The sequence below is a fragment of the Littorina saxatilis genome, linkage group LG6, assembly GCF_037325665.1.
Source record: "Littorina saxatilis isolate snail1 linkage group LG6, US_GU_Lsax_2.0, whole genome shotgun sequence".
In the NCBI taxonomy this organism is placed as follows: Eukaryota; Metazoa; Mollusca; class Gastropoda; order Littorinimorpha; family Littorinidae; genus Littorina; species Littorina saxatilis.
Window position 1 is genome coordinate 6,873,904 of NC_090250.1, and position 117,500 is coordinate 6,991,403.

At 42.9% G+C, this 117,500-nt stretch overlaps 4 protein-coding genes and 1 long non-coding RNA gene across 6 annotated transcripts; 3 read left to right on the forward strand and 2 right to left on the reverse strand.

Annotated features, from left to right (window-relative positions):
- Positions 1-5,614: 5,614 nt before the first annotated feature.
- LOC138968372 (F-box only protein 8-like) lies at positions 5,615-17,278 on the reverse strand. The gene is made up of 6 exons (XM_070340951.1): positions 17,163-17,278; positions 16,434-16,742; positions 14,813-14,942; positions 12,611-12,729; positions 11,971-12,155; positions 5,615-7,369 (listed from the first exon to the last, which is right to left on the reverse strand). The coding sequence occupies exons 2-6, from the start codon at positions 16,676-16,678 to the stop codon at positions 7,170-7,172; spliced, it is 879 nt and encodes a 292-aa protein (XP_070197052.1). The 5' UTR covers positions 16,679-16,742; positions 17,163-17,278; the 3' UTR covers positions 5,615-7,169.
- Positions 17,279-17,441: 163 nt separating this feature from the next.
- On the forward strand, positions 17,442-66,726 carry LOC138968381 (uncharacterized). Its single transcript, XM_070340961.1, has 24 exons — positions 17,442-17,588; positions 17,878-18,010; positions 20,350-20,522; positions 24,198-24,356; positions 24,681-24,823; positions 25,762-25,799; positions 26,786-27,024; positions 27,341-27,429; positions 28,161-28,273; positions 31,309-31,377; positions 32,062-32,184; positions 32,379-32,501; positions 33,239-33,313; positions 33,905-34,026; positions 34,462-34,566; positions 34,879-35,079; positions 46,623-46,719; positions 46,954-47,076; positions 47,553-47,699; positions 60,535-60,623; positions 61,150-61,220; positions 61,566-61,624; positions 64,581-64,776; positions 65,195-66,726. Exons 1-24 carry the CDS (start codon positions 17,580-17,582, stop codon positions 65,292-65,294), a joined length of 2,796 nt encoding a protein of 931 aa, XP_070197062.1. The 5' UTR covers positions 17,442-17,579; the 3' UTR covers positions 65,295-66,726.
- LOC138968382 (uncharacterized) lies at positions 50,817-58,166 on the forward strand. 2 transcript variants are annotated; one of them, XR_011456158.1, is made up of 7 exons: positions 50,817-50,972; positions 51,409-51,584; positions 51,925-52,099; positions 52,811-52,925; positions 53,747-53,855; positions 55,866-55,978; positions 57,376-58,166. It is a non-coding gene; the product is annotated as an uncharacterized lncRNA (long non-coding RNA). The 2 variants fall into 2 exon arrangements; XR_011456159.1 differs by having other exon boundaries at positions 50,825-51,074.
- Positions 66,727-103,639: 36,913 nt separating the features above from the next.
- On the reverse strand, positions 103,640-106,140 carry LOC138969665 (uncharacterized protein F54H12.2-like). Its single transcript, XM_070342523.1, has 3 exons — positions 106,002-106,140; positions 105,531-105,644; positions 103,640-104,733 (listed from the first exon to the last, which is right to left on the reverse strand). The coding sequence occupies exons 1-3, from the start codon at positions 106,138-106,140 to the stop codon at positions 103,640-103,642; spliced, it is 1,347 nt and encodes a 448-aa protein (XP_070198624.1).
- Positions 106,141-111,171: 5,031 nt separating this feature from the next.
- LOC138969666 (uncharacterized protein F54H12.2-like) lies at positions 111,172-113,672 on the forward strand. The gene is made up of 3 exons (XM_070342524.1): positions 111,172-111,310; positions 111,668-111,781; positions 112,579-113,672. The coding sequence occupies exons 1-3, from the start codon at positions 111,172-111,174 to the stop codon at positions 113,670-113,672; spliced, it is 1,347 nt and encodes a 448-aa protein (XP_070198625.1).
- Positions 113,673-117,500: the final 3,828 nt, after the last annotated feature.

Consider the following 117,500-nt stretch of genomic DNA (forward strand, 5'->3'; position numbering starts at 1 on the left):
AGAGAGAGAGAGAGAGAGAGAGATCAATAGGTAAACATATGCACAGTAGATGGAGCAATGTAATGTTCAAGGTCATTCAGCCCCGTGGGAGGGGGGCCAGGTCGCTAGTTTAGCATTACAATGTACATCTCATACAATTTACACTCAGGTCGCTAGTTTAGCATTACAATGTACATCTCATACAATTTACACTTAGGTCGCTAGTTTAACATTACAATGTACATCTCATACAATTGACATAACTACAAATACACACATCTGTAGAGGATACATAACACACAGTAATTTATACAGTTACATGTACTACACAAGCACAATGTTCCAACAAAGACAATATGTGACCCTCCACCACGAAATGAGTCGCATGTCACCTCGCGCGGTACTGCGTTTGGCTAAATATAAGTCCGGGGAGTGTCTGGTAACAGTGTGAGGGTCACCTTAATTACAGGCTTATAACTCAAACAGTTTTCGCTCTTTTCTAAAACGGTTTTCACCACTGGATAGAGCATGAAAAACTCTTTAGGAAAATGTAAAAATATAAAAATCATGCAAAGGTGACATGCGACTCATTTCGTGGGGGAGGGTCACATATTTTACGGCTGCATTATGGCTTTGAAAAGATGACACACAAACAGTTGTGTACATACACCTTCTTCATTACAGCTCACACCCATGAAGCTTTTCTCCTGCTTGCCTCCACACATTGTCCCATGTCCAATGCTTTCCAACCCCTTAATAAGGACACTTCATTTTATAGTCAGAATTTGGATAATTGCATAACGCCAATCACAAGCAAAGGTGTCTCAAACAAACCATGAACAGACAAAATGGATACGGATCATAACTGTGTGTTGAATACAGCATAACTTAGATAACTTTACACACAGAGAAATATTAGCGATATATTATCTTGTGTCTTCCCAGTGAGCTCCTAGACAATTTGTCACATAAGTTTATTTTCTGTATTATAAGTATTTGTCTGTCTGTCTGTCCACTCAAAAGACTGCGAGGATGAAGATCAGTGAACGTAACATTTTGTTTTGTTATAAACATAACGTTCCAATAACATACCTTTCTGGTTGTTTTTGGCTCACGTAAGTGTAGCCTATGCGATCGTAACTTTGTCTGTCTGTGCGTTTGTGCGTGTGTGTGTGTGTTTGTTTGTGCGTGTGTATGTCTGTGGTAGAAACTTTAACATTTTGTCATTTGAAGACGTCACATTATGACGTAAGAGGGTTAGACGTCACGCGAAGGAATTACTGAAAGTCTCGGTCATTGTTATTTTGAGCGGGCCGAGACTAGTTGGCAGTCGTGTCCCTGTAAGTAGGCTACATGCAGACAGACAGATCTAGATCTAGTGTCTCGCTTTCTTGCACAGTGTCACCTATGCTTACTGTGTGTGTGTGTGTGTGTATGTGTGACGGAGTGATTGAGTTTGTGTTACTGTTTGTCGATTTCTTACGTGAGCCTTGAAGGCTTCGCCTCTTGTATTTATATGTGACAGTAACAAATGTTAGCAAAGTTGAATGTTTTGTTTTGCTTAGTTTTTGCTGTGTTCATTTTAACAGGATGAAGTCATTAGTGAAATATTCATTGGTTTAAGTTTTTGTTGTAGCTTTAGCAGGACAATTATGTCCATCTCATTAGGCATGACAGTGCTACTGCTGCATGATATGAAGCAGGTAAAAACTAAAGTAACAAAGAGTAAAAACCTCCCCAGAAAAACTATTGTGACTCCGTGAGAGAGAAAATAAAAAGACTAAAGTAACAAAGTAAAAACCTCACCAGAACTATGGTGACTGCGCATGAGAGAAAATAAAAAAACAAAAAACTACTGTACTCACGTGGGAATGAAGTGGTCGAAACATCGCTGTTTTTCTGTTTCGTCTTCTTCGTTCCCACGTGAGAACGGTATTTTTTGCTCTTTTGAATAAAGACCATACATCATTAGAATTAAGACGTACAAACTGAAAACATTAGAAAAATCCTGAGTTATTAAATCAAGTGGTTTTTTTTTTAAAAAAAGGTCCATATCATTTCACAGAGCATTTCAAACAATTACACGTATAAACTTTATAACTTAAGAAATGGTAACCATGCATGTCTTGCTAAATGCAGCCGTTTAATGAGAACTTTTCAATGAATGTTTCTTACACACTGTGCATAAAGTGATGACAGCTAAGCAATACTTTAAGAACAACAAAAGAAGTGATCTTACAACAATCACTACATCTACTAACTAAACGGGATAGTACATTGTTAAGTGTATCCTGATTATCTCTACACTCACTACACATCTACTAACTAAACGGGATAGTACATTGTTAGGTGTATCCTGATTATCTTGTGTTATATGTTCTGTTCATTGAAAAAAAAAGGTAGCAAACCTTGTAGATCCAGACTTTGGCAACAGCTTAGAATTGTCCATGTTGATGTTAAGAATGAAGGTCATATTGTCCATGTTGATGTTAAAGGTCCTTGTCTACATTTTTATTCCGAAATCGCCATTTGACCATTAAAATGCAGAGTCTATTATCTACAAATATCAACAATACACCCCCTTTCGATCAGGAAAGACGAAGCCAGTGTAGCCGTTTGAAAATTCATTGTATTATTCCAGCATAGTACTCATAGTAGGATATCCATATTTGGAAAATGCCAAGCGCAAAACTCCTCTCAAATCCCGTGCATTTCGTGCGTTTAAAAAAAAGCGTGGACAACGCTCCAGTGTCAAACTGTTGCTGCACTTGTTTGGGCGTGGCTATAAGCATAGTCACATGAATTTGATTGGTCAGTATTTTTAGGCAAAGCACATGTTCTCAGCAAACAGAAAACAAAATATTGGAATGGTGAGTCACGCTACCCAAAAATAAAATCTTTTTTTACATATATTTTTTTTTTCTATAACTTTTTTCCCCATGGTTTATTTATCATTTGACATAATTTTGTATTGAAATCTAACCATAAGATTATTGAAAAAAAGCAAAAATGTAGACGACCACCTTTAAGAATGAAGGTCATATTGTCAATGTTAATGTTAAGAATGAAGGTCATATTGTCCATGTTGATCTTAAGAATGAAGGTAGAAAACAACAGAGTTAACGTAAAGATGAGGAACAGGAGAGAGATGCCAGATAGGGAAACAGAAATAGGAGAGAGATGGGGAAACAGAAACAGGAGAGAGATGGTGAAACAGAAACAAGAGAGAGATGGTGAAACAGAAACAAGAGAGAGATGGGGAAACAGAAACAGGAGAAAGATAGCGAAACAGAAACAAGAGAAAGATGGTGAAACAGAAACAAGAGAGAGATGGGGAAACAGAAACAAGAGAGAGATGGGGAAACAGAAACAGGAGAGAGATGGGGAAACAGAAATAGGAGAGAGATGAGGAAACAGAAACAGGAGAAAGATAATGAAACAGAAACAGGAGAGAGATGAGGAAACAGAAACAAGAGAAAGATGGGGAAACAGAAACAAGAGAGAGATGGGGAAACAGAAACAAGAGAGAGATGGGGAAACAGAAACAGGGGAGAGATGGGGAAACAGAAATAGGAGAAAGATAATGAAACAGAAACAGGAGAGAGATGGGGAAACAGAGACAGGAGAGAGATGGGGAAACAGAAACAGCAGAAAGATGGGGAAACAGAAACAGGAGAGAGATGATGAAACAGAAACAGGAGAGAGATGAGGAAACAGAAACAAGAGAGAGATGGGGAAACAGAAACAGGAGAGAGATGGGGAAACAGAAACAGGAGAGAGATGGGGAAACAGAAACAGCTAGGAGATATGAAAACAGAAACAGGATAGAGATGGGGAAACAGAAACAGCTAGGAGAGAGATGGGGAAACAGAAACAGGAGAGAGATGGGCAAACAGAAACAGGAGAGAGATGGGGAAACAGAAACAGGAGAAAGATAATGAAACAGAAACAAGAGAGAGATGGGGAAACAGAAACAGGAGAGAGATGGGGAAACAGAAACAAGAGAGAGATGGGGAAACAGAAACAGGAGAGAGATAGGGAAACAGAAACAGGAGAGAGATGGGGAAACAGAAACAGGAGAAAGATAATGAAACAGAAACAAGAGAGAGATGGGGAAACAGAAACAGGAGAGAGATGTGGAAACAGAAACAAGAGAGAGGTGGGGACACAGAAACAAGAGAGATGGGGAAACAGAAACAGGAGAGAGATAGGGAAACAGAAACAGGAGAGAGATGGGGAAACAGAAACAGGAGAGAGATGGGGAAACAGAAACAGGAGAGAGATGGGGAAACAGAAACAGAAGAAAGATAATGAAACAGAAACAAGAGAGAGATGGGGAAACAGAAACAGGAGAGAGATGGGGAAACAGAAACAAGAGAGAGGTGCGGACACAGAAACAGGAGAGAGATGGGGAAAAAGAAACAGGAGAGAGATGAGGAAACAGAAACAGGAGAGAGATGAGGAAACAGAAACAGGAGAGAGATGGGGAAACAGAAACAGGAGAGAGATGGGGAAACAGAAACAGCAGAAAGATGGGGAAACAGAAACAGGAGAGAGATGATGAAACAGAAACAGGAGAGAGATGCGGAAACAGAAACAAGAGAGAGATGGGGAAACAGAAACAGGAGAGAGATGGGGAAACAGAAACAGGAGAGAGATGGGGAAACAGAAACAGGAGAGAGATGGGGAAACAGAAACAGCTAGGAGATAGGAAAACAGAAACAGGATAGAGATGGGGAAACAGAAACAGCTAGGAGAGAGATGGGGAAACAGAAACAGGAGAGAGATGGGGAAACAGAAACAGGAGAGAGATGGGGAAACAGAAACAGGAGAGAGATGGGGAAACAGAAACAAGAGAGAGATGGGGAAACAGAAACAGGAGAGAGATAGGGAAACAGAAACAGGAGAGAGATGGGGAAACAGAAACAGGAGAGAGATGGGGAAACAGAAACAGGAGAGAGATGGGGAAACAGAAACAGCAGAAAGATGGGGAAACAGAAACAGGAGAGAGATGATGAAACAGAAACAGGAGAGAGATGCGGAAACAGAAACAAGAGAGAGATGGGGAAACAGAAACAGGAGAGAGATGCGGAAACAGAAACAAGAGAGAGATGGGGAAACAGAAACAGGAGAGAGATGGGGAAACAGAAACAGGAGAGAGATGGGGAAACAGAAACAGGAGAGAGATGTGGAAACAGGAGAGAGATGGGGAAACAGAAGAGAGATGGGGAAACAGAAACAGGAGAGAGAATGGGAAACAGAAACAGGAGAGAGATGGGGAAACAGAAACAGGAGAAAGATAATGAAACAGAAACAAGAGAGAGATGGGGAAACAGAAACAGGAGAGAGATGGGGAAACAGGAGAGAGATGGGGAAACAGAAGAGAGATGGGGAAACAGAAACAGGAGAGAGAATGGGAAACAGAAACAGGAGAGAGATGGGGAAACAGAAACAGGAGAAAGATAATGAAACAGAAACAAGAGAGAGATGGGGAAACAGAAACAGGAGAGAGATGGGGAAACAGAAACAGGAGAGAGATGGGGAAACAGAAACAAGCGAGAGATGGGGAAACAGAAACAGGAGAGAGATGGGGAAACAGAAACAAGAGAGAGATGGGGAAACAAAAACAGGAGAGAGATGGGGAAACAGAAACAGCTAGGAGATAGGAAAACAGAAACAGGATAGAGATGGGGAAACAGAAACAGCTAGGAGAGAGATGGGGAAACAGAAACAGGAGAGAGATGGGGAAACAGAAAAAGAGAGAGATGGGGAAACAGAAACAGCTAGGAGAGAGATGGGGAAACAGAAACAGGAGAGAGATGGGGAAACAGGAGAGCGATGGGGAAACAGAAACAGGAGAGAGATGGGGAAACAGAAACAGGAGAGATAGCGAAACAGAATCAGGAAAGAGATGGGGAAACAGAAACAGGGAACTGAAAATGGGAACAGGTCAACAGGGAGGCAACTCTTGTGGCTGTGAAATGACACGGCTTGAGAACAGACAAGAAAGCAGGCTCAGAGTCCCGGTACATACAATTCACATGTTTCACATCATAGAAACTCATCGTGGTACGTACAATTCACATATTTCACATCATAGAAACTCATCCTGGTACGTACAATTCACATATTTCACATCATAGAAACTCATCCTGGTACTTACAATTCACATATTTCACTTCATAGAAACTCATCTTGGTACATACAATTCACATATTTCACATCATAGAAACTCATCCTGGTACATACAATTCACATATTTCACATCATAGAAACTAATCCACTTGCTCACTGTCCCAGAATCACCCTGTGGATCAGTGCAGAATCTGGCTGCACATCTTAACCTCCGCTGTTTTAGTTTAAGCATATTGTACATACTTGTGTAAAAACCCTCATTCTTCCAAATGAGAATTTAAAATACTCTGCATTGAAAACACAACCTGGACATTTTGAATAATACATATAAAATATGTGACCCTCCACCACGAAATGAGTCGCATGTCACCTCGCGCGGTTCTGCGCTAGGCTTAATATTAGTCCGGGGAGTGTCTGGTAACAGTGTGAGGGTCAACTTAGTCACATGCTTATAACTCAAACAGTTTTTGCTCTTTTCTAAAACGGTTTTCACCACTGGATAGAGCATAAAAAACTCTTTAGGAAAATGTAAAAATATGAAAATCATGCAAATGTGACATGTGACTCATTTCGTGGGGGAGGGTCACATATACAAAATTGGTAAAATAGCAGATTTAGGATACTATTTAACATTATAGGACTATCGTATTCCAGAGGGAACAAAGGATGCAATATTTACTGGCATAAAGTGACAGATCTGAGAGAAATGAGCCAATGATTAACCAAGGGACTGGTTTCTGTAAGAATGAGGATGCAAAATGTAAAGATACACTTTGCACCAGTCAAGTGTGATCACCAATGACAGGGTTTGGGGAACAAATTCTACACACAGCGAGTGCTAACATCCTAAAATATAGGCTCAGAAACAAGAAAGTGTTATCAAATTCAAAATATGCTTTAACAGAATGTCCTCATGTACTTGTGTGATCCCCCCCACCCCCCCCCCCCCTTCTAATTCTTCACACACAAAACAAACAAACAAACAAAAAAATGAAAGAAGATAAATTAAGTCTAGCAACAAGTACAATGCTAAATGCTTAGCCCGTGGCGCGGGGTCAGGAGTCCGAGTCGGCCGCGACGTGTCCAATCAGGTAGATGTTGTCGTAGAGATGACCGGCCAAGTCTCCATCCACCCCCTGGGCCGCCCGGCACGTGTTCTTGATGAACTCTCGCTTGGACATTTTGTTCTTGACGTGCGGGCTGGTCAGGTCCACAGACAGCATGATGAGTGAGTAGCACAGGACAAACACAGTATCTGGAAGGACAAATACACACAGAGAGCATGATCAGTGAGTAGCACAGGACAAAAACAGTGTCTGGAAGGACAAATACACACAGAGAGCATGATCAGTGAGTAGCACAGGACAAACACAGTATCTGGAAGGACCAATACACACAGAGAGCATGATCAGTGAGTAGCACAGGACAAACACAGTATCTGGAAGGACAAATACACACAGACAGCATGATCAGTGAGTAGCACAGGACAAACACTGTATCTGGAAGGACAAATACACACAGACTGCATGATCAGTGAGTAGCACAGGACAAACACAGTATCTGGAAGGACAAATACACACAGAGAGCATGATCAGTGAGTAGCACAGGACAAACACAGTATCTGGAAGGACAAATACACACAGACAGCATGATCAGTGAGTAGCACAGGACAAACACAGTATCTGGAAGGACAAATACACACAGACTGCATGATCAGTGAGTAGCACAGGACAAACACAGTATCTGGAAGGACAAATACACACAGACTGCATGATCAGTGAGTAGCACAGGACAAACACAGTATCTGGAAGGACAAATACACACAGAGATATAGCTCAGTTGGTAACGCGCTGGGTTTGTATTCAGTTGGCCGCTGTCAGCGCGAGTTCGATCCCAGGTTCGGCGGAAATTTATTTCACAGAGTCAACTTTGTGTGCAGACTCTCTTCGGTGTCCGAACCACCCCCCGTGTATACTACATTGGGTGTGCACGTTAAAGATCCCACGATTGACAAAAGGGTCTTTCCTGGCAAAATTGCTTAGGCACAGTTAATAATTGTCTACCATACCCATGTGACTTGGAATAAGGCCGTGAAAGGTAAATATGTGCCGACATGGCTGCAATCTACTGGCCGTATAAAATTTCATCTCACACGGCATTACTGCAGAGCGCCTAGAACTGTACCCACGGAATATGCGCGATATAAGCGTCATTGATTGATTGATTGATCAGTGAATAGCACAGGACAAACACAGTATCTGGAAGGACAAACACACACAGAGAGCATGATCAGTGAGTAGCACAGGACAAACACTGTATCTGGAAGGACAAATACACACAGACAGCATGATCAGTGAGTAGCACAGAACAAACACAGTATCTGGAAGGACAAATACACACAGACAGCATGATCAGTGAGTAGCACAGGACAAACACAGTATCTGGAAGGACAAACACACACAGAGAGCATGATCAGTGAGTAGCACAGGACAAACACAGTATGAAGGACAAACACACACAGAGAGCATGATCAGTGAGTAGCACAGGACAAACACTGTATCTGGAAGGACAAATACACACAGAGAGCATGATCAGTGAATAGCACAGGACAAACACAGTATCTGGAAGGACAAATACACACAGACAGCATGATCAGTGAGTAGCACAGGACAAACACTGTATCTGGAAGGACAAATACACAAAGACAGCATGATCAGTGAGTAGCACAGGACAAACACAGTATCTGGAAGGACAAATACACACAGACAGCATGATCAGTGAGTAGCACAGGACAAACACAGTATCTGGAAGGACAAATACACACAGACAGCATGATCAGTGAGTAGCACAAGACAAACACTGTATCTGGAAGGACAAATACACAAAGACAGCATGATCAGTGAGTAGCACAGGACAAACACAGTATGAAGGACAAATACACACAGACAGCATGATCAGTGAGTAGCACAGGACAAACACAGTATCTGGAAGGACAAATACACACAGACAGCATGATCAGTGAGTAGCACAGGACAAACACAGTATCTGGAAGGACAAATACACACAGACAGCATGATCAGTGAGTAGCACAGGACAAACACAGTATCTGGAAGGACAAATACACACAGACAGCATGATCAGTGAGTAGCACAGGACAAACACAGTATCTGGAAGGACAAATACACACAGACAGCATGATCAGTGAGTAGCACAGGACAAACACAGTATCTGGAAGGACAAATACACACAGACAGCATGATCAGTGAGTAGCACAGGACAAACACAGTATCTGGAAGGACAAATACACACAGAGAGCATGATCAGTGAGTAGCACAGGACAAACACAGTATCTGGAAGGACAAATACACACAGACAGCATGATCAGTGAGTAGCACAGGACAAACACAGTATCTGGAAGGACAAATACACACAGAGAGCATGATCAGTGAGTAGCACAGGACAAACACAGTATCTGGAAGGACAAATACACACAGACAGCATGATCAGTGAGTAGCACAGGACAAACACAGTATCTGGAAGGACAAATACACACAGAGAGCATGATCAGTGAGTAGCACAGGACAAACACAGTATCTGGAAGGACAAATACACACAGACAGCATGATCAGTGAGTAGCACAGGACAAACACAGTATCTGGAAGGACAAATACACACAGAGAGCATGATCAGTGAGTAGCACAGGACAAACACAGTATGAAGGACAAACACACACAGAGAGCATGATCAGTGAGTAGCACAGGACAAACACTGTATCTGGAAGGACAAATACACACAGAGAGCATGATCAGTGAATAGCACAGGACAAACACAGTATCTGGAAGGACAAATACACACAGACAGCATGATCAGTGAGTAGCACAGGACAAACACTGTATCTGGAAGGACAAATACACAAAGACAGCATGATCAGTGAGTAGCACAGGACAAACACAGTATCTGGAAGAACAAATACACACAGACAGCATGATCAGTGAGTAGCACAGGACAAACACAGTATCTGGAAGGACAAATACACACAGACAGCATGATCAGTGAGTAGCACAGGACAAACACAGTATGAAGGACAAACACACACAAATGTTGGACAAGCTTTTTCTGTATTTTCTTCTCGTTCTTCTTCTTAAACAGAAATGAGATCAAGAATTTGCAAAGAAGCTAGAAAGCAAAACGATTGTTGAATGATGAATGGACAATGTTTCAGTAATAACTGAGTTGGGTTTATATTGGTTGTGAAAGAGTGAGTACTCTTGCTTTTATCATATGCAAACTTTCTCAGAGCATGTGTGTAGACACACCGATCGCTAGTGACTTGCCATAAATGTGACATGGAAAAGTTTGCCTCAACAAAAGCAAGAGTATTCACTCTTTCAAAACCCATACAAACCCGAAGAGTTATTTCCGGAGTTTTTCTATTCACAAATAAACAAATTACAGTTTTTTCTTTCAGGTATGAGGGGTTAGCAGAGTTTACCATTGTGCCGCCCAAGCAAGAATGCACAGAAAGCAGGTGAATTGGACCCCATCAGCCTTATAAAGGACATGACATAAAGACAACACAACAACTCACCTTTGGTTAGGCCCAGTTTGGGATTACAGGAACAACAGACAACAGAACAACTCACCTTTGGTTAGGCCCAGCCTGGGATTACAGGAACAACAGACAACACAACAACTCACCTTTGGTAAGGCCCATCCTGGGATTACAGGAACAACAGACAACACAACAACTCACCTTTGGTTAGGCCCAGCCTGGGATTACAGGAACAACAGACAACACAACAACTCACCTTTGGTAAGGCCCATCCTGGGATTACAGGAACAACAGACAACACAACAACTCACCTTTGGTAAGGCCCAGCCTGGGATTACAGGAACAACAGACAACACAACAACTCACCTTTGGTTAGGCCCAGCCTGGGATTACAGGAACAACAGACAACACAACAACTCACCTTTGGTTAGGCCCAGCCTGGGATTACAGGAACAACAGACAACAGAACAACTCACCTTTGGTTAGGCCCAGTTTGGGATTACAGGAACAACAGACAACACAACCACTCACCTTTGGTTAGGCCCAGTTTGGGATTACAGGAACAACAGACAACACAACCACTCACCTTTGGTTAGGCCCAGCCTGGGATTACAGGAACAACAGACAACAGAACAACTCACCTTTGGTTAGGCCCAGCCTGGGATTACAGGAACAACAGACAACACAACAACTCACCTTTGGTAAGGCCCAGCCTGGGATTACAGGAACAACAGACAACACAACCACTCACCTTTGGTAAGGCCCAGTTTGGGATTACAGGAACAACAGACAACAGAACAACTCACCTTTGGTAAGGCCCAGTTTGGGATTACAGGAACAAAAGACAACACAACCACTCACCTTTGGTAAGGCCCAGCCTGGGATTACAGGAACAACAGACAACACAACAACTCACCTTTGGTAAGGCCCAGTTTGGGATTACAGGAACAACAGACAACACAACAACTCACCTTTGGTAAGGCCCAGTTTGGGATTACAGGAACAACAGACAACACAACCACTCACCTTTGGTAAGGCCCAGCCTGGGATTACAGGAACAAAAGACAACACAACCACTCACCTTTGGTAAGGCCCAGCCTGGGATTACAGGAACAAAAGACAACACAACAACTCACCTTTGGTAAGGCCCAGTTTGGGATTACAGGAACAACAGACAACACAACAACTCACCTTTGGTATTAAGGCCCAGCCTGGGATTACAGGAACAACAGACAACACAACAACTCACCTTTGGTAAGGCCCAGTTTGGGATTACAGGAACAACAGACAACACAACAACTCACCTTTGGTTAGGCCCAGCCTGGGATTACAGGAACAAAAGCGCTCTGAGAAACCGTCCATCATTGTCGACAGATAGTCTCCCCTTGTCTCAGGTGCTGACACTGCTCGAAAAAACTGACGCAGGGCGTTTGGCAGGAACTGATTCTGAAAGTTCTGAAGATGAACCAGCCTCTGGAAGATATCCTGTCTGAAATTACCCAATGAGAACCAAGTAAACCAGAGCGTTCAGGATAAGATTTAATTATCAGAAACAAAGGGAAGCAAGCGCTCCAAAAGAACACACAAGAGTCATGATTGCAGTCCCCTGGTTCCGGATAACTCTCACTCAGTGTTTATCTATAATCAGAGCCTTTAGTTCCATTTGCAATTCCCAAACACAAGCGTTTCCTTTGACAGGTGCCACACAAAAAGGTGTTTATATGTTGTTTATCGTTGACGATAATCATCTACATTTGATCCTCAGTAAAATAATGTAATATATGTTACCGTTTACACCCTGTTTTTATACTACACATCGCAACATGTATGGTAATTACAAACACTTGCTTGATAATAAAATATTGTGCTGATAACACTAAAAGCATTATCAAGCTCACCTTCGCTCCACGGCTGGGCGTTAAGCAAACAAACAAACAAACAAACCTTCGCTCCAGAAATTCACGTTTCTTGCATGGCCAGAGCCTCTTTGTGGCGTGAATGAAGCGAGCAATCTCCATTGGCTCATTCTCCAGGATTCCTTTCTCAATCAGTTCTGCTACCGCCTGTGGAATCAACAAGTCACAATCAGTTCTGTTACCGCTTGTGGAATCAACAAGTCTCAATCAGTTCTGTTACCGCTTGTGGAATCAACAAGTCACAATCAGTTCTGCTACCGCCTGTGGAATCAACAAGTCACAATCAGTTCTGTTACCGCTTGTGGAATCAACAAGTCACAATCAGTTCTGCTACTGCCTGTGGAATCAACAAGTCACAATCAGTTCTGCTACTGCCCGTGGAATCAACAAGTCACAATCAGTTCTGCTACCGCCTGTGGAATCAACAAGTCACAATCAGTTCTGCTACTGCCTGTGGAATCAACAAGTCACAATCAGTTCTGCTACTGCCTGTGGAATCAACAAGTCACAATCAGTTCTGTTACCTCTTGTGGAATCAACAAGTCACAATCAGTTCTGCTACTGCCTGTGGAATCAACAAGTCACAATCAGTTCTGCTACCGTCTGTGGAATCAACAAGTCACAATCAGTTCTGCTACTGCCTGTGGAATCAACAAGTCACAATCAGTTCTGCTACTGCCTGTGGAATCAACAAGTCACAATCAGTTCTGCTACTGCCTGTGGAATCAACAAGTCACAATCAGTTCTGCAGCTGCCTGTGGAATCAACAAGTCACAATCAGTTCTGCTACTGCCTGTGGAATCAACAAGTCACAATCAGTTCTGCAGCTGCCTGTGGAATCAACAAGTCACAATCAGTTCTGCTACTGCCTGTGGAATCAACAAGTCACAATCAGTTCTGCTACTGCCTGTGGAATCAACAAGTCACAATCAGTTCTGCTACTGCCTGTGGAATCAACAAGTCACAAAACTGATGAAATATTTTCTTAGACCTGCACTTTCCTGGTGTTCCTGTACACATATGATATATGTCTTGGACGGATAAACACAAACATATAAGCACCTGCATGTACAAACATATAATTATACAGCACAAACTTTAATACAGATGAAACTGCAAAACTGATGTTCATATTTTGGTTACAACTATAAAATATTTAAGCATAATTTGCTTTAGAATTTACTTGTTTTTTTCTCCTCTACATATATATAACATAAGAGTTGGCTTTTTCAACATCTTTAAATCTTTGAAAATTGCTCGCTCTTTACGTAGGGCACCTAGGATGTTCTCAAGCGGTGAGTGTTTAAACGAAAGGGTGTTTGTACTGTGTGTAAAAGCCTGACAGTATCTGTGATAGTTTACGGGAGGCTTACTGTGCCTTTAACCCAAATAGGAGGATTTAGGGTGTTAGTGTACATTTCATGTACAGAAAGTTCAAATCCTACAAACTAAGTGAATCAGTGCAGAATAACTCTCTGCAGACACTGCTTCCTGGTGAGGGTTATTCTATTTTAAATGTTTGTCTTGTAAATATTTAAGAACAAAAACACATACATGTACACTCCCCCCCCCCCTCTCTCTCTCTCTCTCTCTCTCTCTCTCTCTCTCTCTCTCTCTCTCTCTCTCTCTCTCTCTCTCTCTTTCTCTCTCTCTCTCTCTCTCTCTCTCTCTCTCTCTCTCTCTCTCTCTCTCTCTCACATCACACAATGGCAGCTGAACACAAAGGACAAAGCACAACAAATTATTCACCGAGACTTTTAATATTGCACAATGATAGCTCATTGTTGGTCCGCTCCTTGTTCATAGCTTTACATAGGACAAAGCACAACAAATTGTTGACCAAGACTTTTAACACTGCACAATGGTAGCTCATTGTTCATAACTTTACATAGGACAAAGCACAACAAATTGTTGACCAAGACTTTTAACACTGCACAATGGTAGCTCATTGTTCATAACTTTACATAGGACAAAGCACAACAAATTGTTGACCAAGACTTTTAACACTGCACAATGGTAGCTCATTGTTCATAACTTTACATAGGACAAAGCACAACAAATTGTTCACCAAGACTTTTAACACTGCACAATGGTAGCTCATTGTTCATAACTTTACATAGGACAAAGCACAACAAATTGTTGACCAAGACTTTTAACACTGCACAATGGTAGCTCATTGTTCATAGCTTTACATAGGACAAAGCACAACAAATTGTTGACCAAGACTTACCCCAAAGGGATCCGAGTTAAAGGTGAGTGAAGCCTCGTCCAGAATCAGGAACAGTTTCCTGTACGTCATGCTCGGCATTGATGTCAAGCGGGAATAGATAGACACACTGCCCCATGAGTTGCGACACAAACTGAAACAATATGCAAGAATGGGTTAGGGTTAGGGAATAGATAGACACACTGCCCCATGAGTTGCGACACAAACTGAAACAAAATGCAAGAATGGGTTAGGGTTAGGGAATAGATAGACACACTGCCCCCTGAGTTGCGACACAAACTGAAACAATATGCAAGAATGGGTTAGGGTTAGGGAAGAGATCGGCACACTGCCCCATGAGTTGCGACACAAACTGAAACAATAGGCAAGAATGGGTTAGGGTTAGGGAATAGATCGGCACACTGCCCCATGAGTTGCGACACAAACTGAAACAATAGGCAAGAATGGGTTAGGGTTAGGGAATAGATCGGCACACTGCCCCATGAGTTGCGACACAAACTGAAACAATATGCAAGAATGGGTTAGGGTTAGGGAAGAGATCGGCACACTGCCCCATGAATTGCGACACAAACTGAAACAATAGGCAAGAATGGGTTAGGGTTAGGGAATAGATAGACACCCTGCCCCATGAGTTGCAACACAAACTGAAACAATATGCAAGAATGGGTTAGGGTTAGGGCAAGCATGACATACAGGCCTGAAAGTGGCGAGTATTGCGAGTAAAAATCTGTAAATGACGAGTAGAATTGTTAATCAACTCGCTAAAGGCGAGTAAAGTTGCTGAAACACTGAATTGAAATGGTTGGTTTGGCAAGTAAAATTTGCTCTCTGGCTAGTAAATTATGAGAAGTACTAGCCAAAGGCGAGTGCCCCATTTTGTGGACTTTCAGCGCTGACATAATGATAATGACTGCAGTGCTACATTATTTGCTGCGCTAAATGCCAACTGGTATAACGGATAGTAAATCCAAAATTTATTATTTGTCTAACAGCATTGGAATTATAATCTCAGAGAAGAAATATGAATAACTGTTATGAGGCGAGTATAAGGCTGATAGTGATAAAAGCTTTTGAATTTGATAGTTTACTTAATCAATTGACCTCAAACTAGTATAATCATGAACAATAAGTTAATGAATAAGGTCCCTGCATGTTCGTTAAAACACAAAAAAGAAGAGAGTTGGATGCCCCTCTTTTCTACAATTTCAGTTGTGGTTTCTAAAAATGTCTTGTTCATAATAACATATGTAAATTCCATGTCCATGTTATGACCCTCTCTCTTTTAGTATTTGTTAGTCTAAAAAAAAAGGTCTCACCTTACTCATGGAGCTCTGTAGTTAGAAATTCCTAGCACAGTACTGTTCTGTTAATTGTTCTGTTCATACATGTATGACAACACCTAAAAATGTGTTTGCTATGAACAGGTTCTAGTGTAAAGCTCTAATCAAATTACACAAAGTTTGAGTTAATGCTCCCTAGTCCTACTAAAAGAGATTTCATGTAAGAAGAAACCTTTTTGAAGTTTTAAAACATTCAACCCCCCCCCCCCCCCCCCACAGTACAACATATAACACACACATTGTACAAATAAAACAAAGTTTAAAATAAAACCCATGGGGCTCACCTCTGCCACAGCAGCTCATCGTTTGCCAGGTGGTCCCAGACACACGCAGCCAGACACAAGTCTGTTGGGTTGAGATAGGACAGCACCGTCAGACCAATCTCTGGAGGCAGCTCTGACAGGTCGGGGAAGTTTGCTGGAGCATTGGCATTGTTTCCATGGATACGCCCCATGCTGGAACATATCCCTGCATGTTGCTGCTGCTGCTGTTGCTCTATGCTGTAAAGACGTTGCAGCACTTGACCCATGAAGATCGATCTCTATAACCCTAGGCGTTGTCTCTGTCGTTTGTTGTCATCCGTCAACTCGCCACTGATGATGTTGCAAACAAAGAAAACATTTAAACCAAATAATTTTATGATGTTGCAAACAAAGAAAACATTTAATCCAAATAATTTTTAGCAGTCATATCAAACTAATGTAAACAAAACACAAAGTACGTGAAATCAAATCTGCAGCACTTACACTTTCACAGTGTGCTCCTTCACTGCTTCAAGTCAAGGTGCTTTCGTCACACACACACACAACCACACACACACACACAAAACATGCGGCCGGTACACACAAGCATGTATTGACTTCATTTAGTACGCTCAAGGTTGTTTACAAACACATAGCAACTTCGCATAGCCGAGGTAAGCAATCTCTGGCCAACCAACATTTTGACATGACACCGATCGACACTGCAAACACATTTCGCACGATGCTTTCTGCATTTTTTACGTTCGTTACCTGTAGCTGTAGCGCCTTCAGGTTGAAAATGCACATCATGGGGACAGGTGTCTACTTTTCCCGATGTCTTGTGTGACACTTCTTCGGTCGGGTGGAAAAATTGACGTGGAAGAGACCCAAACAGGAAAGTAACGGAATCTCCGATTGGTTTGATCTTAGCGAAAACCTTTTCCGGTTTTCTACGGCTGCTCAGAGTTACCTCCCTGTCCCAAACCAGGGGAAGGCACTCACTGGACTTGTTTTTATCGGAAATTCCCGCAATTATTGGCTACTTTCGGTACCGCGAACTTCCCGTTTAAGCCCAAGTAGAGGCTGTCACTCTGTTACGTCCACTGGTAACTTGTACTACATGCTGACAGTTCATAACCGAACATTACCAAATCTTGCCGGCGTATTATCCTCCGAAGCCTTGTACCAATGGCAGTGGTAAGACATTATATTAACCTCTTATTTTCTGTCGTGATTAGATACACATTGAGTACAATCGTCTACGGTCTAGTCATAAAATCGGTATTTCACCAAAGCATAAATAGGTTTGTAGAACTTTACATATCCATTTATCATAATAATGTGTGTTTATCTCATATTTTCGGACGATGTTTGACTATGGCTAGTTTGTTTTTCTGCTCTCAATTTTGAATAAAATACTCACTCTTTTGTAAGTATAATTTGTTTTTGTGCTGGCATCTACGTAACTGTTGACATTGTTTATCAGAGCTTCAACTCCTATTTGGCAAAGCCACAAGACGCTACACTTTTGCTCGACACGGGGGAAGTGGTGTCGCTCAGACCTAACGATGAAGTCTTCGATATGAGTGGACATCTCAAAGGACACAACAGGCTGACAGGTGATCACTAGCCGTGACGCACGCACACACACACACACACACACACACACACACACACACACACACACACACACACACACACACACACTTACACACAAACAGACCGGCCCCCAACCATCACCACCACTACCACCACCCCCCCCTCCCCGAACATACACACACACACACACACATATACAGACCCCCCTCCCATCACCACCACCACTACCACCTCCCCTACATGCACACACCCACACACACACATACACACCCACACACACACACACAGATGGAAACAGACCCCCCCCCCCCCCCCACACACACAGATGAAAACAGACCCCCCACACTCACAACCATTGCACCCTGTCCCGCCTCCCCCCCCCCCCCCCCCAACACACACACACTTTTATTTATGTTTATGCTCTTAGGTTCTCATTGATTCCTCAAATTGTTTCAGCAGCATTTTCTATAAGTGAAAAAAGTAGCATTTGCGCACAAGGAAAATAGCTACTTTGGCAAGGAGCGTTTGTAATTGATATGTTGTTAATGAGGATGATGCTTAATTAGAACCCTGTTGACAAAGAGTATCATCGTGGCTTTGTATCATTGTGGCTTGGTGCTTTCAAATCTGACAGAGAGTATCATTGTGGCGTGCTTTCAAGTCTGACATAGAGTATCATTGTGGCTTTGTGCTTTCAAGTCTGACAGAGAGTATCATTGTGGCTTGGTGCTTTCAAGTCTGACAGAGAGTATCATTGTGGCTTTGTGCTTTCAAGTCTGACAGAGAGTATCATTGTGGCTTTGTGCTTTCAAGTCTGACAGAGAGTATCATTGTGGCTTTGTGCTTTCAAGTCTGACAGAGTATCATTGTGGCTTGGTGCTTTCAAGTCTGACAGAGTATCATTGTGGCTTTGTGCTTTCAAGTCTGACAGAGAGTATCATGGTGGCTTTGTGCTTTCAAGTCTGACAAAGAGTATCATTGGCTTTGTGCTTTCAAGTCTGACAGAGAGTATCATTGTGGCTTGGTGCTTTCAAGTCTGACAGAGAGTATCATTGTGGCTTGGTGCTTTCAAGTCTGACAGAGAGTATCATTGTGGCTTGGTGCTTTCAAGTCTGTACATTTGATCTTGAGCCTGCCTGTAATCAGTAGATTTACCAGGAAGATGTCACATTTGGTTACACGGGTTATGAACAGAAAGTCTGAAAAAAGCAAGGTCTTAAATTAGGGTGGAGGAGGTCTGAAAAAGGGGTTTTACTGTATAAGATTTATTTCTTTGCCCCCCCCCCCCCCCCCCCCCCCCGCGGGTTAGGGGGAATAATTTACCGGATGCTCCCCAGCATGTCGTAAGAGGCGACTAACGGATTCTGTTTCTCCTTTTACCCTAGTTAAATGTTTCTTGTATAGAATATAGTCAATTTTTGTAAAGATTTTAGTCAAGCACTGAAGCAGTATGTAAGAAATGTTAAGTCCTTTGTACTGGAAACTTGCATTCTCCCAGTAAGGTAATATATTGTACTACGTTGCAAGCCCGTGGAGCAAATTTTTGATTGTTTTTTTTGTGAACAAGAAACAATTGACAAGTGGCTCTATCCCATCTCCCCCCTTTTCCCGTCGCGATATAACCTTGAATGGTTGAAAACGACGTTAAACACCAAATAAAGAAAGAAAGAATTAGGGTGGATGGGGTCTGAAAAAGTGGGTTTTACTGTATAAGATTTATTTCTTTGCTGTTCAGAATAAAGTAACCTAATGATCGAAGTCTTTTACTTTTGTGTTTTTGTAATTAAACAAAACAAAAGCACTTTGAAAATATTTACAAACTTGTGTGAATGATCATATCAGGATAGGCCTTCAGTTTAATGAATCCAACTAGAGCAGGTTTTACCTTCCTTAATTGGCCTCCTCAGCTGGAAAAGAAAGTCACCTGTTCACACTTAGGGTAAGGGTTAATGAATGCAACAGGGCGGGGATGTAGCTCAGTCGGTAGCGCGCTGGATTTGTATCCAGTTGGCCGCTGTCAGCGTGAGTTCGTCCCCACGTTCGGCGAGAGATTTATTTCTCAGAGTCAACTTTGTGTGCAGACTCTCCTCGGTGTCCGAACACCCCCGTGTGTACACGCAAGCACAAGACCAAGTGCGCACGAAAAAGATCCTGTAATCCATGTCAGAGTTCGGTGGGTTATGGAAACACAAAAATACCCAGCATGCTTCCTCCGAAAGCGGCGTATAGCTGCCTAAATGGCGGGGTAAAAATGGTCATACACGTAAAAGCCGTGGGAGTTTCAGCCCATGAACGAACAAACAAACAAAAAACAATGAATGCAACTGGAGCAGGTTTTAATTACCTTCTTAATCCACAGCTGGGAAGGAGAGTCACTGGTTCACACTGTCATGGCCGAGGCTTGCTGCGAAACATGTGTCAACATTGTCCAAATGGCGACTCGTCATCACCAAGGCAACGGATGACCGCATCACTAGTTTCTACAAAGATACGGCTGCAAATCTTGGCTCCGATAATTGGAATGTTGTAAAGGTCTGTGACTCTTGTTCTTGCAAGGCAGGTTATGAAGATGCGTGTATGCTTGTAAAAGATTGCATTTAACCATGGACACATTATGGCTGATTATTGATAACAATTATGAAAGTGTTTTCAGTTTTTTTCCGGGCAGGGAAATAGCTCAGTCAGTAGCTGCATGGCTTCAAAACCAGTTGTCGCTTTAAGGGTTCATTCCCCATGTTTGGTGAGGGATTTATTTCCCAGAGTCAACTTTGTGCAGACTATCCTCGGTGTACAAATCCCCCTGCGGGTTAGGGGGAAGAATTTACCCGATGCTCCCCAGCATGTCGTAAGAGGCGACTAACGGATTCTGTTTCTCCTTTTACCCTTGTTAAGTGTTTCTTGTATAGAATATAGTCAATGTTTGTAAAGATTTTAGTCAAGCAGTATGTAAGACATAAGACATAAGACATAAGACTTTATTTCAACCATGTGCAGTACACTAGGGACATGTTTTAGCCAGAGTACAATCAATCAATCCATACACACCCTTCCAAATGCAAAATGCACGCTAAAAAAAAAACCCAAAAAAACCAAACATCGCTTGCAATCTCAGTCACACACACGCTCATGCACGCCCGCATACATTCCCCACACAAAACCCGCAACAGCACACACGCACAAGCATGCTCCTCCTTAACAAAACGTATTTAACCATCAATTGTACATATGCGTAAAATAAACAGTATAGAAATATCAGTAAGAATTATATATGTATCAGACATCAGTTATGACGACAATAACTAAAATCACAAATCCTTAATAATTTTAAAACCACAACATTTATTACAATACTACACTGGGTAGGTGAGCTTTAAGAAATATGGTATTTAAAGGCTTGACGGCTGTGTCTCACAACAAAATACCAGGACATAAACCTTGAATAAAAACTCAATTTTTACTAAGAACAGCAGTTAAAGGACTTAAGGAGCCAGGACACGCACTGCACTTGGATAAAAACTGAATGTCTCTGAAACGCGTGGTGCGTGTCCTGATCGAGCGAAAACGCCTGCCCGAGGGTAGGGGCCGGAACAACTTGTAAGCAGGGTGCGAGTTGTCTGCCAGAATCTTTTTGACCTTCTGAGCGCTTCGGGATGTGTATATGGAGGCAATGGAGGGAAGCTCACAACCCACAATCTTGGAGGCTGTTCGTACAACTCTGCTTAGGTTGATCTGCTCTGCCTCAGTAGCCCTACTGAACCAGACAGTGATGGAAAAAGACAAGATGCTTTCAATCGTAGCCCTATAGAACTGGATTAAGATTTCTTGCTTCAAGCCGAATTTTTTTAACTGGCGTAGAAAGTAAATGCGCTGCTGGGCCTTTTTGATTATTTGTTTTAAGTTTAGCTCCCACGTGAGGGTAAGAAATGTTAGGTCCTTTGTACTGGAAACTTGCATTCTCCCAGTAAGGTCATATATTGTACTACGTTGCAAGCCCCTGGAACAATTTTTTGATTAGTGCTTTTGTGAACAAGAAACAATTAACAAGTGGCTCTATCCCATCTCCCCCCTTTCCCCGTCGCGATATAACCTTGAACGGTTGAAAACGACGTTAAACACCAAATAAAGAAAGAAAGAAAGAACCCCTGTGTGTACGCATGTGCACGGTAAAGAGCCCAAGATCACAGCGAAAGTCTTAAGGCTTGGAAACATATGAATACACGCTTGCAGGAGATTAAAAAAAAGCGCAGCACCGTACTGTATGGCAGCTCGCTTTCTCCAGTGAGAATTAAAGCAACCCTAATTTCCATTTTGGTAACCTCACAGAACTATATTATGAGTTATTTCTAATGTGCTGACTGTTAGCAAATGATAACAGACATGTCTCACAAAAAAGATATTAAGCATAAGCCTTTTAGGCGAATGCTGATATCGTTTGTGAAACATGTCTGTTATTATTTGCTAACAGTCAGCATATTAGAAATAACGGTTTTATTACCGTTTAATTCGACCAAGACAAATTTCGAAGCGACCCCGCGAATTAGACAGAACAGCTGCAATGGGAACTTGAGCGCTCCTACCTGATTATGCCTGTCAGTTAAAGAATTCTCGTGACCTGGGTCTGCAGCCAATCAGAGTAACACACCTGACGTGATGAATATTCACAGGTCAAATGCGTTTGACACACAACAATCTCACAAGATAAACCATGTTGAACATGCGTTTTGGTTGCTTCGCTTTTTCTTGTTGAACAGAGAGCGACAGATTTAGAACCGACTCCAGACAGATGGGAAATGACGCAAAGATACATTTAACCTAAAGCGAGTGACGCAATTTCACTTGATTTTTCCGAACTTAGATCATTTAGATTTCAAGTGAGCGGGTCGGCATTGCACACTCAGAGGATGGGCGGTGCCTTGCTGTTCCGTAAAGCACCCACCGACAAAACTTGCTTTTCAGTATTTTTTAGATAAAGAGAGTATTATCTGACAGCATTTGATGTGTCATTCTTTAGAATAAATCACGCTGGTATTGTTGATTTAAATTTGTACTTTGTCTTGTTAATTTTTAGCTTGATAAACAAAAAGGGTCCCTGCCTGAACGTTATAACATTTAGAGGGTCACCCAGAATTCGTCCTGATTGGTCAAAAAGCCATATGGGGCACTGAATTGGTAATAAAAAGTCTTATACCTATCCTTATTACATGTATGAGTTATTTCTAATATGCTGTCTGTTAGCAAATGATAACAGACATGTCTCACAAACAATATCAGCATTCGCCTAAAAGGCTCATGCTTGATATCTTTTTTCTCGACATGCCTGTTATCATTTGCTAACAGTCAGCATATTAGAAATAACAGTTTTATTACCGTTTAATTCGACCAAGACAAATTTCGAAGCGACCCCGCGAATTAGACAGAACAGCCGCAATGGGAACTTGAGCGCTCCTACCTGATTATGGCTGATGGGGTCTATGTCGACCAAAAGAATGGGATTCCCTGTAGGTGGAGTTCCTGGAGGGGGATTCCCTGTATACAGGGAAACCCACAGGGTGGAGTTTTTCAATAAAACTTGCAAACCATACTCGAATTTCTGAGAAATATCAAAAAAGATTGAAAAACATCAAATTTAAACCGATGTCGCCAAGCATCACGTGACTTTCAGCGATATCAGCGACTTGCTACAGGAACTAAATCCTGTGGTATTCCCTGTATACAGGGAATCCCCCTCCAGGAACTCCACCTACAGGGAATCACACTCTTTTGGTCGACATAGACCCCATCAGCCTGATTATGCCTGTCAGTCAAAGGATTCTCGTAACCTGGGTCAGCCAATCAGAGTAACACACCTGACGTGATGAATATTTACAGGTCAAATGCGTTTGACACACAACAATCTTACAAGATAAACCATGTTGAACATGCGTTTTGGTTGCTTCGTTTTTTCTTGTTGAACAGAGAGCGACAGATTTAGAACCGACTCCAGACGGATGGGAAATGATGTACAGATCGATACATTTGACATAAAGCGAGTGACGCAATTTCACTTGATTTTTCCGAACTTAGATAATTTAGATTTCAAGTGAGCGGGTCGGCATTGCACACTCAGAGGATGGGCGGTGCCTTGCTGTTCAGTAAAGCACCCACCGACAAAACTCGCATTTCAGTATTTCAGCCCATTCATTGTTCTCTGTGTATTTTAAACACCAGAGTGTAGTCGCCGACTGCAGAGCCAAATTCCACGCCCGCCTCCTGTCCATGTCAAACCAGGAGATCGTCTTCTCACACGAGGATCAGCAGTCAGCCGAGAAAATGAAAAACTCCAATCAAATGGTGGACATCATGAACACTCTGCTGGCCCATGTTGACGTAAGACAATTGTTACGGTTAAGTTAGGTTAGGTTAGGTTGGGGGGGGGGGGGGGGGGGGGGGGAGGAGGAGGAAGCAGCTATTGGTTGGGCAGAGGAATTGTTGAAGAAAGACTTATGTTGAGATTGTTTTTTCTCCTGTTATTAACTCATGCTTCAACTCGCAAGTGTTTTAAAATTGTTTCTCTATCCACCCCCACCCAAAGTAAAACAAAACAAACTGCAGCAGAAACTTTACTTATATCATAATGTTTTCAAACTGTTCTTTTCTTTCTTCTGTCACTCTCATTTCTTTCTTTCTTTCATCTTTGCTTCGTCTTTTCAGAATGCTTTCTGTGACATTCTGGTGGACTGGGAGGTGAAGGTCACACCGGTGACAGTGTCGTTGTCATACCAACCATTCAACGAAGAGAGTGACAGAGAATTTGACAGTGTTCTTCTCACTGATGCTGATTCACCGTCTGCCACGTGCGTTGTGTTTTCACCATCATTTACTTTGTTCGACTAGTAGACGAATTCCTAAAATAACTCCGTCGGGTTGGTAAGGGTAATGTGGGAGAGTGGCCTTTTCTTGCAAAACCTCAGACAAACAAAGGATGGACCAATTAATAGCGAGGGTCTGTCGTGCTCCGGTCCACGTGTTTCTGATAGACCCCTCGCTAGTGATTGGTCTATCCTTAATTGTTTGTGGGAGGTTTTGCAAGTAAAGGTCACTCTCCCACAACACCTGCAAACCCAGAAAAGTTATTTCCAAAAATAGTCTATTCCTAAATGTTAGCATGACATCATTTATGACAAGACTAACAACCATGCAACACAAATATCCTCCATCATGCAAAAGGGAGATAATCAATGAAACACAAGCCTTATGATCAGTCAAGTTCATTTTTACTGGAAATGTATTTATTTTGTTTGAGTAATTCCTAAATGATAGCATAAATATATTGCATTTTGTTTGACTAAATTCTTGAAGGATAATATGACTTGGATGTCGTGTTTGGGTGATTTTCTTCCTGTTTTGACCTCTGATTTTATTTCCCTGTTCCTTTGGCCTGCAAATAGGTGTGACACAGTTGAGGGAACTGTTCAGTCGCAATTCTTGTTTCAGCTAAGGTGGTGTTCCTACTGATCGACTTTCCTCATGAAAGAAATGTTTTATTTGTGTCATGAAGAAGCCTCTTTAGGCAAACATTGTGACTGTGTACTTGTGCTGTTCTTGTCTTGGTGAGTACAGAGTTCTGTTTGTCTCTCCAACAGTCATTTTGTTTTTGTTGAATGTAGTTTAGTTTGTACATGTGTCATGTAGAAATGCTGTCACTTGCTTTGTATTGTGGTACAAAAAAAAATGTGCCTCCTAGTTTGTACGTTGTGTGTCTTAACTGATTGTTTTCTTTTCTGAATGACAGGAATTCTACTGTTTCCAGAGCATCCACTGAAAAGGGAGGTAATTAAGTGTTTTGTTCTTAAATAACCGTGTGACTTGGAATAATAGGCCGTGAAAGATGAATGCTCGCCCTAATAGGCTTGAGGTTTGCTGGCCGATGTGAATGCGTGATATATTGTGTAAAAAATTCCATCCCACACGGCATAAATAAATCCCTGCGCCTTGAATCCGTGGTTGAGATATGTGCGCGATATAAATTGCATAAAATAAAATAAAATAAATAAAATCAAGATAGATAAAATGAATGCAGGTTAGTAAAATGTCATTCTGTGTTTAGTGTGTGTATCTGTATGGGTCTGTTTAACATTTATTCATCAACACGACTAAATGAAGAAAAACATTTTACCTTTTTTTTTGTAGAAAAAGAAAAGCTACTTGTCAACATGACATACACAGACATGAAAAAATCATTGATTTGCACTTCATTCCCAAAGTCATTCAGTATAACACCAAGAAGACATGTTTAGCACTAGCACACTGACTGGCAACAGAAAAATTACATTAAATTACATATTCTTACTCCGAATCACATATATAGCATTGACACAGTCTGAGATGCAAAGGTCTGAAAACGCTTACCCGTCTAATATTTTTAAAGAGAAGCAACCCCATCACCAAAAGAGCTAAAAATAGCCATGGTAATGAGCACATACTCTGTGAGTTACCTCCCATTGGGCTGAGAAAATCAGGTCTTGGAAGGGAGGGATTCTTCAAATGGAAGTACATTTACAGATGTGTGCAAGTTTCAAAAAGTAGGGTCGTAGATGAGGGGGTTATTTATTACAAGGGGGATCCTATTGGATATGTTTCATGAACACATTCTTTATTACTCACAAGATATCAAATGTGTCTAGCTTGAGAGATGTATCTAAAAAAAACCCACAAAAAAACATGTTTCAGGCAAACGCAGGCAACACACTCTTTCTTTGTTAACTATGTACTCACAAATGAAGATGACATTTCATGGTCCATTCTCTTCTGTTTAGAATGTCCAGTTCCTGAGCATTTCCACACAATGATGGACATGGTTGCTGCAGAAAGCCAGAAGACTCGCCTTGCTTTGGAGAGAATGGCGAAAGAGAATTCAAACCGTCATCGCATCATTTGTCAAAAGATGGAGGAACTGAAGAGCTCTTTCCGTCAGCTTCAGATGGGTCAAGACTTGGATGAAAATGACCGGAAAAGCCTAAGTGAACCAGAATCTGATCAAAATGATATGATGGAGGTAATATGTGTTGCAAGTAGATAACCGTCTAAAGCACAGGCCATCATTTTGACAGTATGGACAGCTATACATGTGGTGTACTGTCTGATATTTTGTTGTGTCAGCTTTACTACAAACAGACAGACAAATAACAAAAAAAACCATAATCAGCAAGCAGACAGCAGTAGAATCTAAAGCAAAGAAATAGAGTAGACACGGAAAGACAAAGTAGAACTGTTAGGTTATTTGTATGCTATCGTGCAGGGTGAAACAACACAAGAAGAAGAGGACAGCATTCCTTCAGTTGAACTGTTATTATTTGTATGCTGTCGTGCAGGATGAAACAACTCAAGAAGAAGAGGACAGCATTCCTTCAGTTGAACTGTTCAGGGAACCAAGAAAGCCTGCAGCTGCCAACCATGAAAAGTAAGACTGTCTGACAGACTGATGAACAAGAAAAAGTAATAGACTGACTGACAGACGGATGAACAAGAAAAAGTAAGACTGACTGACAGACTGATGAACAAGAAACTATATATAGGTGGCACAAATGTGAGTGAATGCATTTGAAGATAGGCGGTACGTGTTCTGTTTTGATTTGCCCTATCAAGGGCAGATCTGGGGGGGGGGGGGGGGGGGGTTACATGGGTTACGTAACCCCCCACCCCCCAAAAAAGAGGTAATTTATTGGCTCAGGATGCACCAGATAGCTCTATTTTGCTTCTTTGGATAAAAAAAATTTGCTCCCGGACCCCCCTAGAGGCTTAGGCACCTTGGGCGCCGTCAACTTGTATCTTCGCAGTCATTTTGTAACACCCCCCCCCCCCCCCTCCAAAGTGAATTGATCCGCCCTTGCCTATGTATATAGCTACAAATGTATCAACATCTGCTTGCCTGATTTAAGTAAGTTTCTCTCGCCTTCAATCAGTTTTAGTCTTTTCACTCTATTCTCTTGCACAGTTTTGATTATGATGAAAGTGACGGTTTCAGCTTAATTGTTTCAAACAGAAAAAATGAAAGGCATAAAGCGCTTTGAACTTCGGATAAGGCGCTATATAAATAAAGAGAATAATAAAAAAAAGGAATTACATGTCTAATTAATTTTTTGGTGATTCTGTGTCACAGTTATTTCCGGTTCTTTGTTTGCTTAACTGTAGGTCACAAGGTATTTGGCAGCAGCATGGGTCTTCACTTTCATCTGACAGACAGGAGTCGACCAGCAGACTACTACAAAGGGAAGACACTGTCAGGCCATCAGTGACACACAGAGGTACGGGTAATTCTTCCCTGGACATGCACAAGTGTGGATCAGCTCTTGTGTAGTTTAGATGTATGGGCAGCACTTTGGCTGGCTGTCCAAATGGGAACAAAAATCTTCACATTGAGTTTTTTTTTGGTTTAGATGTTTTAGAGTTTGACCTTCAGACATGACCCATTAGTTTGGTTGATCCTTATTGAGTTTCAAAGTGACAACAGCCAGGGTCAGTTCTGGTAAAACAACTGACAATTATCATCACTTCACACAAATAATTAAATCAAGATCCCATTAACTAAATATCTGTGGCAGTGATTTGATGACCTCTCAACATGGCCCTGGGGACCCATGCAAGTCTCCCAGTAACTAAATATCTGTGGCAATGATTTTATGACCTCTCAACATGGCCCTGGGGACCCATGTCTCCCAGTAACTAAATGTATGTGGCAGTGATTTGATGACCTCTCAACATGGCCCTTGGGACCTGTCACGATCGGGTGACAGAGACCAAGAAAGTGTCACTCAGTGGAGTGCCTGTTCTTGGTCGATTATGATAGAAAGCGCCTGTACGTGATATTGGGCTACAGCAGAGTTTGCTGACAGTGCTCAATGAACACGGAGGGTTTGCTGCGCACGAGTTTTACAGTGGAGGTTTCTGCTGTCATAGGGCTGACGGTTTTTCGCTGACAGCGCACACGGGATTTTCAGGGATTGAGTTTCTCGTGTCTTTTTTCTGCTTGGGGAGGCAGAATTGTGTATAGCTGGACTGGTTTTTGTGACAAGGTCAGTCACGTGTTATTGGCTAGGTTGTCTGAGAGAGACACAAGGGCGACACACTTGACACCCAGCGGCAGAAGGGGAAGGATCTAATACACAGTTTCTAGAGTATGATGGTTTTTCACCGAGTATTATATTCGGCACTCTAGGGGAACTTCCACAAGTTATTCCTTTTCTCTGCCACGTATTTTGCTGAGGACAAGTCGTCAACTTTCCTTCGTCGGCGATGGCTTTCGCATAAGGATTCGACAAGGGGTTCTGGACGTTTTTGGTCACTGTTGACGAACAGAGGCTGTTCCAGGGAGGAGGCGGACTTTGCTTCCTTGAGAGAGTACTACAATCATAGGCTTTTTGAGGTAATAAATCATTATTAAACGCTGTTGTTGAGTCTGTGTTTGTGGAATAATTTACTCTCTGTTGTTCTTTCCAGGTTAGCGCATAATTTACTCTCTGTGACGCTAAAATATTAATCTGTATATGGTTTTTGCAGATAGGGAGAGAAGGACGGAAAATGACTGTTTTGTTGTTGTAAAAAGTCCGTTTTGTGCAGGCCCACGTGCTCGATGAGATATTTAAAGATGACATGTTTTAAGGTGGTGGGTGAGGGGTAGCTGACATGTTTAGTGCACCGATGCTTTCTGTTTGCAGCCTTCGTTCGTTTCGTGTTCCTGTACCTGCTGCACGGCTGCCTTTGGCGGGACACTGCTAGCTGCAGACGTTGGAGCTGGGACCTGAGGAAGCTACGCTAACCGGCTAACCAGCAAACCGGCTAACCAGCGGACCGGCTAACCAGCGAACCGGCTAACCAGCAACCCGGCTAACCAGCATACCGGCTAACCAGCATACAGAAAGAAAGCTAAGTGCACCGTGTCTTACGCACCCCGTTGACCACCGTTGTCTTTTCTTATCTGTGATTTCATTGGAGTAGTGACAACGTGGGGTGTGTGACCCCTGCACGAACTAGAGCTTTTCGAACAGAACATTCGCATTTAACTATATTTACACGGGTTCAGCGTGTTACTATAATTTTCTATATACTACTGGCATTTTGTCAGTGAACACTGGTTTTTTACGTGTTGAGAACGTAAAAGGAACATATTTTGAGTGAAGGCTCGAGGGAGGTGGAGAGTTTATACATAAACAGGCGTCTGAAACTTATACTTTTGTTGACTCTATTTAATTGTATGACTGCGAGAGTGGATCGTGGTGTGGTTAGTTAATTAGTAGTAATTAACCGGTTCATAATCACCTTAAGTGATATATTGAAACGTGACAGGACCCATGTCTCCCAGTAACTAAATATCTGTGGCAGTGATTTGATGACCTCTCAACATGGCCCTGGGTGACCCAAGTCTCCCAGTAACTAAATGTATGTGGCAGTGATTTGATGACCTCTCAACATGGCCCTGGGTGACCCAAGTCTCCCAGTAACTAAATATCTGTGGCAGTGATTTGATGACCTCTCAACATGGCCCTGGGGACCCATGTCTCCCAGTAACTAAATATCTGTGGCAGTGATTTGATGACCTCTCAACATGGCCCTGGGTGACCCAAGTCTCCCAGTAACTAAATATATGTGGCAGTGATTTGATGACCTCTCAACATGGCCCTGGGTGACCCAAGTCTCCCAGTAACTAAATATCTGTGACAGTGATTTGATGACCTCTCAACATGGCCCTGGGGACCCAAGTCTCCCAGTAACTAAATATCTGTGGCAGTGATTTGATGACCTCTCAACATGGCCCTGGGTACCCATTTAGATCTCCAAGTAACTAAATATCTGTGACAGTGATTTGATGACCTCTCAACATGGCCCTGGGTGACCCAAGTCTCCCAGTAACTAAATATATGTGGCAGTGATTTGATGACCTCTCAACATGGCCCTGGGTGACCCAAGTCTCCCAGTAACTAAATATCTGTGGCAGTGATTTGATGACCTCTCAACATGGCCCTGGGGACCCAAGTCTGGTTGACCGGCCCTCACCACATTTCTAGGTCGCAGTTTCAAGTCAAGTTTAGGTAAAACATTCACAAAAAAAGTATTATTTAACTTATTGAACCTAGAAATGCCATAACACATATGAAAACTACTGGTAAAAACCTAACTAGGAAGATTGCAGCTCTGTGAATGTATGAAGTAGGAGAAGAGCCAACACTTTTTTTTATTAGCTTTTACACAAAATATCTATCTGCTTTTAAATTTGACAACGTGGTGTGGTGTTAATTCAAATTGTACGTTTATCTGTCTGTAACAACGATGAATCTACCACCAGATTCACTCAGCGGCTCGGCTTTGGAGAACAAAAACTTGGATGAAGCTGTTGAGTTGGCATACCAAAAAGGTAATGTCATCATTTTTTGGTTTTATTGAAGATTTCCCCAGATATTTGGTGCAAGATGTGTTATCTTTATGTCAGTGAATCCGTCATGAAAGTTCTTTCAATCAAATTTTTTGTTTGCGGTTCCATGAACAGCACCAACAATAATTCTAATTGAGTCCGGTTGCAAATTCTCCAACTCATCAAAGCCTCTTCAAGAAAATATTCCACAAAACATCACGTTAATCAAAATGAGGTAACATAAACAATTTATTCATCGTCTCAAGGGATTTTCAACTGAATCTATATTAATAAGATTTCAGACAAACTAGGATACTTGAAGGTAATTGCTACCTGTATGTGAAGATTCCATTTACAATTAATCTGAAAACAACACCTTATTGTTTGCATGTGACTATTCCTTTTTCCACAAGGAATATATCACCCAAAACAGGAGGGTTGTGTGTACAAGTTGCTATCGAGATAAAGGCCATCAGGTCTGTCTGACTCATTACATTTTACTTTTCACTGTTCGGTACCGGTTATAAAGTGTTGTGATATTGTCTTAAACATATATATCCGCAGATGTGTGCGCTTTTAAATGATTTGTTTGTCTTCTTTGGACAAGTACACGACATGAATGTATTTTGATAGAAGTGTTTGGCCTTTGATTAAGTTTTGATAAATACAGATGCTTGTCTCGCACAGATGTTGTACCACCACCAACAGCAAGGTCCTACAGCACTATTTTGTGCTTGGACATCTCGGCCAGCATGGCAGACGGAGGCGCCTTTGAAGAGATGAAAAAGTTTGTAGAAAAGTTCATAGATGGTGAGTGAAGCCTCTGTTTTCTGTCTGAGATGGCGTCTGTTTGTATGTGTGCATGCATGAGTGTGCATACATACAAACAGACGCACAGACACAAATGCATGAGTGTGCATGCATGCATGTGTGTGTGTTTGCTGGTTTGGTTTTAGGTCTTAGTAATACCAGATTGTTTCCTAAGCACTGTTACTGTTGGCCAGGGGTGGAAGATGTGGTCAACGAGACAGGCATTGAGGAGAACATCGGGCTGGTGACCTTTGGCAGTACATCTACTGTGGTCCAGAATGTGACCAACGACTTCTCCAGAGTCAGAGATGCGTTAGGTAAGTATATGTATAGGGTTCTTGTAAATAATCTTCAGGGCAGATTTGTTCATCATTTGGTCAGTTGTGAAGACAAAGTATAGGTAAACCTGTTGTAAAGGCAAAGTACAGGTGAACCTGTGGTGAAGGCAAAGTACAGGTAAACCTGTGGTAAAGGCAAAGTATAGGTAAACCTGTGGTGAAGGCAAAGTATAGGTAAACCTGTGGTGAAGGCAAAGTACAGGTAAACCTGTGGTAAAGGCAAAGTATAGGTAAACCTGTTGTAAAGGCAAAGTACAGGTAAACCTGTGGTGAAGGCAAAGTACAGGTAAACCTGTGGATAAGAGCCACCCAAGGGACCAGTGGTCATTATAGGCAGGTGGTCGTTATGAAAAGGGGAACTATAGAGAAGACAAGCTCCTGGGATCCTTGGGAGTGAGTGTTGTGGGCAGGTGGTTGCTTTTGACAGGTGGTTGCTTTTGACAGGTGGTCGCTTTTGACAGGTGGTCGCTTTTGACAGGTGGTTGCTTTTGACAGGTGGTTGCTTTTGACAGGTGGTTGCCTTTGACAGGTGGTTGCTTTTGACAGGTGGTCGCAAGGGCTGCAGGTTCGACTGTATACATTTGTGATTGTCACGGCTTTTGTTGTTGTTTCATATATGTTGCATTACTGTCTGCTTGGTTTGTTTCTCTATGATTTAGTTGTCTTAAAACATTTGTATTATTATTATGCGCATATTTGCATTGTTTTCCTTGTAGATACCCTTGCACCTGGGGGGAGGTCACCCTTCGTGCAGGCGTTGCTGGTGTCCATGGCCGCACTGGTGGACAAAGGTCAGCGGTCAACACAGCCAATCACGTCGGATTTAGATTTGATTTTTTGTTTGGTTGGTTGTGTGGCTGCATGGTTGATGGGTCAGTTGGTGTATTGGTTGGTTGGTTGATGTACTTTGTGTGAATGTCTTTGTTTTTGTTCCTTTTTTTTGGGAGGGGGGGGGGAGTATTTGGTATTTGCAAACATGATGAACAATGCTCTAGTAAAAATATGAGGGAACCAAATGAACAAGCACATTTCACAGCTTACTTTTGCCACAAAGACTTTCCTGAAACATCTATAGCAAGCACTTTTCACAGCTTACTTTTGCCACAAAGACTTTCCTGAAACATCTATAGCAAGCACTTTTCACAGCTTACTTTTGCCACAAAGACTTTCCTGAAACATCTATAGCAAGCACTTTTCACAGCTTACTTTTGCCACAAAGACTTTCCTGAAACATCCATAGCAAGCAATGTGAGTAAAGTGTGAGTTGACTACAGAAATGTAGGCATCTGTCAGGCAGGTGCGTAAGTCAATAAGCTGCATTTCTGTCAAACTTCTTTGGTGAATCTTTTTAACCGATGTTTTCATGTTTTGGTTAATTTTAGCGGGTGTTATATCAGTGTCTCGGGTCTATGACGTTCGACCCCGCATCATATTCGTCAGCGATGGTCTCCCAACGGAAAACTATGATGATGGCGGACTTGATTACGCCTACAGCAAGATGCACGTCAGTCTACCATTTTACCCTTATAGAGTTTGATTTTGCATTTTGAAAGTAATTGCACCAAACTTGTTGACAGTAATGAAGTGTGCTTCCCAGGTACATAAGACATACATTGGCTGATATATATGTTTTGAACAGGAATTCAAAGCTGCATGATGTTAACTGCATCACTGGAAGACTTCTCACTTTTTAAGACATATATTGTTTATTTTCTCGTGAAGAGCACTATAAGTATTAATGTTTTACTTGAATGGTGTTTGTTGTCTTGGTTTCATTCAATCTGTGTCCCCTGAGACCGTGGTAAACTTGACAGAGCTTTATAAGATAAGGTAAATTTAATGTAGTCCAAAGTAGACTTTCAAAACAGTGTGATCGATGTGCGTTTTCACAGCGAGTGCATTTTCTGTTTACTGGTGTGTTTTTTTTAATGCAAAACAGGTGAGAACAGGTGTGACACGCCTCATGATGAACTTTGCCACCAAAGACAAGTACGCGAAGGTCCACCCTGTGGTGTATGTCCCGGTGGGCAGGGATCCAGATAGGGTGAGTTCAAATGACCCATGAGTTCTCAGCTTGTATGGACATTTTGGAATATAAGTACCTTCTGACTTAATGTAAAAAAGATGCAATAGAAAGTACAGTAATAAAAAAAACGGTCATTCCCCTCAACTCTGGTGCCTTCATCTTAATGTAGACTACGACTATATTCATTAACAAATCATAAACTATTCTTTTTTAATTTTGTTTATTTTTGTGTACGTTTAGCCTACAACTACCTGCAGACAATTACATGTACAGAAAACCTTACCTTGTGGTGCCTACACACACTTCTATTTCTTATTCTGTCACCGTCAGGAGCTGATGCGGAGCATGGCCAAGCTGAGCAACGGTGTGTACTTGGAGCCGACGGATGTGGACACCCTGTGTGCATACTACATGGTGCAGGAAACCATCGGCAAAACTTTGGCATGCGTCAAAGGGACCGAGGTTTCTACCAGGGAGCAGATAGAGGCCTTGGCAACTGGACTCACTCCAGGCATGACGGAAGAGCAGAAGGTGACTTAGAATAATTGTAATTAGGATAAGACATTCAGGGATAAGCATTGTTCAGATAATAGACAGGGGGCAACGGTTGTTATTGGATAAGACATTCCGGGATAAGCATTGTTCAGATAACACACAGGGGACAACAGTCGTTATTGGATAAGACATTCAGGGTTAAGCTTGGTTTAAATAATAGACAGGGCGCAACGGTTGTTATTGGATAAGACATTCAGGGATAAGCATTGTTCAGATAACACACAGGGGACAACAGTCGTTATTGGATAAGACATTCAGGGATAAGCATGGTTTAGATAATAGACAGGGGGCAACGGTTGTTATTGGATAAGACATTCAGGGATAAGCACGGTTTATGTGTGACAAGGTGACCAGTCACCAATTATAGAGTAATGTTTTGTCATTGTCCAGTCTAGTGTTTGTAGTTCATGTTGCCGATTGCTTTATGTTTTGTGTAATGTCATTAACTGTCTTAAGTTAAATTTTGATATGCTCAGACACCTGGCGGTCGTAAACTCGCTCAGTCGGCTGTGTCCACTAGGGACCATAGTCTGTTTTCCTTTGACGTCAAGCCGCCCTCGCCGGGGTACCTCGGGGCCCCAGGTGGTCGTTATGCAATGTGCCGCCAGCCTGTCTGGGTATCATCGGACTCGGCGTTTCGTCAAGTAGGTGTGAATTCCTTTTTATCCCATGACCTGCCTCTTTGTCTCTGTTAGCTGAGGAGGTGATTATTCTGAATTATCCATCGCAACCATATGAATTATCCATCACAACCGAGTCTCGATCTCAACTGTCATTGGTCATTGTCTTTGATTTCAGAGTACAATTGAATAATGTATAGAGGTCATCTGCATATTCAGAGTTTACAGATGGACTACTTTTTTCCACATACGACTGAAATATTTTATGGTGTCAAAGTCAATATCACGTATAGGTACAGGCCTACGTGTGTCAATATTGAGAAAGTAAAGAATACTTCATACGATACGCACATTCTGCATGGATTTAAAGAGCGGAGTCGAGATATTTCGCTGGCTGAAGCGACTGCATGGTCAAAGGCATGTTCAACGAGTATCGCGAGTGGGATCAAGGGATGATACTCCCTAATTTTTACACAGACAGCCATCTACACAGAACCGTGAGAGAGAGAGAGAGAGAGAGAGAGAGAGAGAGAGAGAGAGAGAGAGAGAGAGAGCAATCAAAACACAACCCAGCCACCCGGTAGTTCGAAAACTCAATCTGAAACTGACATCGATTGTCGAAGGCATGCCTGCGGTGCATATAACTCTGGAAAAGTTGTTGTAGCTGGGAACCCGTTAAGATCCATTCCAACGCCAAAAAAATAATCAGAAGAGTCACCATGAAGTCAAATCAAACGTTAGGTTTTCTCATTTGGTTATTTGCTTTGGCTTTAAGTGTATTGCTTCGATTGATAGCTGAATCTGCTTGCAACCGTACTGTTCAAGACTGTTCGAACTGTCGTCTGCTAGACGGGCCGGCTTGTGTGAATCCGAGTCGAGTAAACTGCGGGGTTCCGCGACAAATGAGGGAGTGGCATCAAAATGAAAAGAAGACGAAAAGAAGTTGGAGATACAGTTAAGATATATGGGGAAGAGAAGAGGATGTGAGGTGTTAGATGTAGCCAACCTTAGGTGTTCAAACTCAAGACCGGGACAAAGTAGAAAGCGATGTACCGCGACCGACTCTCAGTGCCGACATACAACTTCCAAGCTTTATTGCTTAACGTCTACAACAGGCGAAGTATTGAAGCTTTGGCTCACCTAAACCCGACGACTGAATATATGTAAGTGATCCACGTGTGAAAACCGAAACAGAACAGCGCGATGACAGCCAACATTTCTATCCCCGACTGACAAACACGGTAACACTGCATGCGAACTGACTTGGGTCAATGATCAAACCAGCACGGCCCGAACTGAATTTGTTGCGCTGCCATTATCGTGCGCAATTCTGGTAAAAATATAAACCCGGTATGCCGAATTGAGTGTAACGAAAGCCGATGTCAAATATACACAGGGATATTTTAAAATGACTTTCAAAATGTAAAAGCAGATAGCAGACCTTTTTATAAGCATTAAATTACATATTATTACCCAACTCACATATAGCAATTAACTCTAGTTCAGTGCTGGTTACGCTGTACGCGTTCCCCTTGGTAACAAGGGAGACCACCCTAAAAAAGAGTGATCCATCCCATAATATCAGACCGATGTCCGGTCCAACATCCGTATGCGTGCGCATACGCCGCCATTTGTAGCATTCTCTCTCAGCGGTTCAACTGGGAAGGACGCTCCTGATGTACGCTCCTGCTGTATTCAGCATTTTGTCATAGTCTTTGGCTTTGGCATCTCCCCTTGGTCGTCGCCTAGCTGTTCACCTTTACCTACTTGTGTGGTGAGATCTTTCCGTTTTGTTATAACTTTAGCGACGTTTTCGTCGCTCGTTTTGTACTTGTGAAATTTTTCTGAAATTGTTTTTCTTTGAAATTTTTCGTGAGTTCTTTCGCTATGGCGGAGGCTGCGCTTGTTGATAGCGTGAATAGGAAGCCGAGTTCGAGGCAGGTGCCTGACGATTCGCCTCCTAAACGTAGCTCGAGGAGAGAGAAGGGCGCAGGAAAATCCGCGTCTGTTTCTTCTGATTCAACTTCTGTTAAATCTCCCGTGTTAGCAGACGTCAGTTTAACTTCCGGTCAGGCTTGTTTACGTTCTGGCAAGAGTGGCGGTTCGCGCAAAAGAACTTCTTCTTCTGCTTCTGCTTCTGCTTCAACTTCAGATGGCTGCCCTGGGTTAGCGCCAGCTGAAGTTGCGTCTTTATTGTTGACTTTGAGCGCTCAAGTTTCGACACTTGCGTCGGAATTATCTTCCACTAGGGAGGAATTACGTGCGCTTCCGTCGGGTGTTTCTGATGTTCTCTCCTTAGCACAGGTACGGCAGTCTCCTGCAGTTCCGGCTTCGACTTCCGCTTTGCCTTCGGCGACTGTGACTCGGGCGGATGTCCATGCTTCGCAGGATGGGAGTACCAAGTTGGTGTCTCTCCTTTGTGGGACACCAGTTCAAGGTATGTCTACACCGCTTGCCGGTGTGCGAGCTCAGGGGGCTCTCTCTGGCGTTGGTAGTCGTGAGAGTTCCCACGAGCAGCGAAAGGACGAACGCCTCCGTACGTCTCTTTATGAGAATATCGGGGACCGTTTTAGTCCTCTTCCGCCCGGGGGGCAGGAAGTGGTCGGTTCTGCCGACGATAAACTGTCTGATGTTCTGCCTCCTGGCTCCGAGCTTGATCTCGAGTCGGAGTGTAGGGCGGAAGACGGGGATGCCTCAGTGGTAGAGGATTCCCAACTGAATTTGCCCGTGAAGCTGTCAGCCGCAGTGGCGCTGGCGGCGGAAACGGCGTTCAGATACTTTCCGGAAGGGGTGGTGAAGGACAAGGCTCAGCTTCACCCACCTCGTTCTGCTTTTGACGATTTCCGGAGTGCTCAGGAGCAACGGCCTCGCTACCGCTTCCGGGAATCGTCAACTATTGCCTATGAAATGGCTAACGTCTTGTGTGGTAAACGCAAACCGGCGGTGCCGTTGTTGGTTCAGCACGGCGAGGCCCCGGAAGACGTTGTCTCTTGGCTGGCTCAGCCTGGGGCTCGGGCTGCTTCCGGTGTTCCGAAGTTCAAGCTCACCCCTTATCCTGTGAATCTGATTGACTCTTTTGCTCTGCCCTCAGGGGCACTTCCGGTGACGCCGGAACTTGCTGCTTTGAGAGAGGACGGGTACAATAGGGATAGAGTTGTCCCATGTACTGACGGTTCTCTCACAGCTGTGGAGGAAGTGGGAAGGTCTTTGCTGGAGCTCACGTCCGTGTCGGAGTCTCTGCAAAGGTCTTTATCCAGATCGATTGCCACATCTCTTGATCCTTTTGAATTTCGGTTTGATGCGTCGCCGACAGATGTTTCAACACTGCTGGCTACTCTGGGCAAGGTGACTAGAGAACAGGTTACTTTGTCTGCCCGGCTGTATACTCACGCGGTGCTTTCAAGGAGATCAGCCTTCTTGACGGGGTCCAGATTTCGGGACACCGCGACTGTGGAGAGGCTGAAGGTCTCCCCTTTTGCTGAGGGGTCTCTCTTAGGGCAGGCGTCTTTCGATGCACTCCAGAAAGAGACGCAGGACGCGCGGGATGTAGCGATCGCGCGTTTGGCTTCACAGGGCTTCCAGAAGCCTCAGGGCAAGTCTCAGACTCAGGCGTTTTCTTCTGCTAAGCCTCAGACGTCTTCGTCAGGTGGTGGGAAGGCCCAGAAGCAGTCATTCTCCTCCAGGGGTAGGGGGCGTGGAGCTCCTTACCCTAAGAGGGGTCAGTCTTTCGGGGGTTCCAGGGGGTCGGGGCGTAAGCCTCACCCCCAATGAAACTTCCCCGAACAACACATCCCGGTGGCCCCCGCACTAGTTGTAGCGGGCGGCCCGTCCAGGGCCCTTTCTTCCTGGCTGCAACTGGTGGCCAGCAAGTGGGTCACGGGGATAGTGTGTTCGGGGTTCCGGCTTCTCTGGTCAGGGCAGAAGGCTCCCCTGGTCAGGATAATCCCGCCCTGCAGGGCGCCAAAGGATTTGGTGGCACGGAACGCGGTCCAGGAGGAGGTCTCGGCTCTGCTGCTCAAGGGAGCTATAGAGGAGGTCTTGGACGCGCGGTCCCCGGGGTTTTACGGCAGACTTTTTGTAGTGCCGAAAGCCTCGGGGGCGTGGAGGCCGGTGTTAGATCTTTCTCCTTTGAACAAGTTTCTGAGAGTAATCAAGTTTACCATGGAAACTCCAACTTCGGTTCGGGAGGCCTTACGGCCGGGAGATTGGGCAACGTCGATCGATCTTACAGACGCTTACTTTCACGTCCTCATACATGTCGCGGACAGGAAGTGGCTTCGCTTCCCTTGGGGCGGCAAAGCTTACCAGTTCAGGGCTCTGCCGTTCGGCCTGTCTTTAGCTCCGTGGATTTTCACGATTGTGGTCAGGCAGCTTTGCGCTCTTGTGAGACAGGAAGGCATCCGTCTCAGAGCATACCTGGACGATTGGTTAATCCTTCACCAGAACAGGGGGCTTTGCGAGGCTCATACGCACAGGGTGCTGAGCCGGGCGGCACAGCTGGGTTTCTCTGTCAACCTGACAAAATCCGAGTTGGAACCATCCCAGACGTTTACTTACCTGGGCATGGAATTCGACACGCTTCGGTGGTCTGTCCGTCCGTCTCAAAGGCGGATCGACAAGCTTCAGGGTCTGATTCGGTCTCTCTACGGAGAGAATCACGCCAGTGCAAGGGTTCTGACTTCGGTTCTGGGTCAGATGGAATCCATGGCTTCCCTCATTCCGTTGGGCAGGGTTCACAAGAGGCCTTTTCAGGCCTCCCTGCAGTCAAGGTGGGATCAGACATCCCAGGACTGGAGTGCCCCGATCGCACTGGGAACTTGGTTTCAGCAGACCACAGGTGTTTGGCTTCTTCCGGATTTGTTCCGGGGTGTTCCCATTGTTCGTCCACCGCCGGAGAGAGAGTTGTTTACGGACGCATCTCTGACGGGGTGGGGTGCTCATCTGGACGAGCACATGGTTTCGGGAGTTTGGGATTGCTCTCAGGCCTCCCTACATATCAATGTACTGGAGTTGGAGGCCGTTTCCCTGGCGCTTCTAGCGTTCAAGCCTTTCCTGGAGGGCAGTCATGTACGTCTTCACACCGACAACATGTCTGTGGCGTCGTATGTGAACAAGCAAGGGGGGACTCGGTCTCACAGTCTTTCCGACATTGCATGTCGCATTCTCAAGTGGTGTCACGCCCAGCACATTCTGTTGTCAGCAGTGTACTTGAAGGGCAGTCTGAACGTCCTTGCAGACACTTTGAGCAGAGGGGACAGGATTGTTCATTCAGAGTGGACTCTCACACACCAGTCTTTGCAGCGGCTTTGGTCGCAGATCGACAAGCCCAAGATAGATCTCTTTGCGACGAGGTTTTCGGCGAGACTGCCTCTCTTTGTGTCCCCCTTCCCGGATCCTCTGGCCTGGAAGGTGAATGCTCTGGAAGTGGATTGGTCAGATCTTCCGGCGTATGCCTTCCCTCCGTTCTGCCTCTTAGGCAAAGTCCTCAGGAAAGTGGACTTGGAGAAACCAGCGCTGGTTCTGGTCGCTCCTCTGTGGCCAAGCCAGCACTGGTTTCCCGACCTACTGCGTCTAGCAGTTCGGCCCCCAATCCCTCTCGCCCTGAAAAGAGGAGATCTCGTGCAGCCTCGGTCAGGCGTTCAGCACGAGAACCCACAGATCCTGGCCCTTCACGCGTGGATTCTGTCCGAAGCGCTTTGCGTAGGGCAGGGGCCTCTTCCCCTACTCTGAGATTCGTTGGACATGCGCATAGAAAATCGACTTCTTCGGTTTACTCATCGCACTGGGCCTCTTGGTCTAGGTGGTGCGCGCTTAACGGGGTTAAACCTCTTTCTCCTAGGTCTATTCATGTAGCCAACCATCTGTCTTGGTTGGCTGATCAGGGGGCTTCTCCCTCTTCTATTAGGGTCCGGAGGTCGGCGATCTCTTCGACCCTCGCGCAATTAGGCCACAAAATTTCGCTCGGAGGGGTTATCGCTAGTGTTATTAAGGGGGCTGCCCTTTTAGCAGCTCGTTCAAAATCGCTTCTCCCTGCATGGGATTTGTTCCTGGTCTTACGTTTCTTAGCCTCGGATGAGTTCGAGCCTCTTCTGTCAGCCACTTTGGCCGATTTGACGCGTAAGACTGTGTTTTTAACGCTTCTCTCTACTTCTAGGAGAGGTAGTGAGGTGCATTCTTTGTCGGGTTTAGACAAGGACATTGCGTTCGAGAAGGATGGTTCCATTTCTCTCAAATTTGTTCCCGGCTTTCTCGCGAAAAACCAGAAACCTGGCCAGCTTTCTCCAATCTTGCGCATTCCACCCTTGAGCAAGATTTTGGCTCCTGGAGATCCCGATATTGCAAATTGTCCTGTGAGAGCTCTCCGATGTTACCTGTCTCGAACTCGGCCTGTTAGGTCAGAAAGTCAAAAGCTTCTTTTCATATCTTTAAACACGGCTAGGTGTAAGGATATAGCGAAGGTGACTCTGGCCAAATGGATCTCCACTCTGATCAAACGAGCATATGCCTGGTGGCTAGTGCAGTCGGGTGATGCTAGGGCAGTGTTGCCTCTCACCGCGGCTAGAACCCATGAGGCGAGAGCCTGGGCATCCTCATTGGCAGTTCTTCGGTCCGGCAAGCTAGCCGAGGTACTGGAAGCTGCGTATTGGCGCTCTGAGGACGTTTTCGTCAACTTTTACCTCAGAGACGTCGCTTCTGTCAGACAGGATGGAAGCTCCGCGCTGCCTGCCATGGTAGCGGCGGGACAGGTCCTGCGTGCCTAGTTTTGGTAAGTACCCACCACCTATAGTAGCAATCTGCTATATGTGAGTTGGGTAATAATATGTAATTTAATCCAAAATTTTAATAATAAATTTTCATTTAATTAATATACTTACCCAACTCACATCGTTTAAACCCTCCCGCCTCCCCGCTGTGGTGGTATTGGGTTCTAAAAAAGTAGTGAGTTGGGCTTCGTTCGAATGATACAAATGGCGGCGTATGCGCACGCATACGGATGTTGGACCGGACATCGGTCTGATATTATGGGATGGATCACTCTTTTTTAGGGTGGTCTCCCTTGTTACCAAGGGGAACGCGTACAGCGTAACCAGCACTGAACTAGAGTTAATTGCTATATGTGAGTTGGGTAAGTATATTAATTAAATGAAAATTTATTATTAAAATTTTGGAATATGAATGACTGAATGTCCACATACAAGTCGAATGACGCCGTCCATTATGCTGACAAATGGGAACTAGCTTTGCGCATGAATTCATTGACATGAATTTCGACTGCGGAGGCTTTTGGCAAGCTGAAAAGAGGCACGGGCAGGTTTTGGTGGAAAAAGTCAGTGTTTTTAATGAAAACGTCGGAGTAATGGGATAAATAGCTTACACACCTCGTCCAGAATATCTTGCATATTTTCCCTCGGGTCGATTTTCAGGTATTACCTCGCCAAAGGCTCGGTAATACCTGAAAATCGACCCTCGTGAAAATATGCAAGATATTCAGGACTCGGAGTGTGTAACCTATATGTATTTGATACGGAGAAGCGTGTTAGCTGCGGTTGGAAGGTCGTAATCCCTTAACACCCCCCCCCCCCCCCCCCTCCTTCTTCTTGTCTTTAACCAATGGAATGGCTTATTATCGTAAAATGTTGTGTTGCTAATAGTTACTAGGATTTTGATTGGATGTTTGTGACTCTAGCTAAAGTTTGATTATGTATGTACATGCTAGGGTGTGAGAGAGAACAGAGAGAAATCTGAAAGACGCGAGAGAGAGTGGACGTGTGTTGTTGTGAGATCCACTTTTTGATCGTTGTGTGCACAAGTGTTGTAGACTGACTTCTGGTATCGTTAAAATAAAAGTCACGTTACTGCAACCCCTGACTTGGCATCTCTATGTGAATGCTTCCTGGCCTGAGCACCCCTTCTTCTTCTTCACTACTTAATAATAGACAGGGGACAACGGTTGTTATTGGATAAGACATTCAGGGATAAGCATGATTTAGATAATAGACAGGGGACAACGGTTGTTATTGGATAAGACATTCAGGGATAAGTATGGTTTAGATAATAGACAAGGGACAACGGTCGTTATAGGATAAGACATTCAGGGATAAGCATGGTTTAGATAATAGACATGGGACAACGGTCGTTATAGGATAAGACATTCAGGGTTAAGCATGGTTTAGATAATAGACATGGGACAACAGTCGTTATTGGATAAGACATTCAGGGTTAAGCATGGTTTAGATAATAGACATGGGACAACAGTCGTTATTGGATAAGACATTCAGGGTTAAGCATGGTTTAAATAATAGACAAGGGACAATGGTTGTTATTGGATAAGACATTCAGGGTTAAGCATGGTTTAAATAATAGACAGGGGACAACGGTTGTTATTGGATAAGACATTCAGGGTTAAAGCATGGTTTAGATAATAGACATGGGACAACAGTTGTTATTGGATAAGACATTCAGGGTTAAGCATGGTTTAAATAATAGACAAGGGACAACGGTTATTGGATAAGACATTCAGGTATAAGCATGGTTTAGATAATAGACAGGGGGCAGCGGTTGTTATTGGATAAGACATTCAGGGTTAAGCATGGTTTAGATAATAGACATGGGACAACGGTTGTTATTGGATAAGACATTCAGGGTTAAGCATGGTTTAAATAATAGACAAGGGACAACGGTTGTTATTGGATAAGACATTCAGGGATAAGCATGGTTTAGATAATAGACAAGGGACAACGGTTGTTATTGGATAAGACATTCAGGGATAAGCATGGTTTAGATAATAGACATGGGACACCGGTTGTTATTGGATAAGATTAAGGGATAAGCATGGTTTAAATAATAGACAAGGGACAACGGTTGTTATTGGATAAGACATTCAGGGATAAGCATGGTTGAGATAATAGACAGGGGGCATTGGTTGTTATTGGATAAGATTAAGGGATAAGCATGGTTTAAATAATAGACAAGGGACAACGGTTGTTATTGGATAAGACATTCAGGGATAAGCATGGTTTAGATAATAGACAGGGGGCAACGGTTGTTATTGGATAAGACATTCAGGGATAAGCATGGTTTAGATAATAGACAGGGGGCAACGGTTGTTATTGGATAAGACATTCTGGGTTAAGCATGGTTTAGATAATAGACAGGGGGCAACGGTCGTTATAGGATAAAACATTCAGGGTTAAGCATGGTTCAGAGAACACACAGGGGACAACGGTTGTTATAGGATAAAACATTCAGGGTTAAGCTTGGTTTAGATAACACACAGGGGGCAACGGTCGTTATAGGATAAAACATTCAGGGTTAAGCATTGTTCAGATAACACACAGGGGGCAACGGTCGTTATAGGATAAAACATTCAGGGTTAAGCATTGTTCAGATAACACACAGGGGGCAACGGTCGTTATAGGATAAAACATTCAGGGTTAAGCATTGTTCAGATAACACACAGGGGACAACGGTTGTTATAGGATAAAACATTCAGGGTTAAGCTTGGTTCAGAGAACACAGGGGGAATTTAAAACAGGACAACCCGGCTCCACAGAGAGATGTTCAGATAGGGATTGGATGGACTGAAGTAGGAATATGTGTGCAGGTTAAAGGATGTCATGCACGTAGCATAATATAGCTGGAAGCTATATATCTATAATACCTGTAATGCTGTATGGAGATTTTTGAATGGCCCTGCATTTACGCATAAACATGATAAGATGGTGCAGTGGCAGAAAAGAAAAGTCGCAGAGAGATTACTGCAAGGTCGCAGCCACCTCGCTGTGTTCTAACTAGTTTGCGTCAGCAAGTGGCAGGCAGTCGTTGCTACCTGTGATGTTGTAGCGAGCATCATGTTTAGCCCTGACCCATGACGGCCGCAGTGGCATGGTGGTAAGATGTCGGCCTCCTAATCGGGAGGTCGTGAGTTCGAATCCCGGTTGCTGCCGCCTGGTGGGTTAAGAGTGGAGATTTTTTCGATCTCCCAGGTCAACTTATGTGCAGACCTGCTAGTGACTTAACCCCCTTCGTGTGTACACGCAAGCACAAGACCCAGTGCGCACGGAAAAGATCCTGTAACCCATGTTAGAGTTCGGTGGGTTATAGAAACACGAAAATACCCAGCATGCCTCCCTCGAAATCGGCGTATGCTGCCTGAGTGGCAGGGATAAAAACGGTCATACATGTAAAAATCCACTCGTGCTAAAAACATGAGTGAACGTGGGAGTCTAAGCCCATGAACAAAGAAGAAGAAGAAGCCCTGACCCGACAACATCGTAGGTGTGTATGCTGGTCATCGTGGCTTAATTGCCACCACCTCGTTGCACCAAGAATGAAACCCCTAAAGCCTTTAACCGTGAGGGCTTCAAATTTAAATTTTTCTCAGCAAGATTGCAGAAACTCTAGTGTTTCCTTGTGAGATAGCAGCAACATCACAGCAACAGGCGAACACAGTATAAGTTGCTAGACTCTAGTGTTTCCTTGTGAGATAGCAGCAACATCACAGCAACAGGTGAATACAGTATAAGTTGCTAGACTCTAGTGTTTGCTTGTGAGATAGCAGCAACATCACAGCAACAGCTGAATACAGTATAAGTTGCTAAACTCTAGTGTTTCCTTGTGAGATAGCAGCAACATCACAGCAACAGCTGAATACAGTATAAGTTGCTAGACTCTAGTGTTTCCTTGGAAGATAGCAGCGACATCACAGCAACAGGCGAACACAGTATAAGTTGCTGGACATTGTGGCTTTTCTCCCATGTGAGCTAGCTGGTGTTTTATTAGATTTCATTCAATAAGATGTGGAGGGGGGGGGGGGGGGGAATTAAGTTTTATTTTAGTACCAAGCTATTAGATATGTTCTCATTTCCGAGTGGTCTTTTCTTTCTGCTGTTGTTGCAGGCAGCTGTCGTAGGTGCAGTGCAGAAGGAACAGACGACTCCATCGAAAAAACACAGGAACCGACTCAGTGATATGGACGACATTTTTGAAAACACAGGTGAGCTTTAAAATGTACTGCATCGCATTGCGCAGTTCTAATGTGGTATTCAGGCAAACTGAATCTTCTCATATTTGTTTCAGTGTGCGTGTGGGTGTGGGTATGTGTGCGAGTGTCTGAGCCTCTGTGCGTCCGTGTATGCATGTGTGTGTGTGTGTGAGTGCGTGTCCATGCTGTCTTTCCTCCTGTATCAGCCAAAATGTAATCGTCGGTGGGTGTTATGCTTTCCAACAGAGAAAGTAGATGCGGGTGAGATGCTGCCGCTGGGAACGCGAGTGTTGAGGGGACCGGAGTGGCGCTACAATGACCAGGACGGTCAAGGACCAGGCACTGTCTTCAGCCACAGGGACAAAGACGGTAAACTTAGATGGACAATATCCCATTAAAGTGGCTGATTCTGGTTCTCTCTTTCTCTCTCTGTCAGTCAGTCGATCGGTCTGTTGGTCTGTCTCTTTCGTAATCTCTCTTTCTCTGTCTGTCAGTCAGTCGATCGGTCTGTTGGTCTGTCTCTTTCGTAATCTCTCTTTCTCTTTTTGTCCTATTCTCTGTGTTCCTTTGTGACTTGCTTTGATGCATAATAGCCTTCATATTATGCATTTGATTTTGTGATGTTTTTTCTCAATTTCATCTTAAAAATGGGGGTTGCGCCCTTTATAAGAAAGCGCCTAATAGTCCCGAAAATACTGTACTGTCATTGCTTTTCATGCATCATCATCGCCATCTTCATCATAATCATTATCAGCACTGTGGTGTCCTAGTTCCCAAATTCAAACCATGATTGTGGCAGAAAGTGAAATTAATTTTATTTCTCAAACTTGAGTTCTGCTTTTAAGGTTGGACATGGGTGAACTGGGATAATGGCAGCTACAACCGCTATCCATTTGGACCTGAAATGGGTTACCACATCTGGAAGACTGAAGATCTTCCACGATTTATGGATCTTGACGAGGATTTGGAAATTGGAATGACTGTAGAAAAAGGTCAGTGAATCAAGGAAGTTCTAAATCGTAGACTTCGGCCCTTGTCCTTGCCTCGAGTATTAAAAGAATCTTTCTATAGATAGGCAGTAGTAAATGAGAGCGACATGGAACACATGTCCCCTGGCATGTAAGACAATAAAAAGCACTTTGCTATCCTTATATCTGTGCTTTTGCCCAAAAACTGCAATGGATATACATAGAAAAATTGTTAATGTACATGCCCAGCTGAAAAAGTACCACACGATGTACTATAGTATACTATAGTAAACTATAGTAAATGTACCCTGTACTATAGTAAACTATAGTAAATGTACCATGTACTATAGTACATACTGTAGTACATGGTACTTTGTACTATAGTACTGTGTAGTAAATGTACCATGTACTATAGTACTTTGTGGTACAGTATAGTACTTTGTACTTTGTACTATGGTACTTTTTATTGAATGTACCATGTACTACAGTAGTACTATAGTACCTAGTACTTTGTACTATGGTACTTTTTATTGAATGTACCATGTACTACAGTAGTACTATAGTACCTAGTACTTTGTACTATGGTACTTTTTTGTGATGTACCTTGTACTACAGTAGTACTATGGTACGAAGTACTTTGTACTATGGTACACTGTGGTACTTTGTGCTATAGTACTACAGTACATAGTACTGCGGTACAGTATAGTAGTAATAGTATACATGCATTTTGTGTTTTTATTTTTATTGTTTTATTGATATAACTTATCAGCTAAGTATTACTTTTTTTGTTTAAATTTGATTAAAAAACATTGTTTTTAAAATTGTGTTTTATATCACCAGTTGTGCATGTAAACGTGTTGTGTGTGTTTTTACAAGGTAGTCATACATATAAGATTCATTATGTTTTGTGCGTGCGTGTGTGTGAATTAAGCCGTTTGTTGGAGATGACATGAGATATTTTCAAACTTGTTAACTGTGCATTTGCAAAATACACGTAGGAATACTTTGTGCTCACACACACACACACACACACACACACACCACCACCACACACACACCGTCACACATACACATACACACACACACACACACACACACACAGTCACACACACGCTCGCACGTGCACACACACAAACACGTGGGAACGCACATATTCACTTAGGAGAAAGGACTTTTGTAACGTCAGATGTACATAAGTATAGTTAGTTTTTTTGTAAACAGTTAGCATCAAATGTGAAATTAATTTTTCATTAACGTTAGCTGGAAACGCTTCTCACAAAAAAGTTTTCAAAAGAGAATTTAACAATTGCTTTAAAAGTTAAAGGATAAGGATACGCGATAAGGATAAGATTTTATATAGTCCTGTGAGGTTGCCCTCATGGAAATTCGGGCTGCTTTCTCCATGGGGAAAGCGAGCTGCCATACAGTATACGGCGATACCCACACATTTTGTTTCCTGCATGCGTGTATTCATGTTTCCGAGCCCTGAGACTTTCGCTGTGAACTTGGGTTCTTTATCGTGTGCATGCGGCCACCGAGGAGAGTCTGCACGATGTTGACTCTAGGAAATAAATCCCTCGCCGAACGTGGGGATCGAACCCACGCCGATTGCGACAACTGGTTTTTAAGACAGCGCCTCTACCGACTGAGCTATTTCCCGCCCGCCCGAAACGCTTAGTAAAATGGTCTGCAGTGAAATTTTGAAACAATACCTTTTTTATGTTAAATTTAACGTTTGCCAAAATAATTCTTCATGTAGGATCAAGTGCAAAGTTCTTGGTTTGACCTGAAGTTGACTGAATTTTGCTGTGTGTACAATATTGTTTCATTTTAAATAATTTGAGAGAGACAGAGAGAGAGAGAGAGAGAGACAGAGAGAGACAGAGAGAGCGTTGTGGCATACAAGCATTACAAACAAGTGTTTTTTTCACCCATGCAGAGAGGCACCCCTATTCTAATCACATCATATACACGGACATTCACACACACACACACACACACACACACACACACACACACACACACACACACACACAATATGAGATTTAAAAAAAAGGCTATGGAATATGTACACATCGAATGCTTAACAGAGAGAGAGAGAGAGAGAGAGAGAGAGAGAGAGAGAGAGAGAGAGAGAGAGAGAGAGAGAGAGAGAGAGAGAGAGAGAGAGAGAGAGAGAGAGAGAGAGAGAGAGAGATCATGATTAACTTTGTTACGTCAGGATAAAGGTTTTAGGCTTAGCCTCAACTTCCAACCTGTCCTTGCAGGGCCGGACTACCGGGGGGGGGGGTGTTATGGGGATTGCGCAACCCCCCCCCCCCTAGCCTAAACATGTACCTCACTTATTTAAAACATTTTTTATTATTGTTTATTTTATGCCGTTTCATGCAAGGAGCGACCATTTTCCTATCTCAGAATATGACCTACCCATCAGCTTCAGGGGGCTTTGCCCCCTGACCCCCACAAGGGGCTCTGCCCCTTGACCCCGCCAGGGAGAACATCCCCCTGGACCACCACTGGCAACCCCCCCCCCCCCTCTCTCCTCTTTGCCTAGTCCGGCCCTGCCTTGGAACATATACAGAGAATAATTGTAAACGTAAGCAAAAGACTGCACACCCACACACACACACACACACACACACGCACGCACACGCACACGCACATGCCGCACTCACGCCCACACGCATGCACACACACAAACCGCTGACTGATATTCGCTTACCGAAACACACACACACACACACACACACACACACACACACACATATACCCCCACACCCCCCCCCCATACACACATCCCCCATACACACACATACTGCGTAAACTCACACACCGTCACACACACACACACACACACACACACACACACACTTGTGTGCGTTGCATATCTATGCACATGCTAAAATGAACAGAGCAGTACCTAAAAGGAACTGTAACTCATAAAATTAAATAACTAGTAAAAACATTTAAGTTTTGGTTGAGTATATATATACATAAAATATTGGACTAGCAAAGTCATCAAACACAAGACCAAACAAAAACAAAAACAAACTGAGCCGGCTACTTTCGATACGAAGAAAGGGTTCGCATGCGAGAGTTATGTCCCTTAAAAATCGAAGAGGAGACCACTCCGAAGTAAATCAAGGGACAGCACTAATAACTGATTTTCAACGAACGAACGAAGAAAGTGTTTGCACCAGGGAGATTGGAAAAAAGCGGGCTACAACATCACGAAAGGAACCCACCAAGAGAGTGTAACCATAATTCAGAGAGCAGAAGATGGATCTGGACTGAGAAGTAAGCCTTCAAGAGTTTTCCACGTAATCGTATCCAGATTCGCTCAGGAGTTATCGAGTGATTTGCAACTGTAACTGCCAGTCATCGACTATCGAGTGAGGAGTACGTATAATTATTCTTTACTCCCACAACTCTTTTTCACTATCACTGTCACTACCCGTATCCGAATATTTTTGAGATTTGCAAAGTTTATACCATTGTGAGAATCTGAATCTGATACAATTACAGTGACCATTGGGCCGTCAGGTTGGTTTTTTTCTCTTTGAGTTTGAGTTTGATGTTTTTACTTTGAGTTTTACTTGTTTGTTGATTCTATCTGGATCTGGCTGCCCCACATGGTGGTGTTGGTGGGGAGTACGTGACAGAGGCGGACTATTTCGTTAACTGTTTACTTGTAAATTCCCATTTTGAAAACATGTATACATGACTTTTTCAGATTAAAAATCTGTCGGCAATGTGGAAAAGAGGTTGAACTGGTAACAGGAACAGTGAGCTGGTTGATCAACTTGATGGCATGGCTGTACCAAATCATTCAATTGGAACGGAACCGACAAAAACACCAATGTTTCCATTCTTCTTTGTGCTGAAAGTTTACACTGACAGGGACAACAAGTAAGTGACATTTTAAACTCTTGTCTTAAATTACCCGTACCACTTGTATAACACACACACACACACACACACACACACACACACACACACACACACACACACACACACACACTGACACACACACACACATATTTAAACATCAAGTTTTTCTGTTCACTTTCAGTGATGGACGGCCTATCTGGTGGCCTGTAATTATTCCAGTGTCTTGGGGGCACAAGAGGCAAAACTGTTTGATGTTACTTTTTGTGTTTTTATTTCTGCATGCTTTATTTGGATTACTAGAAAACCTCTTTTTATTCCTTTGTGCAAATCTATTTGACCTTTATTCTTTTACTTTTAGTGAAAAACAAAACTGCCTGAGTTGGTGGGGAAGCTTCTGGACTCCAGGTCAAAAAAACAGTCGGCAGGGTGATGACAGATGGCTGTACCAATGAGTCATTCAGATAGAAAAGGAAGCAGACACCAAGGATTCCATTCTCTGTGCTGAAATTGTGAAAAGTTGTACTCTTTAACCAGTAAGTAAATTATTAACAACAAATTATAAAATTTCATTTCAAATTTAATGTAATTTGCAATTATATTGTACTAGCATAGCTGAATTTGGTATTTATGATCCACTTTTGTGTAATGTTTGCAACACACACACATACATTCAAATATAAACTGCGTCTGAATCAGTGATGGACATTTCTTGTTTGATTCACTGTCTTGGAGTTTGATCAAATTTTCAAACAAATTTTGCTTTTCTTGGGTGTGTGTTTGTTTTTGTTTAGCCCTTAATTGTGATGCACAGACAGACACACACACTTAAAGACACACTCCCTTTTAGGACCTTGCTTTTTTCATATTTTCTGTGAATAACCTTTGTGAATCATCAATCAACGGCCTTTTTAAGACACCCAGGGGTCCTTTTTAAGGCCTATTTTTCTCAGATATTTTGAGGTCTAACAAGGAGAGTTCCACTGTATGAGCAAGCCTATAGTTCTATGTTTAAGTATAACAATGGGTGAAGTGCATCTGACTTTATATTTGTCATATCATTTTAAAAGCCCTTAAAAAGTTTTGTTGATCATCATTATAAAAATACAGTCATGAAATTTCTGGCTGGATACTCAGTCCTCTCTTGTGTTACAGATGCTGTGAAGCGACAGGAGGTGCTCCTTCAGCAGATAAGGACAACAACAAAGAGTTTTGTATCACTTTATGGAACTTGTTATATCTTTCAGGGTCCTAAATGGAGGGTTTCACTGGAGCAGTGACTGTTGGACAACAAGTGCAGGGTGTGTTTGGACCTCCTGGATCAACATGTGTGCAGAACTGCTTAGGGCTTGAACTTCATGGGTGTGTGTAGGAAATTTCATATTAGATTTTGATATTAACATATTCCTGTGGTGCTATATAATTTAAATTATATGAGTAAATGAATATGTCTGTATGAATGTACGTATTTGCTGTGTCATTGTGGCATAGATATATAGACCTATAGCAATAACAAGACATACATGCTGTGAATGTATGCTTTTATGCTCTCCTTGTACAAATCTGAATTAACTGAAATTTTTCTTAATGGCCAAGCACAGCCAGCTCTTTTCGACCTTTACATAGGGCCACAGTCAGAGATTGTAGAGTACACAGAGACCATTCATACTTCTTTGCGCTAAGGTAGGACTGCAGGTTATGTTTTTATCACGGCTTTGTCAACATACTGTCATTTCTGTCCGGCTGACAGTGCTGCAAACATTCATTGGATTGAAAATGTGTTTGTTATTGTTTGTGAACATCCTTTTTTAAAAGACCTGGAAAAAAGCCCCAGAACAGATTATATAGTACATAATAATATGTAATTGAATTTAAATTTTCTTTTCAAATCAGTGTCTTTTTACAAACTAGCCTTTGTTATTTTTGTGAGTTTAAGTCAGATATCAACACATACTGAATGCATAGTTCAGTCTTAGAGTGGGAGAATGTTTGAGGCATAAATTGCTTTTGACAACAACAAAAGTTCCCGGTTGAATCGAGAAGCTCCCCCAAAATAATTGTATTACACATGCCTAAAGCCAGCATAGTGCAAGCAGATTTATTTGTGTATGTGCTTGTATAACATGTACAAAGACAGATAATTTGTACAAGTGTTGGCTCTTCATTTTTAATTATTTTTTCAGGATCCTTGGGGGGTTCCACTGTATCTGTGACTTTAGGACAACATATCAAGTTCTGGTGGTTTTTTGACCTAATGGATCAACATATGTGCAGACCTGCTGAGTGCTTGAGGTAAATTGGTGCATTTAGATATATATTGTTTTGCCTACCTGAGAGATACCACCCATGTGTCATGATGTGATAAATGAACCATCTCTTCACAGGCGTGTCTATCATGTAAATGAGGTTGGTTCAAACAACATGTCTGTCAGGGATGTCATTTTCCACTGCTTATGCAAAATCTCCGAGACAAACTTCATTCTCAAAACACTCGCGAGAAAATGGCAAGCCCAAACGTGTTACGAGAATGACTTTGCATCTGTGACTTTGTAATCATGAGCAGTGGAATATATAAGGTCCCTGCCAGACCAGCTTGCCATGACCTCAATGATATGCCCATATGTGCGTGTATGGTTTAGTTACTACATGGGTTATCTCTCCGGTACATAGGAATTGAAAACAGAATACTTCATGGCTTGCTGTGTGGCACCAGATTTACACTTATTGCTTTTCAAATATTGAAATATTCACGACGGGCGCATTGTACACGCAAGCACAAGACCAAGTGCGCACGGAAAAGATCCTGTAAACCATGTGGGAGTTCGGTGGGTTATAGAAACACGAAAATACCCAGCATGCCTCCCCCGAAATTGGCGTATGCTGTCTGAATGGCGGCCATACACGTAAAAATCCACATGAGTGAACGTGGGAGTCTTAACACTTTCGTGACGGGAGGTGACTATATTAGTAATAGCGCTGCAACGCCCACGGACGGGAAGTGACTATTTTAGTATTAGACATACAAGGTACACGACTCGTGATTGCATCCCGGTTTTTGAAGCTTGCAGTAAATTGAGTTGTTTCCTTTGATACACGTGGTTTTCTCTTCCGGCTTGATCAAATTAGTGCAGATTTGCGTGGTGTTTTCGAACAAAAAAAAATGAATCGAAGGCGAGCCTTGTCACGGGAGGAGATTCTCCGGATGTTGGATCTTGAGGATCCTGTAGATCATGATACATCGTGTCGTTTTAGCCTCAAGAAAGCGATAATAGCAGTGATATTGAGGAAGAAACAGTCCCGTTGTTGCTAGTACGAGTCGGCAACTACACGTGGTAGGGGGTGATACTGCTAGACGAACATGTATCTCGGAATCGTGCAGGAGCTATAGGGGCGTGGCAGCACTGATAACAATGGATGGCTGGAGCCTTCAAATCCTTTTGGAATTGTTCATAGGTGTACAGTTGGTACTTTGTTGTGAAAATGTGACTTATATTCAATATGGATTACCTAGACATCATTTGGTGAGTGTTACAGTTTTGTTTCATTTGAGTCAGGATGCTGTGAGTGAATGCGTGATTTGCTTGTTTTTTTCTTTGTACTGTCTCCTTATTTCTGTGTACAATGTTAACAATATTTCAGCTAATTCATAGGTTTTACACCTTGTTTGGTTATAACATTATTTATTATACTTTCTGTTAAAAAATAACTTTTAAAAAAAGCAGTGGAAAATAAAACACACACAAAAAACCGTTAAAAACACAAATTATCCCCCTTTCACCCCCCTTTCACCCCCCCCTTTGCTAAAACAAATCGCGTGACAAACTTATAAATAGCACGACTGAACTGGGCATCCATTTTTGAATTAGTACACAAAATTTGGTGGTGATTGGACTTAATTCAAGCTTGCTAGACAGATTTCTTTACAGTTACTGATTTTTGGGAAGTTTCTTGGTGGCAAGCTTGGGCAGGCAGGACGTTAACGCCGTGGCAGTGCTAGTCACAATAGTGTTAAGCCCATGAACGAAGAAACAGAAGAAGAAATAATATTCACTTTTACTTGTGTAAACCCAGTAACACACAGTAGGCTATGTAGTGTTCTCTATTTGTATCATTGAAACGCTTCTGTCCCGTCAATCACACTTTAAATTGCCTTATATTTTGGATGACATATGCCACCCCTTTGGTATTCCACTGATAATAGTTTAATGTTTTAGCTAAATAGTTTCAGCTAATCGCTATGGAGTATGCAAACACTGGAATTATATGCGATGAAACACTCAAGCTGCTTTCTCTTGCTTATAGCTGAGAGCAGCACTGTAGCTCAGTGACTGTCGGGTGGAGGATCCAATTCCTGCCTGTTTCCGACATAATGGATCAACATGAGTGCAGACCTGCTGAGCGCCTTATCTTCTTGGGTGTGTATAGATGTATACATTAAAGGCACAGTAAGCCTCCCGTAAACCATCACAGAGCTCCCCGAGCGTCTACATACAGTACAAGCATACTTCCATTTGAACGCTCACCGAACGGGAACATCCTGGCTGCTTTCTGTCGAGCGTGAAAAATGTTCAAAGAATTTATTTTCGTGGACTTGGTCCTCTACAACAATGGCGCCTCGTTTTGGTGCTGGACGGCTGTTATGAATATTCAATACCAGAAATCACGCCCGGACAGTAAGCCTCCCGTAAACCATCACAGATACTGTCAGGCTTTTACACACAGTACAAACACCCTTCCATTTGAACGCTCACCAAACGGGAATATCCTAGGTGCCCTACGTAAAGAGCGAGCAATTTTTAAAGAATTAATTTTGCCGATTGAACTCGGGTCAAAAATGAGTTACTTCCCTTCGGGTCTCATTCTATCGATGTAAACTGGCGATAGCCGTGGATCGATGATTATCAGAATGTTTTTGGACCGTGGTGCGTTTTTGCGCTAGACCTAACTTGAAATCTAAATAATAAATTGACAGCTTGTCACACAAACATTCTTTAATCATAAAAGAATTCTTTTTTCATCAAGACAAGATCAGTACAATTCGAAGTTGTGAAAGTTTGAAAAAAGAAAAGCCCGGAAGCAGGGTCACGCAAGGGTCGTAGCAGACGGCGGTTTATGCATATATCACCGTTCCTCTCAACAGTCAAAAACCATCGCTAGAGTTTTTGTGAACCACAGCCCTTTGTTTCGTGCATAAAAACGTGCTATTGTAGATAAGCTCACATGGAGTCGCATTCAAATGACTAACTGACGACTACATTGTGAAAAAAGGGAAACTGGATCACACTGGTTCACGATGGCTCAGGGGTAAGATAAACCACGCAAAAATAAATTATTTGAAAATTGTTCGCTCTTTATGGAGGGCACCTAGGATGTTCTCAATCGGTGAGTGTTTAAATGAAAGGGTGTTTGTACTGTAGTCTGTGTGTAAAAGCCTGACCGTATCTGTGATGGTTTACGGGAGGCTTACTGTGCCTTCAATTGTATTCATAAATTCACACACACACACACACACACACACACACATACTGACAAAGACATTCATATTCATGCCTGCACACACGCAAGCACAAACATACACGCACCAGCACGTTTCAAACCCCCACCACCACCACCGTCTCAGTCGGTGCAGCTGTTTCGGAGCCTTTAGTCATCATAATACACACACAGACGGACACAACTTTTAAAAGTTAGATATATATGCACTAAAAGCCACGGCACTTTAAGTTAGGTTTCATTATCATTCTCTTAAAGTTTGGCCCTCTTTGCTTCAGTCTGCATGCTTTCTCATAGTCATACTGCTGTGTCATTGCAGGTTTCATTCCATGCTCTGGTGTGGGTGTCATAAGCAAGAGAGCCTCCTGTTCACTTCCAGCAGATGACTGCATGGTGAAGGACCTTGATACCACGTCAATAGCTAGCTAGATGCCATTGGAGAACAACCAAAACTATTCAGCGGGTGCCATCGGCGAACATAAATACAAGTTACAGAACAGGAAAGCAGATATCACTGGCAAAGGGAACCGGACAGCAGCTACAATAAACTTAATCAGATGCCTGTAGCAAATAATCTGGACACCAATCACAAATCAAACAGATGTGGAGGACAGAGAACATTTCATGTGATTATTGCCACATATATAACCCTGTTTTGAAAAAAGGGACATAACACCACACTATATACTTTCTGGTTGCATGCTGAAAACTCTCCATTGGACATTTAGTGAGTTTTGACTCACCAGGTCAGGAGAATGTCACTGATGGGGAGCATAATTAGGCTGACTTACAATGGGTAGACAGAATTGAACATTGTTGTTTTCTTGGATGGTTTTCGGGATAGACTTTACAAAGTTAACATACTGCTATGGTTTGATCAATTTCAAACATGACCACATTTGGCATTTTTTCAAAACCACATTTTTGACAAATATCAAGGATGTGTTGCGAAAGCATGTGTTCTTATTTTTCTGAAATGTTTTGAAAGCTAGATTTTTGATACTTTACAGGCTATTGAAGTTGGATGACCTGTAGATGTGACCCATGTAAAATTGACCCTCATAAACTTTTAAGTTCACAGAAATTAATAATAATAACAGAGAAATGGTATTATTTTGAATGTGTTTGAAGCAAGATCGTTGTAACTCAATAACCCCCCGCGGGTTAGGGGGAAGAATCTACCCGATGCTCCCCAGCATGTCGTAAGAGGCGACTAACGGATTCTGTTTCTCCTTTTACCCTTGTTAAGTGTTTCTTGTATAGAATATAGTCAATTTTTGTAAAGATTTTAGTCAAGCAGTATGTAAGACATGTTAAGTCCTTTGTACTGGAAACTTGCATTCTCCCAGTAAGGTATATTGTACTACGTTGCAAGCCCCTGAAGCAAATTTTTGATTAGTGCTTTTGTGAACAAGAAACAATTGACAAGTGGCTCTATCCCATCTCCCCCCTTTCCCCATCGCGATATAACCTTGAATGGTTGAAAACGACGTTAAACACCAAATAAAGAAAGAAAGTAACTCAATAACTTTATCTGTGTAAGGTCACACACATACAGGGTTAGATGACATCAAGTCAGCTTGATAGTTTGCATTATTCAAGTTCAGATTGGGGTAGAGTTCCGGTCAATAATAGGGACAATCATTGTCTCCTTTGATTGTTCACAGAGTTTTCATGTACTGATGTATGCATGGTCACTTTCAAAGCTAATCATAGAAATTTAACTTGGCTGTAGGGGAGATAATTTTGAGAAAATATGTGTTGTGCTAAAGATGAATTCCCACAAAGAAGAGTGCTATGATAAATCTGTTTCGTGCATTTTATTATTACTTGTTCTGGTTAACAGGGTTATAAAAAAATTGCACTAAAGCTGTTTCTGCATTGGGACATTTACCAAAAATCAACAGCTTGGTTACTCACTGTGCAAGATGGACACCTTATTTAAAATTATTATTTAATTGGGTCTTTTACATGTTAGTGGATATTTTAAAAGGTTCTTACATAAGTTTGACTATTAATGCTCTGCTGAAAAATGAAAATAAAATTTAAAACATGTGATGAACCTTTACTTTCCTACCAAATGTGACAGATTGACTGCAGCGAGTGGCCTGATCGTGCACACACACATTCAATTCACACAAAACAATTGATTCAGCAAAAATTGGGGCCACATTTACATCCAGTGTAATTTTTAAGGCTATGGTACTTTTTCAAGAAAGTACTGCAGTATACTATAGTAAACTGTAGTAAAAGTACTATAGTACAAAATCTACAGCAACAAAAGTACCACACTGTACTATAGTAAACTATAGTAAAAGTACTATAGTACAAATGTACCATGCCAAAAATACCACGCTGTACTATAGTAAACTATAGTAAAAGTACTATAGTACAAATGTACTCTACGAAAGTACCACGCTGTACTACACTTTACTCTAGTAAACTGTAGTACATGTACTCTAGTAAACTATAGTTTACTATAGTTTACTATAGTATACTATAGTACATTTTGGCAAAAAAGTGCTCAAAATACTATAGTACATTTAAATGTACTATAGTTTACTATAGTATACTATAGTACATGTACCACAATGTACTATAGTACACACTAATGTATTGTACTATAGTACTTTTTGTACTATAGTTGACTATAGTACTAGTACTATAGTAAACTATGGTACACCATAGTACAATTCAATGTACTATAGTACTTGTACTATAGTAAACTATAGTATACCATAGTACAATTCAATGTACCATAGTACTTGTACTATAGTAAACTATAGTATACTATAGTACAAGTACTATGGTATACTATAGTACATAGTGTAGTACTTTTTTACTTGGGTGGGCTTCATGTTCAAATGTTGTTTACTTCATGTATAATGATATTGTACACATGTATGTATGTATTTTGTATGATCAAACAACCCACAAGGATGTGATTGGAAAAAAACCCACCCACAAATGCATGTGCACAGACAATCTCACGTATGCACTCACTCAAACACACACACACACACACACACACAGACACACACACACACACACACACACACACACACACACAGTGACACATAGACACACACACCATTTTCAAGGAATAAATAGATATTTTATTTAGGAGACGTGCTACCACTTGTGCTAACTAGACCCTATCAGTTGACAGGATGAATGTGAACAGGTTGTTGATGACAGAAGTTTTCCATACTCTACGTATAGGATGACAGAAGTTTTCCATACTCTACGTATAGGATGACAGATGTTTTCCATACTCTACGTATAGGATGACAGATGTTTTCCATACTCTACGTATAGGATGACAGATGTTTTCCATACTCTACGTATAGGATGACAGAAGTTTTCCATACTCTACATATAGGATGACAGATGTTTTCCATACTCTACGTATAGGATGACAGATGTTGTCCATACTCTACGTATAGGATGACAGAAGTTTTCCATACTCTACCTATAGGTCCTGACTGGAGCTCCACGGAGAAGAGTTTGCAAAATGTGCAGACAGGGGTCGTCATCAGGAAGTCAAGGTCGAAGAGGAAACTCATGGTATGTCTATAAGGCCTGAGGACACTCCACCCTCTTTGCCCCCCTCAGTCAAAACAAGCATGACAAAACTCGCCTTTCCTTTAACTCTTTTTATCGAGATGAAAGGAAAGAATGCATCATGGCTGATGTATTGTTGAACACTTTGTCTTGCTCATGATTTGTGAGATTGCTCCACTAACTGACTGATTGGTTGTTTGCAGTCTGGAACGTCTGTTTCAAATTAGAATCCCTAAATGAAGACGAATTCAATGGGCAACAAATTTACCATTTTTGAGAAAAAAATCCCCCCAAAAGTAGACTGCCAATGTTCCAAAATTCAGAATAAAAAACCAAGAACATTCTAATAACATACCTTTCTTGTTTTTTGATTTACAATTTGTGAATTTTGTCCCTGTTTTAATAAGACCACATGAATAAACTTAAAGCCTGAAGACTTCTCTAACAGGTAGATTATGGAAAATCAAAGAAAAGTTGCACACAAATGAATTTGACAGATGAATTTAAGCGCTGACTTGTTTTATTTCAGGTGCGCTGGGATACTGGGCAACTGCAGGTTGTCCGCTATGGTTCAACGGACAAGTATGACGTCATGTACTGGTAAAGTCACCTTTTCTTTGCTTTTGTTGATGCGATGTTTGAGAGATGATAGCTGCCAGATTTGTTTGTTTCATCAGAGATTGTTCCACACAAAAACAAAACAAATTAAGATTGCTTTTTAAAGCCATATATAGCTTCTGTCCTCACATGAGTTTTGAAGTGTGAAATGGGGGAAAAAAAAGATGAATTTCTCTGATTAGAAGCTTTAATAATGACAGCAGCAGTCAAGTGTCATCTATCTTTTATCGCTTTAACTTATTGCAGTTTTTGTTTCTGTAAATTATGTAATACATGTAGTAAATAATCAAACATGATAAAAGTTAATCACTTTTGTTTGTATGGCAGTGATCCAGCAAAGATCCTGACACCTGCTCCACTTCCCGGACAAGATTTTATGCCAGCAGGTATCTTTCACTTTTGCATTTTGTCTTTGGTAGAACAAAGTACAGGGTCGAGAGACCGGCACGGTGGCCTAGTGGTAAGGCGTCCGCCCCGTGATCGGGAGGTCGTGGGTTCGAACCCCGGCCGGGTCATACCTAAGACTTTAAAATTGGCAATCTAGTGGGCTGCTCCGCCTGGCGTCTGGCATTATGGGATTAGTGCTAGAACTGGTTGGTCCGGTGTCAGAATAATGTGACTGGGTGAGACATGAAGCCTGTGCTGCGACTTCTGTCTTGTGTGTGGCGCACGTTATATGTCAAAGCAGCACCGCCCTGATATGGCCCTTCGTGGTCGGCTGGGCGTTAAGCAAACAAACAAACAAACAAACAAACAAACAGGGTCGAGACAACAGAGCGTCTGCTGTTTTCAAGACCAGGGCCGAGGTGCATGAGGCAAAACTGGGTGCCACCCATCTGGGTGTGAACAAATAGCGGGGTCTGATTGTTGGAAATCACAACAAATCTCAACTTCAACCAGTCCGACCCCGCGGCTGCATACCACCCAATTGGGTGGCACCCAGTTTTGCTTCGTGCATCTCGGCTCTGGTGTGGGGGGAGGGGCCGGGCAGCAACTCAGTCCTGGTGTCTGAAGAGGGGAGGGGGTGGGCAGCAACTCAGTCCTGGTGTCTGGAGAGGGGAGGGGCCGGGCAGCAACTCAGTCCTGGGGCCAGTTTCATAAGCCAGAAACACAGTCGACCAACTGCAGTTGTCCGAGAGAACCACAGTAATCCGACGTTTCACGAACAAAGTTTCAGTCGGCGGACTGCGGGTCGTCTCACCGGAAGTCGGCCAAACACGGTGATGCTCTCCCCCCAACACTGTGTTCGGCTTACTGCGGTAAACCGAAAATAAATGTAATTATCCGCACAGTCAATGGCAGAATGCTCACACTTTTTTGGATTGTGAGCCAAACCTTGTGATTGTTCTTCGAAATGTATCTATCATGACGCAGTAATCCAGGAGACAAGTCAGGGTTATGTCTCGAAGATGTCACATTATGGCGTAAGAGGGTTAGACGTCACGCGAAGGAATTACTGAAAGTCTCGGTCATTGTTATTTTGAGCGGGCCAAGACTAGTTTTTTCTTCGAAATCGGCCATTTCCACGTGCGAATGAGCAAACGGAAGTGGTAATGTTGCTAAATTTAGCCCTCGACTTGGCCATTCGGATTACTGTACAGTCGGTCGACTGCAGTTGTCCGCGGGTGACGGTGATTCGCTCATGAAACGCGCTTTTCGGTGACCCGGCGATCAAGCACAGTCGATCGATCGACTGTCAGTCGGTTCACTGCTATCTTATGAAACTAGCCCCAGGTGTCTGGAGAGGGGAGGGGGGTGGGCAGCAACTCAGTCCTGGTGTCTGGAGAGTGGGGGAGGGGGTGGGCAGCAACTTTGTCCTGGTGTCTGGAGAGGGGAGGGGGGTGGGCAGCAACTCTGTCCTGGTGTCTGGAGAGGGGAGGGGGTGGGCAGCAACTCAGTCCTGGTGTCTGGAGAGGGGAGGGGCCGGGCAGCAACTCAGTCCTGGTGTCTGGAGAGGGGAGGGGGTGGGCAGCAACTCAGTCCTGGTGTCTGGAGAGGGGAGGGGGTGGGCAGCAACTCAGTCCTGGTGTCTGGAGAGTGGGGGGGGGGGGTGGGCAGCAACTCTGTCCTGGTGTCTGGAGAGTGGGGGAGGGGGGTGGGCAGCAACTCAGTCCTGGTGTCTGGAGAGGGGAGGGGGTGGGCAGCAACTCAGTCCTGGTGTCTGGAGAGGGGAGCGGGTGGGCAGCAACTCAGTCCTGGTGTCTGGAGAGGGGAGGGGGGTGGGCAGCAACTCAGTCCTGGTGTCTGGAGAGGGGAGGGGGTGGGCAGCAACTCAGTCCTGGTGTCTGGAGAGGGGAGGGGGGTGGGCAGCAACTCAGTCCTGGTGTCTGGAGAGGGGAGGGGGTGGGCAGCAACTCAGTCCTGGTGTCTGGAGAGGGGAGGGGGTGGGCAGCAACTCAGTCCTGGTGTCTGGAGAGGGGAGGGGGGTGGGCAGCAACTCAGTCCTGGTGTCTGGAGAGGGGAGGGGGTGAGCAGCAACTCAGTCCTGGTGTCTGGAGAGTGGGGGAGGGGGGTGGGCAGCAACTCTGTCCTGGTGTCTGGAGAGTGGGGGAGGGGGGGTGGGCAGCAACTCTGTCCTGGTGTCTGGAGAGTGGGGGAGGGGGGTGGACAGCAACTCTGTCCTGGTGTCTGGAGAGTGGGGGAGGGGGGTGGGCAGCAACTCTGTCCTGGTGTCTGGAGAGTGGGGGAGGGGGGTGGACAGCAACTCAGTCCTGGTGTCTGGAGAGTGGGGGAGGGGGGAGGGGGGTGGGCAACTTAACGCAAATCAATTTGAGGCAATGATATTATAACAGCGTCTTGTATCAGACTGAAATATGTATCTGTCATTGCAGAGAACAGTGATGGTTGGGTGTTTTCGTGAGCATGCTTTTTGTGTTAGAGTCACACATTGCAGAACATATTGCAATTGCAGCTGCATGACAGATATTGCAGACTGCACAGTCGTTTGCGTTGACCGGAAATAGACGATGTTTAGAAACAACTATCGGGTTTGCATGGGTTGTGAAAGAGAGACTACTCTTGGTTTTTGTGAGTCAAACTGACTTTTCCTCATGACATTATAGGCCAGTCACTAGCAAGGGGTATGCCTGGAACGTGCGAGTATGTGTGAAACGCTTGCCTCTCTAAAAGCAAGAGTATGTCCTCTTTCATAACCCATTCAAATCCGACGGAGTTAGTTTTACACCGCTGTATATTCTGGGGTGTATAGGTTTCACTATGTCTGTCTGTTTGTGCAGACTTAGATTAGATCGCTGGTTTTTGTCATTTTGGTCCATAGAACGTCCAGCGCCGTCAATGGAAAAATGTTGTCACTGAAACTAAATGTTGACATGTACATCGCAGAGCGTGCAGCGCCCGACTTCAGTCCTCACAAGGGAGTAGCAGGGAGCGCTTCGCCCGAGTGTGAACACGGTCTCTGGCAGCAAAAAGGGGAGGATGGCAGCTGGGTCGACTATCCCCCAGAACAGAATGCCTGCATTGAGAAAAACTACAAGAGAAAACCAGACGGCTCCTGCGTCATCCAGAGGGACGGAACAAAGTAAGAAGATGCAGTGGAAATGGAATGTAGTTTTGCAAATTGTACAGTGTAACAATATTTTTTGTTGCGCATGCACTTGTGAATGTGATATTAGATACCCTTTGTTTTTATTTTCAATGCAGCATTATAATCATCAAACCTTCTTTCAAACAGACTTTTTTTGTCTCTCCCTTGTTCTCTCATGCACTTACACAGACAAATGTTTAAAGCATTGGTCATTCATGTTTATCATTTCTCCCCCCTTTCCCCTATCACATCTCCCCCCTTTCCCCGTCGCGATATAACCTTGAATGGTTGAAAACGACGTTAAACACCAAATAAAGTGAATGTTTATCATTTCAAATCTATTCATTATTTATCATTACATGTTTATTAATGATGTCAGCTTATTGTGTTCTATATTTCGGTTTATTTGCAGTCGGCGAGTGATGTTTCGCAGAAAGACTGAGAAAGTGATTGACTCTGGCGTGGAGTGTGCAGTGCAACGGATACCGCATCCCGACTACAACACGAGATGATTGTGCATCTAACTCACTCGCCCTCCACACACACTCACACGCACACACAGAGTACCCAATTCCATTGAAAAATAACACAGCTCATCTATGTGATAGAAGGGGGGAGGGGGGGAGGGTAACTACAGCTGGGCTGTTTCATTGACTGAGGTATTGACATGAGCACTATATCTCTGCCCTACGTTTATTTGCTTGAACACCCGGCCTCGCTGGTCGCTTTCTTTGCTTGGGAAATGATATTCTTTTGTGCAAGCATTTTCAAGATGGCCGACAAAATGTCAGCCAATGAGGGATGCAATAGAGTTCGACAGACGAAATATGCATTGATCGTGAGCAAAGAAAGTTGTGATGGCAACGATTGTTTTGGAACAATTTTCAGCCAAAGATTACTTCAAAATGATCTAGAGTTAAGATACTTTTTCACCATCCCTTAATTGGTGCAATTCATGCGCTAGAACCGTCGTATTTTTGTTTTCCTGAGCTCTATAGCTTCCAAGGCCATGTATAATGTACTAGAGGAATATCTGGCTTCGCCGGTTTTCATCCACCAGTTTGTGCCCGGGGTCCACCTGAATATGCCCACCAAATTTGATGCAAAATATTTAGGATATCACAAACAGAACTCTACAATCCACAGGTGTTGCCTTGCGAGCTATAAAGAGCTATAAATATCTCACAACTTCTAAGGCGAACAACTCTGCAGATTCTGTTTTCATCCACCAGTTTGTGCCCGGGGTCCACCTGAATATGCCCACCAAATTTGATGCAGAATATTCAGGATATCACAAACAGAACTCTACAATCCACAGGTGTTGCCTTGCGAGCTATAAAGAGCTATAAATATCTCACAACTTCTAAGGCGAACAACTCTGCAGAGTCTGCTGTGAAGGGCGGTGGTAGTCTCCCTGTCACACCCGCCCCCGTTTGAATGAACTGAACCATGGACCCGCCAAGCTTAGGTCCCTCCCTTTTAATTTCAAGAATAAGTACATTAGGACTTCAGATGACGAAATGTATGCATATATCAGGCATGAAAATTCTCCGTATTTTCCGTATTTTCCGTATTTTTGAAAAAAATAAACCGTATTTTGTTTTATTTTCAGTATTTTTCCTTTTTTTTTTTTTTTTTTTTTTAATTTTTTTTTTTTTTTTTTTTTTTTTTTTTTTTTTTCCTAGTCATAGTTATAGTAAAATAGTTTTGGGGCCATGTTTGAATCCAATTTTAAGGCTCAGATAGCCCCAGATTGCACCAAATTGCACCCTTGAACAAAAAATTTTCCGGGGGGGCATGCCCCCGGACCCCCCTAGAAGTCTTGGCGCTTCGCGCCTGCGAAACTTGGCGCTACGCACCTGCGAAACTTGGCGCTATGCGCCTTCGAATTTTGTTTTCAGTATTTATTTTTTTTTCAGTTTTCATGCCTGATATATGTATGCATCTATGTATCGCAACAGGTTTGGGGGGATGTGTCATCCCGGTCAAAATCAGCTAGCCGAGAATGACCCCCCGGTCAAAATTGACTAGGCCAGTCAGTTTTGACCCCCCCCCCCCCCCTTCAAACTTCAAGAATGAGTACTTTAAGACCTTTTAAAACAAATTGAAATGTAAATGTAGACAATATTTGGTGGAAAATGATATTGCACCTCTCTATCATGTCGGACTCATCTATAATCATGTCGGCCCACTCTCTATCATGTCGGCCCCCTCTACATCATGTCTGCCCCCTCTCTGTTATATAGGCCCTCTCTCTATCATGTTGACCCCTCTACATCATGTCTGCCCCCTCTCTGTTATATAGGCCCTCTCTCTATCATGTTGGCCCCCTCTTTATCCTGTCGGCTCCCTCTCTGTCATGTCGGCCCTCTTTCTATCAATCGGCCCCCTCCACATGTCAGCCCCATCTCTATCATGTCAGCCCTCTTTCTATCAATCGGCCCCCTCCACATGTCGGCCCCATCTCTATCATGTCAGCCCTCTCTCTGTTATGTCAGCCCTCTTTCTATCAATCGGCCCCCTCCACATGTCGGCCCCATCTCTATCATGTCAGCCCTCTCTCTGTTATGTCGGCCCCTGACACATCATGTCGGCCTCCTCCTCCGCATCATGTCGTGTCATTTTGCAACAAATATTGTCCACATTTACATTCAATTCGTTTTAAAAGGTCTTTAAGTACTCATTCTCGAAGTTTGAAGGGGGGGGGGGGGGGGGGGGGGGGGTCAAAACTGACTGGCCAAGTCAGTTTTGACCAGGGGGGGGTGTCATTCTGGGCTAGCTGATTTTGACCGGGAGGTCATTCTGGCTAGCCCAGAATGACACATCCCCCCAAACCTGTTGAGATACATAGATGCATACATATGTGCATACATTTCGTCATCTGAAGTCCTAATGTACTTATTCTTGAAGTTTGAAGGGAAGCGTCGAAACTTTTTTTTTTTTTTTAAAGTTTTTTTGGAAATTTTTTGGGATTTTTTTCAATATCATTTTCCACCAAATATTGTCCACATTTACATTTAATTCGTTTTAAAAGGTCTTAAAGTACTTATTCTTGAAGTTTGAAGGGGGGGTCAAAACTGACTGGCCTAGTCAGTTTTGACGGGGGGGTCATTCTAGGCTAGCTGATTTTGACCGGGAGGTCATTCTGGCTAGCCCAGAATGACCCACCCCCCAAACTTGTGGAGATGCATAGATGCATTCATTTATGCGTACATTTTGTTTTAAAAGGTCCTGATGTACTTATTCTTGAAGTTTCAAAGGAAACGTCAAAACTTTTTATTTTAATTTGTTTTTATTTTTATTTTATTTTTTAAAGATTTTTTTACCAACAAATATTGTGCACACATACATATATTTCGTTTTAAACCTGTTGAGATACATAGAAGCATACATATATGCATACATTTCGTCATTTGAAATCCTAATGTACTTATTCTTGAAGTTTGAAGGGAAGCGTCGAAACTTTTTACCATGACCATGAACAAAATGGCTAAAAGCCATAGTGTCCGCAGTTCAGTCTGCTTGTAGGTAATTGAATGTGAATCAAAAACCCCAAAACAGAAAACAAGACTGGTAAGCATACACGGAAAACCGTGAAGCCGACCCGTCATAACGAGACTGCCGAGACAAGAGTTCTCAGGAAAAAACTGGTAAGCCTCCAGTAAACCATCACAGATACTGTCAGGCTTTTACACACAGTACAAACACCCTTTCGTTTAAACACTCACCGCTTGAGAACATCCTAGGTGCTACATAAAGAGCGAGCAATTTTCAAAGAATTAATTTTTGCGTGGCCAGCCAATCGGACGCCTCGTTTTGGCCCTAGACCTAACTTTTAAAATCTAAATAATAAATTGACAGCTTGTTACACAAACATTAAATCATAAAAGAATTATTTTTTCATCAAGACAAGATCAGAACAATTCAAAGTTTTGAAAGTTTGAAAAAAGAAAAGCCCGGAAACGTGTACGCAAAACGTCTTTCTCGTAGCAGACGATAGTTCGTGTGACTCGCAGCCGTTTGTTGCGTTTTAGATTCAGAAATACATAATAACGTGCTATTGCAGATAAGCTTACAGTGAGTCGCATTGAAATTACAAACTGATGACTTAAATAAAATTGTGAAAAAAAGGAAACTGGATCACACAGGTTCACAATGGCTCAGGGGTAAGATAAACACTTGAAATTCTTTGAAAATTGCTCGCTCTTTATGGAGGGCACCTGGGATGTTCTCAAGCGGTGAGTGTTTAAATGATAGGGTGTTTTTACTGTGTGTAAAAGCCTGACAGTGTCTGTGATGGTTTACGGGAGGCTGACTGTGCCTTTAAGACTAAGTAAATCATTCTCCGTGAGAAAAATTCTCAAACATGCGATTGACAATACATGATTTAACATCCTTTTTTCTTTTCTATCCAGACCACGTACAAATAAAAACACTTAATAAAAATAAAAAGTTTTGGCCTTCTGCTGAAAAGCTGTCTCATGAGTTACGCCAAAATTGCGTGACGATGTTGATATGATGCTGTACATATATATATTGACACACACACCCTTGAGATACAACCCTGCTTCCCAAGCAAGGGTAAGGTGCTTCACAGAAGGCAGCTGTACGTTTTGGTGCAATATTATTCATGTTAAATGTTATGTATTAGAGCTGAAACTTTATTTCAGGTGAAATATTCTCTCTCTGTGTACAAGTTGATAGTACGTGTGTGTGTTAGTGTGTTAACGGTCGAGGTGCCGGAACAATGCCTCCAGATCTTTGTAAAATGTCATCTTTTGGTCAAAAATACAAATAACATTTATGTATCGATCGATTCTGGTTGGAATTCCTTTCAGTTTTTGAGTCACTTGAGAAAAAGTGACTCTATGTAATCGGTCAGTGTTAGTCTGTCCGGCCGGCCGTCCGGCCGGCCGTCCGTAGACACCACCTTAACGTTGGACTTTTCTCGGAAACTATCAAAGCGATCGGGCTCATATTTTGTTTAGTCGTGACCTCCAATGACCTCTACACTTTAACGATGGTTTCGTTGACCTTTGACCTTTTTCAAGGTCACAGGTCAGCGTCAAAGGAAAAATTAGACATTTTATATCTTTGACAAAGTTCATCGGATGTGATTGAAACTTTGTAGGATTATTCTTTACATCAAAGTATTTACATCTGTAGCCTTTTACGAACGTTATCAGAAAAACAAGGGAGATAACTAGCCTTTTCTGTTCGGCAACACACAACTTAACGTTGGACTTTTCTCGGAAACTATCAAAGCGATCGGGCTCATATTTTGTTTAGTCGTGACCTCCAATGACCTCTACACTTTAACGATGGTTTCGTTGACCTTTGACCTTTTTCAAGGTCACAGGTCAGCGTCAAAGGAAAAATTAGACATTTTATATCTTTGACAAAGTTCATCGGATGTGATTGAAACTTTGTAGGATTATTCTTTACATCAAAGTATTTACATCTGTAGCCTTTTACGAACGTTATCAGAAAAACAAGGGAGATAACTAGCCTTTTCTGTTCGGCAACACACAACTTAACGTTGGGCTTTTCTCGGAAACTATAAAAGTGACCGGGCTCAAATTTTATGTGAACGTGACTCATTGTGTTGTGAATAGCAATTTCTTCCTGTCCATCTGATGCCTCATATAATATTCAGAACTGCGAAAGTGACTCGATCGAGCGTTTGCTCTTCTTGTTATGATCGAACGCACACAAACATGCACTATGTTGTAGTCTCGTACAGCCTAAATATGAAGTTTTGTCGGCCTCTGACGTCACATAGCTCAAAGAAGGGAAATCCAGTGTTCGCTCCATACATACAATATCTGCATTAAAAACTTCTGTCAACCAGTGAGTGGGATTCCCCTTTTCTGCCCCCCCAATATAAGACCTCTTCCTTTAGAGACCTTGCTTTAACAGATTCCCCCCCCCCCCCCCCCCCCCCCCCCGCGGGTTAGGGGGAAGAATTCACCCGATGCTCCCCAGCATGTCGTAAGAGGCGACTAACGGATTCTGTTTCTCCTTTTACCCTTGTTAAGTGTTTTTTGTGTAGAATATAGTCAATGTTTGTAAAGATTTTAGTCAAGCAGTATGTAGGAAATGTTAAGTCCTTTGTACTGTAAACATGCATTCTCCCAGTAAGGTCATATATTGTACTACGTTGCAAGCCCCTGGAGCAATTTTTTTTATTAGTGCTTTTGTGAACAAGAAACAATTAATAAAAAACGCTTGCGCCGGACCCGAGTACTTTTCAGACTGGCTCGCTCCCCCTGTAGTCTTTTTCTCTCGCGCGGTGTGTGTGTGGCGCACGTTATAATTATGTCAAAGCAGCACCGCCCTGATATGGTCCTTCGTGGTCGGCTGGGCGTTAAGCAAACAAACAAATACGCACATAGACAGACGGACACACACACCTTTACAAACAAACACATATACACACTGATACACACACAAACTCACACACACACACATTCACACACACACACTCTCTCCCTCACTCCCTCTCTCTCTCTCTCTCTCTCTCTCTCTCTCTCTCTCTCTCTCTCACACACACACACACACACACACACACACACACTTTGCGAAACAGTAAAAAGGCACCTGCGATGTCTCACGTGCGAGAAACATAACTAGCGTTGACAGCGATAAGGACCGTACGTGAGAAAAAGGGTGCGAAACCATGAAAGACTCTTGCAAGGACTGAATGGCACTACGCTTAGACCGACCATAAAACAACAGTGTCCAGTCCAAGAATTAGAGACAAAGAAACGGAGAGAGAGACAGACACACAGACACACAGACACACAGACAGACACACAGACAGACACACAGACAGACACACAGACAGACACACAGACAGAATCCCATCCGGTTACAATGGTCCCAGGTAACATTATGAAGTTTTAATACGATTAATCGGACCTATTATCAAGTTAGTGTATCAACTTTTGACTGACGAACTGCGCCCAGTAGTTTCCCAGCAATAAGCTGTTAAGTCGAGACAGACACACAGACACACAATTAAAGTCTGCTGAGCCCAAGTACTAGCGTACTCGGCGGGCACGTTTTAAAGGCGAAGTTCGGGAGGAATTTTTCTGCGAGTACGAAGATTTGATAAATGACCTCCAGACGCGCAACTGACACTCACACCCTCTAACATGAACAAAGAACATAAGTGTCCCAGTAATGGCGAAACTCTTTGATACACTAGTTGCACCTATTCTGACCTTTGGCTCCCTTACTGCAAAGATATAAACCTAAAGGACACGCAGAACCTTGAGAATAATCTCCTTGAAAAATGTATAACGACTGTCCTTCCGCATGAAAACGTACACATGAAATTCTGCAAGCAACTTTTAGGAGTAGGAAATCAATGAATTTCCCAGTACTGGCTGAATTGGGCAGATTTCCGATCAGCACAAAAATATTGGGACAGATCATATCATTTTGGTTACACATCATGGAATATGACCAACATGGGCTTCTTAAGCAAACTTACTCAATCCTTCTCTCACAAGAACATAAAGAGGAAAATAAATGGCTCTTATTTGTACGCGAGTTCCTGACTTCCTCAGGCTTCAAACACGTGTGGCAAAACCAAAGCACAATACACCCGGCAAGACTGAAACACGCGCTGACAAAACATGTAGAAACTCAATTTGTCAGGCTCTGGAGGACAAAAAAAGAAGGAAACTCCTCTAAACTACAGTTTTACAAGGGAGTGTCACACGACTACTCTCTACAACCCTATCTTTTGCTAACACAAGAACACAGACAGGCTATGAGCAAACTACGTATAAGTGCCCATGACTTAGAAATCGAAAAGGGCAGATACACGGGAACACCAAGGGAGGAAAGACTATGCAGAAACTGTGGAGTGGTGGAGGATGAACTTCACTTCCTTGATTCATGTACAATGTATGCTCGTCTCAGGCAACAGTTATTACTGAATACTACCACCGGCAGTGATGAAATAAGAGTCACGGTCAGTTATTTGTTTACGGACAGCAACATCCAAAGGCAATTGGCAAAATATGTGTACGATTGTTTTCAACTACGCAGATGCAATGCGTCTTCCGACTGTCCTCAATAACCTATGCTCATCTTCAGGTCCTCTAAGTTGTTCACCCTGTTCCACTTGGTTTTGTATTACATGTATGTTATGTTATATTGCTGTTTTTCCTGTACTTATGTATCTTGTATGTGTCAATAGGCTCTGTGCTTTACTGACAATAAATTCTGATTCTGATTCTGATTCTGATTCTGATTCCCTCTATCCAACAAGTGGACGAGAAAAAAGGGGAAGTCACTGTTTCGTTCACTTTTGTGTCTTCCTGTGAAATTGGAGACGGCCTGTAAATTAGCCTGTGGGCATGGGGAAGCTGGGTGTTGATAACTAATGATAACAGACTTGGAGGAAGAGTGGCTGTAGCACATAGCAGACATTCTTTCAAAACTATATATTTAAACTACTCACTAATGCTCCCCCCCTCCCCAGCTGCAATTGTCGAACACTAGGCAACTGTCACTGACTAACACACACACACACACACACACACACACACACACATCGTCACACGCGCAGACACATACACTGACATACACACACACACACACACACGCGCGCGCGCGCGCGCACAATTTTACACTCACGCTTCCGTACCAACAACGTATAGCCAAGAGGTGTATTTGTTTGGGCCAAGTAACGAGGGCAGTTTACTTCAGAGAAAAATACCATCTGACAATGACCATGAAAGATAACATTGTTCAGAGATAAATCCACACACACACACACCAAAAAGAAACAAATGTTAACATACATATCTATTCATAAAAAACAAAACAAATTGACAATGAATTCAACAACATCAATTACTAATTAACACATATACAGCCCTCATTTTGATAATACTATGCAAGAAATTGATTCAAAAGATGCATATATGCAATCATCTCAAAAGGGGGTACACAATGCACGCAGCGAACCGTCAACAAAAAACTAATAGGTGGATGCCGGGGGGTGGATGGGGGGTTTGCAGGACTGAAAAAAGTCGCTGTACTAGATGCTCTCCTTCACTCATCACCTCCCCCCTGCCCTCCAACCCTCTTCCATTCCCCGCATTCGTTCCCACGGGACTTTGCTATCACTTCCTCCTGCATTACCTTTACACCCCCCCCCCCACCCCTTTCCCCTGCATATCTGTCTCGTTTAAATAGAGTTTGTGGTCGCTAACCGCTCCCTCTAAACTCACTAATGCTCCCCCCCCCCCCCCCCCAGCCGCAATTGTCGAACACTAGGCAACTGTCACTGACTAACGCACACACACACACACACATCGTCATACGCGCAGACACATACACTGACACACACACACACACACACACACACACACGCGCGCGCGCGCGCACAAATTTTACATTCACGCTTCCGTACCAACATACGTATAGCCAAGAGGTTCATTGGTTTGGGCCAAGTAACGAGGGCAGTTTATACCCCCATTCCACTGAGCCGTTCTCGCTTACGTTCCCGTTACGATGGAACGGCCGGGAAACGGTAAGGATCGGGAGGGATCGGAAAGAACGTAAGTGGAGCGCTAAGGAACGTTAATGGAACGCAAGGAACGGTAAGAACGGGTGAGTTTTTGAAACATGTTTCAAATTTTCGCCGTTTCCCTCCCGATCAAAATGAGCGGTAACGGAACCTAAACACATCGGTAACGGAACTTTCAGATCGTTAATGGAACGTAAAGGAGCGGTAACACAACGTTATCGCATCGGAAGTGACGTCACTAGCGTTCTCAGTGCGTCATCGTAGCGTTCTAGAACCGTTCGTACCGCTCCATACAGTTCCTATACCGATCCCGAAACGACCTGAGCTGATCCTAACGTTGTTGTTGCATTCCATTTACGTTCTAATACCGTGCAAACCATTCCATTAGAGCTCCTCCACCGATCTTCAGACGACGCGGGTAGGTCTGTATATAATAAGTCGTTGCATAATCCATATCACAGTCGGTGTGCCTCTCAATCAAGAAACAACCAAAGAAAGAAGAAACATGCCACCCAAAGGGAAGAAGAAGAAGATTACGCAGGTGGAATCTGCAGATAGCCCAACTGTTCAAGAGACCATTGCCACCAAAAAGCCGCGTTTTCGACCGAACCTCACAGAAGATGAAGAGGACTTGATGTTGGAGTTCCTCAGAGAAAACCAGTTTCTATATGACAAAAAGAAAAAACTTTATCACAACAAACACTTGAGAGAAAAAGCATGGAACGAGCAGGCAGCCAGGATGGACCGTGACAAGGCCGACTTAGAAGTCTGGTACGACTCCCTTCGTACCAGGTACGGAAAACTGCTGAAGGGCTCAAGAAAATCTGGATCGGGCGCCAGTAACCTCAGCAACCGTGACCGATGGATTAGCTCACAGATGAGCTTCCTGAAGCCCTTTATCGCCGACCGTCGCACAGCAAAACCCATGGTCTCGTTCAAACAGAAAACCTGCTCGCCCTCGGACATTCCCCCAGGTGAAGAAGAGCCAAGCACCAGCAAGGAATCTGTAACCCCGCCCTGTGATGTCAACTCTGAAGCTGGATCGTCGGTATGCAGCAAAAAAAAAGAAAACCTGGAGGACAAGCTTCGCCAGACGGAAGCAGACCAAAACCAGCTGCTGCTCCTTACTAAGGAGTTCGTCCAGCGGAACCAAGGTGACCCGGTGAGGCGCAGCGAATGCGACTACTTTGCATCGGTGATATACACGCTGCCCCACGACGTCTACCGAAAGGTATCGTGTGAAATTCACGCGACTCTCAGGGCAGCCATCGACGAAACTGACCGCCGTAATGGGCAGCAGCACAACGTCCACCCGCAAAACGTCCAGCAGCAGGTTCCCCAGCATCATGTCACTCATCAGTACCAGCCTCAGGTATGCATTACTTATACTCGTGCATGTATCATGTTTGTGTGTGAGTGTATGTGGAGAGAGAGAGAGAGAGAGAGAGAGAGAGAGATTTGTGTCATTTTTGCCGGTTTTAAGTAATTGTAGATTGTTGCTAAAGAATTGAAATATATTGCTTTCCAGTACCAGCAGTACACTACCCCCCAGCCTTTCCAGAGCTCTGAGCAGTAGGGGAGACCGGGGCTAGTCCGCCTACTTTTATGCTTTTGGTAGCATAACTGGCGAGTTTGATGAATTAGAAGACTGATTTTTTATTTTACATCAAGACAAATGTGTAGCTGATATCAATGTGCAGACAGTTTTTATGTGCGCATGAACATTTGTTGTACATACTGCTTTAAGTAGACCTACCCTAACGTAGGCGAACTTGCCCCAAGTCGGGGTAAGTCCGCCTACAGGGTGGGGCAAGTCCGCCGCTCTCATCCCATAGTAGGTACAAGACTAGTAGTGGGCAAGCTTTATACACACACGCACGCACGCACACACAGTCAGTCAAACAAGCACCCGATCAGTGGGAAAGCTTTTTTAATTCCCTTCAATATTTAGGTTCAAAAATGCCAATGACAAAATACAAAAGAATGTCGAAAGAATGTAACACAAATCGGCGTCAGTCTTTTTTAGACATGAATCTGCAATCTTTACCATCGAGAATAGATGGAGTCACCATCAATGTCACAGTTATGGCAGATGTAAACTGGACTGTTCCCCACACCTGCACATTCTTCATGGCGGACTTGCCCCATGACAAATAGGCGGACTTGCCCCCGCACGGGCAGGCAACTCTAGTGCCAGATAGCGAGCACAACATGGGAAGGAAGAAGCAAAACTTTTGTCAGAACTCGACCTTAATTAACGCACTTTCACTCGACACCAAGACCAAGTATTTGTTCTCAGAGGTAATGCATCAAAACCTAAGTCAACTGCTATGCATTCATGTTACAAAAATGAAGAAAAACACTTTTTGTGATCTGTACTCGCGATATATGGGCGCGCAACCTCTGAACTTCTGCAGGATATGGCGGGAAGTATGGACACCATTCTCACATGGTGTGAAAGACTAAAAGGTGGCAAACGTAAGAATAAACAGACAAAGACGGATGTGCCCCGGGGGCGGACTAGCCCCGGTCTCCCCTACGTCAGCTCGCAGTGGCAGCCACCCCCGAACCAGTGGCCAGCCCAGCCTGTCCATGCTACCACTGTGTGGAAATCCCAGGATGCGAACTGGGTCAACAAGCAGCCTTTGCAGAGCCAGACGTCACGGCCAGCGCCTTCAACAACATGGACGCCAGGAATGTCCACCCCGGTCAGCCAAGACGCACCCGCTCCTGCGCCCATGAACCTGTCCACCGTCAACCTGAACGTGTCCAGCTTCATTCGGCACTTGGACGACAATGAACCGGAAGAGGATGAGGACACTGACTGAGATTGAAGACGATTCAGTTCACTTTGCAGTTATTGTTGATTATTCAGTTCAGTTCATGTTATAGTCCTCACGCCCTCACTATATTTTGGTTGACCAGTGCTTTGACAATTTGAAGAGTTGTTTGTATTTGAAATAAATACAACTCTATAAATTACGGCTCTGTCTGTCTGTCTGTCTGTCTGTCTCTCCCTCCCTCCCTCTCTCTCTCTCTCTCTGATCTCCTTCCATCTTGATGTCTAGCAAGCAACTGCATATTGATAGAATTGGTCTCTGCTTTTATAGAACTTGGCAAATCCTTACAATAAACGGTAACAGAACGCGAATGGAACGTTATCTGCACGCTACAGTCGTTGTAGGGTTGTTAATAGAACGGAAGAGATCTGTGTACAACGGTACAAGAGTGGTTGACTCGGTAATCGAACGGTATCGGATCACTTTGAACGGTGCATAATCGGAATGACAACGTTAGAGAACGGTGTTGAATCGCCATGGATACGCTCTATGGTCGGTATGCGAACTGTACGGCATCGTTACGATCGTTAACAGAATGTTATTGGAGCGCAAATACGTCAAAAATGACCGTTTTCGTAGCGTTCGATTGTTGTGTCAGCCGACCTTGATCGTAACAAGAACGTAAGCGAGAACGGCTCAGTGGAATGGGGGTATTACTTCAGAGAAAAATACCATATGACAATAACCATGAAAGATAACATTGTTCAGAGGTAAATCCCAAATAGGAAGTTACACTCGTTATTCCGCCCAATTCAAGAAAGTATTATTATTTGGTTAGGAGTGTTATGTTGTACTAGTTGAAGGGGTTTTGCGGACTATATGCAATCTATACGAGTCAATCACCTTGGGCGGAAGCTGATCTAAGTAACCTGCGTAAGCAGTGCTTTTCCAGTCCCCCATCACCATCATCATATTTCACCCGGTGTAACACGAGAAAATTACTCCCACGAGATTTTTACTCCGGAGTAAACATTTCGTACGAAAAAGTTACTCCCTTTACGAAAAAAGCACTCCCCCATTACACGAGAAAATTACTCCCCAAGACAGGTGAGTTCCGAGTAAACATTTCGTACAAAAATGTTACTCCCCTGACGAACAGTAAATAACGAATAAATTATTATCCAGTCATTCTATGAATTCAACCATAGGAACCTCAGAATTATTGCAAGATTTGCTCTGTGAAGTTTTTTTGATAGTTTTATGTTACCGCTACAACATACAAAAGATCTAGGAAAATATAACTTACCATTTCAAAAGTAGGTCAGGTCAAGGTCAAGCTTACCTTTTTTCCCGAATATCAAGCCGTGTGCGCTCTTTGTAGACCAAGTAATCCATATTTTTGGTTAATGTTTTCAGGTTTGGCATCAGGAATGCTTTTACACGATGATGATAATGATAATATTTTTTGGTATCGTTCAAACAAATTAAAAAACACGACTTTGTGTTAATGTTTTAGTAATAACTAAGAAAAACTTATCCTACTCAGTCACAGCTTGTGACTGTCTTTAGTTATTTATGTCTTGATGTAGGCTGCTCATCGAGTCTTTTGATTGATACAGTTTCACTTTGAAATAGAATTGAAGAGGCTTAAAAAAGGCCGAGTCAGATTTGTATGACCTTGTTCTGAAGCAGTCCACTCAGTCTCTGCACAAATAATGTCACCTTAAGACTTGCAAGTTTCCTTTTGAAGCACAATGCCAGTTCTGTGCGAAAAAGGCAATGAACTGCACACATTGTATGATTGATGTCTATTTGCTGCTGAATTAGCATCTTTGTACACAAGACAAAACAACTTATTTCTTATATGCACGAACATATCACGTGCCCTGGACCCTGTATCTCTTTTAGTCGTCTGTGTCATTCTCGTCTGCGCACATGACATAAGCGTTGGAACATTCAAGCCCATGGCATTCACCACAAACAGAGGAGCAATCCAGACCGTGTTTTCTACAACTGCAGCGCTTGGTATCACAGTCAGATTTGCAGTTGCATCTGATGACTGACAGCAGCTTGGAAGGTGCTGGAGGGAGATCAGTGGTGCAGGGTACCAGGTTGTCTCCAGCTGTCTTCCAGCCCCAATCTTGAGGTTCCAAGACAGTTCCTGCCCACTCTTGTACTTGTAGATACACACGAAGACTGTGGTATTTTGCTGCAGCAGACGTTGGAGGAAGACAATGCATTTGTAAAAACGAAGTTCCCCCTGCAACTTTCGTGCAGAACATGTTGTACCTCAAGTCATCCAGGCAGTCGGGAGATGTTCCATCATAAAGTGAGACAAGTATTTTCTCCCCAGCTTCAGTGCTGTTGTTCGGTGTACAGTCTGTAAGAAACATGGAAGCCAGACTCATGAGTTCTTTAGATCTCTGAAATTTGCGAAATGCACTTCGCTTGCCTACTCCAAATGGCCTTCACGTTGTGTCGCAACCACTGACAGCATGGATGACTGGTAGGACTTGGCATAGACTGCCAAGACACCTGGTATGCCTGATATTCCATAGCTTGACTGTCTTGGTACTTGTCCTGTGGCTTGGTTCCAAAAAGATGTCACGATGGTTGTCTGAGGCATGGTGACAAAGGAGAACCAGCAAATCAGTGTCGTCTCCTACAACAATAGTAACCTGTGTCTTTGAACTCTCTAGAGCCTGAGCAACTATCATGCAGTCTGCATCTCCGTCAGCACACACCGTCGGACACAAGTTTGCAGCCAGGGCTTCAGAGAGGAGGTTAATGAACCGCTGCTTGTTCTTCTTGTTGGAGAGAAACACATCCTTTCTTGCCTGCAATGACATTTCCGGCTTGAAGACGACTTCAGGTGAACACTTTCCCTTGGCTCGACGGATGTGAGTGACATCCTTGGTAGATGGACCAGAGTTGTATCCATCGAAAACCACGGTTGCATTCTGGAACCTGTGCTGAACAAACTGGACGTAAGATCGTATTATTGCAGCAAATGTTGCACCTCGAGGCCAAGGTATCAGCTGCTGAAGAGCCCCTCCGTCCAGGATGTATTGGACTTCAACATCACACTTTGGTAGCTCTGGCATGTCAACGTTGGCAATTTTCCATATTTCGTCAGCAAGCTGGGACTTGTTTGCTAATCTTGGAAACTACTATTCCCATCCCATGGAATGTGTTGTGACCATCAAGGGTGCTGGAATTATGGTCGACATTGTCAGCGACGTATTGGAGAAAAGAACTTTGATATCCAGGTGTCTGTACTCTGAGAAACTGCTGCATTTGCTTCGAACTTTTGTACCTCTGTGTAGGATGAAGTGAATCCCATGGTATTGAGAACATCAATCAGAAACCTTGAACCGAAGTGGTGATGCATTTGGATACCGAGTCCAACTTGCAATGGGGCAATAACAACTCTCGGACGTGCAGCTTGCACAATCGCCTGGCCGATTGAAGCAATCTTGACGTCCGCATCCTTCTCACTAAATATCGTGCGAAGCAGAACCTGAAGAGACTGAGGAACAAAATCTAGATTCTTGGTCACGGACGCTATGTCATCGGATGTTGGATAGTGGCTGCTTGCTGTTGCAGCTGCTTTAACGTCGTTTCTGATCATCTCAGCCGCAGCCTTCACTACCCTAAGCTTTTCTTCTTCGTCATTTGTTGCTTTGGGAGCGCTAAAAAAGTCATGGAGAAGAGTTCTAGCTGTTGTTCGGAATGTTACAACATTGGCTTCTCCATTTACTTCCGTGACAATGATTCTGTCTGCAAACGTTTCCAACAGTTTGTCTTTCATGTGTTGGTGGGTGTACGTTTTTCCTTCTGAGAACTCGTTCATTTTTTCGACGAGTTCACCGATGGTGATTTGCTCGTCATCATTTTCACATAGGTACTGAACTGTTTGTTCGTACGCATTTCTCTTGTCTGTATCTTTTGGTCGTCCTCTTTGACAAGGCCTTTTAGATGATGATGTTGACGAAGTGACTTGAAACCGCTGTGGGATCTGCTTTCCTGTCCTGAAGTTGACATCACAGGTTTTGTGATAAATAGAATCAGCTGCATGCAAGTCTCTCGCATATTCCAGTCGCCCCCGCACTGTGTCTGACCACTCATCCTGTCTGTTGTCGCACGAGGCAAATACTGAGTCCTGGAACGAAAACGTACGAACCTGGAAGGTTTTGTCAGGCGCGTTTTTGGCTGCAAGATTCGCCATGGTTCCACAGTATAAACAACAAGTAGCAAAGTCAAAGGCATTTTGTTGTGCTCGAAGACTTGGACCTGCCTGATCAACTTCATCATGCAATCTCTTCTGTGCTCTCAGGTCTCTTTCAATGACGTGTGTGTTGGTGTAAAGTTTACGACATTCTTTGTGAACTCGTTTTCCCGCGGTCGCTTGCACACTATCACCTCTTTTCTTGCTTGCACTGTTGATTCCTGTTGACAAGACATGACATATGAACTGACAAACACAAACCGTTGCTCATATATATACCCGATTCATTAATTATACGTAATTTGCATTTTAAACCCGAAAATGGTGTTTTACTTAGAACGAGCCATTCATTGTTCTCCGGGATAACGCTGGCAATTATGACCGTCGAGATCTGTGTAAAATGTCATTTGTCATATTTCGGTCTAAAATAAAAATAACGTTTATGTTACGGTTCATTATAATCAGATTTCCAATTTCCTTTTTTTATCGAATGAATGCACAGGTACGCGCTTTATTTTTTTTGTTGGCAAATCACATCATTGTGTGTGTGTGTGTGTGTGTGTGCGCCGTGTGTGTGTGTGTGTGTGTGTGTGGGCCGGTGTGGGTGTGTGTGTGTGTGTGGTTGTGTGTGTGTTTTGCAAAGAAAGAGAGCTCGGGAAGAGAGAGAGAGAGAGAGAGAGAGAGATTGAGACTGAGAGAGAGAGAGAGAGAGATGTCCAAAAACTGCATGAATATTTATGTATTAATCTTCATTGATTGAAACGGACTATTCTGCCCTCACTAATAATCTTAACCAAGCACCAATTGTTTGATTCATTATCGTGAAACAATATTTACCTCTGGCGCCTTCTACTCTCAATGTTGCACTGTCTAGGGGCTTTATGGTGATGTTGCATACAGATTTACATATACAGCAAAGCCCTTCTGTTTCATCCATATCAGAAGCTGCACACACAAAAACACCGAATTATCGAAAACAATTGAGGAATTGGATCAAAACAGCAACACTGTGCAAACGGGGAACCATACAAAAGAATGGAAGCAGACCTCTTTCAAATACAAGTAAACCTTTCTAACGTACTCATCAAATGATTGAACAAAAATGTACATTTGAATGATAAAAAGTCACTGACCTTCATGGATTTGGAGTGTCGACATCCACGAAGTGAAAGTTCAACCACTGACGCCAAAAAAAAACGCGGAACATTCCAACGGGTCGTAGCATCCTTTGTAACAGGCTCACTAACGATGGTAGCGGATGCAGCCAAGGCAATGTGAACCATGCCGCTGATAAGGTGTTGAGTGATACGCCGCACACCTTCCCGCTATGGCTGTACAATGTTGCCTGAATGAATGAGAACGTGGGATTAATTACGCTTTATTTAATTTTATCTCAGTAAATAAACCGTAGATTTTCCTAGATCATTTTTATGTTAAAGGGCTAAATTTTCTCTACAAGTAGACATAAAAAAATCAAATCTTGCAATAATTCTTAGGTTGTTTTCTGGGCTGACTAGATAATTACTTCACCCCAACACAAGCAATTTAACTTCCCATGCCAGGTGTACGAAATGTTTACTCCCTTGTACCCTGTTAGCCTTGGTGGTGGAAGTGGAGGGAGCTATGACGGCTTACTAGTGCCAAAACCTCATAATTGTAATTATCAAGGGAAAATTAGTAATTTTCCCTTGATAGTTACCATTTTCACGTGTTTATTACTAATTTTCCCGGGAAAATTACTAATTTTCCCGGAATAGTTACTAACTTTCACCTGTTAATTACTAAATTTTAGTTTTGGCTCACTTCCTGACGGATTGCTAGTGCCAAAACTAAAAATTAGTCATTTTCCCGTGAAAATTACTAATTATCCCGTGAAAATGAGTAACTAACGAGTGAAAACAGTAACTGACAGCGTTAATTAGTAATTATCACGTGATAATGGGTAACCCCAGGTTTTGGCACTAGTAAGCCGTCATAGACTTCGGTACTCGCTCTCTCTCGGACTCCCCCTTATCTGTTATCTCATGACTAATGGGATCACGGGAAGCACCCGCTATTGCCGCGGCCCGTTATTGCCGCAACCCGTTATTGCCGCAACAACGGCGCAACCCGTTATTGCCGCGCTTAACTTTTTTTGTTCTTTTTACATTTACGGTTTTTATTTAGCGGCTATTAATGACTTCGGTACTCGCTCTCTCTCGGACTTCCCCCTTATCTGTTATCTCATTCCATATATGCTCTCCTTCACTCATCACCTCCCCCCTGCCCTCCAACCCTCTTCCATTCCCCGCATTCGTTCCCACGGGACTTTGTTATCACTTCCTCCTGCATTACCTCTACACCCCCCCCCTTTTTTTCCTGCATATCTGTCTCCCTCTAAACCCACACTTATTGAAGAATGTAATTGTGTTGCCCATTTAAAAATGAATAAAAGTAAAATAGGGGTCATGTTGCTATGTTAAACAAATATTAAGACGAACTATCTCTTTCGTGTTCAACTTATAAGTTGAACATTCTTGGTATTTAGAGAAAGAGAGAGAGAGAGAGAGAGAGATAGAGACTGAGAGAGAGAGAGAGAGAGAGAGAGAGAGAGAGAGAGAGAGAGAATGTGGTTATTTATGTGTGTGTGTGCGTGCATGCATTCGGCGTGCGTGTGTGTGTTTGTGTGTGTGTTTCTGTGTAAGAGAGAGAGATCGAGAGAGAGATCGAGTGAGAGACCCGGAGAGAATGTGAATGTGCGTGAGCGTGAGTTTGTGTGTAGGGCCTATGTTTGTGTGTGAATGAGTGTGTGTGTGTGTGTGTGTGTGTGTGACTTGGGGGGTGTATGTGCGTGAATGTGTGTGTGTGAGAGAGAGAGAGAGAGAGAGAGAGAGAGAGAGAGAGAGAGAGACGTAAGACGTAAGACATTTTATTGATTAAACACACAAGGTTCATTTTCAACGGGGTGTGGGGAGGGGGGTCAGTAATACATGCCGTGTATTTATGGACAATCACCCTGTTTTATCTCTTTCTCTCTAAAATATACTCACACGAACGCACGCACGCTCTCACTCTCTCTCTCTCTCTCACTCTCTCACTCTCTTTCTCTTAAACCTAAAGACATATCCAGCGCATGAATTAACAATGTGGATAGGTGCAACGACAAACAAGTTTTTACAGTGCTAACATACATTATCGGCTTTCAATCATGTTCTATCGTTCCACGGCACAAACTCTCTCTCTCTTTCTCTCTCTCTCTCTCTCTCTCTCTCTCTCTCTCTCTCTCTCTCTCTCTCTCTCTCTCTTTCTCTCTCTCTTTCTCTCTCTCTCTCTTTCTCTCTCTCTCAGTCTTTCTCTCTCTCTTTCTCTCTCTCTTTCTCTCTCTCTTTCATTCAGAACAGATGTGTAGTAGTTATACAACCAAAGCACACAACAACAAAAAAACAAAACTATTTCACACCATCAACACAAGATAAAGTCGCAATCAGTAAACTGGCGTACGCCTGGGGGGAAATCTCTGACAGGCGGGGAGGGAAGCGAGGCGAGACAAAGGTTGAACACCGGGTCAAGGACAATGTTTTCTCCCACAGAAACTGTATTATACAGTTATAGGCCGTCTTCTTTTCTCAAAAAAGAAACGTATGGAAGAATATTCCCCTTTCTTTTCACATCAACAGACATGATGCTTGTGGGGGAGGGAAAAGCCAAACATTCGTAACAAAAAACAAAAACAAAAACCCGCAACAGACAAGTTTTTAAAACTTGTTTTTAGCCACGGGTTTGAGTTTCAAAACAAAAAAGGTGTGTTCTCGGGTTGTTTTTTTATAATTCATCAGCAGAAAACTACACAGTCAAAACTTCGACAAACCAATTCACTATACGGTTTTAGTGCACATTACTCAGTGAGAGAGAGAGAGAGAGATCAAATCAAATCAAATCAAATCAAATTTTATTTTTCGAGGGTTATGGCGTAAGCAATACAACGAGCTTTTTTTCAACCAGCCCTCGCCCAGAGAGGGGACTAATCTAATCACATATTTACACGGATATTAACGTAGAAAAAAAGGTAGAGAAAAACAACAACATATGAATATTTACACATTACATATTATACACAAATATAAAGCATCGTATATGTAACGCAGTGAAAACAATGCTGAATACACATGCATGAGTAAATGTGTTATTAATTTGAGTGTTTTTGTGTGGATATAATGAACACTGATGCTTTGGACAAATGAAAATATAATCAAACGAAGTCTTCCATCACTGTGATTTTTCGTAATTTAACATTAAATACAGTGAAAGGTGTTTTTTGAAAGTATTGAGACTCATTGGGACTCTCACAAATTCCGGGAGAGAATTCCACAGGACGCTACCAGAATAGGCTAAGCTTGATTTGAAGAGATCTATCCTTGGAATTGGGACGTTAAACTTTCGGTTTGGTTTCACTTTAAAGTTTGCAACGAAAGTTCGTGGTGCACGGCCGGAAAGTATTTTGTGAAGGAGCACGCCTTCATTTAATTTAAATCTTTGTTTTAGTGGGAGAATCTTAAGTTTCTTATAATCATCAAATACAAGACTGGATTGTTTCAGTAAAATTAGTTTCAGCGCTCGCCTATGTAAACTATACAATGGTTTTAAAATATTAGCACTGGCAGAGTCCCAGATGGTTGAACAATAGTCTGTGATGGTTTGTATATGACTAAGTGCCAAAAGGTGCTCACAGAACAGAAGACGACTTTGTTTTACAATAAAAATGTTTCTAAAAACGTGTGTCTGCTGAAAATTGGTGTGTGTGTGGATGAATGTGCGAAGAGATAGTGGACATAATTTCGTGTGTCTGACTTGAACGGTTTTGAAGTTATCTTTGTTTAAAGTCAAAAATAACGCCAAAACCGGCCATCTGAAAACGGACATCGTGATACCTCGTGTTTTGAATATGCCACAGAAAAATAACAAGAAGCACACATGAATTGCATTTAGTTTGATTGAATGCCTGAAACATCGCTTTACAGACGAGACCAAACGTCAAATCTAAATCTCGAGAGAATTTTTTTTTTTTCGATAACCGAATTTTAAGGTGTCGCACGCAAGATGTGTCGTCATCACGGCATACATTTTTCAATCGCAGATATTTACTAAATTTCTTTTTCAAAAACTCTGGAATTGATGTCGACACGTCAAGCGATAACGGTGTATCAAACTGCTGTCTTTCAAGTAATCCAGCAAAGACTGCAGAACTTTTGAACAGCATTTTTGAAAACGATTTGAAAATTTCGTCATATCTTGCGTGCAACAAAATGTTCGGTAATTAACGGTTATTTTCTTTTAAAAACAAAATTTACATGTACAAAGATCTACTTCATCTACGGAACCACGTGACACATTCTGTGTTCAAAATTTGTGAAGAAATCACGAACCACGAATGCGCTATCAAGTGTTGAAATTATCTCGTCAACATCTTTTCAGATCTTGCGTGCGACACCATCTTGCGTTCAACATAAAATGTCACTACCTTATCGAGTTTAATGGGTAAAACTAACTATTTGTTGTCTTAGTTTAATCTTCTTAATTAAAAGCGTAATAAAACCGAACTTCCAAGATGAATTTTAATTGAGATTAGCGAAAGAGCGGGCACGCAAGTCGACCTTAAAGTAAAAGAATGATAACACGAGCGTTTGTCGTGTTGTCTTGCGTGCAACACATTGTCCAAAAAAGAAAATGTATATTTTTCTCAGACGTTTTTTAAGTTGAAACCTTGAAACTTCACACACATTTGGGGTTTAATCGCCCCCATGCATGGTAAAAGTCTTGTTGACCCTTGTCAGATTTCAAGGTCACGGCTGGGTCACATGTGGTTCAGAAAACGGATGAAACATATTTTTTCAGAGATTTTTGAAGCTAGAACCTTCAAACTTCAAACAACGCTTTTGCTTAATGATTGTTCAACATGGAGAATTCAAGGTTGATCCTTGAGAAATGTGAAGGTCATAGCAGGGTCTCGTGTGGGTAAAAAAAAAAGGAAATTGTATTGAACTTCAATTTATATAAAACCAAAGTCTGGTTGATCTGTTTTAAGATTTAAGGTCAAATCTGTTATTTAAGGTCAAATCAAATAGAAATTTGTTGATGCTTAAATCTTTGAAACTTCCAACAGGTTTGAGGTTTGACAACTTCTGGACTTTAAAATCTGGTATGGTTGATCCTGGTAATATTAATTGGTCAAAACATCAAGATCAACAATTATAAAATAAGCACTTTCACCAATGTCAAGTGAGCAATAGCAGCAAACGTGAGTCTTATAAAGATTATCACTTTTTGTGTGACCTCAACTTGACCCCTCTGAATGCTCTCAATCATGGAAATTGACCACACTTTGATTATAACCAAACAACATCAAAACTTTGGAATGTGTGAAGTTTCAAAGGTGTTGCTTAAAAGGCGTTCGTGAAAATGACAATTGTATGTGTCTGACTTCAATGCGACCCCGCTGCGACCTTGACGTTTGATTTTATCAACCAGACTTTCATCATGTGTGAATGACTTCAAACACTATAACACTAGTTGAAGAAATTGACAATTTTTCAAAGTTTAAGCCAGATGGCACTGCTGTGACCTTGAAATTTGACAAACATTAACCAGGCGGTCACCTTTTTTAGAAAATATCCTTAAAGGATCTTTAACCTTACTGTGACCTTGGAATTTGATGAGGTTTAATTTAACTTGCGTAGTGTGCCAAGTTTCAAGGCCCTAGCTTCAAAAACATATAAAAAAAACTCATTGAAAAATGTATATGTTTGACCTCAACGCGACCCTGCTGTGACCTTGACTTTTTCAACCAGACTTTAATCGTGTGTGAACATTATACACTAGAACTGTGTGTATTTTCAAAGCTCGTGCTATAAACGCGCTGAATAAATTGAAAATATTCCACATTTGGACCAGATGTGACCCCGCTGTGACCTTGAACTTTGACAAAGATTAACCAGCAGGTCACTTTTAATGAGGTTTTATAAAAATGCTGAAAGTATGTGAAGTATGTAAAGTCTAACTGATCTAGTATTAAAACATGTAAGACGTGACAACGACAATTTTCCAGTTTGTAAAGGAAATTTAACCTCGCTGTGACCTTGAAATTCAATGTTGTTTAATGTGATGTGCACCATACCTGGAGGTCATTATACTTTGGTTGTGTGCCAAGTTTCAAAGCCCTAGCTTTAAAAACGTGCGAGATAACCTTAATGCTATGACTCAGTGCCGTTTTGAATGATATAACGAACAAAATTATCGTTATTTGTAAAATCATTTGGGTAAATTTATCTTTTCTTTTCGTAATTGGGTTCCAGCATCTGTTGTCTTAACAAAAATCACAATATCAGTCGTGTTTGTCAACTTTTATTTTTTAGCCCCTTTGTCCGCTTTTCGTGCGCACCTTTTGGCACTTAGTCATATATGCGTTAAAGTATAATAACCTTGAGTGCTGATCTAGAAAGTGTTTAATTCTATTTAACTGATATATTTTTCTGGACATTGTTTTACATACCGACCGAACATGAGAGAGAGAGAGAGAGAGAGAGAGAGAGAGAGAGAGAGAGAGAGAGAGAGAGAGAGAGAGAGAGAGAGAGAGAGAGAGAGAGAGAGAGAGAGAGAGAGAGAGAGCGGATTTGTCCTTCGCTGGGGGTATGCAGTGCCTTGGCATTGCACTTCTACTTAATTTTTATGTTGTTGTATACAGCAGGCAAACACTTTGAAGTGCCGAACACTTGTTGCAATTTCACAGTAAAAATGACGGTGTAAAACGCAATCAGTCTCGTGTACGACTTCTGTCTAGTGTGTGGCGCATGTTAAATGTCTAAAAGCACCGTCTTTGAAATAATCTTCGTGGTTGACAAGGACGTTAAACCTCAAAAGATCGATTGATCGGTTGTCGTGTAGCATTTCAAAAGTAGGCACACACAAAATGATGATTGAACACATAACAAAGAGAAAAACTAATGGTCACAGATCTATCGATGCGGCTGAAGTTATACATCAGCAAATCCTTACTACCGGTAAATTAGTAAAATGGACTGCTTTTATTCACACAGTACGTAAACGTCAGGTCATAAACGTAACAGAGACAAGGCACACCGTGAGACCAAACTGCGCACTGCGTGTGTGTGTCGCTCGCCGCGATCGCTTGTCAGTCTCAGCATTAACAAGATGGCGGCCGGCCGAGCCAACCAGAACGCGTTCTTCGATCGCGCGAGGGCTTGTCCCTTCTGTCTAATAGTATAAGTTCTGTGTTACCGCCGTGGCACTGAGAATGCCTAAAAATTGAGCTCTCCTGACGCGAGAGACTGGTTTCTCGCGGCCACGTGTGATTTTATGGGGGCATTTCGATTGAAGCGATTTTCTTCGGATTTTGTTTTTAAACCTTGTTCTACATTCATAATGGAGGGACAGTGATATAGCGATTGTTCACGGATTTTGAGCCCGGAGGAGGAAATCTCTAAAACATGGAAGAACACCATGGGCAAAGCGATATATTTCGAGAAGTGTGTTGTTAACACCAGTGAGTCGAGTGACTCTTGAGTGACAAGCTTGTTTTTCCTTTGTGTGTTGTTTATTTCATCTGGATACTTTACCTCGGATTTTTACCTGTGAAATCTGCTTTCTGACCAAGGTTGGTGTTTTTAATAACCCTAAGCTTCCGGTGGTAATAATCATAACACACACACAACTTTTTTTTGGTTTTTATATTTAGTCAAGTTTTGACTAAATATTTTAACATCGAGGGGGAATCGAAACGAGGGTCGTGGTGTATGTGCGTGCGTGTGTGTGTGTGTGTGTGTGTGTGTGTGTGTGTGTGTGTGTGTGTGTGTGTGTGTGTGTGTGTGTGTGTGTAGAGCGATTCAGACTAAACTACTGGACCGATCTTTATGAAATTTGACATGAGAGTTCCTGGGTATGAAATCTCCGAACGTTTTTTTCATTTTTTTGATAAATGTCTTTGATGACGTCATATCCGGCTTTTCGTGAAAGTTGAGGCGGCACTGTCACGCTCTCATTTTTCAACCAAATTGGTTGAAATTTTGGTCAAGTAATCTTCGACGAAGGCCGGACTTCGGTATTGCATTTCAGCTTGGTGGCTTAAAAATTAATTAATGACTTTGGTCATTAAAAATCTTGAAAATTGTAAAAAAAAAATAAAAATTTATAAAACGATCTAAATTTACGTTTATCTTATTTTCCATCATTTGCTGATTCCAAAAACATATAAATATGTTATATTCGGATTAAAAACAAGCTCTGAAAATTAAATATATAAAAATTATTATCAAAATTAAATTGTCCAAATCAATTTAAAAACACTTTCATCTTATTCCTTGTCGGTTCCTGATTCCAAAAACATATAGATATGATATGTTTGGATTAAAAACACGCTCAGAAAGTTAAAACAAAGAGAGGTACAGAAAAGCGTGCTATCCTTCTTAGCGCAACTACTACCCCGCTCTTCTTGTCAATTTCACTGCCTTTGCCATGAGCGGTGGACTGACGATGCTACGAGTATACGGTCTTGCTGACAAATGGCATTGCGTTCAGTTTCATTCTGTGAGTTCGACAGCTACTTGACTAAATATTGTATTTTCGCCTTACGCGACTTGTTATATTTATTTTAAAGGTGTACATTTTTTTACCCAAAATTCATGCCCATACATGTATTTTTTTGGCTGATTTACCATCAGCGAGGTGAGTGATTCAGACCTCGTGTGTGTTTAGTTCTTTATTGAGGAGTGAACTGTAAGTAGATGCTGTTTCTTTTGTTTATATTGAATTCTGCTTGTCTATAATACGTTCTGACAGTATGAATGATGCTATGGTGTGCACGTATGTATGAAGCTATTTTTATCCTAGTGGCGTTATAGCGTCAGTGTCGTTGTTTCGCCGTTGAGATCCAGTTTTCCCGCGCTAGCCTAGTTCTTTGTGTTGTAATAGCGTGTCCTGTGTTGCGGGCGCGTCACATCCTGTGTGACGTTATAGCGTAGCGTTCCCTGTACTCTGTAGTAACTTGTGAAGTTATCGGTCCTTGTCAGTGTGTCACGTTCCAATGAACATCGGCAGGAATGGAGAGACCTAAACTTGAACCCGTTGTATCAGGGCTTGGTCGATTGATACATAAACTTTTCGCTGGTACCAGACACACACCGTCCTGAGAAAGGGGGAGCTAACAACCGTCCTGAGAAGTAAAGAGAAAGGGGAGATAACTATGTCTCTCCCTTCCTTTTTGCATTTGGTCAAGTTTTGACTAAATGTTTTAACATAGAGGGGGGAATCGAGACGAGGGTCGTGGTGTAGGTGTGTGTGTCTGTCTGTCTGTCTGTCTGTCTGTGCGTGTGTGTGTGTAGAGCGATTCAGACTAAACTACTTGACCGATCTTTATGAAATTTGACATGAGAGTTCCTGGGAATGTTATCCCCGGATAGTTTTTTCTCTTTTTTGATAAATACTTTTGATGACGTCATATCCGGCTTTTTGTAAAAGTTGAAGCGGCACTGTCACACCCTCATTTTTCAATCAAATTTGATTGAACATTTTGTAAAGCAATCTTCGACAAAGGCCGGACTTCGGTATTGCATTTCAGCTTGGTGGCTTAAAAATTAATTAATGACTTTGGTCATTAAAAATCTGAAAATTGTAATTTTATTTTTTTAATATAAAACGATCCAAATTTACGTTCATCTTATTTTACATCTTTTCCTGATTCCAAAAACATATAAATATGTTATAATTGGATTAAAAACAATCTCTACAAATTAAAAATATAAAAATTATAATCAAACTTAAATTTCCGAAATCGATTTAAAAACAATTTCATCTTATTCCATAGAGGGGGAATCGAGACGAGGGTCGTGGTGTGTGTGTATGATATGTGTGTGTGTGTGTGTGTGTGTGTGTGTGTGTGTGTGTAGAGCGATTGAGAGTGAACTACTAGACCGATATTTATGAAATTTGACATGAGAGTTCCTGGACGTTTTTTTCTCTCATTTTTTCGATAAATGTCTTTGATGACGTCATATCAGGCTTTTTGTAAAAGTTAAGGCGGCACTGTCACACCCTCATTTTTCAATCAAATTGATTGAAAGTTTGGCCAAGCAATCTTCGACAAAGGCGGCATCGGTGTTGCATTTCAGCTTGGTGGCTTAAAAATTATTTAATGAGTTTGGTCATTAAACATCTGAAAATTGTAATTAAATTTTTTTTATAAAACGATCAAAATTTACGTTCATCTTATTATTCTGAGTAGTATAGACTCATGGTTTCGCACCCCATCGATAATGTTACGTCACTCAATTAGCCGACATGATGCAATAATAAGTGCACATACTCAATGTTACGTCACTCAATTAGCCGTCATGACGCAATGATAAGTGCACACACTCCACGGGGTCCGAGGATATCTAATGGGTTAATTGGTCAAGAATGCCGCAATCCATGAAGACGCTCTATCAGGCCCACAGGGTGTCTAATTTGTTGATTGTTCAGGAATGATATCGTCTAATAGCTTTATTAGGTGCGTGCGCACGTACGGTACACATGTTCCTATGTGATCCGGGTGGGTTAATTGGTCAAGAATGTCGATGTCCATTTAGACGCTCGAACGTCCACACATGGTGTCGATTTAGTTGATTGTTCAGGAATGATATCGTCTAATGGAAATACAGTCTACTTCGTTTATAACGTCGCCGGATATAACGTCACCCCGTTATATCGTCACCCAAACACCGGTCCCGGCTCAATTCCTTCTTTCCAAGACTATTTTAACCTCGGATATAACGTCACCGGATATAACGTCACCCAGTTATAACGTCACTCATCCATGTCGGTTATAACGTCATATCAATCCCCATATGCAGCAGTTTGCATAGTGAACGACTGTCAAGGCATGTTCATTTCCCCTACACGTGTCACAAGTTTTGTGTATTAACGGTATTCAAGTTGTTCCGTTTTCCCGTTGTTAGAGGCCCAAGGAAACTAGGTTCAAGGCATAATTATTTTTGCTGCATGCGTTTTGTGAGTTCCTGTTCGAGGTTTTTAATCAAAAGAAAAATGTTTTATTTCATTTCATTTCGTGTTGTGAGTTCCTGTTCTATACTGTTCAAAAAAAGAAACGCATAGTTGCTACTTGCCAAATTTGTTTTATTTTTCGAAAAAATTAACAGAAAATCCAATATTTAGATTATTTGTTTGAAATTTGGTATGGACACAGTCGAATGCACACACAGTTCATTTGCATCTTCAAATCAATCAGTCAATCAATACGATTGGGTGCCGAGGCTGTCAAGTCAGTAGGGGGTGTGACTGCCTTGAGCAGCAACAACTGCCCGGCACCTTCTGGGCATGGACTGGATCAGATGCCGGATATCTTGCTGTGGGATGGTGTCCCACTCCTCCTGAAGTGCCTGCAATAGATCGCGGTGATATGCCGGCGCTTCTTCTCGCCTGCGCACACGTCTGTCCAATTCATCCCAGAGGTGTTCTCTCGGGTTCATGTCTGGCGACATGGATGGCCAGGGAAGCACCTGGACATGGTGGTCGGTGAGGAACTGGGTGGTGAGTCGTGCTGTGTGCGGGCGAGCGTTGTCCTGCTGGAATATGGCATCCTGGTCAGCCAGAAGAGGAAGGGCGTGTGGGCGCAGAATTTCCTCCACGTATCGCTGGGCAGTTATGCGCCCTTGGACGTGCACCAGGGTGCTCCTTCCAGCGGTATTGATCGCCCCCCACACCATGACGCCTCCACCACCATGAACGGGTGCCTCATCCACACAGTTGGGCGCGTAACGTTCGTTTACTCTCCGGTAGACCCTCCTCCGACCATCATGTCGCTGGAGCAGGAAGTAGGACTCGTCGCTGTACCACACGTGTCTCCAGTGATTCCGGACGGTCCAGCGAAGGTGCTGGTTGCCCCACTGCACTCGGTTCTGGCGATGGCGGCGGGTGAGGACAGCTCCTCTGTGAGGTCTGCGAGCTCTCAAACCAGCTTCATGCAGGCGGTTCCGCACGGTCTGGTCCGATAATCGGTGTGGCCCGGGGAGAGCCTGGACAGAAGATGAGGCCGACAGGAAACGATTCCGGAGGTGGCGGAGCCGTATGAAGCGGTCGTGAGCAGCAGTTGTCGCCCTTGGTCTTCCCGCTCGTGGCAAGTCAGCAACGGAGCCAGTGGCTTGAAACCTGACCCACAGTCTACTGATGGTGCTCTGGGACATGTGGAAGTGCCTGGCGATTGCACTTTGACTTTGGCCTGCTTGTAAACGACCCAATGCAATTTGGCGGTCTTCTCTGCTCAATCGGGCCATCTTTCGTCGCTGAATTGTCGTCTGATTTCTTTGTGGCGAACAATCCGCTTTTATGGGTTTTGGAAGACATGGTGAGAGCTCAATATTCCCCGAGTTTCACGAGATTACACTGAAGCATGACAAGTGGTCATGCCAAATGAGCAATTTTGACATTGTAGCCACTGATAACGCATGCGTCACGTGCAGAGCTCACTTGTGGCAAAGGACGAAAGGTCGACGACCAGATAAACATTTTCTGCAGTTTGGTGGATATCCTTGTAGCCATATAACTAAATTAACCAAATATTACAAGCTATGCGTTTCTTTTTTTGAACAGTATATGTTTTTAGTCAGTAATGAAAAATGTTTCATTTCATTTCGCTTTGTGAGTTCCTTACTTAGGTTCCTCAGTGTTCTAGGTTTTTAATTAAAAGAAAAATGTTGCATATCATTCGTTTTGTGAGTTCCTGTCTTGGTTTTTAATTGAGTCACTTGAGAAAAAGTGACTCTATGTAATCGGTCAGTGTTAGTCTGTCTGGCCGGCCGGCCGTCCGTAGACACCACCTTAACGTTGGACTTTTCTCGGAAACTATCAAAGCGATCGGGCTCATATTTTGTTTAGTCGTGACCTCCAATGACCTCTACACTTTAACGATGGTTTCGTTGACCTTTGACCTTTTTCAAGGTCACAGGTCAGCGTCAAAGGAAAAATTAGACATTTTATATCTTTGACAAAGTTCATCGGATGTGATTGAAACTTTGTAGGATTATTCTTTACATCAAAGTATTTACATCTGTAGCCTTTTACGAACGTTATCAGAAAAACAAGGGAGATAACTAGCCTTTTCTGTTCGGCAACACACAACTTAACGTTGGGCTTTTCTCGGAAACTATAAAAGTGACCGGGCTCAAATTTTATGTGAACGTGACTCATTGTGTTGTGAATAGCAATTTCTTCCTGTCCATCTGATGCCTCATATAATATTCAGAACTGCGAAAGTGACTCGATCGAGCGTTTGCTCTTCTTGTTGAAAGATTTTTTTTTTAAAGTTTCATATCGAGCATACATGGTTACTCCTGCGCGAGCGCGTGCGAGTGGATCTGTCTACTTCTGTCCTTCAATCACGCATATAAAGAAAACCTCGATTATTGAAATGACGGTATGAGAAGGTCGAGAGGATGAGAACAGACTACGACGCTTGTTTGTTTTTTGGTCCGTAGAATACTGACTACAACTGCCCACGACGAGGAGGCTGAGTTCACTTTCAACTGGGCGTTGTCGACAGGCTGAGTAGGTCGCTCAGGCTAAATTGTAAAGGTAAACACTAAGTGCAGTGAACCGACAAATTGAGAAAAGTGATACTGCACTCTTAACCTTTGCCGGATGCCGCTTTTGACTACACACTCCCGACGATGCGGGTTTGTCTGAACCCATACATTTGAAAGAGGGTTTTTACCGTTTATTCCTCTAACGACGATGCGGGTTTGTCTGAACCCATACATTTGAAAGAGGGTTTTTACCGTTTATTCCTCTAACGACGATGCGGGTTTGTCTGAACCCATACATTTGAAAGAGGGTTTTTACTGTTTATTTCTCTAACGACGGGGTGGGTTCAGGGAAACCCACAGCGCTACTTCAGTGGTTGCATCGAGTTTCTCCCTTCACCGACCTCTTGCAGGGGAGGGAGAGGGGGAGGGAGAGGGGGAGGGAGAGACTGAGAGACTAAGAAAGAGAGAGAGAGACTAAGAGAGAGAGAGAGAGACTAAGAAAGAGAGAGAGAGAGACTAAGAAAGAGAGAGAGAGACTAAGAAAGAGAGAGAGAGACTAAGAAAGAGAGAGAGAGAGACTAAGAAAGAGAGAGAGAGAGACTAAGAAAGAGAGAGAGACTAAGAAAGAGAGAGAGAGAGACTAAGAGAGAGAAAGAGAGACCAAGAAAGAGAGAGAGACTAAGAGAGAGAGAGAGAGAAAGAGACTAAGAAAGAGAGAGAGAGACTAAGAGAGAGAGAGAGAGAGAGACTAAGAAAGAGAGAGAGAGAGAGAGACTAAGAAAAAGAGAGAGAGAGACTAAAAAAGAGAGAGAGAGACTAAGAAAGAGAGAGAGAGAGAGACTAAGAGAGAGAAAGAGAGACTAAGAAAGAGAGAGAGACTAAGAGAGAGAGAGAGAGACTAAGAAAGAGAGAGAGAGACTAAGAGAGAGAGAGAGAGAGACTAAGAAAGAGAGAGAGATACTAAGAAAGAGAGAGAGAGAGAGAGACTAAGAAAGAGAGAGAGAGAGACTAAGAAAGAGAGAGAGAGACTAATAAAGAGAGAGAGAGAGACTAAGAAAGAGAAAGAGACTAAGAAAGAAAGAGAGAGAGAGACTAAGAAAGAGAGAGAGAGACTAAGAAAGAGAGAGAGAGAGACTAAGAAAGAGCTAGAGAGAGAGACTAAGAAAGAGAGAGAGAGACTAAGAAAGAGAGAGAGAGACTAAGAAAGAGAGAGAGAGAGACTAAAAAAAGAGAGAGAGAGACTAAGAAAGAGAGAGAGAGAGAGACTAAGAAAGAGAGAGAGAAAGAGAGACTAAGAAAGAGAGAGAGACTAAGAGAGAGAGAGAGACTAAGAAAGAGAGAGAGAGAGACAGAGAGAGAGAGAGAGAGAGAGAGAGACTAAGACAGAGAGAGAGAGACTAAAAAAGAGAGAGAGAGACTAAGAAAGAGAGAGCGAGAGACTAAGAAAGAGAGAGAGAGACTAAGAGAGAGAGAGACTAAGAAAGAGAGAGAGAGAGACTAAGAAAGAGAGAGAGAGAGAGACTAAGAAAGAGAGACAGAGAGAGAGACTAAGAGAGAGAGACAGAGAGAGACTAAGAGAGAGAGACAGAGAGAGAGACAGACAGAGAGAGAGACAGACAGAGAGAGAGAGAGACAGAGACAGACAGTCAGATAGACAGACAGTCAGATAGACGGATAGACAGACAGACAGACAGACAGAGCAACTGACAACAGACATACAGACAGAGAGATACGGAGACAAACAGGCAGACAGACACTGTTCCGCCGCTTTGGTAATTATGGGTGTAGCAGAACCCGCGCCGTCGGCAGAGGGATAGTTACAATCACTACTACTCTTTAAAAGTATGGGTATGTGTGAACCCGCGCCATCGGTAGTGTTTATGTAAATTATCATAATCAATTAATTCTGATGTTTTGTCATGTACACACTAAAAATTTGCAGACAGAGAGCAAATTAGGTGTGTGAGAGATACTTAAAATTTCAAAACGATACCTTTAATGGTTCCAGAGTTACAATGATTTTAGTGTGTCTCTGGGTACAGGTGAACCCAGGAAGCACGGCAAAGGTTAAAGCACTATTATGACTCTTCTTGGAAAGCCATGGACGTTATATCAAGTGACCTTATAATGATAATAATTAGTACAGTAGTAGTCTAACGAGCATAACGTCCCGCTCACTAGATGTGGTGGAGACGGTGGATGGGGGAAAGGGGGTAACTATGAACCCAAAGTTGTTACTACCAGAACGATTGTGCGTAAAGGTGGGCAGCCACTTTGCTGTTGACGAGAAACTTCTTCGTTAATAATAATAATAATATAAGTCAAATAGACAGTAATTACGTATAAGGACCCATGAAGTTCTCGTCATTTTTACATTTAGTCAAGTTTTGACTAAATGTTTTAACGTAGAGGGGGGAATCGAGACGAGGGTCGTGGTGTATGTGCGTGTGTCTGTGTGTGTGTGTGTGGAGAGCGATTCAGACTAAACTACTGGACCGATCTTTATGAAATTTGACATGAGAGTTCCTGGGTATGAAATCCCCATACGTTTTTTTCATTTTTTTTGATAAATGTCTTTGATGACGTCATATCCGGCTTTTCGTGAAAGTTGAGGCGGCACTGTCACGCCCTCATTTTTCAACCAAATTGGTTGAAATTTTGGTCAAGTAATCTTCGACGAAGCCCGGACTTTGGTATTGCATTTCAGCTTGGTGGCTTAAAAATTAATTAATGACTTTGGTCATTAAAAATCTGAAAATTGTAAAAAAAAATAAACATTTATTTAACGATCCAAATTTACGTTCATCTTATTCTTCATCATTTTCTCATTCCAAAAACATATAAATATGTTATATTTGGATTAAAAACAAGCTCTGAAAATTAAATATATAAAAATTATTATCAAACTTAAATTGTCGAAATCAATTTAAAAACACTTTCATCTTATTCCTTGTCGGTTCCTGATTCCAAAAACATATAGATATGATATGTTTGGATTAAAAACACGCTCAGAAAGTTAAAACAAAGAGAGGGACAGAAAAGCGTGCTATCCTTCTTAGCGCAACTACTACCACGCTCTTCTTGTCAATTTCACTGCCTTTGCCATGAGCGGTGGACTGACGATGCTACGAGTATACGGTCTTGCTGAAAAATGGCATTGCGTTCAGTTTCATTCTGTGAGTTCGACAGCCACTTGACTAAATGTTGTATTTTCGCCTTACGCGACTTGTTATTTCTTCGGACATCAAGGATAGGTTAAGATCTAGCAGAGTATGAATGAACGACAGCCATGTGTGTGTGTGTGTGTGTGTGTGTGTGTGTGTCCTTAAAGCTAATAACGTCGGACACTATAATTAAAGACTGAGATTGTCGATGGAACCAGACGGAGCTTGACACTCCAACACTAGCAACCTGTCTCAGAATCAGCATGTAGCCTACAATACTCATTATACTGAACGTTGATACGATGGCCGAAATTCGGGGAAAATTTTGTGTATACAATTTTGTATTCATGATCTAGCCAGGTTTTGGAAATACTCAAAGAAGAGAATAGTCCACAATTCTATATATGAGGAAGTGAATTAAAGATTATTGTAATAAGTTAGTTTAAAACTTACAATATGTTGTTGTGATTTTTAAACAACACTAATGTTGCACGTTCCATTTCTGCACAGTTTTATAAAAAAAACAGTCAGTACTTTAGAAAGGGACATAACTCTTGGACTCCGGATATAACATCACCCGCGCGTAAAAGTGACGTTATAACCGATGAACCGGATACAGCGTCACCGCGTATAACGTCGCTAAAAAACATCCCCCGAGGGGTGACGTAATATCCGGAGTCGACTGTAGCTTCTTCGGATGCGCGCGTGCATATGTTCGTATGTACACATGTTCCTATATGTATGGGTATGTGTGTGTGTGTATGTGTGTGTGTGTGTGTGGGTGTGTGTGTATGTAGAGTATAGTTTTGTTTTGCTTTTGTCGCTAGTTAGACCTGCATGCACGCATTCGTACGTACGTATAGCAACTGTTCCTATGTGATCCGGGTGGGTTAATTGGTCAAGAATGTCGATGTCCATTTAGACGCTCGATCGTCCACACATGGTGTCGATTTAGTTGATTGTTCAGGAATGATATCGTCTAATGGAAATAGCTTCTTCGGATGCGCGCGTGCATATGTTCGTATGTACACATGTTCCTATATGTGTGGGTGTGTGTGTATGTAGAGTATAGTTTTGTTTTGCTTTTGTCGCTAGTTAGACCTACATGCACGCATTCGTACGTACGTATATCAACTGTGTGTGTGTGTGTGTGTGTATGCGTGTGTGTGTGTGTGTGTGTGTGTATGTGTGTGAAAACTATCAAACATCAGCCAAACAAAATCCACACCAAATACGTTTTCAATAATTTTTATTAACACTCCACACAAACCAAGCAATGATGTAAAATACATACAAATAAAAGGGTGGTCAAATGTGTGTGTGTGTGTGTGTGTGTGTGTGTGTGTGTGTGTGTGTGTGTGTGTGTGTGTGTGTGTGTGAAACATAAATATACAGTCGACTCCGGATATTACGTCACCCCTCGGGGGATGTTTTTGAGCGACGTTATACGCGGTGACGCTGTATCCGGTTCATCGGTTATAACGTCACTTTTACGCGCGGGTGATGTTATATCTGGAGTCCAAGAGTTATGTCTCTTTCTAAAGCACTGACTGTTTTTAATAAAACTGTGCAGAAATGGAACATGCAACATTAGTGTTGTTTAAAAATCACAACATATTGTTGTAAGTTTTAAACTAACTTATTACAATAATCTTTAATTCACTTCCTCATATATAGAATTGTGGACTATTCTCTTCTTTGAGTATTTCCAAAACCTGGCTAGATCATGAATACAAAATTGTATACACAAAATTTTCCCCGAATTTCGGCCATCGTATCAACGTACAGTATAATGAGTATTGTAGGCTACATGCTGATTCTGAGACAGGTTGCTAGTGTTGGAGTGTCAAGCTCCGTCTGGTTCCATCGACAATCTCAGTCTTTAATTATAGTGTCCGACGTTATTAGCTTTAAGGACACACACACACACACACACACACACATGGCTGTCGTTCATTCATATTCTGCTAGATCTTACCCTATCCTTGATGTCCGAAGAAATAACAAGTCGCGTAAGGCGAAAATACAATATTTAGTCAAGTAGCTGTCGAACTCACAGAATGAAACTGAACGCAATGCAACGCAGCAAGACCGTATACTCGTAGTCCACCGCTCACGGCATAGGCAGTGAAATTGACAAGAAGAGCGGGGTAGTAGTTGCGCTAAGAAGGATAGCACGCTTTTCTGTACCTCTCTTTGTTTTAACTTTCTGAGCGTGTTTTTAATCCAAACATATCATATCTATATGTTTTTGGAATCAGGAACTGACAAGGAATAAGATGAAAGTGTTTTTAAATTGATTTGGACAATTTAATTTTGATAATAATTTTTATATATTTAATTTTCAGAGCTTGTTTTTAATCCGAATATAACATATTTATATGTTTCTGGAATCAGCAAATGATGGAGGATAAGATAAACGTAAATTTGGATCGTTTTATAAATGTTTATTTTTTTTTACAATTTTCAGATTTTTAATGACCAAAGTCATTAATTAATTTTTAAGCCACCAAGCTGAAATGCAATACCGAAGTCCGGGCTTTGTCGAAGATTACTTGACCAAAATTTCAACCAATTTGGTTGAAAAATGAGGGCGTGACAGTGCCGTGCCGCCTCAACTTTCACGAAAAGCTGGATATGACGTCATCAAAGACATTTATCAAAAAAATGAAAAAAACGTTCGGGGATTTCATACCCAGGAACTCTCATGTCAAATTTCATAAAGATCGGTCCAGTAGTTTAGTCTGAATCGCTCTACACACACACACACACACACACACACACACACACACACACGCACATACACCACGACCCTCGTTTCGATTCCCCCTCGATGTTAAAATATTTAGTCAAAACTTGACTAAATATAAAAATGACGAGAACTTCATGGGTCCTTATACGTAATTACTGTCTATTTGACTTATATTATTATTATTAACGAAGAAGTTTCTCGTCAACAGCAAAGTGGCTGCCCACCTTTACGCACAATCGTTCTGGTAGTAACAACTTTGGGTTCATAGTTACCCCCTTTCCCCCATCCACCGTCTCCACCACATCTAGTGAGCGGGACGTTATGCTCGTTAGACTACTACTGTACTAATTATTATCATTATAACGTCACTTGATATAACGTCCATGGCTTTCCAAGAAGAGTCATAATAGTGCTTTAAGAGTGCAGTATCACTTTTCTCAATGTGTCGGTTCACTGCACTTAGTGTTTACCTTTACAATTTAGCCTGAGCGACCTACTTAGCCTGTCGACAACGCCCAGTTGAAAGTGAAGCTCAGCCTCCTCGTCGTGGGCAGTTGTAGTCAGTATTCTACGGACCAAAAAACAAACAAACGTCGTAGTCTGTTCTCATCCTCTCGACCTTCTCATACCGTCATTTCAATAATCGAGGTTTTTTTTATATGCGTGATTGAAGGACAGAAGTAGACAGATCCATTCGCACGCGCTCGCGCAGGAGTAACCATGTATGCTCGATATGAAACTTTAAAAAATAAAAAAATAAAAATTCAATTAAAAACCAAGACAGGAACTCACAAAACGAATGATATGCAACATTTTTCTTTTAATTAAAAACCTAGAACACTGAGGAACCTAAGTAAGGAACTCACAAAGCGAAATGAAATAAAACATTTTTCATTACTGACTGAAAACATAGAACAGGAACTCACAAAACGAAATGAAATGAAATAAAACATTTTTCTTTTGATTAAAAACCTCGAACAGGAACTCACAAAACGCATGCAGCAAAAATAATTATGCCTTGAACCTAGTTTCCTTGGGCCTCTAACAACGGGAAAACGGAACAACTTGAATACCGTTAATACACAAAACTTGTGACACGTGTAGGGGAAATGAACATGCCTTGACAGTCGTTCACTATGCAAACTGCTGCATATGGGGATTGATATGACGTTATAACCGACATGGATGAGTGACGTTATAACTGGGTGACGTTATATCCGGTGACGTTATATCCGAGGTTAAAATAGTCTTGGAAAGAAGGAATTGAGCCGGGACCGATGTTTGGGTGACAATATAACGGGGTGACGTTATATCCGGCGACGTTATAAACGAAGTAGACTGTACAATAATGAATAAGTTTATCGAAAAGGAAGTTCGGGATGATAATAATTCACAAACGCATGCACCATGGGATCGTTGTCAGGGCGTGACAAAGCACGTGTAATATGTTCAAATGAAACTTTACGACATCGATGAATTAAATAAAACACGCAGTACTGACCACACACTAAAGTATCTTCTTGAAACATAACGGTATTACATTTTTGCTGAGAACACTGATCGAGTAGATTTTGACACTCTGGAGGTGGTGGCAACCCGTAGCTATCGAAGAATTCTCCACCGGTAACTGGGTGTAGGAAGAGGGCCACCCAGTGTGATCCCGGCAGGTGGGCGGGATCCCAGTTAACCACATAGGCTTCGGGTAAATCTCGCCGAGCTATTTTTGTGGGTAGTAAGTCTCTGGCACAAACATGTTTGACCACACCTCGAGTATACGGATCAGACTTGAAAATATTCATTAGTTGAATCTGATTCATCAGGTCGAAAAGTCCACCAACACGTTTCTATGTTTATCAACCTCAATGAGAGACTGGAATTCTCCGTGCGCTACCACGTTGACGGTATTGGGCAGAGGGTTGGCAAAATGAATCTCTAGTCTCAGGTTCCCGTGTTTTATAAGCTGTGCGTGACCTCCACCTGCGGCCTCGTCAGGCGTCAAATCAAAAGCAAACAACGTGTAACCCTCCGAATAGTCGTCGTAGGTAATGTCGTTCCCCTCGTCTCCCTGTGACTTGCCGACAGCCTCGAACAAAGTAAAGTAGCTGCGCGCATACAGACCACGAGCAAAGTCGGGAGTGAGTGGCTTGGCAGGGATTTGCCGACCGTCAATATGCAGGGCAAGGTAGTTGACATCGAGATGCAAGAAATTATACGGATTTCTTCCATATTGTCCGTGAAACGCTTGATTGTGTATCAGACCGATGACCAAGCGTTGTGGCAGCTGTCCGAGGAAAAGATTTTCCTTATTGATTTGCATATTACCCTGAGGCACAGCGAATATTTTGGTGACAACTCTCTGCACAGGGTATTTGGCGGTGCCTTTTTCGAGAGCGAGGGCGTGCGCCATCTGCACACTGGGTGCCACTTTCACTTTGCGTACAAACAGAGAAACATCAACAAGTTTGACTTTGAAAGCAACACCGTCGGCGTTTGAATGTAAACAGAAGGCGTCTCTGCTTCTGACCAGTTTCATCTTGAGGGCGACACCGTTGACAAAAAGTTTGTCCTGTTGAAACAGATCAAGATGAGGTCTCCCATATAGCTCGACCACGCAACTTTCAGCGACTCGACGGCGTCGTGACTGTAATCCTCTGTTGTGGTTGTGTGCCGCTTCCAGATGTCCCTTTGTGTCTTTGTACCAAAGACTGTTTTGTAGTCGTGTGTTTTTTGTGTCGGTTCCGTAGGACATGAGCGTCTCCAGATAGGCGCGATACGGGTAGGTGTTGGTGGACGGCGTGACAAGTGTGTCGTTGAGGTACAGATCCATCTGACTCCAGAGAGAGTGTAAGAGCAGGTTTTCAGGTCCGACATCAGCGTCAGCAGCCAGATTGGTGTCATCGGCATTGGACACTTTTAATCGCACATACAAATAAGAGGAATTTAGGTCTAGGTATTCGTCTCCGCCGCTCGAGACAAAGAATTCAACAGGGCCTGCGTCGGTGAGTGTAGAAAGCGGCCGATACTCTACGTGGTGTCCCCCCAGGATTGTGGTCTGGGTAGGTGGTAGTTGAAAAATGTCAAGTTCTGACTTTGGACAGGGATGAGAAAATTTGTGTATAAGATGTCCCGCCATGACGTTCTTTCAAGCGAAGATGTCTTTCTTGTGACGCTGTCCACGTTTTGATTTGGTTTTTGTACGTTTCTTGGCTGGAACACCGGGCGGGGATCCTCGTCGATTGAACAATACATCACCTCCGAGTCGCTTTAGTTGTTGTACTCCCCGTCTTTTCAACGCCGTTTTTATATCTCCCCCGGCAGTGACGTCAGACAATACATCGGTACCGAACCTAACAAGTCGTTTAGGCACTTGACTTTTGAGAGTCGGGAGCACGACACTGCGCAATAGACCTTTGAACAATGAACCCAAACCGTGGCCCCTTTGCACGTGGGCGCCAGAAAAATAAGGTAGGTTTCCACCGACCTGTGCGGCATAATAATCATTATACACACCGGGGGAGTCGTTGTATAGGGTTTTCATTGTCACGCGTAAGGTCGGGGTCTTAGTTGAAGAGTCACAATCACCTGTCCTGTCTCGAATGGTATGAGCTCCCCTGCGCCGTTTCTTATATTGATGGTGATGTGATTAAAAGCGTTGAAGGCGACAGGAACAAAGTGTATATCATGATAGGTCTGAAAAATAAAATCACCGTGCTTCCCCTTCACAGGCACCATCCTTAATAAAGGAGCTCTTGTGTCACCTACGACACGATCTTGAACCACACTAGCGTACACATACAGAGCCGTTAACCCTCGATTCAAGTCTGCAACACGAACACCTCTGGTAAATTTGACGAGAGTAGCATCTTCAAACCCGAAGATGTCTCTGAGATTTTTTGACAGTGTTACTATCATATTTGAGGGAACAGCGATGGTCACCTTTCGAGAATGTTCGTCATACTCAAATTTTAGCGTTTTTTTTAAACTAGATGGAACCTGTTTTTGAATACCCACAATCAGATGTTGTACGGATTCATATTGTCCACCAGGAAGTGTGATGACACGGTGTCGCAGTGAGGAAGCGGTTTCTCCCGAAGATATTCTTTTGTGTCGTATTTGCAATGTCACTCGCGCTTCGTTGTCGCCGAGGTTGACCCAAGACCGCGGATAGCATATCTCACTTAATCCAACCTCATAGGCCCCTTCGAGGTGAAGAGGCGGATCGATTTTGACCGTGAAGCTGGCCAGTGTGTTGTCGGGATAGTAGTCTAATGAGGCGTTGCTGGGGAGAGTAAGGTAGACGGAGGAAGAACGATCCATGGTCGCCGTTTTAAAGAAGGATTTGGTAACAGATAACCAATGTTAGCCGATAGAATGGACGTCCAAAGGGTTTGATTAGTGTCTGTCGTGCTGAGGTTGTATATAGCGGCGATAATAGCTGTTGCAGCGACAATCACTTGAGCCAAAAAGACGACCAAATGTTTAGGCTGTGTCCTCCCGTCCGAGATCGTGGACGAAGACGACGCTCGGTTGTTCATGGCGACTGAGTAGATTCGGTGAGAAGTCTGACGTTTTTATAGTGACGCACTTCTTTGCGAGGTATCCAGCTGTTGAAATTGTCCGAATACCCCAACCACTTTACCAACACGTGATCACGACGTCTTCTGACGATTTTTTCAACGGCGTACACGCCCGTGTCCTCGACACGTTGTAATTCGGGTTCGTAGAAGGTTCCTCTGACGCGTTCCCCAGCGTCGTCTACGATGGTGTAGATGTAAGGATGAGTGCGGTTGACACGTCTTTGCACGGTAAACAGTTCTCGAGTCCAGGCGGGTAAAAAGCCCTTATCAAACGCGACCTTGCTTCGAGCGATACGAACACGATCTCCAGCCTTCAGACTCGGGGCTAAGAATTTAGACTTTATTGCTCGCGCATCATGCTTGTCGTAGAGAGCTCGATGTACGAGGTGTAAGTTGTCAATCCCAACGAGTCTCGGCTGTGTTTGAATACTTCGATGATAGGTTGAGTTGTAATTCTTCACCAAAGACTCCAAGACATCAACGTATCGTTTAGTACCGTTAGCGGTAAAGTATCGATACATTTTACTTTTGAAGGTGCGATGAAACCTCTCGATGATGGCTGCTTTTGTATCTTCGTTTTCTGTCGTGAAGAAAGTGATCTGATGTTGTTTGAGAAAACCTTGGAAATGTTTATTTTTAAACTCAGTCCCTTTGTCCGTTTGAAGATACTTGGGGGTAACTTGCGAGTGTCGGAGTATGTCTCCAAAAGCTTGGACAATTTCTTTTCCTGTTTTTGAACGCAGCGCTCGTACGTGAGCCACCTTTGAAAAGACGTCGATAACCGTCAGAAGATATTTTCTTCCGCTGTTGTGACGAGCGAGACTGTTGAGGTCAGCCAGGTCAGCTTGCCACTGCACGCCGGGACCCGAAACGATGGTAGGTCGTCTGATAAATCGACGACGCACGGGACGATGAAGAGTGTAAGCGTCCTGACTGAGCAACCAAGATCGCACACGACGCAAAGATAGTCTGGAAGCTCGTCGAAAAACGTCTTGTCCTCCGTAGGCCCCGGCGTGTGAGGGTTCGTAGTATGTGTTTAATGTTTCCAATTTTCCCATGACTTTCCGAGATAACGATCGGAAATGTATTCGCTAGGAATATTGATGTCTTTTAAACCTTGAGCAAAAACTTCCCAACCTTGTGGAGGCGCTCTGTTGCTATTTTTCTGAGAGCGCACGGCGTCGTGCACCAAATCTAAGATATGTGTGCCAGGAACGGGGTTGCCTCGATGAATAAGACCACCGTCGTTGGGATTGTAGGTTAAAGTGTTGCTATTTAATCGTTTCAGTAGTTTTTTCCCTTTCGAACGAAGATTGTTTGGTAAGCTTTGTACCACCTCCGTTTCTACAACTTTTTTGGCGGCGGCGGCGGCGGTGGCGGGCTGCGGCGGTGACACCTCGGTCTTCTGCGGCGGCGGTGACAACCCGGCGGTGTCTGTGACGGCGGCGGTGTCCGGCGCGGCGAGTCCCGGCTGCCGGCGTTGGTACTGATCGTAGAAAGTGCGATACCGCTGTAATATGTGTTGATAGGAGCGGATTACTGTCGTTGTACATATTTGAGAACAGAATTGTTTCTTACCAAAATTATTAAAAATAAATTGTCAAAGAAAGTTTCATATTGTTGACGGAATTAGATATTATCAATGAATCGTTCATGACATTATGCATTTATGTTCAATAATAATGTTGTTCAAACCTTCAAACAGTGTTTTTTTTTGATTGCTTGGAATATTTTCTTTAGTCACACACGCACACACGCACGCTCACACACACACACGCACGCACGCACACGCGCCCCGATGCTCAGGGTATAAAAGGAGGGGTGGACTTTATTTTTATTTTTAACGATGACCCTCCAACATCCATTCACTCTGCTTATGGCTGGTCCATCCGGATGTGGGAAAACTTTCTTTATAACCCAACTCGTCCGCTTATGTCGTCAACGAGTCTCTCCTCCAATAGACAGAGTAGTGTATGTATACCAACAACACCAGTCTGCGTTTGACCAGTTGTCGCAAGAATCTCCAGTTCCAATACAGTTTGTCGAAAGTTTAGATTTGGTGGAAGGCGGTATCGATAATTGTTTTCTTATTATTGACGATTTTATGGGAGACAGATTGATTGAAAAGAAGGTCGCTGATTATTTTATAAAAAAGTCTCATCACCAAAACACGAGTGTTGCATACATGGTTCAAAACGTGTTCCACTCCAGTCCTCAACACCGCACAATCTCTCTGAATTCCCATTATATATGGATTGGTAAAAATCCCCGCTCGGCGGATCAGATATTACGCCTGGCGCTGCAGGTGTTTCCTAAGAAACATGCCTTTTTAAGAGAAGCTTATGAGGATGCGACCAAAGAAGCTTATGGATACCTGTTTTTGGATTTCAAACAAACAACCGCCAATGAACATCGTGTCAGGACTCACGTGTTGGCGGAAGAACCGATTGTGTATGTCCCAAGGGTATAAAAAGCGAAACGCAACAAAATCTGTTTCCAGCATCATCATGGTCGCCTCAACAATACAGACGCGTTTGAGACCTCTTATTCCTTTTCTTCGCGCCAACAGAAGACAGCGAAGACAAATGTTGCAAGAAAAACCTCTCATCCTTGATCGATTATGCGAAATTGTGTTGAATGTGCTAAAAGGGAAAGTACCTCTGTCCTCAGCTCAGAAGCGTCGCTGGGGTCGACACAGACAAGGTCTCCGACGATTAATCAGTCCCAGCATTAACGCCTCACAAAGAATTCAACTTATTCAGTCTGGTGGTTTCTTACCGTTTGTTGTGCCCCTAGCTGTCAAGCTGTTGAGTGGACTGATGCAAATATGAACCATACAATCAAGATGAAGCTCGTACCTGTCAACACCAAACATATTCAAGAACCTGTGCACCCCGTGGTTAACAAACTGAATGATTTAAACAACGACATGGAACAAATTCTTCGACACCCTACCCAAAGTTTAGAAGAACAACTACGCTCCTATCAACACATATTACAGCGGTATCGCACTTTCTACGATCAGTACCAACGCCGGCAGCCGGGACTCGCCGCGCCGGACACCGCCGCCGTCACAGACACCGCCGGGTTGTCACCGCCGCCGCAGAAGACCGAGGTGTCACCGCCGCAGCCCGCCACCGCCGCCGCCGCCGCCAAAAAAGTTGTAGAAACGGAGGTGGTACAAAGCTTACCAAACAATCTTCGTTCGAAAGGGAAAAAACTACTGAAACGATTAAATAGCAACACTTTAACCTACAATCCCAACGACGGTGGTCTTATTCATCGAGGCAACCCCGTTCCTGGCACACATATCTTAGATTTGGTGCACGACGCCGTGCGCTCTCAGAAAAATAGCAACAGAGCGCCTCCACAAGGTTGGGAAGTTTTTGCTCAAGGTTTAAAAGACATCAATATTCCTAGCGAATACATTTCCGATCGTTATCTCGGAAAGTCATGGGAAAATTGGAAACATTAAACACATACTACGAACCCTCACACGCCGGGGCCTACGGAGGACAAGACGTTTTTCGACGAGCTTCCAGACTATCTTTGCGTCGTGTGCGATCTTGGTTGCTCAGTCAGGACGCTTACACTCTTCATCGTCCCGTGCGTCGTCGATTTATCAGACGACCTACCATCGTTTCGGGTCCCGGCGTGCAGTGGCAAGCTGACCTGGCTGACCTCAACAGTCTCGCTCGTCACAACAGCGGAAGAAAATATCTTCTGACGGTTATCGACGTCTTTTCAAAGGTGGCTCACGTACGAGCGCTGCGTTCAAAAACAGGAAAAGAAATTGTCCAAGCTTTTGGAGACATACTCCGACACTCGCAAGTTACCCCCAAGTATCTTCAAACGGACAAAGGGACTGAGTTTAAAAATAAACATTTCCAAGGTTTTCTCAAACAACATCAGATCACTTTCTTCACGACAGAAAACGAAGATACAAAAGCAGCCATCATCGAGAGGTTTCATCGCACCTTCAAAAGTAAAATGTATCGATACTTTACCGCTAACGGTACTAAACGATACGTTGATGTCTTGGAGTCTTTGGTGAAGAATTACAACTCAACCTATCATCGAAGTATTCAAACACAGCCGAGACTCGTTGGGATTGACAACTTACACCTCGTACATCGAGCTCTCTACGACAAGCATGATGCGCGAGCAATAAAGTCTAAATTCTTAGCCCCGAGTCTGAAGGCTGGAGATCGTGTTCGTATCGCTCGAAGCAAGGTCGCGTTTGATAAGGGCTTTTTACCCGCCTGGACTCGAGAACTGTTTACCGTGCAAAGACGTGTCAACCGCACTCATCCTTACATCTACACCATCGTAGACGACGCTGGGGAACGCGTCAGAGGAACCTTCTACGAACCCGAATTACAACGTGTCGAGGACACGGGCGTGTACGCCGTTGAAAAAATCGTCAGAAGACGTCGTGATCACGTGTTGGTAAAGTGGTTGGGGTATTCGGACAATTTCAACAGCTGGATACCTCGCAAAGAAGTGCGTCACTATAAAAACGTCAGACTTCTCACCGAATCTACTCAGTCGCCATGAACAACCGAGCGTCGTCTTCGTCCACGATCTCGGACGGGAGGACACAGCCTAAACATTTGGTCGTCTTTTTGGCTCAAGTGATTGTCGCTGCAACAGCTATTATCGCCGCTATATACAACCTCAGCACGACAGACACTAATCAAACCCTTTGGACGTCCATTCTATCGGCTAACATTGGTTATCTGTTACCAAATCCTTCTTTAAAACGGCGACCATGGATCGTTCTTCCTCCGTCTACCTTACTCTCCCCAGCAACGCCTCATTAGACTACTATCCCGACAACACACTGGCCAGCTTCACGGTCAAAATCGATCCGCCTCTTCACCTCGAAGGGGCCTATGAGGTTGGATTAAGTGAGATATGCTATCCGCGGTCTTGGGTCAACCTCGGCGACAACGAAGCGCGAGTGACATTGCAAATACGACACAAAAGAATATCTTCGGGAGAAACCGCTTCCTCACTGCGACACCGTGTCATCACACTTCCTGGTGGACAATATGAATCCGTACAACATCTGATTGTGGGTATTCAAAAACAGGTTCCATCTAGTTTAAAAAAAACGCTAAAATTTGAGTATGACGAACATTCTCGAAAGGTGACCATCGCTGTTCCCTCAAATATGATAGTAACACTGTCAAAAAATCTCAGAGACATCTTCGGGTTTGAAGATGCTACTCTCGTCAAATTTACCAGAGGTGTTCGTGTTGCAGACTTGAATCGAGGGTTAACGGCTCTGTATGTGTACGCTAGTGTGGTTCAAGATCGTGTCGTAGGTGACACAAGAGCTCCTTTATTAAGGATGGTGCCTGTGAAGGGGAAGCACGGTGATTTTATTTTTCAGACCTATCATGATATACACTTTGTTCCTGTCGCCTTCAACGCTTTTGATCACATCACCATCAATATAAGAAACGGCGCAGGGGAGCTCATACCATTCGAGACAGGACAGGTGATTGTGACTCTTCAACTAAGACCCCGACCTTACGCGTGACAATGAAAACCCTATACAACGACTCCCCCGGTGTGTATAATGATTATTATGCCGCACAGGTCGGTGGAAACCTACCTTATTTTTCTGGCGCCCACGTGCAAAGGGGCCACGGTTTGGGTTCATTGTTCAAAGGTCTATTGCGCAGTGTCGTGCTCCCGACTCTCAAAAGTCAAGTACCTAAACGACTTGTTAGGTTCGGTACCGATGTATTGTCTGACGTCACTGCCGGGGGAGATATAAAAACGGCGTTGAAAAGACGGGGAGTACAACAACTAAAGCGACTCGGAGGTGATGTATTGTTCAATCGACGAGGATCCCCGCCCGGTGTTCCAGCCAAGAAACGTACAAAAACCAAATCAAAACGTGGACAGCGTCACAAGAAAGACATCTTCGCTTGAAAGAACGTCATGGCGGGACATCTTATACACAAATTTTCTCATCCCTGTCCAAAGTCAGAACTTGACATTTTTCAACTACCACCTACCCAGACCACAATCCTGGGGGGACACCACGTAGAGTATCGGCCGCTTTCTACACTCACCGACGCAGGCCCTGTTGAATTCTTTGTCTCGAGCGGCGGAGACGAATACCTAGACCTAAATTCCTCTTATTTGTATGTGCGATTAAAAGTGTCCAATGCCGATGACACCAATCTGGCTGCTGACGCTGATGTCGGACCTGAAAACCTGCTCTTACACTCTCTCTGGAGTCAGATGGATCTGTACCTCAACGACACACTTGTCACGCCGTCCACCAACACCTACCCGTATCGCGCCTATCTGGAGACGCTCATGTCCTACGGAACCGACACAAAAAACACACGACTACAAAACAGTCTTTGGTACAAAGACACAAAGGGACATCTGGAAGCGGCACACAACCACAACAGAGGATTACAGTCACGACGCCGTCGAGTCGCTGAAAGTTGCGTGGTCGAGCTATATGGGAGACCTCATCTTGATCTGTTTCAACAGGACAAACTTTTTGTCAACGGTGTCGCCCTCAAGATGAAACTGGTCAGAAGCAGAGACGCCTTCTGTTTACATTCAAACGCCGACGGTGTTGCTTTCAAAGTCAAACTTGTTGATGTTTCTCTGTTTGTACGCAAAGTGAAAGTGGCACCCAGTGTGCAGATGGCGCACGCCCTCGCTCTCGAAAAAGGCACCGCCAAATACCCTGTGCAGAGAGTTGTCACCAAAATATTCGCTGTGCCTCAGGGTAATATGCAAATCAATAAGGAAAATCTTTTCCTCGGACAGCTGCCACAACGCTTGGTCATCGGTCTGATACACAATCAAGCGTTTCACGGACAATATGGAAGAAATCCGTATAATTTCTTGCATCTCGATGTCAACTACCTTGCCCTGCATATTGACGGTCGGCAAATCCCTGCCAAGCCACTCACTCCCGACTTTGCTCGTGGTCTGTATGCGCGCAGCTACTTTACTTTGTTCGAAGCTGTCGGCAAGTCACAGGGAGACGAGGGGAACGACATTACCTACGACGACTATTCGGAGGGTTACACGTTGTTTGCTTTTGATTTGACGCCTGACGAGGCCGCAGGTGGAGGTCACGCACAGCTTATAAAACACGGGAACCTGAGACTAGAGATTCATTTTGCCAACCCTCTGCCCAATACCGTCAACGTGGTAGCGCACGGAGAATTCCAGTCTCTCATTGAGGTTGATAAACATAGAAACGTGTTGGTGGACTTTTCGACCTGATGAATCAGATTCAACTAATGAATATTTTCAAGTCTGATCCGTATACTCGAGGTGTGGTCAAACATGTTTGTGCCAGAGACTTACTACCCACAAAAATAGCTCGGCGAGATTTACCCGAAGCCTATGTGGTTAACTGGGATCCCGCCCACCTGCCGGGATCACACTGGGTGGCCCTCTTCCTACACCCAGTTACCGGTGGAGAATTCTTCGATAGCTACGGGTTGCCACCACCTCCAGAGTGTCAAAATCTACTCGATCAGTGTTCTCAGCAAAAATGTAATACCGTTATGTTTCAAGAAGATACTTTAGTGTGTGGTCAGTACTGCGTGTTTTATTTAATTCATCGATGTCGTAAAGTTTCATTTGAACATATTACACGTGCTTTGTCACGCCCTGACAACGATCCCATGGTGCATGCGTTTGTGAATTATTATCATCCCGAACTTCCTTTTCGATAAACTTATTCATTATTGTATATTTATGTTTCACACACACACACACACACACACACACACACACACACACACACACACACACACACACACACACACATTTGACCACCCTTTTATTTGTATGTATTTTACATCATTGCTTGGTTTGTGTGGAGTGTTAATAAAAATTATTGAAAACGTATTTGGTGTGGATTTTGTTTGGCTGATGTTTGATAGTTTTCACACACATACACACACACACACACACACACACACACACGCATACACACACACACACACACACAGTTGATATATATACGTACGTACGAATGCGTGCATGTAGGTCTAACTAGCGACAAAAGCAAAACAAAACTATACTCTACATACACACACACCCACACATATAGGAACATGTGTACATACGAACATATGCACGCGCGCATCCGAAGAAGCTATTTCCATTAGACGATATCATTCCTGAACAATCAACTAAATCGACACCATGTGTGGACGATCGAGCGTCTAAATGGACATCGACATTCTTGACCAATTAACCCACCCGGATCACATAGGAACAGTTGCTATACGTACGTACGAATGCGTGCATGCAGGTCTAACTAGCGACAAAAGCAAAACAAAACTATACTCTACATACACACACACACACACACACACACACACACACACACACACACATACCCATACATATAGGAACATGTGTACATACGAACATATGCACGCGCGCATCCGAAGAAGCTATTTCCATTAGACGATATCATTCCTGAACAATCAACTAAATCGACACCATGTGTGGACGTTCGAGCGTCTAAATGGACATCGACATTCTTGACCAATTAACCCACCCGGATCACATAGGAACATGTGTACCGTACGTGCGCACGCACCTAATAAAGCTATTAGACGATATCATTCCTGAACAATCAACAAATTAGACACCCTGTGGGCCTGATAGAGCGTCTTCATGGATTGCGGCATTCTTGACCAATTAACCCATTAGATATCCTCGGACCCCGTGGAGTGTGTGCACTTATCATTGCGTCATGACGGCTAATTGAGTGACGTAACATTGAGTATGTGCACTTATTATTGCATCATGTCGGCTAATTGAGTGACGTAACATTATCGATGGGGTGCGAAACCATGAGTCTATACTACATCAAACTTCCGAAATCGATTTAAAAACAATTTCATCTTATTCCTTGTCGGTTCCTGATTCCAAAAACATATAGATATGATAATGTTAGGATTAAAAACACGCTCAGAAAGTTAAAACGAAGAGAGGTACAGGGAAGCCATGCATCACAGCGAAACCACTACAGCGCTGAACAGGCTCGTCAATTTCACTCCGTTTTGCACAAGCGGCGGACCACGGTCATTGTGAAAAAATGCAGTGCGTTCAGTTTCATTCTGTGAGTTCCACAGCTTGACTAAATGTAGTAATTTCGTCTTACGCGACTTGTTACATTTACTCAAGTTTTGACTAAATGCTTTAACATCGAAGGGGAATCGAGACGAGGGTCGTGGTGTGTCTGTCTGTCTGTCTGTCTGTGTGTAGAGCGATTCAGACTAAACTTCGACCGATCTTTATGAAATTTGACATGAGAGTTCCTGGGAATGATATCCCCGGACGTTTTAAAAAAAAATTCAATAAATTAATACCTGCCTTTTGCACTAGCGGCGGACTACGTTCAGTTTCATTCTGTGAGTTCGACAGCTTGACTAAATGTTGTATTTTCGCCTTTCGCCACTTGTTTCTAGTTTTGTTTCCTTATCTGTTTTAATACACCGAGAGTGTGTCCGTAATTTGAGTAAAGCGTGCATGGCCTTCTTTGCAGCGATATATTTCAAGCATTCTGTCAGTACTCATGGATTTCATTATTTTTTTCAGCTTCACTTGTTTACTTCTAGCTGTCTGGTTTGCCGTGACGATTGTCCTGAGTGGCTGTGACTTCAAGAGACTCACCACGGCTCTTCTTCTGTTCTTTCTCTGGTCAGCTTCATAAGCTTGGTGAGTTGATTTTAGATAATTTCTGGGTTTTGCCACTCTCTCTCTCTCTCTCTCTCTCTCTCTCTCTCTCTCTCTCTCTCTCGCGCGCGCTCTCTCTCCCGCTCTCTCTCTCTCTCTCTCGCGCTCTCTCTCGGACTTCGGTATTGCATTTCAGCTTGGTGGCTTAAAAATAAATTAATGACTTTGGTCATTAAAAATCTGAAAATTGTAATAAATTTTTGTTTATATAAAACGATCCAAATTTACGTTTATCTTATTCTACATCATTTCCTGATTCCAAAAACATATAGATATGATATATTTGGATTAAAAACACGCTCAGAAAGTTAAAACGAAGAGAGGTACAGAAAAGCGTGCTATGCAGCACAGCGAAACCACTACCGCGCTAAACAGGCTCGTCAGTTCCACTCCGTTATGCACAAGCGGCGGACTACGGTCATTGTGAAAAAATGCAGTGTGTTCAGTTTCATACTGTGAGTTCCACAGCTTGACTAAATATAGTAATTTCGCCTTACGCGACTTGTTATACTTTGGGGCGAAACTATGCAGCAATATTCTAAGTCTAGAACCATTCCCATATCCTTACAACAACAACACAGGGTCGGCTAGAGTCTTTACATTTAATCAAGTTTTAACTAAATGTTTTAACATAGAGGGGGAATCGAGACGAGGGTCGTGGTGTATGTGTATGTGTCTGTGCGTGTGTGTGTGTGTGTGTAGAGCGATTCAGACCAAAGTACTCTTTGCAGCGATCTTTATGAAATTTTACGTGAGAGTTCCTGGGAATGATATCCCCGGACGTTTTTTTTACATTTAGTCAAGTTTTGACTAAATGTTTTAACATAGACGGGGAATCGAGACTAGGGTCGTGGTGTGTGTGTGTGTGTGTGTGTGTGTAGAGCGATTCAGACTAAATTACTGGACCGATCTTTATGAAATTTTACATGAGAGTTCCTGGGTATGAAATCCCCAGACCTTTTTTTTTAATTTTTTCAATAAATGTCTTTTATGACGTCATATGCGGCTTTTTGCAAAAAAATCAAATTTAATTATTTTTTTTATAAAACGATCCAAATTTACTTTTATTTTATTCTTCATCATGGTCTGATTCCAAAAACATATAAATATGTTATATTCGGATTAAAAACAAGCTCTGAAAGGTAAAAATATAAAAAATTATGATTAAAATTAAATTTCCGAAATCGTTTTAAAAACAATTTCATCTTATTCCTTGTCGGTTTCTGATTCCAAAAACATATAGATATGATATGTTTGGATTAAAAACACGATCAGAAAGTTAAAACGAAGAGAGGTACAGTAAAGCGTGCTATGCAGCACAGCGCTTCCGCTGCCGCGCTGAACAGGCTC

What these genes read in the sequence shown, in the direction of transcription:
- LOC138968372 (XM_070340951.1), bottom strand. Translation starts at nt 16,678, where the DNA reads ATGGGTCAAGTGCTGCAACGTCTTTACAGCATAGAGCAACAGCAGCAG. An exon ending in GATGAGCTGCTGTGGCAGAG is followed by an intron (nt 14,943 to 16,433) that starts GTGAGCCCCATG and finishes ATATTGTTTCAG; the next exon opens with TTTGTGTCGCAACTCATGGG. An exon ending in TTAACTCGGATCCCTTTGGG is followed by an intron (nt 12,730 to 14,812) that starts GTAAGTCTTGGT and finishes TTGATTCCACAG; the next exon opens with GCGGTAGCAGAACTGATTGA.
- LOC138968381 (XM_070340961.1), top strand. An exon ending in GCAGCTGCCAACCATGAAAA is followed by an intron (nt 27,430 to 28,160) that starts GTAAGACTGTCT and finishes GCTTAACTGTAG; the next exon opens with GTCACAAGGTATTTGGCAGC. An exon ending in TGAGTTGGCATACCAAAAAG is followed by an intron (nt 31,378 to 32,061) that starts GTAATGTCATCA and finishes TGTCTCGCACAG; the next exon opens with ATGTTGTACCACCACCAACA.
- LOC138969665 (XM_070342523.1), bottom strand. Translation starts at nt 106,140, where the DNA reads ATGGATCGTTCTTCCTCCGTCTACCTTACTCTCCCCAGCAACGCCTCA. An exon ending in GGCCTATGAGGTTGGATTAA is followed by an intron (nt 105,645 to 106,001) that starts GTGAGATATGCT and finishes TTCGTGTTGCAG; the next exon opens with ACTTGAATCGAGGGTTAACG. An exon ending in GCCTGTGAAGGGGAAGCACG is followed by an intron (nt 104,734 to 105,530) that starts GTGATTTTATTT and finishes TGCGATTAAAAG; the next exon opens with TGTCCAATGCCGATGACACC.
- LOC138969666 (XM_070342524.1), top strand. Translation starts at nt 111,172, where the DNA reads ATGGATCGTTCTTCCTCCGTCTACCTTACTCTCCCCAGCAACGCCTCA. An exon ending in GGCCTATGAGGTTGGATTAA is followed by an intron (nt 111,311 to 111,667) that starts GTGAGATATGCT and finishes TTCGTGTTGCAG; the next exon opens with ACTTGAATCGAGGGTTAACG. An exon ending in GCCTGTGAAGGGGAAGCACG is followed by an intron (nt 111,782 to 112,578) that starts GTGATTTTATTT and finishes TGCGATTAAAAG; the next exon opens with TGTCCAATGCCGATGACACC.